This window comes from Rhinolophus hipposideros (genome assembly GCF_964194185.1).
Source record: "Rhinolophus hipposideros genome assembly, chromosome: 9".
NCBI classification, from domain to species: Eukaryota; Metazoa; Chordata; class Mammalia; order Chiroptera; family Rhinolophidae; genus Rhinolophus; species Rhinolophus hipposideros.
The window spans coordinates 48,524,821-48,668,999 of record NC_138055.1 but is presented as its reverse complement, the minus strand read 5'-3'; the positions used below and the strand labels follow the sequence as shown (position 1 = coordinate 48,668,999).

The window sequence follows — 144,179 nt, the reverse complement described above, 5'->3', positions numbered from 1 at the left end:
TGTCCTTATTCCTGGATCTTTCTTCTTAGAGATTTTTGGTGGAGCCCACTTTGTGATCTATATGTCTGAGGATTTAGCGTTTCCCCTCTACCATCAGCACTTGACCAATGGCTGACAGGCGTGATGTATAAATGTCCCACAACCTTGCCCTTATACCTGCTGTGGAGGGGTGCCCATTATCTGCCGAGCTCGCCTATGGGATGGAGCTAGTTTCACTTCAGACTTTCTTGATACTGCACAATTTCTTGCTTGGCTCTTTCCCTTCTCAGTCCCACTCCCTGATCCCTTGTGGGTTCTTCTTAGGAACACTTCCTAATAAATCACCTTTACATAAATTCTGTCTCAGGATTTGCTTCTTGGGAACCCAACCTAAGACAGTAAGTTTGCCTCAGCCTACAACGTGTAAAATATATGTGAAATGATCTGATCTTTTTGAGCTTTCTTGATAAATCAAAATTCAGGCGGTGGGAGTTCTTTTATTTTTATTTTGATGTGGAAGAGGACCAGGCCTTAGGTAAGTCCTATGGACCTTTGTCTCCTCACTCAAAATCAAACAAATAATACTCCTCTGGAATAAAATGTTCTTATCAATTTCCCAAGGTTCTTGCTCTGTGTGGGATAGCCACAAAACAAACCCAATGGAACAGCACATTCTGTCAGCAGGGTCCATTCAAATGAGGATCGGATTTCCAACCATTCTTAGTAATCCCATTCAGTTCCCCTCTCACACTTGTCTGAAAACTCTCCCAGGCCATGTCCTTTGTTAAAATACTCCTCTCGAGGAACACTCAGTGCAGTGTTTGTGTCTTATGCGGAGTGAATGGCAAATACTGTACTGCCTTCAAATTTGAAGTGGCCTAAGGTCATATCATGTCACTGTCTGTTCATAATCTTCCAACAGGTTTCCATATCATTCACAGAAAAAGCTGAAGTCCTTCTCTACCTGGTCTTCCCTAATCTCTTTCTCCCTACCAACCTGACCCCAAACTGGACTTCTTGTTCCCTTGAACATAACAAATATCTCTGACCTCAGGGCCTTTGCACTTGCTATTTCTTCTGTCATTACACTCTTTTCACAGTTATCCCTATGGCAGTTATCCTCAGTGCCTTCAGGTCTCTTCTCAAATATCACCTGTTCTTCAGACCTTCTCTGACCATTCTATAAAAAATAGCAATTCACCTAGTCATAATACTCATACCTCACTCCCTATATCCTTAGCCAGTTTGATTTTTGTTGATAGAAGCTTTTTCTCCAGCTGAAATGCTTTATCTTTCTTGTTTAGTTTATGGTCTGTCTATCTCTATCTAGAATGTAATTCCATGAGGACAGGGTCTATGTCTATTTTGTTCACTGCTGTATCACTAGCATCTGGAACAGGGTAGGCATTCAATATACATTGACTAAATGACTGAAAGCATAAATTAAAGAGTTTACATTAAGTCACTTTCCCTCCTGGAGTGTAATAATTGGACATAGCACTCAATATCATGTTCCCAGGTTGGTTTTACTCCCCCTTTACAATTATTAAATTTTAATTAAAGAATGTTTTTCTTTATAGGTGTTTTATAACCTATAATCCCCTCCTTGCAATAAGTCAAACATAACAGAGATGCATTAAGAAGTGGTTAATAATCTTCTGTTATAATCCAACAACCTGAAGTACCCACAATGAACACCTTTGATCCTTATGTGCATACAGATCTATATAGATATAGGGCTGACTTCCTTTTTAATTTACGGAGCTGATACAAACATCAAAAATGTAAGTTTCAGCATGGTGGTTACACGCATGGATTCTAAAGTCAGACTGTCTGGATTCCCATTTATTGGCTCTATAAGTTCAGACATGTTACTTAACAACCTGATGCCTGATTTTGCCTTTGTGAAATGGAAGTAATAACAGGACCTTTTCACAGACTTGCTGTGAAAAGGGTTAAATGACTCAATTAAAACAAAATAACCCTCCCCCCCCCAAAAAAAATACTAGAATTGTATAAATTGTATTGTAAGCATGAAACAAATTATCTAATTTTTTCCCCTCACTTAGCAATAGATCTTGGCTATCCCTCCAACATAGAATTACACATTTAACTCATTCACACCTTTGAAAATTGTTCCTTTATTAAATTCTTTTCAGTTAATTCCCCTTGGGAGAGTGCTTTCTCTTTTCTGTCTGGGTTAAATCCAATTCAAAGCCTACTCTGTGCCTGGAGAAAAACCACAAACTCCTAACTGCACTGTACATTTATAACCAGGAATTCCTTGTAGGCCCCTGATGGCTACGAGGAATCATACCATATATGTCAAGCTCACTCATTCTCCCATTCTCTCAAACAACTTTTTCATATCTTCTCCTCTCTTCTTAAACCCCCAAATCTCACTCCCATCTTCCTTCTTAAAATACGATTTTATTGCCTACTTCACTGAGAAAAATGAAGCATCAAAAGAGAACTTCCCCAGACTCACACCATTTCACATGCCCACCAACCAGCATCATCTGCCACACGCTCAGCTTTCCTGCCTGTTCCACTGTCTGAACGCTCTATAAAGCCAGTCACTGTACTTGTAGATGGGACCCACTCCCTCTCATCTAGTTGAGGACACTGCTTTAGCGATTTTCCTTTGTCTCTCCCACATTGTCAACTTCTTTCTCTCTGTTGGATCACTCTTGTTAGTTATAAAGACATGTTTATATTTCTCCAATTTAAAAACAATAACAATACCTCTCTTTAACCCCTTGTTAGCAACTGCCCCATTTCTTTTCCTTTCCATTTGTAGCAAGATTTCTAGAAATAATAGTCTATATTTACTGTCTCCAATTACTTTCCTCCTATTTCACTTGACCCCACTTCAGGCAGGTTTTACCTCCATTACACCATTGAAATTGGTTTTGTCAGCGATGACCTCCATGTCATTAATCATAATGGTCAAACCTCAGACCTTGACATGTCAGCGGCTTAAATTGCTCTCCCTCTTCCTTAATACTCTCCAGCATACCACATTCTCTTAGTTTTTATACTACCTCGCTGGTTGTTTCTTCTCAGTTTCTTCTGCTGTTTGCGTCTCTAAACTCATCCTCTTAATGTTGGATTATCCCAGGGCGAAGACTTTCAACCTCTTTTCTATTTGCTGACGATGAGCATATGTATGTCTCTCTTGAACTCCAAGCTCATATACTTAAGTGCCTACCCAACACCTCCACTTGGATATCTGACATTTCCAAAACAAAGCTCTTGATTTCCCCCTATTCCCTCAACTTGCTCCATCCACAGTTCTCCATCCCTCAGCCGAGGTTAACTCCAATTTCCTAATTGAAGTTGTTTTTGACTTTCCCCACCATTACCTCTGATCTCCTTCTTTTATCCTCTTGTTGAACCTGGTCCAGCTACACTGGCTTGCTGACTGTTCTTTGAACATGCAAGTCACTTTCCTGCCATATGGTCTTTGCTCTAGGTTATCCCTCTGGCTAGAATGCTCTTTCCACAATTATCCTCTGGCTAACTCCCTCCCATCCTTTAAATCCTTGCACAATTCTCACTTTCTTAATAAGGCTTAACCTAACCACTCTAAGTAATACAATAACTTACACACACACACACATCCACTGCTCTACTTTTCGTTTTCTCATAGCAATTACTGCCTTAATAATATTTGTTGTTTGCTGTCTGTCTCCTTTGCTGGAACATAAGCTCGAGAAGATCGAGGATCTTTCTGTTGTGTTCACTGGTATCCAAAGTGCTTAGAACAATGCCTGGCACACAGTAGGCACTCAAATGTTGTTGAGTGAATGAAAGTGATTTAAATCCTGCAGGTTTGGGATAGGACTCTATATCTGTTCATATCCTGCTGATCTCAGAAAAAACGGGGTCAGGAACTGGGCCAGGTCAGAGCTTATAGAGTCTAACTCAAAGAACCTGGATAGAGAGTCTAGTCAAGGGAGAGGCAGGTATAGGGAAAGAGGGAAGAAGCTAGCAGCTCCCACCCCTCCCCCAACCTTGGAGCGGTGTAAGGCTCAGCTGAGAGTTCCCTTTTCAGTGATGATTGGAGTTTGGTGAGTCCTACGTGGTTCAGGTGAGAAAAAGAAGAAAAGTGAAGGGTTCATTCATGGGCATGACTAAAGAAAGCCTTTGCTGCTGATGAAATAAGCATCTCTGTGTATACTGGGGGTGCCAAAAAAAAGTACACACATGACTTGTATTCATCTTTTGTTATTGGTATATATTATTACAATTTTAATACAGTTTTTCTTTCTTAAAATATGTGTACATTTTTTTGGCACCCTCTGTATTTGTTGAATATAAGAAATTACAGGTGTGTGTGTGTCTGTTTGTGATGCCTGATCTTCTCTTTCAGGATTCTTCCATGGCCCAAGGACAAATGGCTTGTCCCGGAGAAAGCATAAAGAGGTAGGAACATGGCTTTGGACTCAGACTGATCTTGATTGGAATCCTGACTCTGCCACATGCAACCTAAGTGGTTTGGGGCAGGTTTCCATAATCTTTCTCAGTTTCAACCATAAAATGGGAATAATAATAGTCAACCCATAGAGTGGTTGTTGTGAGGAATAAATGGCACATTGTAAATTCCTTAGCACAGTATCTGTCACAAAGGAAGCCCACAATAAAGGTTACCTATTATCATTATGATGATCTTATTTGTGGGTCCATATTCCATGTTTCCTTTGAGCTGATGACAGAAATGGGTGAGAAAACACTGCTCAGCAAGTACAAAATTACTGTTTTTACCATGTTTGAGGCCAGTATAAATGCCAAAAGAATGCTGTATTAAAGAGAGTCCAAATACAACCCCAGCTCTTCTGAATTCCCCAAGGGGCTACTCAGGGTAGAGCTGTCACAGAGAGTTTGTGACTAGACCATTGTATAAAAACCAAACACACTGAATGCTCTAAAAAGACGTTTTTTCCACATGAGTAATTGGCACAGACTACTGCAGTTGAGAGTCAAAGCAGGGTAGATTCTCATCAGGAAAGTGTACCCACAACAGAGACTCCAGGCAGAGAGCAGAGAGGAGAGAGCATTACACTGTGATATCAGATTTGTGGGCTGTTGAGTCACATAAGACCAGTAGGGCAAAAGCCAGTAAAAACCAATACCAATAGAAGTTGAAGGGCATTATTTCCCACAAAGCATGAAAAATCACATGTGCTGTGAAACAGTTGGTTCCTTCAGTGTCTGAGATCATTGCTAGATTCAATTGTCTTCCAAAATAATATATTACCTCTATTAATTTGCAGATTCTGGAGTAAGTTAATATGAAAAGTACTCAATGCTGTGCAAATGGCCCCTTACTCATAACAGGAAATTACGTGTATGGTAATTAGTTTGCTATAACTACAACTAGGAGCCCCAACATGTCAATCTTGTACTTCATGGCATTAGACACTTGAGCAGTTTTATTTCATTTTTTTAACTGTATGACATCTAGCTACCCAATAATATTTGGTGAGAAGCAGTCCCTTGCCCATCCCTAAATCCCACCCTGCTCCCAGTTAGCCTGTTTAACAAGCTTGTTGAGCAATAAGGGCAGGAACAGTAAAACTTTCCTCACCTTCAGACAACCTTCCCTTAATTGGGCAACAATTTGCATGTTTCCAGTCCTGACAAAAGAGAAATGCAGTTGGGCTTTCCTGGAGCATGATACTAAGATTGCAATTCATTTATCTGAGTTCTGCCTTCTTGGTTACACATCATAACACAAAAGAAGATGGCTCACCTAGATGTACATGCTCTTCCTCATATTTTCTTGCTTTTTCAGCAAACAGGTTCAAAATCATCAGCTCAACTACAAAAACACTATTGATGTTTAAATGTTACCCTTTCACTCGCAGGGCCATTCAGATTTGTGATTAAAACAAGAGCCAAAACTGGCTATTTGAATGATTGTAATTGCACAAATATGTCTTTTATTTAAAAGAATAGTGAACTCCAGAGGAGATCTAAGAGTAGGTAAACACTGTGCCTACTTCTTTCCATGAACACATTAAAATTACAACTAATTTATGGAAAAATCAACCTTGAGAACCATCTGAAGTCTGGCTGAACAGAAGTTTTATAAGGAAGGATATAAAGAAAAAGCCATGTCGAGACTGGTAGGAGGGGCAAAGATGGGAAACGGGCTGATCCCAAACCTCTGTGTGTTGATTGATAATCAGGAAGAATAACGCAGCTGCAGAGGTTCCTCCTGGAGGAGCAAGAGACCCCAGCCCCACACCAGGCTCCCCAGCCCAGAGTACTGGAGCAAGGAAAAGGAGCCCCCACAACATCTGGCTGTGAAAAACAGTGGGGATTCTGACCATCCTGGTGGGATGGAAAGCTGCAGGAAACCAGACGCCCTCTTAAATGGATGCACAAAGACTCGTTCACTCGCAGGCACTTACCTTGGGCTCCAGCAGAAAGATGGTGACTCACAGGGCATCAGAGGTATACAGGGGAGCAGACTGAAGTATGTGGCTTCAGTGACAGGACTGGAGGACAGTCGTCATTTCCCCTATGTGGGGTTCTTCTCCCGTGCAGCCGTCAGCTGGGCGCCATCTTTCTTGTGTTGAGCCCTCCCTCAACACAACCAAATCTGAATTAGATTGGCCTGCTGAGCTCTGCTGGGACCCCACCCCACCAATGCCGGAGGCACTTTCTCAAGAGCAGCCAGCCCTGCCCACACTGAACTCCTTCTTGGAAAATTATCAGAGTCAGCTTGCTGCAGGCAGGCAGCAACCAGCCTTGGTGTGCTCTGAGACTTTGCTGAGAAGCTCCAGGCTCAACACTGGCACCAAACCAGAATCTACATTAACCTGGTGACCACAACTCTTCCCACTAGTAGTGACTCCCTAAGAATCTGCCTCATCCAACTTGCATGAGGCTTTATCAGTGGCTGAACCTTAAGGGAGCTGGCAGGGCAGCAGTCCTGGCTTTTTGTATCACTACCCTAGGCCCAGTACTGGTGGCAGCCATCCTCAGTTCGTAGCATGGTCTCTCCAACATGCCTCCAACTTTAGCACAGGCAGTAACAACTGCGAATCACTTTGTAACTCCTACTACGTAGTCCCTGGCTGGTCACAGACAGTGGCTGACCTGGGTTTGCACCAGAACCCCTCCCAAGAGGCCTCAGAAACAATATACTTGGAGGTTGGCTTCAGACTACAGCAGAGCACCACCCAATTAGCCCCATAAGCGGCACACACAAAGGGTGGTCTCAACAGGCACCAGAGCCCATTAGGGCAAATCCCACTCAGTGGGACAAACCTCCTACTCAGTAACCCATAAGCTGTGGATATGGCTAAACCCTGTAGCCAATCAGTCTGAGGGCCAATTCCACCCACTGATGTGCTAATAGCAATCAAGGCTCAACTATAACAGGTGGGCACACACAACCCATAAAGAGACACTCCTGGAGCACCCAGAAGAGATGACCCAGGACATTGTGCCAGGGCCCCACAGGGCATCTACTACATAAGGCCACCCGGCCAAGACTGGGAGACACAGGTACATTCTATGAAATCAGTGACTTACACTTTTCAAAAATGTCAAAATTATGAAAATAAAAGAAAAGCTAAAGAAATGTTCCAGATTAAAGGATACTAAAGAAACATGAACTAAATGCAATTCACAATCCTGAATTGGATACAGGAGTGGGGGGAAAAAGTGTTGTAAACCATATTATTGAAAAAATTTAAATATAGGTTGTAGATTAGATAATAGTATCACAACAATGTTAAATATCCTGATTTTAATGACGGCACTGTAGTTGTGTAAGATAATTTTCTTAGAATATTCACACTGAAGTGTATAGGAATAAAGGGATATGATCTTTGCAATATACTCTCAATTGTTCAGAAATGAAAAATAATTGTATGCATGTATAACGATATAATAATATAGGATATGATGTACATGTATATATATATATATATATATATATATATATATATATATATAGAGAGAGAGAGAGAGAGAGAGAGAGAGAGAGAGAGAGATGATACGGAATGTGGCAAAGTATTAACATTTAGTGAATCTGGGTGAAAAGTATATTGGAGTTCTTTGTACTATTCTTACAACTATTCTGTAAGTATGAAACTATTTTTTACAGTAAAAATAAAATAATATGGCAGAAATAAGCATAATAATCAATGAACGGATTAAATTCTTTTATTAAAAAGCAGAGATTCTTAGGCTGGCTTAAAACAAAACAAAACAAAAACAAAACAAAGAAAGAAACCTCAACTGCATGTTATTTGTAAGAGACACACCTGAAACAGAAAGAAAAAAAAAAGCATTTTCCAGGCAAATGCTAAGAAAAAGAAAGTGTAGCAAGATTCATATCATGAAAATAGAATTCAAGATGAAATGTACCAAGAAGAATAAAGAGGAATGTTTCATATTGACAGAAAGAACAATTCACTAAGAGGGTAGAGCAATCATAAGGCCTTATGTCCCTAACGTTACAGCATTAACAAATACAGGAAAGACCTGTGGGCATGTGAAGAGATATCAAAGACTCACAATCACAATGGAAATTTCTAACATACTTCCCTTAGAGATGGATACATCCGGTAGGCTAAAACAAATTGCACAGGATTTGAACCATGTTTAAAAACCAGGTCTAATATGTAATTTGTGCTCAGGAAGCAAAGATTATATGTTTTTTATAAACTTACCTTGGAGATTAAGAAAAATGAAAACGGGCCTTAGACGTAAGTTTTATTTCAGAATATGGCATCCCAGATGGAGGGACTCCTTGATCTTATAACTTTTGACCCAGGAAAGATAAGATTGAATCCAGGCCTGTCCTGAGTATCTGCCTCATAACCAAGTACTTGAAAAGCCAGATGATTGTGTTGTATATGTATACCTCCCCTTCCCATAGGATCCCACAACACGTTACACATACATGTGCAAGCTCCAAGATCATACTGCATGCTGAAATGCCAAGGAATCATCACAGGCGCTCCATGCCACTTTAGAGTTTATAAACATATATGCGTATACATGTGTGTACACATATGCAACATACCTGTATATGTGTATACACATATACGTACGTGAAGACATATACACATATATGTTTTAAAACAACTTTCTTAAGATATAATTTACAGGCCGGCGCAATGGCCCAGGCAGTTGGAGCTCCATGCTCCTAACTCTGAGGGCTGCCGGTTCGATTCCCACATGGGCCAGTGGGCTCTCAACCACAAGGTTGCCGGTTCAGTTCCTCAAGTCCCGCAAGGGATGGTGGGCAGCACCCCCTGCAACTAAGATTGAACACAGCACCTTCAGCTGCTGCTGAACTGCTGCTGAGCTCCGGGATGGCTCCTTGGTTGGAATGAGTCCTCTCAACCACAAGGTTGCTGGTTCGACTCCCGCAAGGGATGGTGGTCTATGTCCCCTGCAACTAGAAAATGGCAACTGGACCTGGAGCTGAGCTGAGCCCTCCACAACTAAGATTGAAAGGACAACAACTTGACTTGGAAAAAAGGCCTGGAAGTACACACTGTTCCCCAATAAAGTCCTGTTCCCCTTCCCCAATAAAATCTTTCAAAAGAAAGATATAATTCACATACTACAAAGTTCATCCATTTAACGTGTACAATTCAATGGCGTTAGTATATTTTCAGAGTTGTGCAATAATCACTATAATTTTAAAACATTTCTTTACCCCACCAAAAGAAAACTTTTATCCACTAGCAGTCAATTCCCGTTCTTATTCCCTGCTCCCCCATCCTCCAGCCCTTGGCAACCACTAATCTATTTTCTATTTCTATAGATTTGCCTATTCTATACATTTCATATAAATGATACCATACAATATGCAGTCTTCTGTGGCTGGCTTCTTCTACTTAGCATGAATGGAAGTCTGTGTTTCCAAAGTTCATCCATCTTATAGGTTGTATCAGTACTTCATTCCTTTTATGGTCAAATAATATTCCTTTGTATGGACACTTGGATTGTTTCTGCTTTTTGACTAGTGTATTTTGCTATGAACATTCATGTACAAGTTTTTGTGTGGGCATGTGTTTTCATTTATCTTGGGTAGATACCTAGGAATGGAATTTCTGGGTTTATGTTTAATCATTTGAGGAACTGGCAAACTGGCTGCACCGTTTTACATTCCCATCAGCAATGTATGAAGGTTCTAATTTCTCCACATCCTCGCCAATACCTGTTATTGTTTGTCTTTTTCATTACAGACATTCTAGTGGATTTGAAGTGATATTTCATTGTGGTTTTAATTTGTATTTCCTAATGACTAATGAGATCTTTTCATGTGTTTATTAGTCATGCATAAATCTTCTTGGAGAAATGTCTCTTCAAGTCTTTTGCTATTTCTGAATTGGATTATTTACTCTTATTACCGAGTTGGAAGGGTTATTTATTTATTCTAGATACAAGTGTCTTTTCAGACATATAACTTGCAAATATTTTATCCTATTTTGTGTGTTGTCCTTTTATTTTGATGGTGTCTTTTGAAGCACAAACATTTTAAATCTTGATGAAGTCAAAGATTTTTTCTTTTACCACTTTTTTCATTTTTGCTACTTATGCTTTTGGTGTTGTATCTAAGAAATCATCACCAAAACCAAAGTTATAAAATTTACTCCTATTTTCCTTTAAGGGTTTTATAGTTTTAGCATTTACATTTAGATAAGTGATCCTCTAGAGCAGGGTGTCAAAACTGCGGCCCATGGGCCAACTGCAGTCCGCAATCCATTATTAATTGGCCCGCAGCAAATTCCAAAAATATATTTAGTTTACTTAAATAAACCATGTGAGGCAATACATACTTCACCTCGAGGAAGTGGCCCGGCTGTTTGTGTATTTTACCGCATATGGCCCTTGGTAAAAAACTTTGAAAAAAGTTTGGACACTCCTGCTCTAGAGTTTATATTCTAAGTATTGCCACACAAACAGCTTGGGAATTGGGGAAGAAGCCAGTTAAGTTTTGGTGGGATAATATGTTGCTGGTCAGCTGTGGCCCATTTGCTTCTTCCAGCTCTGGATTAGTGAGCTGTGAAAGAAAGTTATGTAATGATGCAGGGACTAAGTTTTGTTGTCACGATTTTTAATACAGTGTCTAACTGCAAAAGTCAGAGTACCTTAGGATTTAAGGAAGAGGCTCAGTTATAACTCCATAACCCAATTTTACTGATTCTTTGCTAAAGACAAGCCGACTTTCTAACTGATAAACATGTCTTCTGTAATGTATTCCTCATCAAAGAAAATTAGTTTCCCTCTTGTCTACACAACTCATTCTATGACTAAATCATTCTTTATTCCAAAGCAGAATTGTACTTTGACTCTGAGAGGTAAGTGTAATATTTATTCTCTTCTTTCCTTATAGAAAACTCTGTTGTTAACCAGGGGCCTACTCCTTTGTGGGCTCTTGTTCTGCTAGAGTCTATAAACTAAAATGCTGTCTGTACTAACTTGCCCCAGTCAGTTGGCCAGGTGTTCCTATATATGACCAGTCTGACACCCTTCTATAAAACCTAAGATTGAGCACTCCTGGGGAGCATTTCACATTGTCAGAGTTCTACCTTATTTTTGACATGTCTCAGATGATGACTTTTTTTCTCTGAACTTTTGAAAATCTGCTTTTCTCAAGCCTCTTGTGCATTTCATCCCTGCCTAGCAAGCCCTTATTTGATAATTAAAACTTTGAGATGATGTAACTACTTTCTCACGAGGTTCCTGCTACAGCATCTTAACAAATAGGTTCCTTTTTGCTGGTCAGAATTGTCAGGATGGCCTTCAGGGCCTCCCAAGAGACAAAACTGGTTAGCAAGGGAAGTAAAAAGTGCATCCTATTTTCTTCGTTTCTGTCATATCATGCTTTAGTTTTGATTTTGTAATGTATACAGTAGGAAAATATCATCTATTCCATCCGTCTGGCTGGTAATTCTTTGGTCTTCTGCCATGATGGTTTTCTACTTCTGTTTCTTTTGTTTAATGCTCACCAAATGTTCTTCATCATGCTGTACCCTAAAATTCAATGTTATTCAACAAATATTTACTGAGAGTCTTCTGGATTCAAAGTACTACTCTCTGAAAAAAAATACATCTACACGAAGATATATTATTTCTCAACATACTTTTGTCTTCTCACCACTTCAACTAGGTCCTTCCCTTTTGAACAAGTCTATGTCACAATGTGCTCAAAGGAGAGAGTCAAATATACTTTTTACTTCTCTTGCTAACCAGTTTTGTCTCTTAGGTAGCTCAGAAATTCTGGCCAACAAGAGATGGAATATATACCACTAACATGGGCATTATTCACGAGCAATTGCTTTTAAAAAAACTGTGGGTACAAAATTATATTAAAACTTTAAGGATTGTCTGCAATCAGGGCTTTTTCTAAATTTGTATATATAAATATAAAAATATAAATATAAAGCATCATTTCTGTGATAATCTTGCTAAAAATGCATTACCTGAATCTAATCATGAGGAAATTCCAGAGAAACCCAAACTAAGAAATATTCTACAAAATAACTGGCCTATAATCTTTAAAAATGTCAAGATCATGAGAGTCGAGGAAAGACTGAGGAATCCTGTTTCATATTGAAGGACACAAATGCAACATACAATCTTGAATTGGATCCTATAGCAATAATGAACATTACTGGGACAATAGGTTAACCTGAATAGTTTCTGAGAATTAGATGGTAGTAATTTATCAGAGTTAATTTTCTGATTTTGATGGATATATTGTAGCTATGTAGGAGAATATCCATGTTTGTAGGAATTATACCCTAAAGTATTTGTGAGTAATGGGGCACCATGTTAGCAACTTGAACCCAAATGGGGGAGACTTATTTGTATTATTCTTGCCCCCCCCAATTAACATCTGACATTGAATAAATGACTCATTAAATAGTGATACCATTATTGATTAATGATCTCTCTTATGGCTACAGGATGTTAGTACCCATGCAATACATTTCTGATCCTAGCCTGTGGGCATGGTGACCTCAAACAATCAGTATTTAGTAGTGTGGCTGGCCTACTCAACTGTCATTCCTTCATCCTATTCCTCCTTGCTAATAGAACCCCCATTTAATTGAGATATGGATATCTGGGTCCAGTCTACTTCTAGGAGGTGAATTTTTATTGATTAAGCCAGTCATGGTTTAGGCATGAACATGTGATTTTGTAATTTTGGCTAATAATACATGATACATGAAAGCAGGTCTGCTGAGGTTGGGGTAGGTGTGATTCAAGGAAAGATTTTTCTTGCTAATAACAAGAAACCCACAAGAATAAAATGGCTCCTCTTCCTCTATTTGATGAGGTCATGTCTACACGTAACACCTAGAATTATAGTAGTCATCTTGCAATAAGAACCAAAGCCAAGACAACGAAGATGACAGAACAGAAAGACAAAGGAAACTGTATATCCTACATGAGGTCATTGATTGCTATATTAAGTAACCCTGTAATCACCCTATTCCCTTGCGTGTTATGTGAAATAATAGATTTTTGCTATTGTTTAAGTGTTTAATATATAATATATTTATATTAATTTGTATAATTAATATAATATATATTTACATGTCTATTAATATCTTTGATTTAGTGTCAGAGTTATGGATTTAGAAGTGCCCTTAGAGCTCATCTATATTCTACTAGTGCAACCCTTTCATTTATTTATAAGGAACAGTATAGGCAAGTGAGGAACTTTGACCCAGCTCAAAAGTTAGTTGATAAGATTTTAGAATCCAAGTCTTTGGATTCCTTTCTGAGTCCACTGCACTGTCTATTCCTCTAAAAATAGAAAATAGTTAAAAAACTTTCAGGATATTTTGATTGAGAGAAGGGGCATCAGGTATATAATTTCCTGACAGAGAATGACTGATTTTCACAGAGTAAGAGGTCCATTCAATCATTTTACTGCAGGCTTCTGCCAGGGGAACAATTTCCACACCAGAGACAATCCCAGGCCCAGATTCACAGAACGGCTGCAGACCTTTCACAAGAAACATTTGGCTTTTATATAATTTAAGTAAATATGTGGTGATAGTTTTCCCCTAAGCATCCACAGGGTATTTAGAGTGCCATATAGGAAATTTTATAGAAAGAAAGAAATTTTCATCTCTTTAAAATAAAAATATGTAAGCACTTACCTCTCTCTTTATGATTTTCACACCAAGAAGGCCAAACTGAAAAAAATAAACAACAAAACATTATCTAGGGCTGGCCTGGTGGCTCAGGCGGTTAGAGCTCCGTGCTCCTAACTCCGAAGGTTGCCGGTTTGATTCCCACATGGGCCAGTGGGCTCTCAACCACAAGGTTGCCAGTTCAACTCCTCGAGTCCCGCAAGGGATGGTGGGCAGCGCCCCCTGCAACTAGCAACGGCAACTGGACCTGGAGCTGAGCTGCGCCCTCCACAACTAAGACTGAAAGGACAACAACTTGACTTGGAAAAAAGTCCTGGAAGTACACACTGTTCCCCAATAATGTCCTGTTCCTCTTCCCCAATAAAATCTTAAAAAAATATATCTAAAGTAAAAGCAGCTCTGTCAGCAGTTATATAGCATGGTTTTAATAGTCTGCTTCCTTGTTTGAATTTGAATAGCGTTGCCATCTTAACCACCTTCATAATGGTTTTGTCTTGAATTTTGCACCTTTTCTACAGATTTTTATATTTTCATAAATGCAGCACTGTGTTTTGCAAATATAATGGCATTCCCTGGACATTTGACTTTGCAAATACTACAAAGAGTGGTGATGCACATTTTTACTTTACTACCCACCATATGAGTACATAAATATTCCACTATCTTTTTGCTAAGTACATTGCTGATTAATCACTGTAGATTAAAATAATCCCAAATTGAAAATGGTAGTTTTTTTTAAAGGTTAATAGGAATTGTATCCATATTGTGTTGTTTTAACAACTTAATTTGCAAAAGAAAGAGCAATGTTTACCTCTTAAAAAAAAATAAAACATTTATAGAATGTTTTCCTTCATGAAAACAGCACCACCATCTGGAATTCTACAGTTTGTGCAATGAAAGAAATAAATTACAAGGTTTCATTTTGTTTTGTGTTTGCTGGTAGAGAAGTAATTTGTCTCTTCTAGAGAGATTTTATGGGTAAGAGTAATGCAGACTTCTGCACAGCAAAAGAAACCATCGACAAAATAAAGAGGCAACCAACTGAATGGGAGAAGATTTTTGCAATCAGTGCCTCTGATAAGGGGCTAATATCCAAAATATACAAGGAACTCATGAAACTCAACAACAAAAAAACAAACAACCCAATTGAAAAATGGGCAGAGGACCTCAAGAGACATTTCTCCAAAGAGGACATACAAATGGCAAATAAACATATAAAAAAATGCTCAACATCACTAATCATCAGAGAAATGCCAATAAAAACCACAATGAGATATCACCTCACCCCAGTTAGAATGGCTATCATCAACAAGACAAATAGTAACAAGTACTGGAGAGGCTGTGAGAAAAAGGAACCCTCATACACAGTTGGTGGGAATGCAGACTGGTGCAGCAGCTATGGAAGGCAGTGTGGAGGTTCCTCAAAAAATTACGAATAGAATTACCATATGACCCAGCAATCCCTCTCCTGGGTATCTACCCAAAAAATCTGAAAACATTTATCCATAAAGACACATGTGCTCCAATGTTCCTTGCAGCTTTGTTTACGGTGGCCAAGACATGGAAACAACCAAAATGTCCTTTGATAGATGAATGGATAAAGTTGTGGTATATATACACAATGGAATACTATTCGGCGGTAAGAAAAGATGATATAGGAGCATTTGTGACAACATGGATGGATCTTGAGATTATAATGCTAAGCAAAATAAGTCAGACAGAAAAAGCAGAGAAGCATATGATTTCACTGATATGAGGTATAGGAACCAAAAACAACAAAAGAACAAGACAAGTGAGAAACAAAAACTCATAGACACAGAGAGTTGTTTAGTGGTTACCAGAGGGTAAGGGGGGAGGGGGTGGTAGATGAGGGTAAAAGGGATCAAATATATGGTGATGGAAGGAGAACTGACTCTGGGAGGTGAACACACAATGGGATTTATAGATGATGTAATACAGAATTGTACACCTGAAATCTATGTAACTTTACTAACAGTTGTCACCCCAATAAACTTTAATTAAAAAAAAAAAGAATAATAAAAAAATAAAATAAATAAAAAAAGAATAATGCAGATATAGCATTTTTTTATCAAGTTAAAAGTCATGTATTCTCACTCTCACCGCAAAGCACACCTCTATTTAATAAGAGTTGAATATACACAATTTTGTAATATGTGTAAATACAAGTTCCTTGGGCGTATCTCCCAATGAAATGGTGCAATGTTTGAGAGCAAAGACCATGGGAGGCACATCTTTATAGTTTTCTAAAGCATTTTATAGACACACTAAGCCCGCGCCACAGTATTATCGAAGTGAATTTAGGGGAAAACTGATTTTACCCTCGATTTTCAAATTAGATTTGCAATTGTCACCTAAACCATACTTCCGACTGAAAAACATTACATTTTCTTTTTCAGAAAACAATTAATCATTAAGAATATCAAAACCCCAATGGCAGGAAAAAATTATTTAAACCTCACCACACGTGGCTTGAAACAGGATTTTGTAACTGGAGAGACTAATAGAGCACATTGAGTGTTCTAAATGCATTCTCTATTAAACAGGGAATGCTGTAAGGCCAACTACTTCACACCCATGTCTTCAACTCATTAATTAACTAGCCGTTGTGTGAAATTCACTCTAAAGAAGTAAGTGAATTCAAGATAATCCAGAAATGAGTTATCTTTTAGGTTTAGATTGTGGTAGCCTCATAACATGGCCACACTGTGAGATGGTAGGAGAACTGACAGGCCTGTTTTTGGTGAAATAAAGGTGATGACATGTGACTGAGGACGTGTGCCTTTTATGATGCTGACTTCACCTACACAGATTTTACCATCTTGATTTAATTAAATTCAATTCTTGGTTTAATAAAAAACAAATTGTGTATTCTTCCCCGCCCCCCACCACAAGGGACTCATGTAGTTTGTATCCTACAGAAATCCACTGATTTTAATGGTATCGGACTCTTACATGATTCCGTTGGTAGCTAATGTTATTATAAAATTCACATTTCAACAGGGATCGATTTTATATGCCTTTCTGACTGTGCATTTTCTCTGCAATTGAAAAACACTTTTTTCCTTTAACTTGATATTAAATAAGTTTGATGTTCCAATTTCTTACTTTTCTTTCAAGAGTAGAATTTAATCAGGGCACATAATTTAAAAAAAAATGGAACCAGTCCTCAAAAACTGAAAAATTTGTAAAAGAATTTTAAGCATTGTACAAGTGTACAGAATTATTATCATTATTATATAAATTTGGGGACCATTAATAGTATGGCATGTATCAGTACACACAAGTGGATCAAATATAGCTCTGTGTAATAGTTTTACTCAATTGTATATAAAATTATGCAAACTGAAAGTTCTTCAAAAGTGGAAAACACTATATAATATTTGCTAAAATCCCTGCTATTCTCATGAATGGGACAAAGCAGTTTAGTCAAGAGTCAAAAATCATGTCCCACACTCTAAACAATCATCTTTTTGTATGGTTGTATGAGGATGTTTAAATCAACGGCTTTAGTGCTATTGTTTTGCATCAATCAGCCTTAAAACTGAACACTGCAGTGCTCCATTCAGTTGCCAAAGTCAGTCTCATCCTGCACTGAGCCATGTGCGTCCTCTGAAGCATAGCCAAGAACAATTGTGTTTCCTGGAAAACAAAGGCAAAGATTCTCCAGCTATGTCAGATAAACACCATGGATAATCATGTTTTTATAGCTATTTCTCATCTCAATTTTGCATTTCAATTCTCTGGTCTGTGAATATGTTACCAGTTGGCTCATATGATCATCTTTCCTCCTTTACCACGGTCATTCTAATGATACTTCACCTAGTGGCTAACAGTTGCTAAGCACTTATATAGTGTACCGACCTTGCTCTGAGTGATTTCATAAGTACTCATGTACTCTCACTACAATCCTATGAAGTAGGCACTGTTACTTCCCCAGTTTTTAAAGCTGAGGAAGCTGAGGTCCATAGAAGGTACATAAATATGGCCAAAGTCACACAACTGAGAAGAGGAATATCATGGTTCCAACACAGGAAGTCTGGTTCCCAATGTCCTAGTTTTAATCATTCTAATTGGACTTCTCAACCAGTGATGATGGCAGGGTTATCAGTGGTCTTTGACTTTTGCTACCACTTTCCATTTTATTAATTTAATCCAACTTTATCTTATTTCAGAATAAATATCAAATCAGTTCATAAGCCTTTTTTCCATACTTATTAGTATTCGTTTTTGTCTACACATGTTTAAATTGCTGTCTTTAAAAGTCATTCAGTATTTAATAACTATTGAATGCCAACTATGTAATTTCTAAAATATTATCTAACTTTAAAAAAATCTACGATTCTAATATGTTAACAGAGAAGTATTTGAGGATTTGTGGCAGAAGGTAAAGGGGAATTTTCGCTTTGCATGCTATTTACTTCTGGGTTATTTTTTTATTTTACATTGTGAGACCCTGTACTACTTTTGTACTTAGAAAAAAGGTGTTTTGAATTAGTGTTGTAGGTATTATGTGCCCCTGCCCATTCAAAACTGCACTGGCAGTAAAAACATGAATACCCATTCAAAATAATAGCCTTACATAATAATATGGATGGTGATACCTTAGTAATTAGCAATTTACAAGGCATGTTCACATCCATTATCTCATTTAATCCATGGCATAGCTTTGTGAAGTAGGTAGCATTTTATCCATTTCACAGTTGAGAAACTAAATGCATAGTAAATGTATGTCACAGCTGAGATATACATATATAAATATATATGTATGTATATGTATATATGTAGTTTGATTTGGCATTATCTATCAAAATTTATGATGCAGATACACTTTGAACTAGCAATTCCATGCTCTAATTTTATCTTCTATATATTCTCCCATGTGTTCTTAAAGACAAGTGTACAAGGATTGGCATTTCATCATAGGAAAAGCAAACGTTTGAAAACAATCTAAACTCCTGCACACAGGGAACTGGTTAAATAAATGATGGCTCATCCTTGTAATGTTTATAATGTCATTTAAAAAAATGAGCTCGTTCTATACGCATTCACACGGAACAAGGTTCAAGACATATGATTTGAGAAAAGATGCAGAAGAGATACTTACGAGATCCCTATTTATGTGAAACAAAAAGTATGCACATATACTTATATACAAATAGAAAGATATTCTGGTAAATGCCTCTGGAAGGAGGTTGTAAGAACACAGACGTATTTCAGTGTTTACCCTTATGTTGCATAAATGCTTACTATGTTCATATGTCATATTTCAATTAATACAGAAACTAATGATAGAGAAAGGAAGAAGTTATGCTTCTATTAGCAAAGCACTGCATTTGGAGCAAAAATACTTAATCCCCAGTCCCTGCCACCAAGGAAACTGGGATTTGTTATGGAAGAAGAACCACAGTCACATGCAGTCCTATCAAGCAGGAATTGAAGGGCTGTGAGTGTGCCAGTTTCAGGTAAAAGGAGGGAAAGTACGTCTCAGTGGGGTGAGAAGAGTTGTGGGGGTGGGGGAAGCAGCATTAGAACTGGATCTGGAGGGGTTTCAGTGAGGCAGCGTAGGGCTTAGGAGAATGGATTCTGGACCTGAGCTCCCTAGATTCCAATTGGCGCCGGCAATGATTTGCCATATGAACTTGAGCAAGTTGTAGTTTCTGTGTCCTCAGTTTCCTTATCAATAAATTAGGGATAATAATGGTACCTATTTCATCGTGTGGTGAGCTTTAAATGAGTTCATATACATAAAGCACATGGAACAGTGCTTGGTACACAAATGACTATTTAAATATTTCCTATTACAATTTAATTGAACAGAGGAAGAAGAATTATTTTTAAAAGGAAGTATAATATGATAACCAATTAAAATTGGGAGGGTGGTGAATTAAGCTAGAATTCTATTTCATACCTTACCTCAAATACTGGATGGTGAATCAAAGATTTAGCACGAAAAAACAAAATGGTAAGGTATAATAGAAAAAACAGTGCATTAGCAATATAAAAGTTCAAAGAAAAACAATGAGGAATATTTAACCTCCTTAGTGATCAAGGAAATGCAAATTAACAAGAATGACAATACTCAACGCTGCAGATAAATGTGGCAAAACAGGCATTTGTCCACAATATTGACTGGAATAGAAATTGAAAAATGTTTTCTGGAGAAAAATTTGGTGTTATGTTTCCAAAACTTTGAAAGGTATGTGCCCTTTGGCCTAACCATTCCAAAAGAATTTATCCTAAGAAAATAATCAGACAAGTGCAGAATCCAAGATAGCAATCCCAAGACATGTTTTTATACCAGTGAAAAATTAGAAGCAACTTAAAATATCCATCAAGAAGAAATTGGTTCAATAACTTACGATATATTCGAATAAGAAATGCCACTAAAAGTGATAATGCACATCTCTATTTATTAATATGAAAAAATGATCAGCTTTATTTTAAGTGAAAAAATGAGGTTGCAACATGTATGATTAATATGATCCTTTTTTGTAAAACTGTTTGTGGGTACAGAAAAAAGCCTGAAAGAATACATATTGTTAAAATGCTAACTGTATTAATTATTGGATAATAACATTCTGGGTCATTTTCACTTTCCTCTTTATAAATTTCTTCATTTTTTTTTAAATGTGTAGGTATTACTAGTATAGCATTTTTTTTAAATGATACTTTCCATTGGAGAATCAAAACAGAAGTAAACCTTGAAAGGTGAGTATGACCTACCCCTTTCCTATCGCTGCCATCAGGTCTGGCAGCCGTGTTTGGTGGGCAGAAGAGTGAGTCCAAACTAGGGAGGAAATCCATTTTTATTACAAATATAAATACTTGATCTGAGGGCTGAACCTTTCAAGGCTAATTTAAATATAACCATCCTAGGGATTTTTTCCCCCACTAAGGGTCAGCAGAAAAGAGTTTATAATTTCCTTAATCATCAGGTTTTTTTAAAGGTTGCTGACTGGAACAATGATATTTTTTGAACAACCATAAATAGGCTCATGAACTACCCCAGACAAGGTAAGTCTCTCCTTCAAACGCATAGCCTCTCCACTCAACAAACGTTTATTAAGGCCCGACTGTGCCAGGCACAGGGGTTCCCTAAGTACATAAAACAGTCCTTACCCTTAGGTTTACTCTCTACCAAAGGGCATAAACATATAACACAGTTAACTTTAATAGGTGCTAAAGCAACCATAACAAACACAGGGGTACAAAGAAATTCTACGTGGGGAGCAAGTGGGAAAAAAAAGCTTCATAATGGGGAATCTCTTGAGCTGAGCCTGGAGAGATGAAAACGTTTTTCCTCTTCAGTGGGGAAAGGGAAATAATAACAGACTATTAGTAGCATTCCAAGGCATAATGAAAGAAAGATGAAAAACACACCACAGTTGGAATGTTTCAAGGATAGGGTTTTTTTTGTTGTTGTTGTTTGTTCATTTTTCTTACAAAAGTAGTATGTCCTTGTAATGAATTAAACAATGGAAAACATCTAATTAAAACGTTCAAAGCATTCATTACCTTTTTTTATTTCCATTCCTTCATTCCCACTTCCTAAGGTGATAGAGTTAACAGCCTGGAGTGATTCCTTTCACACTTTCTCCATTGAACACATAAATGTACCTACAAAGGTTTCATTTGCTTGCCTTTGATTTGCTTTTCTTTGGCAAATATGGAATCATGCTTACCCACATTACTCTGCAACTTTCTTTTGTAAATTTATTTGACAATTTACCCGAGGATATTTCTAGGTCAATGAGAATAGATCTATTACACTTTTAAAATTAACTGCCTCATATTTCATACTGTGCAATATTCAACCATCTCCCTATTGTTAGACATTCAGCTTGTTTTCATTTCGTTGTTTTTCTTCCCTCTCAATACAAACAATGCTTTAATGACTCACTCTTTGATGTGTATCCTAACTTTTGTGTGTGTTTATTTGCATGGAATGGGCTCCTAAGTGTGTATTTGCAGAGTCAAAGACTATGTGGACTTTAAATCTTAATAAATACACCAAGTTTTTTTCACAAAGCTTCTAGTAATTCACATATTAGCAATGCATGAGGGCCCAAGTTTTAGTCAGATTTGTTAAATATAACTGTCTCTCTGCTTTAGACTGTGAACTCCTTGAGAGCTTCTTTGGCATTAAATGTCATCATTTTAAAGAAGTTTTGCCAATCTGATGGATGGAAAATGATACAACTTATTTAAATGTCCCTGGCTACTTGGAAAATTAAATAACTTTTCATATGTTTATTGGACATTTAGAGTTTCTATTCTGTGCATTTTCTGTTCATATCCTTTGCTTGTTTTCCTATTTGGTTTTTTTTTTTTTTCAATTTGTCTTATCTTTTTGTAGAAGTCCTTTGGATCTTGTATGTAATCCAAATATTTTGATTTTGATTTTGATTTTAATTCATTTCATGTAGTTAAATATTTCTCTTTTCCTTTATGATATCTGAGTTTCTCTTGAATTTTTAAAATTTTAATGTCTTGATTTGAGGCTTTCAATCCATCTAGATTTTTTTTATATGATGAGGAAAGGATCTAAATTTGATTTATTCTAAAGGCATAGAACATTATGTTGGCAGTATTTATTAAATATCCCACCCTTTTCCACTAAATTGGAGGTCACCTTTACCATGAATCTATTTTTGGACTTCCTCTTCTATTTCAGTGATCTATTTATCTATTCCTGTGTCAATATTATACTTTTTATTGCTGCAGCTTTTATGACCGTCTTGAACATGATGGTATCCTGCATGTGAGCTTTTGAAACCAAAGATCGGGATTTAGATCAGACTCCACCAACTTTGTAATCATGGACAAGTTACTTCAATATCTTCATCTATTAAAGGGAGGTAATAATACCTAAATCATGGGGTTGTTGTGAGGATTAAGTGACTAATGCATGTAGTGTGCAGAACACTGCCTGCCATGGGGCAAGTAGTCAGTAAGTATTTGCTGTGATTATAAAAACAACTGGGAAGGCATGTCATTGATGGGGTTCAGGACACGCTACTCCAAAATATGGCACCTTGGCATACTGAACATTTTAAGCTGAGGGAGTTTGAGAAAACAGCAGAAACAAGAAGGTCACTCTGACCTTCACCCAGCCCTTCTCCCCTGAAACAGGTCATAAAACCCTCACGTGAGATGTGCCCTCCCTACACCCGGGAGCATCATTATCTCAAAGACCAACAGACACAGAGAAGAATCCTCACAAACTGGCCTTGCTCAGTTTCCCCAGTTTTCGCTTACCTCATACTCTTTAACTTATCATATTCCTCCATGACTGTCAAACCCCAGCACATTCCATCAAACCCAGCACAAAAGTATTCAGGTCTAACTGTTTCTTACAGTCTTCATTTTTCTTATGAAGAATCCCTTCTCACATGGAACTTATATTAAATAAATTTGAATGCTTTCTGCCAGTAAGTCTTTATCAGTTTAATTTTGAGATCCAGCCAGGGACCGTTAGAGGGTCGAGGAAAGCTTTTCCCTCCCCTACATCTTCTTTCACTATTCTTATGCATAGTTTTCTTGCTTCTTCTCTGGTTTTTATTTTTCCAAATGAACTTAAAATAATTCTGTCCAGTTCTCCCACAAAATCCTTACAATTCCTATTCATATATGTGTAGGGTTTGTATCTGGAAGAGATTGCAACAGACTTACAACCATAGATTTCTCTATGGAAGGGAATAAGGGACTTCACACAACTGAATTTTTAACAGGTACATATACTGTTTTAAAAACATAAAAATCTCTTATGAGTTTTTCTTTTTTATAAAATCTTAATATTCTAATTTGAATTGCACACATAGATATTCTAGACTGGTTTTATATCCAAAGATAAGAATCTGCGTGCTATTGAGCACTTGAAAGGTTAGTGTGGCTGAGGAACAGAAAGCTTCCTGTGGAAGGTACATATGGTCTAGACCTTGAAGAACAAATGGGTGCCTTACTGCCAAAGAGAAGTGATGAGGACATTCTAGAGTTGGGGAATGGCCTCGCATAGAGATCCAGAGATAGGAACAAGTATTGCATATGAGCAGTAGAGCCCCAGGTTCTGGAAATGAACATAAAAGAGAGAAGTATGGACTATGAGCAGCAGCCAGGGTCAAGTTTTAAATATAAGACAGAATGTGATGGGAAGCAAAATGTGCCATTTTTCCCCTCCCCCAGGGAATTCCAGAATGGGGCAGAGGGAAAGGCAGAACCAGGATAGCCAAGATAAGGCGAAACTGTAATCTCTCTGAAGACAAGGACCACACTGTCCCATTCAGCATTCTATCTTCAGTTCCAAGGACAGTGCACACCGGGGCTCCAACAAATATTTGCTGAATGAATGAATGAATGAAAAGCACATCCAAAACAATAGTAAATATTCTGAGTAAGAAATGAAAGCAAATGATAATGTTGAGTGTATTAAAAAGAAATTAATGATGGCATGACGATAGAAAAAAAAACATCATGGAGAAATCTATTGCAATACTAATGGTAAACGTGATAAATACCCACTGAATCAATGAATGTATATAATATGGTTCTGGGAGCATTAGAAAAAGTACTGGTTTAAAGGAGACCCTCCCCTTTAAAGTTCCTACTTGAAAATGAGTTGTTAAAATGATGGAACCACAACAATTGAGATGGGTTGGAAAAGCAAAATTGAGGGACAATGGCCAAAGAAGCAGACGTGTCTAGAGAGAGATCTGTGGAGCACCTGCTTTAGGATATATTGTCACCATTGCCAGGATGAAGACAACAGGTAGATCAATGACGTGCAGAGGCAGCTCTCACGTAGAATCAGGAGACCTGGGCTTCAGTTCCAGCTCTCACACTCACTCAGCAGCCCCTGTTCTCAGTTCCTCCCCATCTGTAAATGATCTCTCAGTTCCCAGGCAGTTCTCCTATTCTGTGATTCTACATCATGAGGAGAAAGATCATGAGAAGTTCCACCGGGGAGCTGTTTAAAGGTAAAACAACATCCATTGTCTATTGCAGTCATTTTAGGAAAGAAATATTCATCTAGTCAACAAATATTTATCATAAAGCAGCGTACACTGTCCAGTGATAGGTGGCAGAACCCCCACCTCTTAAGGAACTTACAATCTAGTAGAGGAGAATAAAATAAATATGTAGGAATAAATAAAATTCAAGGCGGAGTATGGCAAGCACCACAGAAGAGATAGAAACAAAATGTTACTGAGCATCTAAGGACTGTCAGGTGAGGCCCTCCAGCAACGCAGAGGAGAGGGTGGAGATGGGTGTGCTGCAGAAAGAAGGCTGCCGGAGCTCTCCCTGTCATGCTTTCTGCAGCTAGGCCCACTCGGTTTGCAGACAGCACTGACCTGTGCAGCTGTGTTTATGCCCAGACTACAGTTATTGTCAGTAGAGACAGTTCCCAATCAACAAACAGCTGGACTAGAGCATTTCATTCATTAGGAAGGTGTTGGGTACTCAGAACTCACATGACTCCTAATTGGTGCTGAGATCGCCAGAACAGCCAGTAAAAGCCAATTTCAGCTATAAGGTAACAGATCTGGTACTAATAAGACTGTGCTGACATCATTTAACCCCATACATTCCATGTGGTACAAAAAGCAATTCAGGATTTCAAAAACAGGAACACATAATTTCAGAACATAACAGGCTTCCTCAGGAGTGCCTCCTAGGGGAAAGTTCAACGTATCTATTGCTGGGTAACAAACTACTCCAAAACACGGTGGCTCAAAATAACAGCCATTTTGTTATATGATGATTTCATGGGTTTAAACAGATTTGAAGGAGAAACTTTCTCCACTTAATACAGTTCCTGCTCGAAAACTTCTCATTGAAGATGAGATTTTTCAATTGTATGAGCACAAGAATTGAGATGGGATGGAAAAGCAGTATTTTGAGGGATTTGGGTGATTCGTCTGTTTCTCGTGGTGTTGCTGGAGGTCATTCGATGGTCAGCGGGCAGGGGGTGGGTTTGAAGAATCCAAGAGGGTTCATCTGCATATGCGGTGCCTTGGGCTCAGCTGGGGCTGTCACCACAGTGCCACATGTTGCCTCTCCAGCAGAGTGCTCACAGGAAGTGGGACTTCTTACATGGCAGCACAGGCCTCCAAGAGGAAGTCACACAGCACCATTTATACACACTTACATCTTACTTATTGGTTCTGTAGTCACACATCTTCCCAGATTCGGGGAAGGGAACATAAATGCCACCTCTTAATCGAAAGGGGGTCAAAGAAGTTGAGGCCTTTGTTTTAAAAATGCCAAAGGGATGGAATCCATCAAAGAATAGAGACAAACGTACCAAAGCACAGAGCTTGCTCATTATTTAGCTCATGTATTTTAGCTCCTAACTAAAGGAATTTTTATAAATGTTTGATTGTAGAAAAAAAGAGAAGTTTCCCTAACTACCTAACTAGGCAGAGGATTTCTGAATTCTCCTAGTACCTATTTATTTATATGTACCAATTGTTGGTAAAATGTGTTAAAGGAAAACTTGGTCTCAGATCTCTTTTTTATTATAAAAGGTGTTTATATATTTAAATATATAATAGCATATTCAATTAAGTATCCCTGACAATTTAAAAATAATTTTCCCTAACTTTCAATAAGGAGTGATTAGGTAATAATAACATGACTGAAGTAATATTTCACAGCTCATGTTTTCTTCATATTCAACAAACCACAAGCTCTGTGTGTGTGTGTGTGTGTGTGTGTGTATGTGTGTATCTATTCTTTCTTTCCCTTTGGTACCCTTTCATTATCACAGTACTTGGAGTGAATTCCCAATACTGTTCCTGTACTGGGGAATTGCTTTCATGACTGACAGTGTTAGATGTTGTATAAGTTAAGCAACATATAAGAGAGAGGTGCCTTGTTCTACACACCACAGAGGAATTCTGTCTTTATCTCAGAAATGGGGCTGAGGTTGGCCCTCTTTAAGAATGTCACTGCTGTTATCGCCTCTTGCTTTCTACAAGCAATGATATGTGCACATCAGAACAATGTGTCCTAACTTTATTTAGGATTCCAGTTTCAAAGAGAACTGAAACAACTGAGCCACTAGTGGATCCAGTATGAAGGGGATCTAGGCAGAATTGGGTTGGGACAGGGGGAGAAAGTAACAAAAACAAGGATTTAACTCAGGCTTAAGAGTTCTTCCCAGTTTGGGAATAGAGGATTCATTACTATTCACACCAAATCTTGGTTGTGCTAAGCACCCACCAGTTCATAAAGGAACTTTCTTATGAGGTCCTTTGGGAGCCCATGGGAGTTCCCAAGGAGAGTGCTGTACACACATAAGAATCAGTCGGGGCCACATTTGCACTGGTCTCTATGACCATATCATGCAATATATTGAAGAACCTCAAAGTTCAAAGGTCCGAAACTGGGTAAAGAGATAGCATGGAGAAGGCACACTGCGGTCTCTTGCCGCCTCTGCTGGCTTCTGGCAATCCAAGCCCCTCAGCAGCACTGGTCTCGGTCCCTTCAAGCTGTGCGTGGCCCCTAATGAGATGCAGATTACTGCTCATTGCCTTTACTACCGATGCAGGCGACTTCACCATGCTCTGACAGCTGTGCAATCTCTGACCAAGTAAAGAAGATCCACTTTATTCTCTGTTATAGAATAGTTAGAGGGTCCCACTGCAGAGGGTTGCTTGAATTGCAAAACAAGAAGAAGTTTTATTCACACACAGAGATCCAGGGAAGCTGAGCCTGCTGCCACGCCATATACGAAACAATTACTTCCCTCCATCCCTCAGTCAGTCCTTTTACTAAATTTGGCTTATCATACCAGAGTCCACCTTCCTGCAACATGGCTTCTATTATGTCCCCTGACACAATTCAAATGTAGTACACACACACCCATACCCATTATTTTAACATGTCTACACTCGATTTTAAACACACTTCTGAATTCTAAACTCTTTTATGGGGATAGAGTAGATTCTTAAGGAAAGAAATGTTGTTTTGTTTCATACTTTAAAAATAGCCAACCCTCAATTTCAACCTAGCGAGGATGGCTACTCTGCTCTTATTCATATCCTTACAATTCAGCATCATAATTTCTCCTTGACTTGTCTATCTCCACATCTAGACTGTGAGCTGCAATAACAGAGGAGACTCAGCCAAATCTCTTGGTCCACCAGTATCATCTTACACTCCTAGTACCCAGCACGGTCCTGACACATGGTAGGTGCCCATAAAGCATATATTGAATAACTGACAAAAGGGAATTCAAAATGATGCCACAGCTCCATAAAATAGCAAGAGTTTCAATCCTTTCAATAGCTATCAACAATCTTCTTCAATAACAACCATTTAAGAATACCTTCATAAAACGACAAACTTATCTTATTTAAAAAGCTTGCCATAAAAGATGACCACAATGTCAGCTGGAACTCCAAGCACGACCTCACCAAAATGTGGGGTCTCAATAGTCTATTTATTTTTGCATCATCTGTGAAAGGTCAATGTTTTATACGTATAATCGGAGCTCTTCCTACAAATGACTTTTTTCTTTCCCTTGGAAGTGAAGAAAACAGAGAATCTAAGAAGGATCAAGTTTAAAAGAAGTGGTGCTCAAGTTCTCTGGAGGGGAAGGAGCATTAAAGTGCGAAGAGGCATGTATGACTTTTTACTATGAATGAATGACATGCAAATTTAATGCAATTTATATGCAAACCAAGATCTATTATTTCCAGTAAACATCCTATAAAAGTGCTTTCTACAACTGGACTGGTATAGCAAAGATCACAACCATAGAAATGATACTCTTTGCCAAAACTGTAATCAATATTATACTTTTTCAATGGAACTTGGGGAACAAGACATTCCCTAAAATGAAGTCAAACAAGTGAAAGGAAAAAAAATGCATGGATTCTTCTACGTAATGTGTGGGCTTGAGTTTGTGAACAGGGCAGGCAGTTCACACCAGAGCTGAGGTGCCCTGGTACCGTTCATTTGGGGGCCACATGTGCAGCACAACAAGCCTCCTTACAATGGTGTACCAGTGTTTCCTCACTCGGGCACAGAGATGGAGCCTAGCGATGATTACCCTGTCCCTGGCTTCCTGCTGGGCCTGCCAACAATGGTGCCACTTGGTACCAGCTCTGAGGCCCTGCCGCGCTGAGAAGGGACCACCTCATTTCCCGTGGATGAGAAAATAGTCTGCAGATGTCCACAGTCAAATTGCCACCAACCGAGGTTGGATTTTGACATAATCTAGGGGTCCCCAAAGTCAGTCTTTCAAAGAGTACATGCTGCTTCGAAACAGCCATGCTTTGAAAGATATGTTTGTTAGACAAGTCTAACATAAATCTTCTGTGTGGTATTTGACCTAATTGGACCTTAAAGAAAAGTCAGGAGACACACAAAAGCCTGACATTATTTTAGGCCCCCAGAAGAAAATACAATGTTCAGTACAAAGGATAATGTATCAAACTTATAATTAAAAATAATATTTGGATTGTGCATTCTTCTAAACATTTCCACATGAGACTGGAAATGCTGACAAAATCTTTATTATGCTGTGATTTGACAGAGAAAGAGAGGCTATCTGTCTCCGCTGGGCTGCTGGATTAACAACCCTGACAGAACTTCTGTCAGTTCTTTTAAGCAGCTAGCCAATTCAGCTAAACAATAAGTCATTTGAATAAATGCTTGTTCTCATTATCTTTTATTTAATGAATTAGCTGGTTGCTTGATGAAAATGCTCAAAAGGGGTTTGATATCTTAGCATTGGTAGATATAAGTGAAAAGTCTTTGCCAACTTTTTAAAAAGGAGAAAGAGAAATCAAAACTCCCTAGCATATATTTTTGGTGCCTCTGTAGGTAAAATACCCCATCACAACCACCACGACATCCCATAAAGAGATTTGAAAACTTTCCCACTCTTTCACTTCAACTGTTGAATTCAACAGCTTTACAGAGCAAAATGTCTGGCGCTGTATGGTCAGTGTCTGATTTTAGTAAGTGGTAAGAAAGGGGATTAAAGTAAAATCTATTGTAGGACAAACCATTCTCTTCCACAGCTCAAGTTCCTACCTTGGCCCATAAAATAGGGACATCCTTCCTCTCTCCCATTCCTGTCATTATCTCTGCCCCAGGGAAGAGAAGTGACCTACCCAATCAGTGTGTTTGGGACGCTTAGGAAGCAGGAACTGAATATGCAGGGTACATACAGCCTCTGTCTCTCTGTCTCTTTCTCTCTGCTGTCACTCAGAATGGCCTGACCTTAGGACAAACACATTCTCTGTTCCAACATGCAGGAAGGGGCCTGCCCCTATGAGGGAGACTCACAGCCTGTGAAGGTCCAGCCCTGCCAGCAAAAGGATGAATGAACTCAGTTCAGGGCCAAGGAATTAGGAAGCTCACTTGGCCGCAGAGCTATGCTGTGACCCCTAATAAGGTTTATTAGTAACTGAGACATTGACCTTCTATCTTTCCATTGGTTCCAAACTCAGCAGGGAAAGAAAGGGATGTTATGTATTGTCCCTTCCAGAAAACCCAATACCTTTAAACTCTAATTGTTTATTACAGTTAATATTTTGATTCTTCGTTTGACCTTATAATTCTGGCGTCAGATTAATGCTGAATACAGGAATGGGGAAGATTTGAATATCTCATTTACAAATATCGATGTGCTGGCAAACATTCAACAACCAGCTTTCTGGGAAGAAAAAGTGCTGGTTTGTAATATTTGATCATTTTTGTGGTGTGACTACTGTTACCAATTTCAAGCCAGCAATGCGAGTGGCATCATTGCCATGATGTAAGGAAGAGGGGTTGACAAGGGGTTCTCACAAACTCACAAACTGGCTATAGCACAGCACTATTTATAAAATATGCTGAATTCCAAGGATTATCATGCCACTTTTATAAACAAACTACCACCTCATCATCTATTGAAACTAAGAGACATACTTATCAGCCAGCTATCTGTTAAAGAAGAAGAATCACCCACTTCAACATCCAGTTCCAATAAAATGTCATTAGCTGAATCATCTTTCCCTCCTTCCCTATATCTTTTCTTTTTGACTTCTCTTCTCTCTTCTACAAATCAGACTGGCTGTCAGTAGTAGCAGCAGAGACAACCCCATAAAGGACTATTCACAGCAGTTTGAGAGATGTTGATGACAATGTTCCCTAAAATTAAAAGCCGAGACACATGAAGGGGCATTAATCCTTGTGAAATCCCCTAGCTAGGTCCTCCTAAAGTTTGGAGAGAGTATGGTGTATTGGAAAGAATGGACTTGCAAGTGAGACAGAACCAGATTTGAATGCTAGTGCTGTTTACTGGCTCTGCCACTCCAGAAAGGTGGTTAACAGGAGGCCTGTGACACATTCTCTTGTTTTCATGAGGCAATGCCCCTGGGAAAGAAAGAAGTAAGAAAATGTGGTCAAATTTCCTGGTAAGCATCTAATGACAGCTGTCCAGGTAAACACACTAATACTGTTTGTAGTGAGAGAATCCTTATCCATGGAATGCAGGGGACAGGGTCTGTCTAGGATTGATTACTCTGGTAATCAAATCTGTAATTTATGGAATTTTGCTCCTTAAAAAATGTCATGTAATCTATGTAACGGCTGGAATACAAAATGGAGATGTTTCAGGAAAGAAATAGCTCTCTTCTGGGTAAGTGACGTGACTGCACACATCACCTGGAGATGCTGTTTGTTAATCAGGGCCAGAAGTAGTCCCCACGCTGTAAGAAATGACCTGGAAGTTGGTTGGGGATCCCAGATTTTCCCCGTTTCTTCTGTGCCTGGAAGTTATTTGTATCCTTGAAACTATTAGTCAAGCTTGCTATTGTGCAAGATATCTGATCTTGTGAGTCTGATTTGATGATCTGATCCTTTGTGCTATCTTATATCCTTAGCAACTTAGTTAATCATTTGATCATCAGTTTTCTCATCAGTAAAATGGGGATAGTAAAGATGATCTTTCATAAATATTGAAAAGAATAAACCAAATATGGCATGTAAAGCACCTAATGTATAGCAAAGGATGATAAATGTCACTTAAATCCTCTACCTCTGACTCTCCACTAAGAAATGATGTTCTTTGGTGTAGGTGCTGAATTTCCAGGATTCATTCTGTGATATTGTGATTTATATCACATATATCACATATATTAAAAAAGAAATAAACATCTTTTGGTCTTCATCCATGGTTCCTGGCTCACAGCTCCCAAATCCCTTAGACTTTCCTAAGCAATAAGAGCAATGGAAACATCTTTTGTTACAATATTTGGTCTTTTGTCCCTAATTCTTGAAATAGCTTGTGAAAAATGACACAAATGGAGTCATTTTAAATTGGAGCCACAGCAGTCATTCCAGAGAAACTGCCCTGCTCATCTTGTTCCTTGAACCTTTGGACTGGGTCAAACCTTTGGACAGGGCTAAGCCACAATTGTATGCAAATTCAGCAGGAAAGCGGAAGTCCTGATCACAAGGGCCTTCTATCTGAAGATAGAATCCCTAACCAAATGTGCATTGTCAAGAGCAGCTCAGCTTGTCAGCCTCAATAGACATTTTTTCTTCTTTTCATGTAATTATTTATTTCCTTTTTCTCATAAAAAGCCTTTGCCCTCACCCTGTAATTGGGAAACTATTTGGGTTTCTGCCTGAATCTGTGCTCCATAAATTGCAATACTTTGATCCCAAATAAATGCTGGTTGCCTCTCATTTCAGCTTTTTAACTTTAAGTTAAACAAGCTTCAGGGTGATAAAGGTGAAATGAGTCTTTTGTTATTCTTTTACAAGCCCCTTTCAACCACTCCAGAGTTTAAGCTAATGATCCAACTCTTAGAGAGGCCCTAAAGATGGGGGCAATTTGCTAGTGGTCCCAACCATGTAATTAGAGGGCTGGAACTTGCAGCCTCACCTCCCTGACCTTCAACCTCCAGGGAGGTGAGCGGGCCTGGAAATTGAGTTCAATCACCAATGGCAAATGATTTTATCAATTGTATTTCTGTATAGAAGCCTCCGGGGGGGAAAAAACAAAAGGATGGGGTTTAGAGATCTTCTGAGTTAGTAAACAAGAATATATCCATGTGTTTTTTTGGAAGGGTGAACAAGAATTGGGAGGGTGGCATATGCCAAACTTCATTGCAGGGGAGACAGAGGCTCCTGGGCTCAGGGTCCTTTCAGACCTTCCCCCACGCGTACATAAATCTTCATCTGGCTATTCCTTCGTATCCTTTATCATTCTTGTAATAAACTGGTAATCTAATAGCTAAACTGGTTTCCTGAATTCTGTGGACCATTCTAGCAAATTAATTGAACCTAAGGAAGAGGTCACGGGACCCTCCACTTTACACCTGGTTAGTCAGAGGCATAGGTAACAACCGGACTTGTAATTGGCATCTAAAGTGTGGGACGTGGGGAAGCAGTCTTGTGAGACTGAGCCCTTAACCTGTGGGACCTGACAACATCTCCAGACAGGTAGTGTCAAATTGAGTTAAGTTGCAGGACACCCAGCTCCTGTCGCAGAATTACTTGGTGTGGGGAAAAGCCCCCACACGTTAGGTGTCAGAAGAGTTCAGAGAATATTTTGTGTAATGTAAATGAAAACAACAGAGTTTTTCTTTACAATTAACTCTATTAATAAAGCATCTGATGAAAGGTGTGTCAAATATGCAAGTAGGCAGAATATGTCAACTCTTTGTGCATATTCCCTATCCCCTAAAGTATGCACAAACTCAATGAAATGCCAACTACAAACTTACCTTTTTTTCTTCTCTAAAGAAAAAACCCTGCTCCTTCCGTCTCCAGCCACCACAGAGGTACCACCATGTCCACATATCTGCCGTGGGTGGTCGTGGGGAACTGCTCCAGTTTTCTGATCAAGAGGAATGAACAGATGTACAATGAGCTGATTCACTGATTTACCACAAGACTGTGGTCATGGAGCCAGCACCAAGGGCAAAGTTGTCCATGATGGTCACGAAGCAGAGATCTGGCTGTAAGAGCCGCCACCTCCTGCATGGGGCTCCCCATCAAGAAGCACACTCAGGCCATTCTCAGCTGCAAGGACAAGTACCGCCCCCCCCACCTGCGCATGGCCGCCATCTGCAGAATGGGCACCATGCCTGCAGTCAGAAGCCAGTGATGGTGAAGAGGAAGTCGAACCGCCCCACCAAGAGCTCCTGAGACCAATCCCCACCCCCAAAGCAATAAAAATGTCAGCCCAAACTTTTCTCATAAAAATAAAGGAAAAAACCCCAAAACATAGCAATCAGTTTAAAAACTCTTAAATTATTAAAGTAAAAGATTCCTGGATTAAAATTCTTTCTTGCATTACTCAAATTTTATAATAGCATACATGGTCTGTTAAAAGTCAAATAAACTCGTTTTCCTGAGCATTTACTGAACAAGTATTTATTAAGTACCTCCTACATACCAGGTACATGCAAGACCCAGAGAATAGAAAGGTGAACAAAACAACATGGTCCCTATTCTTTTATAGAGAGTTTACAGTCTGGTAGAGAAACAGTTTTTAAACAAACGTAACACATGGAAAATTTATTATTACAAATCCTATCTAGTGTTAAGAAGAGAAAGTACAGACAATGTGAGAGTGTAGACAGGAGGACTGTTTGTGTATTGGGGCTCGGAGACCGCAACCTTTAAGCTGAGACTCTAAGGGCTAAGAGTATTAGGCAGGAGGCAGGTGAGGGGTTGGGGGGAAGCAGGAGGAAGAGCCTTCAAACAAAAGGAACTGCCAGGGGTCCCTCGGCAGATTACTTAACTAGTGCTGATCAGGTGATTCCTGACTGATGGGTTTAAGATTTCATTCTGGGAGAGCTGAAACTATAATTAAGTTCAGTTTTGGTTTGGTAATATGGGACTTAGCATAAGTGACCCATTTGGGGTCTGCTGTCTTATTTTTAACAATCCTGACAACTTCTGGCTCTCTCTGAGCTCCAGATCCAAATACTTAGCCATGGGCCATATCCAATCAATCACTGAATCCTATTGAATCCGTTCTCAAATGCTTCTTCTCTCCATCTGCAATGCTACGATCATAGTTCAAGTTGCCATAATCGAATTATGTTACTATCCTTCGTCAAGCCCCTGAGTACTGCCCATTGTGCTAATAATGAAGTCCCAACCTAGACCAATTAAACCACAATCTCAGGGGATTGAGCCCAGGCCTGGATTTTTAAAAATGATTCCTGGATGATTCTAATGTGCAGCCAGTGTTGAAAAGTATTGGCCTACTTTGTTGAAACTTCAAGTAAAGCTTCTCTCATAGGTGGAAGGTCCTTGGTGGTCCAAGCACCAGCGCTGAAGCCCGATGGGAAGGAGCTGAAGAGTCCATGAAAGTGAGGAATTGGTGACAAAATATGGAGGTAATTTTTTTCCAGAAACATGGCTGAGGAGATCAGAGATACTGAATGGTAACTAGAGGTGAATTTGTTTCTTTTTTTTTTAACCTTTGGCTATTTACAAAAATGTGTAGGATTTGTATTGATTCATCTATGAGTTAAATTTTTCATTAACTATAAGATTCTGGAAAAGTCAGATTGTCCAACAGAAGGTGGTATGGTACGGTGGGAAAGCCCTGGACTGGTGTTCAGAAGCTCTTCAACGACATCCTGGCTTTGCCACTTTCTAAGTATGTGTTCTTGGACAAATTACTTAAGTTATCTAAGCCTCAGCTTTTTTCTCTTTAAAACTGTGTTAACATCACTTAGCTCACAGAAGGTTGTTGCAATATTTAATAATATATGCAAAGAATGTGTGAGACTGTATACAGCAGTTCCCAAATTCTCCTAGTCCTCTAGTGCCCTCAAGTGGCTTCCTAGATAGCTTAGAACCCCACTAGTGCACCCCATCATACAGCCCTCATGGGCAGCAGAATATATTTCAGTCATTACCTGAGCCTCTCCTCTGCCACCATACTTGATAATCTCTTATCTATCTCTTTACTTGCCAACCTTAATCTAGCTGGACATACTTGAGCTAGATAAACATAAACTGATGTCAAAAATTAGATACATCAGCCTCCCAGATAACAAGTGTGCTGCACATGAGTCATTTCAAACCTTAATGTCAGGGTTGACTAACACGCAAATTTCAAACATCAAGACCAGAGAGGAATGGTTACTAAACTGAGGGAACTGTTCAGCATCTCCAAAGTTTAAACCAGGAAGTGGTATCCAAGCTCCTAGTTTATCTCACATTTCCTGACAATTATCCTCTACTCAATTTAACACAGTTCCATCAGGGTTATGCTTTCCATATCACAGCTCCAAACACACCACATTACTCCTCAAAATCACTTACAGGCTCTTTTCCTGCTCCCATCTTACCCTCCTTCAGCTGGCACATAACACTCTTTGCCAGTGCCCTCATCCACACCACTGGGGTGGGGAGTTGTTAGGACCAAAGAATATAATAGAGCCTCACACTTCTTCCCTCCCTATACAGAGATTACAGAAGGATTTTATTCCTGAGACTGTGTCAAGTTGCCAATAAAGAAAGGTGTTTACTTTATTTGGGGTAGAGGCAAGGTTGGGGTCATCATTTTCCCCCTTATTTTGTAATTGAAACTTTTATTGAGAAAACTGTAGATTTACATGCAGCTGTAATAAATAATACAGAGAGGTCCCTTATACAGTTTCTACCAATGACAACATTTTACAAAACTACAGAATAGTATTTCAATCAGTATATTGACATTGATACCATCCACCTATCTTATTCAGATTAGATTTCCCCAGTTTTACTTGTATTATTCGTGTGTGTGTATCTGTGCTATACAATGTTATTAACTATATGTGTTTGTGTATCCGCCATCACAGTCAAGATAATGAATAGTTCCAACACCACAAGATCCCTCATGCCGTCCTTTTATAACCACACCGACCTTCCCTCCCCCGCCCCGAATCCCCGAAACCTAGCAATCCCTAATCTTTTCTCCATTTGTAAAATTCTGCCTTTCATAAATGTTATATAAATGGATCATACATCATGTAACCTTTTGGGATTGGCTTTTTGGCTCAGTATAACTCCCTTGAGACTGATCCACGTTGCTACATGTACCAATAACAGCTCAATCCTTTTTGTTGCTTAGTAATACTCGATGATATGTATGTGCTGCAGTTTGCTTAACCAGCCACCTGTTGAAGGATATGTGGGTTGACTCTAGTTTTCAGCTACTATAAACAAAACTGCTATGAACATTTGTGTAAGGTGTTTATGTGAATATGTTTTCGTTTTTTCTGCGATAAATGCTCAATACTGCCATCACTGGGTTGAATAGAAATTTTATGTTTAGTGTTTCAGAAAACTGCCAAACTGCTTTCCAGAGTGACTGTATCATTTCCCTTTCTATCATCAACACATGTGTGATCCACCTCTTTAACTTTTAGATCTCATTTTAGTCCTTATTTAGCCAAGATGTGCTATCCAAAGGTAGATGGCTCTTTAGTGGCCCTCACTCATGAAGGTCCCTGGTTAAATTCCAAACTCAGGAGGATGAATAAAGGAAAGTGCTACTCTTCTGGAAAATAACAGCTGGCATTAATTGAGTTCTTACTGTATGCCAGGTACTGTGCTACCATCTTCCTAAGTACAAATACACTTATTACTCACAACAGCTCTATGGCCAGTTCGGAAGCTGAGGCACAGCAATGATGTTCGTTGTTCATGATTACACAGCTGGTAAAGTGGCAGAGCTAGGATCTGAACCTAGGGGGCTGTGTCCTCAACGACCACATTATATTGCCTCCTGTATGACAATGAAAGAAACATGTTAATAGTAGTGCAGTGTACATTGTAGTTAGGGCGATATTTTTCTTTTTAAATATAAATGTAGGTTTTACCATCTTTAGGGATAAAAGTAAATCCTTGCTCTGTGTGTGTTTGTGTGTGTGTGTGTGTGTGAAAGAAAGAGAGAGAAAGAGAGATTGATTCAATATGTATGCACTGATTTTCCTCAAAGGCTGAACACAACCCCAGCTGGTACCTATTGACATCTCCTCCCCAATACCTCAGGCAACAGGAAAATTATAAATACAGCATCCTGGTCCCTATCCGCAACTTAGAGGGGACAACAACATATCCTAGGCAGTACAGGAAGGGAATCAAGAAGAATTTACCCAAACTATATCAAAGTAAGTAGAAGGTCTTGGCAAATGCTTTCTATGTTAAACATAAGCAAGACTAAAATAAATGATATGGTAATCATGCAAATATACTACAGCAAAAATAGTATAGGGCAGATAAAAAAATGAGCATATAAAAGATAGGTGAAGGACCCAGTCTGAAAGAATATATGACTCAAAAATTAGAAAAATTCCCTGCCAGTGTTTTTACATTATAGAAAAACTTAATAGGATCTCAAAGACAAAATGTGAAAACAACAGAGGTGAAAAGGGAAACAGCTGAGCAAAGACTACATCTTGGGACTAAATTGACACCATGAGAGCATTGATACATGAGAAAGATCAAAGAAGCAGAAAATAGAATTGCAATGCTGACAGAGGGAAGGCTTAGTATTGTCACTGCATATACCGAGAAAAGAATAAAGGATTTGACAATTAGGATAGAACAGATGTAAAGGAGAGAGAGGGATGATCCTATACAAGGATAACTGGTGTCTCTGAAGTAGAGAACCAGAAGGATAAAACAAAAAAAGGGTATTTTCAAAAGAACATTTCCCTAAAATTAACAAAGAAGGAATTTTGCATGTAAAATAGGTAGTTTATGTTCCAGGAAAAACTGATATAGAATAATTAAAACAGATACATAGCCTGGCTAGGTTAATTACTTCTGGGGATTAAAAGGAAGAGTTAGAGGAATTAAGGTAGGAAAAACAAGCTACCTACATGGAGAACAAAGTTAAACTGGCTTAGAATTCTCCACAACAATCAATGCCAGAAGATAATGGAGCTTTGTCTACAAAATTCCGAGGGAAAGAAGGCAACTGAAGGATATCCAGACCAGTCATTTGAGAATAAAGGCAATAAGTATACATTGTCAAACATGAAAGGCCTTAGCAGCAGATACAGCAGTTCTTGGGAAAAACTACCAGAGATGAAATCAAGCTACAGAAGAAATGAAAGCAAACCCTAGGGGGGAAAGCACTGGTATCATATTCAGTATTAAAAGGAAGTAGTATATGTAGAGGGCAGTTTAGGAGTTAGACTACTTGAGTTTCAATCTTGGCTCTGCCAATTCTCATTTTAGGCCTCAGACAAATTATTTAACCTGCCTCTGTTTCCTTATCGGTAAGATAAGACAGTGTGGTGGGGATCAAATGAAATAATCCACATATAGTTCTTAGCATAGTGCCCGGCATTAGATACTACAATTATTTAAAAAAAAAAACAAAACACAAACATTGAAACATATAATTATAAAAATATACTAGCTCCAAAATTCTTAAGGCTTTATACAATCCTTTATAACCGCTTTTCCTTATTCTTAGAAATAAATACCTTTGTGGTAAATAAAATATTAGAACACTGAACTCTCTGGAAAGGTGGCCAAAAAACAGACAACATGACTACCTGTGGAGGAAGAAACTGGGTAGATGGGAGACAGAGAGCAAGGGAGAATTTTCACTGGCTTTTCACCAACATGCAGTTTTTGAAATTTGTACAATGTGATTACCTTTTTTTCTTTTTAAAAGCAACTAAAATCAAAGAAACATTTACCTAAGCATCCATAATTCCTTCAGTTTCTTTTCCTTCTTTTTAAATCCAAGTATAATTAAATTTAATATTTTAATGTAAAATTAGCACGCACAATATGGTCCCAGTTTTGCAAAAGTAGTCCTAGCCAGCGAGCCAGCCCGCCATCTGAATATATGCAAAGAAAGAGGTGTGAAGTGATATCTAATGTTAACAGTGATGAAATTTGGGGTATTTTTTTCTTATTCCTACTTTTCAGAATTGCTTGAATTTTTGATTAAGTGTATAATATTTTTAAAAAGTCAATGTTCTAAGTAAATAAAAATTGTTTCCAATTATTACCTTGGTTGACCAGGAAGAACAAGGGATTTGTCCGCACCTCACGATGGACTGGGCCCTAAATGGCGAAGACCACCCTGGAGGGGCCTGCTGAAACCTGGTAGTGCGAATCTATGCCTGAGCTCACGAGTTAGTAAATGTGCTGCCAGTGAGTTATCCTGTCCCACAATGTACCTTGCTGAGTCTCTAAGTGGAAGGCTGAGGCCTTAGCTACCCGCCTGCCAAACTGGACTACTCATTGTTTCCAGTCTGCCTTTGTTCCTGGTGGTCCGGGAATCCTGAGCGCCTCCACCTCCTGATCCCTCTAGCGCATCTTTCCTCCAAAGCCATGGCAGAAACCACTTCTTCCATGTACTTTTTCCTAACCTGTCTACCCACTCTCCTCCTTTGAAGGCCAGTAGTACATTTTAACAATTATTTATGAAAATTTGTTCATTCAACAAATGCTGATTGTATACCTATTGTGTCCTGTGCCTTAGAACAATGACCTGAAGGCAGGAAGCATGTCATCCTCATTTGGTATTTCTACAGCACGCGGCATAATGCCTTTTAAAGAACTAAGGTCAAAAATGTGCGTTTGAGCAGCTGGCCCGGTGGCTCAGGCAGTTAGAGCTCCATGCTCCTAACTCCGAAGGCTGCCGGTTGGATTCCCACATGGGCCAGTGGGCTCTCAACCACAAGGTTGCCAGTTCAATCCCTCGAGTCCTGCAAGGAATAGTGGGCTCCGCCCCCTGCAACTAAGATTGAACAGGGCACCTTGAGCTGAGCTGCCGCTGAGCTCCCAGATGGCTCAGTTGGTTGGAATGCGTCCTCTTAACCACAAGGTTGCTGGTCCGACTCCTGCAAGGAATGGTGGGCTGAGCCCCCTGCAACTAGCAACAGCAACTAGACCTGGAGCTGAGCTGCGCCTTCCACAACTAAGACTAAAAGGACAACAACTTGAAGCTGAACAGCAACCCTCCACAGCTAAGATTGAAGAACAACAACTTGACTTGGAAAAAAGTCCTGGAAGTACACACTGTTCTCCAATAAAGTCCTGTTCCCCTTCCCCAATAAAATCTTAAAAAAAAAAAAAAAAAAAGTGTGTTGGATAATTAAATCAAGGAGTACTCACTGTGTATTTATTGAGTTAAACTGATTACTTTGTGCTTACACATTTTTGGAAGTTTGTAAGTCTTGTAGCTTTAAAAAAGCCAAGTGGTACACATGCCTTTGGAATTGTTTTGAGTTTTTCAAAAGAGTATGCCCCTTTTTCTAAAAACACTGGCATGGAGTAAAATCCTTGTAAAGCTATAAGGTCCAAATAGATAAATAATAGATTTTTACTTCCATCTGTTTCACCCTGAGGAGGTACAATAGTCTTGAAAACTGACATGGGGAAAAAATTTTCTCCCTAGTTCCCCAATCACTAATCCCCAACATTGGCTCAGAGAACGTTTTTCAAAATGAGTTCGTATTACTCAGGGTTTTCATCTTTTAATTGGGCTCTTGATCACAAAAAGCTACCTTTCTCAAAACCCAAATATAGCTAATTTGGCACAAGTAATACTGTGTTAGTGATGAGATGTGAATAGAATTTAAGATAAAGGCACTACAACTAGAATAATGTACAGAATTAAAGGAATACACTTATGAAATCATGAGAATTACAGACGGAGACTATTTGCCTTTGTCCTAGGCAGCGCTGTCTTTACAAACTAGGGCTTGTTGAAAAACCGGTTTCGCTTCTCTCCTTCAATGGTGAGCCAAAAATAATGTGCTGCCACCTACTGACAACTAAACAAAAGTGTAGGTTAGAACGCATTACATGTTAATTTTTTTAAACTGTTAAACAAAAACAAGAATAGGTGCTTATATTTTCTTATTTTAAACCTAGTAATTGACAGCTACAAGATTCTTACATTGGGAGGGGGTAATCATCATGCAAACTGGTATAACTGGAAAATAAAATCAATGCATGTGTGTGAATGAACATACAAATTTAGAGTTTAGAAAGCTAAGCTGCATACCTCAATGGAGGACTGAAGTACGTGGCAGTTGAATCATTTCACACACAAAAGAGACAAAGGAACATAAATAAGCATTTCTACACTAAGATAAACTGGTGGTCCAATCGCCCAACACTGATGAATTTCGTGCAGGAAGGATATGGTCCTCCGCTATCCTTCACAGGGAGAGGGATGTGTTCCCACACAGCCCTGTTTCCTCTCAATGAGCCTGTACATACCTATTGAGTGAACCTAAACCCTTCTCGAAAGCATGTTCCCCCCTGGCCCATGCTTCGGATGAGCAGTTTTCCAACCAACACACGATGAATAATGGCAAGAGAGGACAGTGAGGACATGAACTTTCATATTCACCAACATATCCCTGGCTGTATGTGCAGTCGCTGCCACATGGCCGCTACTTTATCAGTATTAGCTGAATGAATAAATAAGGAGAGACTCCTTCTCTTTCTCTTCAATTTTCTGTGTTTGAGTTCCAAGGAGTACATCAGAATCTGCATGATGTTTATATTTTGCCTTTATTATTTGGATATTTCTGGTGAAAAATTAGCTTGGGCCTAAATCACTAAGATAACTCTTCAATTTTCCACTTCAGTCAACATTATTTATCAATCAAATTTTTAGTAAATTGTAAATTGAAGCATACAACTTGGCTCCGTGCTGAAGGTTAATTTCAATGTGTCACCCAGGGGGCAAAATCCAGGAAAAAAGTTGAAGAAAAGCCTGTAATAATTAGGATTAGAAAGGGCTTTGAAAACAATTAGCTTAGCCTTCCTGATTAAAAGATGATTGTGTTGTTTGGGGAGGCACTTTCCCTTTTCAGTCCACTAAAACTAGTCATACATAGCCAGAGCCAGAGAGGGGCTAAGCAGTTTTACATTAAATTCATCCCCCAATAATCACCTGTTTACACTGGCCAGAAGCCCAACAGATGATAGTCTGGATGTCGACTCTGTGCAGAGTCCTCAGCTCCAAACTGTGCATGATTAAGAAGATGCCTAGTATGAGCACAGAGTCTGACACCAGAAGCCATCGCAATTTTTCTGCGAACTTGCATCAACCATCCAACTTAATGCACTTCACAACACATGAGTAAGAAAAGAAGAGCCTCTGCCTTAGAAGAGAAGGGGTTTTAACCAGTAGCAAAAGATAAACTGATCAAGTGATTATAGTATTAGAAGCTTCGTAAGATTCAAAGATGGGCAAGATCACATCTGATTGGAGGGATTGTGAGTGACGTCATATAGAAGGTAAAAATTGAACAGATTTTTAAGAATAAGTAGAATTTTGAAGCCGGCCCGGTGGCTCAGGCGGTCAGAGCTCCATGCTCCTAACTCTGAAGGCTGCCAGTTCGATTCCCACATGGGCCAGTGGGCTCTCAACCACAAGGTTGCCGGTTCGACTCCCTCAAGGGATAGTGGGCTGCGCCCCCTGCAACTAGCAACTAGCAATTGGCAACTGGAGCTGAGCTGCGCCCTCCACAACTAAGACTGAAAGAATCCATAACTAAGACTGAAAGGACAACTTGAAGCTGAACAGCACCCTCCACAACTAAGATTGATAGTCAACAACTTGACTTGGAAAAAAGTCCTGGAAGTACACACTGTTCCCCAAAAACGTCCTGTTCCCCTTTCCCAATAAAATCTTTTAAAAAAATAATAGGATAAGTACAATTTTGTCTTTTGGGATTTGGATGGGGAGAAAAAAATCCACAAACAACATTCAGGAGACACCGAACATGTTAATGAACAGGATATATTCGATAGGCTACTATGAGCCTAATCTTCACCACCAAAAAGTGGCAGCTAAGTTGGGATGGCAACATACTACACAGGCTCTGTAATCAGATGCCTGGGTCAACTCCTGGCCCCAGCATTTGTTTGCTGTGTGACCTGAGCAAGTTATTACGCATTCCCGGTCAATTGCCTTTTCTGTAAAATAAGGACAATAGAAGGGCCTAACTCATAGATGTGCTTTCAGGGTTACATGAAAGAATTCATGCTCTGCAATCAGTGCCTGGAATATAGTAAATGCTCAATAAATATTACCTATTATTTGGCAAGTTTGTGCCTGATATACTAAACAACAGGGAGTTATCAAAGATTTCTGAGCAGAAGAGCTGGATATCTGAAGCTGAAACTTCAGAGTGATTAATTTATCAATGAGACTTAGGATAAATTAAAAAGAAGTTGAAGAACCTATAATTAAGGATACCAGACAAGGAGATTTGACAACTGTCCAAGGGAGAAGTAATGAGAATAAGAATTATAGGTAAGGTGGCAGAAGAAAGGAGGAGGAGCAAAAAAGAAGGGACAATTTTGAAAAACTTTGAGAGAAATAATTGATAGGACTGAGTGAGAAGTGCAAGGGAGGGAGTCAAAGACAACTCTAAGCCTTGGAACCTGGGTACTAGAAAAGCATTCGTGAGGAGAAAGTTGTTCAGGGGAAAGTGACCCGGTTGGAGATCCCAATAGACAGTCACAACTTTAAATGTGGACCTCAGAAGAGAAGTGAAACTTGGATTAAGTATCTTCACTATTGGGATGAAAATGAAGCCTTGGGTGGAGATAAGATCAGTGAGGATACGAAGGTTGTCAAAGTCATACCACTTGATTCAAAATTCCTTGTTCTTTTTACCTAAGGATATTACACGAGTTCATATCCATTAGTAAAAAGAGAAGGGAGCTTGTGTATTTTAAAAAGTGAGGTTCAACTCCTGAATTTTCCATCTACTAGTCACGTGTCACGTTAGGAATCAGTGTCTTCATCTGGAAAATAAAACCAATGTTGCTACTTTCTTCACAGAGGTCTTCCGAATATCAAACGAGGTCCCCGTCTCTTTCTGGCTCGTTCATCAGCAGGTGCGAGATAAAATTTCTCTTCCTGAAGGTTCCTAATACCCTGGACTTGTTCCTACATACTCCTATGCCCACAATCTCTTTCTTTTCTTTCCGAACTCACCTCTCCCAAACCTTCCAAGATTTGGTCAAATTCCACGGGCTGCCTTACCAGTCTCTCCTGACTAACTCCAAATCCTCTGTCTGTGGACCTCCTCTACCTCACCTCCTCTATCCTCACACAAATTCAGGTGCTTTCACAAAACTGCAAAAGATTATTCTTTTTAACTTCCTCATTCTTTCCTTTTTCATTTTGTTTTTCCTCTCCTTTTTCATTTCCTTTTTCATTCTTTCATTTCATTATAAAAATTTTCATCCCAAAGTCATAGCTAAGCTTATCAGCCCCAGAATTACTTAGTTGTCTGTTAGTTAACCTTCACCCCAATACAAACTTACCATTCCCCATACCTGTATATGCACCCCCACACATACACACACATACATGTAACAAAGTTATTTTGTCCATAGAAAAAAGAGCTATTTATCTCAGAGCAGATTTTCTCTACTCTTTGGCCATTGGAGGAGATCCCACAGACTCCAATGTGAGTCAGTTGGCCCACTGGTCCATACTCCGCTCCCCCTCATCTTAGACAACAAATTCTAAGCAAGTAGATTCTGAATCTGCTTCATTTCACCTTGAGTGGGTCCCAGAACCTCCATAAATGATATTATTTCCACTCACGAGACAGCCCAACAAGGCGCCTTCAAATTCACTTTAAATTGCTAGACTAGAAGTGTCTTTCAGTTTCCAGGAAAGCCAGATTGCTTCATTCTGTAATTTCTCAGTAGGATGACCTATAATTTCAAACTCTTCGGCAGCCTTTATTTTGGTTTCCCTGCCTATTCATTAGTCTGACAAATGTCTGTTAGCACCTGAAACATTTACATTCCCGGCCTAAAGTCAGTCTTCTGTTCAGCATCTCTTTGTTCTCTGGAAAGCATCTGGGTCCTACCAATGGATTTTCAAGATAAAGCATATGTTACAGTATATCTCGTATGGTGGATCCCTGGATTCTCACTCCAGACTGCAACACAGTTGAGCATCAAGTATGGCCTTGACAGGTATCTCACATCATATCATAACCGATACCGTGTGATATTAGGTACCTATCATGGGCTCTGCACTACTTTATGTGACGTGGGAACTTCAGACGTAGAAATAAGGACCACATCTGTTTTAAACATGACTTTATACCCAGCCCCTGGTATAGGGTCTGACACATAAGAGACAATAAAAATATTAACTGAATGAGTGAATAGGAACGCTGAGAAAACTAACACAGGAGAAACTCTAAAGAATGACACAAGTTAATTCACAGCTAAGGGCTCCTACAGGTGGTTAATGCAGCTATATAAGGGACACAGACACAGGAATTCAGAGAAAAGAGAGATTAATCTGGGCGAAAGTCATTATGGTGAAGCGTGCCTCCCTTTCGGGAGAAGTGCTATTGGCAGAAGCACTGGAGAGACGGCGCCTGCCTGGCAGGTGAAAGAGGAAACTCATAAGTGAAGGCGAAAAGATTGAGCATTGAGTCAGCGAAGAAACTGGCTGACTAGACCAGAGGACACATGGAGTAGCATCAAAAATGAGGTGAGACAATACGGGGGACCAGGTACTAAAGGACACTAAAGGCAGAGGAATTATCAGTGGATCAAGTGCCAAAGTTTGTTTCTTAGATTGTTGTTCAGAATTCAGAATTTTTCTTTTCATGGTACAAATTGTGATCTAACTCATGAGTCGCCCTATCATATACATTCCTCTCGTCATGAGGTGACTAGATAGGTCCAAAATTAATCAGCCAGCATGTCTGTTCTTTCTTGGAGAATGTTAGTTTTCATCAACCGCTGAGAAGAATATGAGAAGAAATTCAGGCAAGCCCCAGGAAAACTCAGCAGTTCTTTTAACCAATGTTTGGTCAGCTCCCCTTCCTTTAGTCCTCAATGACCATTTCAAACCTTCATCAGTGTCCTTAAGATTCTTGCCACTGTCCCTGGGAGTAAATGACTCGAACTGTCACTTTCTGATCAAATAAAAACCATCAGGGAATTCCTTCAATGTCTCAGCATGTCCCCAAAAGTGTGTACACAGCCCTTCTTTTAAAGTTCTCCCACCAGCCATCTTCTATCCTTGACTTTTTCCCTCTCTGACCTTCCCTTTATTTCCCTTCCTTTCCTTTCTCTTCTCATTTTATTCACCCTTCCATCATGAACTCTTTTATATCCACAGCGTCAGCTACAAATAGATCAATACCTCCTTACATCTGCCTTACCAGATAAATTTATTTTTTACGGAGCTCTAGATTCCTCTTTACAGCTACATATAAGAAATTCCACTTTGATATACCACAGAGACTTTAAATTCAACATGTCCAAAATGGAACTTACCATCCATGGTAGGCAGGATAATAGCTCCTCAAAGATGTCCACATCCTAGTCCCAGAACTTGTGAATATATTAGGTTACACTGCAAAGGGGAATTAAGGTTGCTGATGGAATTAAGATTACTAATCAACTTGGATAAAGAAGTTGTGGTACATATACACAATGGAATACTATTCTGCCGTAAGAAAAGATGAAATAGTGCCATTTGTGACAACATGGATAGATCTTGAAATTATTATGCTGAGAGAAATAAGTCAGACAGAAAAAGTTGAGAACCATATGATTTCACTGATATGTGGGATATAAAACTGAAAACAACAAAAGAACAAGACAAACAAACAAAGAAACAAAACTCATAGACATAGACAATAATTTAGGGGTTACCAGAGGGTAAGAGGGGAGGAGGGTGGTAGATGAGGGTAAACGGGATCAAATATATGGTGATGGAAAGAGAACTGACTTTGGGTGGTGAATACACAATGGGATTTATAGACGATATAATACAGAATTGTACACCTGAAATCTATGTAACTTTACTAACAATTGTCACCCCAATAAACTTAAAAAAAAAGACTACAAATCAACTGAATTTAAACTAGAGAGACTATGCTGGATATTCCGATGGGCCCACTGTAACTACAAGGTTCTTTAAAGGTGGAAAAGGGAGGCCGAGAGGAGAGTTAGAGGGAGATCTGACTAGGGATAATGGTCAGAGAGACACAGTGTTATTGGCTTCGAGAATGGAGGCAGTGGGAAACACAAGCCAAGGAAAGTGAGTGGCTCCTAGAAAATGGAAAAGACAAGGTAATGGATTCTCTCCTAGAGCCTCCAAAAAGGAACACAACTCTGCCAACACCTCGATGTTTAGCCTAGTAAGACCCAGGTCGAATTTGTAAACTACATAACAGTAAAATAATAAATTCACGTGGTTTTAAGTAAGTCTATGGTAACATGTTACAGTAGCAACAGAGAATGAGTACACCATCTCTACCCTAAATCTCTTCCCTGGTGTGTTGTGTTTGTTTTGGGGAGTAATGCTTTTATTGATCATATTAACTTTTTATCTTAGAAGCTTTTAGAATGTCTATAAGTTCACAGAATGTCAAAGTAGACTATCTTTATATTGTTAAAATCCCAAGGCAAAAAGATTTAAATACCATTATTAAATTTAAAGAGGAGGGGTGCAGAAACCTGGCAATATTTCTTCAGGACATTCAAGGTAACACTCTCACATATCTACTTTCTCTAATAAAATTTTATGCATCTGGAGGGGAGAAAGAAAATTTCCTCTACCCTTCTAGGTTCTTCTGGCTGGTCTAAAAATTAAATACAGTGTTTATAAGATACAAACTCAAAATATAAATTCATGAAAAAGCAGACAGTCAACCTGGCAAACAGCAATCAAAAAAAGGTAGTACTGCTATATTAAAACCATGTAAAATGGACCTTAAGGCAAAACCATTAAGAAAATGACGAATAAGCATAAGAGAAGTTCTTCAGTTCACTAGTAATCAGGGAAATGCTAATGAAAACAATGATTAGATACCATTTTATACCTTATCAGACTGGCAAAAATTGATGTCTGGAAACAAGGATTAGAGATGACATAGGAAATGAGAACTCATAACACACTCTGGGGAGAAGCACATTGGAGCAACCACTTGGGAGAGAAACTTGGCAAAATCTAGTAAAGCTGAAGGTTAAAACCCTCTGAGCAATTCTGTCCAGTAGAAACACAATGTGAACCACATATATAATTTTAAATTTTCTAGCAGCCACGGGAAAAAGGTAAAAAGCAACAAGTGAAATTAATTTTAAGAATATTTTTATTTCACTCAATATATTCAAAACATTATCATTTCAATATGAAATCAATATTAAAAAGTATTGAAGTATTTTACGTAATTTTGTGCTAAATCTCCAAAATCTGATATGTATTTTATAATCGAAGTACACTCAATTTGAATTTCAAGCGTTCAGTAGCCACATGTAGCTAATGGCTACACATGTAGCTAATGGCTCCCATGTTCGAGAGAGGAATCCTAAAGAAATTCTTAGACTTGTACTCAAGGAGAGACATATACAAGGAGTTTGCAGTAACATTTTTTTTTAATAGTGCTCATGCACATTATGGGAAATGGATAATGCTTTGTTTATTCATACAAAATAATACTATTCAACAGTTGGAAGACATGTACAAAAATAGATACATCTCAAAAACATAATGATTAATGAAAAAAGAAAGTTGCAAACAGATTTGAGCTGTAAAGCATAATATACGTAATATAAATTTAATACGCACAAAACTCTATGCTATTTTATTTATAGCTAAAGTTATAGTATTAATACATATACATATAGGATTGATACACAATAACGTCAGGAACACTATTACTTTTGAGAAGGAAGTAATGGGATAGGGAAATAGGACTTTTGCTCGGTCATTTTTTATGTCTTTAGGATAAAGATCTAAAGAAAATAAGGGCAAAATGTTAACATCTATTCAATCTTGGCAGTGGTACACATAGTGGATTAACATAGCCATGAATTTTTTGACATTCCCCTCCTCAATAGATGAGGGTCTCTGTTCTTAAACCTGGGTGGTGGGCTCTGTGACTGCTTTGACCAACAGAATGCAGTAGACACAACTCTGTATCCATTTCTAGGACAAGGCCTTAAAAGTCTGGCAGTGTCCACTTTAGTCTTGGAATGTTCCCTGTGACCAGAACAGAAAACCAGAAGTTTGACTACCCTGAGATCACCATACCATGAGGAAGCCCTAAGCTGATCATGTGGAGAGAATGTGTAGCGATAACGAGAGAAAGAGATGTCCAGCCAGCCCTACCAGTTCCCAACCACCCTAGCCAAAGCCCCAAGTGAGCTATCTTAGAAATAACAGGCCCCGCAGGTGCAACACGACAAGAAATGAAGAACCCAGATGAAAGATAAAATTAAGACCCCAGACCTATGGCCCAGGCTAAACAATTCCAGCCTTCAAAAGTGGTTGGAGCCACCATCAAATGAGCCGAAGCCATCAAACAAGCTGTCCCCACTGTGCTGCCAGAATTCCTGACTCACCCTATCAGGAGCATAGTTCCTGCTTTAAATAACTAGATTTGGAGATGGTTTGCTAGGTAGCAAGAGATAATCAGAACAGCTCATGGAGATCTTTACTATTTTTCTGTACTTCATGTTTAAAATAACTTACACTTAAATTTCTTTAAAATTAAAAAAAATAGAGAAATAAATACATTAGGTTTTTCTAAAGAAGAATCAGAGACAAATCAGAGGGCCAGAACTGATGAAGCCAAAAACACTGCTACAACCAGCTGTCTTCCCAAAATTAAATGAATTAATGAAGTCCCTAAACATTGGGTTTCTTTTTCCTTGCAGACATGCTTCTTTTTTTTTTTTCTTGCTTTACTGTAGCCTCAGTTGTGTTGTTATGACATAAAAGTATTGATTCTTGCTGAAGTTTTGGTCACTCATGTAGGGAAGTAGCCAGAACTCCAACCAACGTTAATTTCTTTCAAAACTCTCCTTGCTACTCCTCCACCATCTATTCAGCTCAGATACTCATGAACTGTCTTATATTCTTCCCTTTCCTTTGCCATTTAAAATACAGTTGATTCTAATGATTTGCAGATTCTGTGTTTGCAAATTTGCCTACTTGCTCACGTTTATTTGGAACCCAAAAACGACTGAAGTCAAGGCACTTTTGTAGTTCTTTGCCAACATGGGCGGAGCCGCAAGAAATTGGAGTCTCACACACGTTCCCGGCTGAGGTCAGGCAAGGTGAGGCTCTGCCTTCTTGTTTCAGCTCTCATACTACAAGTGCCCTTTGTGTGTTCTACTTAATGCCATATTTGTCTCATTTTTGTGCTTTTGCTAGTGATTTCACTGTTTAAAATGAACTCCAAGCAGAGTGCTAATGTGCTGTCTTGTGCTCCTAGGACAAGAAGGCTGACATGTGCCTTAGGGAGAAAACGTGTGTTAGAAAGGCTTTGTGATTTAGCGCTGCTGGCTGTGAATGCAATGTTAGTGAATCAACAATACATATTAAATAAGGTATCTTTAAAATACAGAAACATACATAAAACAAAGTTAAATATTGATCAGTGAATGAAAATGTGGTGACCGAAGGCTTGCAGGAACCTAACTCTGTATTTCCCCTAGGAGCAACGGTTCAGGATTCACTGAAAAGCATCCGTGATGACTTCACAGAACGTAACAGCTGCAAATAACAAGAACTGACTATAATTTATTATTGAGGCTCAGAGGGCTATTTGGCAGGGTGATTTTAAAATATTGGGTTTCTGGAGATTTGGACCCATTAATGTTTGAATATTAAAATTGACCAGACTACATCTACACCACACTCACGAGACGGTGCAGCTGGCATCACTGTTCTCACCCATTAGACTATAAATATCACAAAGATAGGAAACAAGTCTGTTGTAGTCACAGTTACGTTTCCAGAATCTATCGTAGTATCTGACACATAGTAAATGTTCAATAAATATCTGATTCAATCATTCGTTCATTAAAAAGATTTATTAAGCCTCTACTATGTGCCAGACTTTATGTTAGACAATGGCTATACTGAGTAGCATAATATGTCGGTAATTATATGAAGAAACATAGAAAAGGATCAGCACGATAGAAAGTATGGGGTTTGTGGAGGGTTGCTATTTGTATAACTTGGTCAAAAAGCCTCTCTGATAAGGAAACTTTTAAAAGGAAACCTGAAGAAAGTTAGGGGCAGTCTATGTATCTGATATCTGAGATAAGAGCAAAGGGCTTGAGGCAGGAGAGAACCCGCATGTTTGTGGAAGAGCAAGGAGATTAGAGTATCACAGGATCTCTCTTTACCAAGGAAAACACGGTGCCTCACAAGGGAAAAGTGTGTGCTTGATTCTGTAGAGACACAAAACATTCCCATTTATGCTCTTTTGATAAGGAAGTCAAACAGTAATATTAAATAAAAGCAGTATTTATCATCAAGTAGAATGACCCAACATTTGAGAAGGGGAATCCCTTCTGGGAGTACAGAAAGGAAGAGAGATGATCTGATTGATATGGAAGGAAGGTAGAAGTGGTCTCCTTTTCCTCATCTTAAAGCCTCCATAACACACAAAATATAATCCCCGGAGGATATTTACTATTCATTAAAGCTAAATATACGCTTTTAACCTATGATATTTGAGTTCTGAGCAAGAGACTATAACTGTTGTATTTTCATAACCTTGTATCCCAGAAAAAGAAAAGTCAAAAAGAAAGGATACAAGGAAAAAATAGGAAGCAGTTACAAGCTAACCTTCTGTAATGTTTCAGTTTTATTAGACATACATTTCTTTAAAGATAGAGGTATAGTTCTATAGCCAGTATTATGCATTGTCTTACCATTTCTTATGTTACAGTAATCAAATACATAACTAAGTAATTATAAACCTGGCTGTTAGAGACTAAGTCTTATATATATTTCAAAGCTATTCCTCTTTGTAATAAATAAGATTTCATTTATTTGTACAACATCATCATAGAAGTTTTAAGTTAGTCACAAAATGTTAAAAACAAAATGTCTGTTGAAATACAGAACAGCTGGGACATAGTATAATTGTGTACCTATAATCTAATCACTGATAATACAGTTGATACTTCCTTGTTTCCCTGGGCTTTTTTACATTTTTTTTACATTTTTTTTTACTCTCTTTTTCACTAAGAGAGTAATCCATGGAGGCCTTCCCTTCTGGTATATTAGGGAAGGAAAACACAAGCGGAGGGACATTGCATTTTTTGGAGAGAATGAACCTAACCATCGCAGCACCTGGCAAGAGCAGTCCATTAAAGCCCATTATTTCTGCTTGTGAATAGAGCGGTAGAGTCACAAACATTGAATTATAGCTTCACAGAAACTGTGTGTTCATGTTAGTAAATAAAATTAAATTTCAAGCCCAGAGCCAGTAGTTAAAAGAATTCAGCTCCAGATACCATAAAAATCTACGTAGCAATTCCACCCAAAGCTTTAGGGTGGAACGACATACACCAGACTGATTGCATATCGGCCAATGGTCAAAGGAAATCCATTGCCATTCCAAAAAAAAATGCCCCTCCATTGCCACTCTAAAAACATGGTTTGTTTACTTGAAAGAGGTAAAAGACATATGTAGCTGAGACATGTGCCATTTTATGGAAGTAATAATGAGCTAAGACAGACACTGATTCTGGCCCCAAATGTAAATTTGATGGAAAGGAGAATAGGTCCATTTGTATTTTACTCCGGCTTCTCGCCTCTTGTTCTGCCAGAATTCTCACACTAAGTTTGCCTTGAGGGTTTGGGGCAGGGGCAGCAGTGTCTCTGTGGCCTGGCTCATGCATATGAGTAAAAGTCAGTTTGCATTTGCTAAATTATTTATGAGCTCAGCTGCTGTTTGCATTTTTTATTGAATAATTTTTTAAATAAATATTTTATAAGCAGCCAGAGGCTATTGGTATTTGATGCATTTCAGAAAATTAAAGAATAAAATTTAAACTGTCGTGTACAAAGACAAAAAGATCATCCTGTGTTTGTTGAGAGAACACACATGACACACACAGTGGATGGATTTAAATAGTTTGAATAGACTACTTACCAAACCATGTTTTTGAATTTAGATAAATTCTCCTTTAACAGATGAATCAAAAAATTATCTCACTTCAATTTCTTCTTTGCTATACATCACTAAGTTGGTATTCTTGGTGCTTTCCGAATTAGATGTGCATTCTGGGCTTTTATTCTGCCTGTGGGGCCACAGCTTTGAATTGTGGAATAAATGAATGAACAAAGCAGTCAGATCAAACAAATATATTCGCATTATCAACAACTAAGGTTGCAATTAATACTGCCATCTTTTACCCGCACTGTTAATACCAGGATCACTTTGTATATAACAAATATTTTATCTCACCTTGAAAATTAGCTAATAAAGTTGAATTCATTATTAACTCTGCAAAGCGGAGGATATAAAAAATCTTTCAGTACAAATTATGATGATAAATCCAAGATACAGTGAAGCAATGTCTTGGATTGAATAGCTCTGCATCTCTCATGATATGAAGCATGTTCAGCTTGTGTGAAACTTTAAGCAAAACAGCCAGTGTTCAACCTTTAAGCTGATTGTTAACCGAAACGCTATTTTCTTCATGTAGATTTCTTCACATAAATTTCAGTCAGTGTTTTCATCCAAAGGGTTATGTTTGAGTTTATACAAAATATGAATACATAATTTGTATTCAAGTAATCTTTTCAATCCAGGAACTAAAACATCCTACGAATGTTTATTATTTCCCTGGCCATATTACATATGAAGAATTGAGTGCCATAACTGTAGGCCTTTCCAGAAATTTGTCTTGTGTGGTTTTTTTCACTGTAAATTTCCTTGCTTCTCCAGGCTCTGCCTGCTTCCTACGCTCTCATCTCCACAACCCAAGCCTTAGTCCATTCTTAGGCTCCAGTTCAATAGGCCAGAGATGAATGTCAGGATTCTTAGTTGTACCAAATGACAAAACTCAAACAATTTGTTAATGAGTTTGATGTCCTTTATTCCAGGGAAAACAACCCATGGATTGGGGGAGTACAGTACCTCCCTATCAGTGGAGCAGCCTTCCTGAGCGATTTTGGGCAAGAATGAGTTTTATAGAGCTTACAAGAGCACAAAAACAGAAACAAGGCATGATTGGCTAGGAGGTCAGGGATTTTCTTATGAGGCTCACCCTCCCTCCCTCCTTTCCCACCTCCCTCCTTTCCCACCTCCCTCCTTTCCCACCTTCCTCCTTTCTTACCTCCCTCCCTTCCTTCTCCTCTTCCTCCTCTCTCTCTCTCCACTTTTGCAAATTAATTGAACTCAAAGAAGGAGTCGTGAGAACCTCCGATTGACAGCCAGTTGGTCAGAAGCACAGGTAACAATCTGGACTCGCAGTTGGCATCTGAAGTGGGGGACAGTCTTGTGGGACTGAGCCCTTAACCTGCAAAATCTGATGCTATCACTGTGTACATAGTGTCAGAATTGACTTAAACTGTGGGACACCAGCTGGTGTCCGAGAACTGTTTAGTGATGTGAGTGGAAAAGAACCCACTACGATGGAATTGGGTGCAGAATAATCAAGTTCCACTTATCTCATGCTGTTATTATGAGGCTCAAATTAGACTTGTGAAAATGCTCTACAAATATGAAAAGCATGAAACAAACATAAGATGATATTAATATTGATGTCAAGAGTTTGTAGTCCTCCATATTTCTAAAACTGCCCCCCTAACAGGAAATTAGATAGAAACTGACTTCTAGAATAAAGTCTCTCCTTTTCAGATCATGCACAAAATCTCTGTAAAAGGAACCTGTGACATCCACACTGCGAACCTCCTCATGGAAGCCGCATTAGGGAATTGTCACAAAAGAGCAAGAGGGTCCATGACTGCTACTACTCACCTGGAGATATACATCAGAAAATGGAAGCAGAATATTTAAGCTGGTAACAGAAGTTTCACTGAATCCTCTTAATTAGCTCACGCCAGGGAAGTCAATACAATCCACTCTCCCTATTTCCAGAGGCTTCCAATGTGTTGGAGTCTTTCTATTTTTATTACATGAATGACTTCCAAATAAGCACAGTGTGAAGCATCGATGCTTTATAAAAACCGCATTAATGCACCAACTTGTTTGGAAGCCAAGAAGAGAATAAGAGCATAGCCTAGAGAGAATTTAATGGGCTCAGTATGAACCTTTCCTAGCCAACAGCATTGAACACCTGTTAACAGGCATGAAGAAGTTAGAAAGAACATTGAGCATCTAAGCACATTGCACTAAATTCCAAACTCCAGCAGTGGTGATTTATTTTCTCCTGAGGTTTCCATGGCTAAACTTGCTCACTAAAGGATTATCCTTGAAAGAACCGTATATCTCCCTACAAGACTTTCAGAGACATTTAAGATGGGCTAAAACTGAAAAATAACCAGGCTCAATAAGTTGGGCTATGAGTTGAGGAAGTTTTAGTTATATAATAATACTAATCTTTTGCTTGGAAAGAGACACTATATGCAAAGTAAAAACAATATGACAAATTGGGGGGAAATTGTTGCAACAAACATCACAAAAAATTTTAATGTTCCTACTATGTAAACTAATATCTAAAAATATAGAACAAAAGTTTCATTAACCCTAGAGAAAAAGGGGCAAGAGCCTAGAAAAAAAAAATGCAGATGTTTCTCAACCATAACACAAATGCAAATGAAAAATTCACTGAAATATCATTTCTTAAAAATCCAAAAGTACAAAAAGGTAGTCTGTTGGAAAGGCTTCAGGAAATAACACTTATACATGGAAATATCCAGCAAAATTATATACGAGTTTATCCTTTATCCAAGAATTCCACATCTGGCAATCTATCCTACAGATAACACTAGCAACGTTATGAACAGATACATGTACAAGGAATTCATTGTGAAGTTATTTAAAACAGAAACATACTGAAAGTAACCCTATCAAAGGGGATGGATTAAATAAGCTATGGTTCAGTGATTCTCAAACTTCAGGTGTATTAGAATCACCTGGAGGTCTTATTAACACAGAGAGTTTCTGATACAGTATGTCCGGGGTGAAGCCCAAGAATTCCCATTTCTACCAAGTTTGCAGGTGATGGCTGGTGATGCTGCTGGTTTAGGGGCCACACTTTGAGAAACACTGTTTAGTATGTCTATGCAATGGGACACTTTGCAGCTGTAACAAGGAAGAATACCTCTATGTATTACTATGGAGTCATCTTTGGTTATAGTTTTTAGTAAAAATAAGCAAAATAGAAAAAAAGTGTGCATTGTATACTACTCCTTACCTAAAAAGGGGGGCATACAAATGCATACGTATTTGCTTATATTAAACAGATAGACCATAACAATTTTTAGAGCGGTTATATATCTATGGGAGAATAGGATAAAGTTAGACTTCTTGGTATAAATCTTGTTCTATAGATTTGACTTTGGAAGAATGTAAATATTTTAGTTAATGATAAAGCAAAATACACGTTTAATAAAATCCCTAAAAATAAAAAATAATATGAAACAAACGAAACTAAATGTGTATCAAGTTGGTGGCAGAACTACACAGAGAGGAATAATTCCAAATGACTTTAAAACACAATTTTTTGACTATATAGCCCTAGTGGAATGCCTGACAATAAGATGTGTAAAAAATAAAATAAAATTTCAAACTGTTTTCAATAATCATATTGTTGGCCATTGTATACGTAGTGTCATTAGACTATTATATATAATGAAGAAAATTAAAAATTATAGGATATTTTTAATATTTTTAATTCTATCATTCTCTAAGTAATTGATCAAAGGTATCCTTGACATGGGGAAAAAAGACACACAAATATAAGAAGAGTTTATGTACAAACACTGTAATCCTGAATTTCAAAAATCAGTATCAACTCATAAGTTATACATAGTTTTTAAAAAACAACACAAAATAAAACAATTCTTAGCTCTGTTCTCTAGAAAGCCCGCTGAGATTGCAGTCTCTAAATTACATTGCCCACTAAAAGAAAACAGGGCTCCTTGGAAAAAATAGCTGATTCAAAGTCAAAGTCAGGAAAGGTACAAGATCTCAAGGAAACCCTCAAAAACAACTGAGGTCATGAAAAGAGGACTCAGAAGCCAACCTAAAGAGACTTCCACTACCATGTTTCCCCGAAAATAAGACCTAGCTGGACCATCAGCTCTAATGCGTCTTTTGGAGCAAAAATTAATATATGACCTGGTCTTATTTTAATATAATATAAGACCCGGTATAATATAATATAATATAATATAATATAATATAATATAATATAATACCGGGTCTTATATTAATTTTTGCTCCAAAAGACACATTAGAATTGATGGTCCGGCTAGGTCTTATTTTCTGGAAAACACAGTAGCTAATGATAAGATACCTTGAGGCTCAAAGAGAATAATAACTGTATTGGATTAAATGACACCAAATAGGTCTAAATCCATGAGTTCATATTAATATTCAAGAGAAAGAACGAAAAGAAGGAATGGATGGAGAGAAGGAGGGAGGGAGGGAGGGAGAGAGAAAGGGAGGCAGAATTGGTCACCGTTAAGACATGACAGTGAAACAATTCATTATTTTAAAAATTGTTAAATAAAGAAGGATTCAAACTCTTATTCTATCTTTTAAAATACAAACTGTATACTGGGTTACCATGTAAAAGATGAAGGACGATCCCTATTTATGGAACTATTCTGTAATAAATTAGAATCAGAGCACTGCCATTTTGCAATGCCTAATGAAATAATGGATTTGGTAGTCATCATCAACAGCTGACAGCACCATTAAACTGGAGATAAGTGAATATTATGTGCCTCCTAATGAAATAACATATCACCTTATGAAGTAGTCAGGCCAAAAAAAAATTATACCTGAGTCTAATTAGAACTTTGGATCCAACAACCGATTTACAGGAAATTCAAAGGACAAAGGAATATGTCACATAACAGCACCACAGGAATACAATCAGCAAAATCCACACTGCAGGGAACTACCACAGAAACAAACTGTTTTATTCAACAAACAGCAACATGAAAAAGAGAGAAGATGGAGGTAGAACTATGTATTAAAAGAGACTTCAGAGACATATCTACCAATTATAATGAGAAGACCTTATTTGAATCCTAATTGAAACAAACTTTTTTAAAAAAGAGATCATCGGAAATTTGATCACTAATTGGTAATTTGACATTAAAGAATTATTAATGTTTATATAATCTAGTTATGTCTAAATAAAAAATATTCCTTTTATCAGGGTAAAATATTTATAAACAAAATAATATTATGTCTGGAATCTGCTTTAAATAATAATGGGAGGGGAAGTGAGAAGTGTAGTGGTGGACTGGTAAATGCCTAACCACCAGGTCGAGGGTGGGGTTGGGGGCAGGGCCTTATCTGAAGCATTTGTATCATCCGCTGATTAGCCATGGTGTAAATACTCACAGCATGACTGATTTCAAGCTATCGGGTTGTGTGGCAGAGCCTGGACTTGTGAAGAGATGCTCTCAATCCACTCTGTAGGAGGTGAGAACTGGTTCCAACACACCACTGGAGCTGCCGTAGAGGTTAAACAAGGTTGGTTGGCCAAGGGTTGGTACAAGGTTGGTACAAGCAACTTCATTACCACATACTGTACGTTGAAATGTATTTTGTTCTCCAGAAGAAAACATTTTTTAATGAAATTGTTAGCTTTCTTTCCCTCAGAAAATATGCAAATTAGACCCCGTTAGATGCCTAAGACCAAAAAAGTAGCAGTTTTTCCAGTTGCTAAGTGCTAGTTTGTACTCAAGTCTGCTCTCAATCACCTGAGTATCTTTGCTTGCTCTTGCTTTTTCCTATCACATAGGGATGAGAGTGAAATAGTATTTTAAATATGTATGTGTATGTAGTATATGTGTGTCCGTCCGTGTGTGTGTATGTACATAAATAGACATACATATCTCCTAAGCCAATCTCCCATGTGGCTTGGAAGACCTGACCTTAGAATGTATCTGATTTAGGTAATCATGATTATAAATTACCTTCACAAGTATTTCACTACAAACTACCACGAAAATGTATACAAAGTTCCCCAGATAAAAATAACTTTGGGGATATCTCTTTATGATAATCCTCCAATGAAAATTATGCAGAAAAACTTTTGTCATGCAGGGTCTCTGGTCCCGCTCCCCACATAGGAACACAGGACATGGTGAGGCCAAAAAGGAACACCCACGGAGTCATAGATAGGGGAGTCATACCACTATATTCTCACCGGCGGCTGCGTTGGAGATACAGGAAGCAGGAGCCACATGATCCGCAACCTGTCGTCCACTTCTCTGTCAACCAACCTCACTTGCTAACTGCAATCCCGGCTTGTTAGCTCAGCCACCATCCACTGCTAGCATAGCCACAGCAGTTATATTAGTGGCCAATGGCTCACTAGTTACAGCTGATGGCCAACTAGCCACAGCTGATGGCCATCCAATCACAGTTGATGGGTTAATTTAGCAACATGACATCTAGATTTTTAATTACAAATACAACAATAATGACATTTATTTAACATTTACCAAGTGTCAGAAAACTGTTATGGGCATTTTACACAAGCTAACTGATTTTATCTTTTCAATAAGACTATGAAACAACACTGAGTGCTGGACCCAGTATTCAGCAAGGAGAGAGATTAGCCACAGCATTTCTATCACTGTTTGCCCTGCAGCCACTTGTGGCAGAGTGGAAAAAGCCTTGGAGCAGAGGATGGGCTCTCCCTCATATGGCTGTGTCATTCTGAGCAAGTTACTAAATCACCTTGAGTTTCAGTTTCTCATCTATAAAATGCATGTCTCTAAGGTCTTTTTCAGGTCAAAAATTCTAACCTAATCAATAACAATTTTGATGAATGACATTGATTATTAGCATACATTTAATCAATTTCCAAGATTCAAGCATATTTTCCCAAATTTGTCTATAATGAAGTATGTCTAAAGTTTGTAGAAACAAATACCTCAGAGGCTCTTCTACAATCTAGACCCTTGCATTTGTTGGACTTTATTTTCCTACTATTTCCCCCAAAATGTTCCTATAATTCAATTTCAATCCAGTATCTGATAATTTGCTGTCCAAACAAATAAGTAAGAAGAAAGCACTGCCTTTTGGAAAGTTAAATTCAGTTTTCTGAATAACTAATATATAGCCATTATTTACAAGTTAAAATGACATTGTTATTCTATTAATATTTTAACTTCTAGTTCCTCATTTTCTCTATTTTACAAACTATATAGTCATCAGCTTGAACTCTTTTGGATGAGAGGGTTAGGATGCAGAGAGAAACTGTTACATCATGAATGTATTTCAAACTTCCTGCCTGCCATTATCCAATTGCCTCTTAGGCATCACCAGATATTCTTAATAAACTGTGTGTATCAGAATACTTTACACCACATAATTCACATTAAATTGTACAACCTAAAGGGCAGCCTTTTATTTTCTGCTACAATTTTTAATTCTCTAGGTGTCTATTTCTATTGTTCTTTTTTCTTTATATTCACACACTCTCCTGAAAAGGACCTAATGAAACATTTTAGATTGCTACTCCATCGTCCACACTATTAATCAAGATATTAAACATGGAGAGAGCAATCCCACTCCAGCCCCATTTGGAGCTTCACATATTGTTAGTACCATGACCTCTTTATCTACAGACCCTCAGCCTACTTTCACTGAATTCTTCCATTTTGTGATTGCTCATGTTTAAGTCTAATCTGAATTATTTAAAATTGCATGAGGAATTGGCAAATGAGATTTGATAATGTTCAAATATAAATGCCATCTCATAAGGAAATGATTTCATAATTCTATCAAAACTGCAATTGGTTTTGTCAGAAGCAATTTGTTTTACAGAACCCATTGCTTACCCCACATTACAATTCCCTTAGCCTTTTAGATATTTGCATTTTTTTTTAATGTTGCAGACATTATATGACGGTGCTGAGGTTTAAATTAAACAGATTTATAGCTGTCCTTCATACTTAAATATGATGGTACACTATCCCATGCATCGGAAAAGCTGAAAAGACTGAAGGTGATCTGCCGGGGGGTATCTGAATGTTATACAAAGAGGATATTTATCAAATATAAATATTTATCAAATATCCTGGAGGCCACATGGAATTTATGACGGACTTGAGCCACCTAAGTCTCCAATTACAGTATCTCCCGCTAATCTGCCTGCTATTGCCAATTCCTAGTGATAATCTATTAGGCTCCATTACCCACATTTGTCTTTTTCCTGAGCCACTTGCTGTCAGTTATTACATTTCTGGGGTATCTTGTTGTCACTCATTACTGCTGTTATCATTTCTTTGTCATTTTAATCATCAGGTAACATATCCTGAACTTTTATAGATGCTAGATTGGCACATATCACAGAGACATCTTGGTTTCTTCACTTGAAAGAAGACGAAATGGCTATATAGATTTCTCTTATCAGCAACCTTGTTTGACTGATAACTACCATTTATTATTATCTTCCAGGTGCCAAGTTAAGCAATTTATAAGAATTATTTTATTTAATCCTCAAGGTAGGAAATTTTATTTACATTTAAGAAACGATAAATTGAAATTCAGTGAGGGTGGATCACTTGCTCAAGGTTATACAGAATTGCATTGATGGAGCCATCCTTTGATTCTTGTGGGCAAAAGATAGATAGGGACAGAGGGACTTCTAACCACAAGAGGACAGAATAAGGAAGCTGGAGCCCATGTCACGTTTAAAGAAAGTAGAGTACGAGGCCGATTGGAGGCTCAGGGAGGAGAGAGGAGGGCAGTCCCCTAAGTGGACTTATGGAAAGAGCAAGGAGGGACGCAGGAAAGATAACACTGTTATAGAGTCTTCATTTCATTAATATAAAATATCCTCCTCGGTTTTATTTAATACTTTTCACCTTGAATTCTAATTCATCTTATTTTTATATAACAGTTATATTGAATGAGCTAAGATGAATAGTGTTATGAATTAACTTATTAATGTATTATAAAACACACTTATTCTTTCCCACCATTCCTTATTAATTTTGCTCCATCAAACAATTCATTCCCTGTCCTTGGATGAAGTCTCGGACAGGTCCTACAGTTCTTTGGATCACTCTTAGGTAATATATAAATTGTCTTTTTGTTTTGACATGCAGCGGGCCAATCCAGTGTGATAATGAGAACTCCAAACTCCACTTTACCCAGTTTATACCTTACGTAGGATTGGGTCTGCTCCAATCATGGGCAGAGGGTTGTGGGCAACTAACTTCTCTGTTCTTTGTTCACTTCCCTCCTCCAGGCCTGGGCCTGGGGTAAAAGGACAAAGTATTATCTGCTGGTATTATTGTGAACTGCATGTTCCAACCTGACTCTTAAGCAATTTTGTGGATATCTCGGAGATTCCCCAGTGGAAACATTGCACTGTTGATCTCTTGATACCAGCGAGCTGCTATCCACTCCTCCCTCAACCCCAGGCTCCAATGGATTACCACTGAACTGGCTATCATCATCTCCTTTGCAAACAGACTCCTCTTTTAAACTTCAGGCTGGCTTGCTCATCTGGCCCCACACCGCAATGTGTGGTTCATTTCTGGTCCACAGGAAACATCCACATTGCCCCCCGCTGTCATGCCACTACCAACAACTATGGCTTGCTCCCTAAGCAGGCTTGCCTCTCTTCTCTGCTTCTTCAAGCCAATCTAGCCACAGATTCTGTTTTGTTTGTTTTTTTAAGGATGGTACAGCTCACAATCGCCCATGCTGGGATTGAGCCAGCAACCTTGGTGCTGCCAGCACCACGCTCTAACCAACTGAGCTAACTGGCCACCAATAGCCACAGATTCTCATATAGTCCATATGCGCTCCTAACTCCAGGAATCAAGCTCTCTCAGTGAAGCCCCCCTCACTTGGCATAAGATCAAGAGGAATTACATGTTCCTTTTTCCCCACAACAGTGGAAGAAGCACACAGCATCTAACAACTTTCTCCAAAGAACGCCTTTCATTCCCCTACTCTTTTAGAGACTAGGATAACAGTCTTACTACTTCTTAGTATGTCTTGTATGGAGAATCTGGTAACCCACTTTAGATTGTGGGGTACGGGTACCCATTGTATTGTTTTTAGCAGTGGGCCCTCAACCAAAACTGAGACACAGAAGCCACTTCAATATCCTCTTATATTTGCACTGCTACCCCTGCCCTCTTTTCGTTAGTATTTGCTAGTACAGCTTTTCCCATCCTTTGATTTTTCAGCCCCCCTGTGTCATTTTTAGATGTGTCTCTTATAGACAGTCAATTGATTTTTTTAACTTAATACATAAGTCTCTATTTTAATGAAGTACATTTAACTCATTCATTGTGATATTGACTTTATTTCTGCCATCTTTTCTTCTATTTTTCATGTTTTCTGGTTGTTTCATGTTTTCTGGTTGTTTCTTCTACCTTTTTTTTTTCTTTGTTCATTTTTTTTCTCAACTGGTTTGAAAATTGTATAGTTTATTTCTCATTTAATGATTTCCCTTATGAACATACACATTAAAATTTTTTTTCTAACAATGTCTAGCATAAATGAGAATCTACATCCCTTCTGCTAAACAATGTAAGAACCATAACAAGGTTTTACTGCCCTCTGCACTTGATCAACTCTCCCTCCCATCACCCAAGTTGATTTAAATCTTCTTGTAGATTTTGACTACAGATTATTATTAATTTTTTACAACCTATGCCAGTTTCCAGGTTATCAGGCCAAGTTTATAATGTCATTTCCTAAACAAACTTCTGAGCAAATAACCACGTTCCATATACTTTCTCCACATACTTTGAATAATTTCTAAAAGCAAACCGGATTAGTTATCATCAGGAGAGGCAGAGAGCACATGGGTAAGACCTCTGCGGCTTAGCCTTCACTCCTGTCCTTACCCTCCCCTGTACACTTGGAAGGAGCATTTTTTACCTTCCTTTGTTTCCTGACCTGCTCTCATCTGAGTATGGTCCTGACCATTCTCTTATCCAAGTCCCTATACCTCTACCCAGTTCTTATTCTTTAATTCCTAGCATTAAAAAAAAAAAAAAGTACTTAATGATCTCAATAAAGGATCCATGAAGGCAGGGAGTTTTCCTATTTCACTGCAGCCATGAAGCAATTCTCATCCCTGCCCAATTTCATGAGATTCCAGCCTCAGTCACGGTCCCCAGACAAAGTAGGAAATCCCTTGGTCTGTTGTACTCTAAACCGCTGAAGTTTTTGAGATCCTGCTTGTCTGGCTTCATAGGGTCAGGCAGGGCTGTAGCCTTATGGTCCGTCTATTGCAGGGGTGACCAAACTGCGGCCTGCGGGCCAACTGCGGCCTGCAATCCATTGTTAATTGGCCCGCAGCAAATTCCAAAAATATATTTAGTTTACTTAAATAAACCAGGTGAGGCAATACGTACTTCACCTTGAGTGAGTGGCCCGGCTGTTTGTGTATTTTACTGCATATGGCCCTTGGTGAAAAACGTTGAAAAAAGTTTGGACACCCCTGATCTATTGCCTTTGCTTCTTGGTGGGCTGATAATTCTCCAGGCCATATGGGGAGAAGAGCCTCAGGCTCCCCAACCTCAGGCTCTGGCACCCTCTAGTGGCCATTGATAGGCTTACAATGTCAGCGCTGAGTTCTAGATTCTTACCTCGCAGCTGTTCACTCAAAGGCATCACCTTCCAGTGGTAGCAATCCAACTACAGGAGCAAGGAGAGGGATTAAAAACGAGAACTCAGCACACTCTCTTACCATCTCCTCCAAATTTTCCCTCCTCCTGCTACCACTCCTTTTGAAGAAGTTCACAGACAGCTTGGAGACACTCCAAACTTCCTGTTTTAGAACTGCTTATCTATGTTTTTCAGGCAAGGCATAGAGGTTTGTCTTCATTCTTCAAAGTTGAGGGGGTATCTGAAGGTTAGCAGTACCTTCCTTTGGTAAAAGACATCCAGAAAACCCCTCTGGCTTCTTAGCGGCTTTAAACTGCCGGTTCAGCATCCCTGCCTAGTGATAAAACCACTGACACTATCTGGAGACTTTGCCAGGAATCTCAGTGAACTCTACCCACAGGAAAGTCACCTCACCTAAAAACTGAAAGGGAACATTTCAGTCATGAGTTTTTAGTTCCTAGAACTCCAGTGGGACGGCCTTAGTGAGAGTAGGTAATATATATATATATATATATATATATATATATATATATATAAATATATATATTATATATAATATATATTATATATATTATATATATATGCATGTGTATATATATATTATATAATATATATAATATATAATAATATATATATACACACACACATATATACACATGCATACATATATATACATACATACATATATACATATATATGTATATATATAGCCAGTAGTTTAAACTTGCCTTCCCTTTAAAGGACCCACTCTGACCCTTGCCCAGTACTGCAGTAACATGCAGTGGTATTCCACCTTCCCGTGGCGGTGTGGTTAGGGGGTCCTTTTCTCCTCAGTAGGTAATTAGAGACTTAGAAATGCTGAGCGGGTCTGTACGTCATGTGGCACCAGGCTACACCTCTACCGATGAACACTAACAATGGACGACAAAAGATGTTGTTGTAGGTAAAGGGGGTGCTGTTCTTGTCACCCGGGGCTCCTTGGTCTTGCTTGAATAAAAGCCCATAATCAGTGATTTCCTAGGATACTTGGCAAAGTACGGCCCATGGATCAAATCTAGCCTGCCACGTGTTTCTGTACAGCCTGTGAGCAAAGTATGCCTTTTACATTTTTTTAATGGTTAAGAAAAACAAAACAAAAAAATAACATTTCATGGCACACAAAAATTGTATGAAATTAAAACTTCCATGTCTATAAATAAGGTTTTATTGGAACATGGTCATACTTGTTTGTTCATATCCTATACCTGCTTTCATGTCACAACGGCAGAGTTGAATAGTTGCAACAGAGACCATAGGGTCCACAAAGCTGAAAATATTTACTATCTGGCTATTTACAGGAAAAAGCTTGCTAAGTTCTCTCCTAGAAGATCGATACCTTCTAGTTCAACATAGCTACACAGTGGGATGGGGTAAAGAATGTGTACTGGAGTCTTGTGGGGAATGAAAGTGGATTCACATTGTGAAGGCCCTAACTGAAGATTTTGGATTTAATCCATTAAGGCCATGGGGATTCTTTAAATTTGGTGCCAGGATTAAAGCAGTACATTCTGGAGACTTAACATGGCATCAGTGGATAGGAAGGACTAAATGAGAGAAGAATTCTGAGATTAGGAGACCAGTGGTGAGGAATAACAATTGAGGGCTCGATCCAGGGAGAGTCCAAGAAGAGGAGGAAGTGGTTACTGGTGGCATCCTGGGGACGGTGGCAGAGGCTGTGATCAAAGAGGCTAAGGTCATCAGTAGAATGTAGTCCTGAGACACCAAGAGCCTGGCCCACAGGACAGAGGAACATTTCTGAGGGTGATCTGGTTTTGTCAATTGGCATCCTTCTTAATCAAATGATCCTGTGAGTAGATTTACTTTTGCTTTCCACTAGTATCTTTAAAATACAACTTAATACCTGACAGATTATGGACCTGGAGCAAAGGGATGGAAACAGGAGGTAAGCAGTTTGAGATTAATGAGCATCAATCTATAAATTCCTGGGTACAAATGGCTAGGGAACTCTCCAAACCAGTAAGTCTTTTCCTAATCCCTTTAAAATAATAATGCGTCTGCCCAGACACCTCTGGACTCCTTGCCATACATTTCCATTAGATTCAAATTAACTGGTATGATCAGAGTTACTAAGGAAAGGAAATCATCATAATTTCCAAAGAAAAGAAGGCTACGTAATTTTTCCTATAAAATTATGTCAGAAGCTATTGTTTCAGTCCTGAAGAGTTCTGTGCAAATCTGTTTACTGCAGGAAAGGGGAAAATCATGAAGTTAGTATTTTTTAAAAGGAAGCACATTACAAAATGAAAATAACTTTATTGTGTTACATGAACGAGAATTCATCTTCAGTTTGTAAATGTACTAACAAGTGTAAGGTCCAAACTAAACTTTGAGTTTTAAGACTTTGGTGAAGAGAACTGTAGTGGAAAGAACAATTGATTTTTATCTTTTACATTTCCATTTTAAGGTGGATAAACTTTTCTACAAGAATGGTTAAATAGCATCATATAACTTTGTAATGGAAATAGATGGGGTTTTTAAAATGATAATGCATTGTTGTAAAATAGTTGCACAGCACAAATTTGAGGATAAGTTCCTGAAATTTTTGTATATATTTAATTTTTTTCTTTTCACCTTCAAATTTCCTACACTAGTCTTAGTTCATCAACTTAAAATGATGGTATAGCTAAGATTCTGTAAGACAGGAAAACTTGGAGATTTTTAGCCACAAAAAGCCAACAAGTACCATAGCATATCCAATGCTATATTAGAAGCAGTAACTAAGATCAGATTAAGACTTTCAGAACACCTCAACTACACAGATGTGAAAGACTCCAAATGACCTAAAAATAATTATTTCTGAAGCGATTCTTAACACAGAAACATAAATACTTTCAGTGTGTATACAGAAATACCACACTGAAAGAGGTAAGGAGGGAGAGAAATTTAACAATAGGAAAGATATATGAATAAAAGACAAAAACAGCAAACACCGGCCCATTCTGGGTGTTCTTTGTATCTTGGCCTCTCCCAGCATTGAATGATAACATATCTTCTGTCAGGAAGCTCCTGGTTTCTGGCTCCACTTGACTGTCGCTTAAAATCCAATTTTTTTTCTTTCTTTTTTTTTTTGAGAAAAGCAGTCAGATAAGGTAAGTAAATGACAAGTGTCAAGATAATCTGCAGGAATCTGGGAGTATTCAGAAATTTTACTCAGGCTATTATTTCAGAACAATGTAACATACCTAAATAGAGTTAAGTGCTTATACTTTGGGGTCAGAGGGTTTTCTGAATTCTGTCATTTCCTAGTTCACTTGAATAAGTGAGCTAATCTGTTCTAAGCCTCAGACGCATAATCTATAATATAGGAATAGTATTATAATATATTAGAATGTCACATATAAATATATGATATATATTAATACCTGCCTTATCAAATTGTTTAGAGGAATAACTGAAGTAAAGCGATAACGTTTACCATCATGTTTTGCATATAAGTACACACTAAATGTAAATTGTTATTAGCATCACTTTTCTTACAACCTTATCTTTAAAGGAAAGCAACTTTTTTCTTAAAGGAAAGCAACTTTTACTTTCGTATGATAACAGGGTGTTGTCTCTAATTTTAATAATGGGCACTACAATTTATTAAGTGTCTACTATATACTGCATCTCATTTAATCCTCAAAGGACCCCAATGAATACGTATTATCATTCTCACTTTATAAGTTAGGACTCTGAACTAGAGAAGTTAAGTAATTCTCCCAATTGCACAAATTGTATCTATTAAACCTGGAATTAAATCCAGATGTCTGATTTCATAGCCCATGTTCTAGGGCAGAGGTAGCAAATAGGTTTTAATTCATATTTCAAATTAAGAACACAAGCAAGTTATCAAAGACTACCAGGTCATGTCAAAAGCACACTTGAGAGGGCTTTTGCTGGCCAAAGATGAGACAATTTGAGCCATCAGAAACAATAATGACTACCGTAAGTTGAGACACAATTCAACTATGTCAATAATTACTTTAAACATGGCATGTTTGTCTCAATAGATGCAGAAAGAGATTTGACAAATCCAATACCCCTCCATGATAAAAACTTACAACAAGGTAAGAATAAAAAGGAACTTCCTCAACGTGATAAAGGACAGTGAATATTATAGTTAATTATGGAAGACTGAATGCTTTCTCTCTAAGCCCAAGAACAAGACAAGGATGTCTGCTCTTACCCCTTTTATTCAACATTGTACTGGAGATTCTGGCAAGGGCAAATAAGCAATCAAAAAAGTAGAAGGCATTCAGATTGGAAAGGAAGTAAAACTATTTCTATTTGCAGATGACATGATCTTGTATATAGAAAATCCTAAGGAATCTACTAAAAATTATTAGAACTAATAAATATGTTCAACAAGGTTGCAGGATACAAGATCAATACACAAAAATCAATTGTATACCTATACACTTGCAATGAACAGTCTGAAAATGGAAGTAAGAAAACAATTCCATTTACATAACATCAAAAAGAATAAAATAGTTAGGAATAAATTTAACCAAGAAAGTACAAAACCTATACTCTGGAAACTACAAAACATTATTGAAAGAAATTGAAGAAAATTTAAATAAATGGAAAAGCATCCAATGTGCTCAATTGGAAGACTTAGTACTGATAAGATAGCAATATTCTTCAAATTGATCTGTGGATTCAACTTGATCACTACCAAAATCATAGCTTTTTTTTCTTTCTTTTTTTTTTTTTTTTTTTTTTTGCAGAAATTGAGAAGCTGATTCAGAATTGAGAGTCCAGAATAAACATTTACATTCATGGTCAACTGATTTTTGACAAGAATGCCATCACAAGTTAATGGGGAACAGGAGTCTTTTCAGCAAGTGATATTGGGGTAACTAGATATCCACATGTAAATAAGTGAAATTGTGTATACACAAAATTTATGCATACACACATACAAAAATTAATGGATCAAAGACATGAATGTATGAGCTAAAACTATTAAACTCCTGGAGGAAAACATAAGCATAAATCTTTGGGACCTTAGGCAATGGTTTCTTAGCTATGACACCAAAGCAAGAAAAGAAAAACAAGTTACACATCATCAAAATTAAAAACACTTGTGCTTCAGAGACACCATCAAGAAAGCTAAAGTAATCCATAGAATGGGAGAAGATATTTGCAAAGCATATATCTGATAAGAGACCTCTATGTAGAACACACAAAGAATTATTACAACTCAGTAATAAAAAGAAAAACAGCCCAATTACAAATGGGCAAATCATCTGAATAGGCACTTCTCCAAAGTAGATATACAAATGACTAACAAGCATATGTAAATATGTTCAACATTATAAGCTATCAAGGAGAGACAAATTAAAATCACAACGAGATACAAATTCACACTCAATGGATAGGCAATCAAGAAACAGGAAATGACAAATGCTGTAGAGTGTGTAGAGAAATTGGAAGCTTCATACACTGATGATGGGACTGTAAAATGATGTAGCTGCTTTGGAAACGAATTTGGTAGTTCTTCAAGAGGTTAAACAAGAGTTACCATATGACCCAGCAATTCCACTCCTAGGTATACACATGAAGAAATAAAAACATATATCCACACAAAAACTTGTACATGAATATTCATAACAGCATTATTCATAATACTCAATGAGTGGGTACAATCAAAATGCCCATCAGTTAATGAATTGGTAAATAAAATGTGGTATATCCATACGACACAATATTTAACAATAAAGAAATGAAATAATAATTTAAAAAATGAAGTACTATATGCTACCACATGAATGAACTTTGAAAGCATTATGCTAAGTGGAAGAAGCCAGTCACAAACACCCACATATTTTACGATTCCATTTATATGAAATGTTCAGAATAGAGACAGAAAACTGGTAGATTCGTGGTTGCCTAGGGCTAGAGGCTTACATATGCGGGGTTGGGGGTGGAGGGGGTAAGTAGGTGGGTATAGGGTTTGAGGGAAGGAGGGAGGTGATGAAAACAACGTTCCAAGATTCATCATAATGACGGTTGCATAACTGTGAATATACTAAAGACCATGGTATTATAAACCTTAAATGAGTGACTTATATGGTGTATTATACATGTCTCAACATAGCTGTTATTTTTTTAAAAATTGAAACAAAAGAGAAATCAGTTGAAGTGAGAAATTAAACCCAGAAGTGACTGGGAATAAAGTAAGTTCCTGAAACTTTCAGAATCACAGAGAGGAATCTTGATTTACCCCGGAACATGAGTTTTAAGAAAATCTTATCTAGCTCTTATAGGAAGAGCAACCTGTCTACACATTGGGATTACATTCTTGTTGGTGAGTATATGAGGGAACTGGCACTCTTGTGCAGTTGGTGTATGGGTATATTGGGGCAATGTGTCAAAATGTTAAACATTTATTTTTGTAGCACAACCACTCCAAAGGATGAATACATAAATAAGTTCATCAGAACATGTTTTGTAATATTGAAAATTGGAGATACTCTGTGTCCAACTACAAGCAAAGTTTCTCAATCCTAATCAACTCAGTCCTGTTTTTCTAATAAATACTTTGTAACACTGCCTTTACCGTCCTGAAATGAAAGTCATAGATACCTACAACAAAATATACTGAACTGTAATATGAAAGAGAAATAAAAGTAATGTGTAACAAAATAGTATGTATTTCAATGTCAATACTCTAGACACAAAACATACTCTAGGGGGCAGTACCACCCAGTTAAGAACTCATTACCTACAGCAAACTGGTTGAATAATTAACGATACATCCAAACAAAGGAATGATATAAATCTAGATTCGACATATCGTTGAATCAAAAAGCAGGTTGTAAAACAGCATTGCATAGTTTTATTTATGTAAATACGTAGGAAAAAGTCTTAAAAGTTGCTTACTAGGATGTTGATGATTTGACAGGAATTGTCCCTATTTATGAGATTCGTAAGAATTTTTGCTTTTTTGATGTATTTGTATATTTGAATTTTCTTGTCTATATATATAATTTAAAAGTTTATAGCCCGCCCCAATGGAAGAATCACAGATCCCCAAGGTTCTGGAGTATCATCCGCAGTGGAGATTTATTTACCTTTTGCAAAATAGTCCCTGGCCTTTCCCAGGCAGCTGCCAAAGATGGTGGATGTACTCAGCCAAGGGCCATCACTTGAGTCCTCAGGTGATCATCGTAACCAAGTAATATTGCTAGGCAGGAGGGTGGGGGTCATGCGCTACAAGGGCATCCACATTTCTGGCAGTTTCTACAGAAACAAGTTGCGGTCCCTGGTCTTCTTCCACAAACGCATGAACACCGCCAACTCGTTGCGTGAGCCCAACCACTTCCGGTCTCCTGCCACTCTAGGCCCCTCCCACTTCATGCTGTCTATCTATCACGTTGGCAGAACCATGAGAGGCATTTTGCTGCTCAAGACCGACAGCCCTGGGCTGCCTCAAGATGTTTGATGGGATCCTGCCCCTGCCTACCCCCACAAGAAAAAGCACCTGGTGGTTTTTACTGCCCTCAACGTTGTGTGTCTGAAACCTACTTGTAAGTTTGCCTACCTTGGGAGCCTGGCCCACAAGGTTGTCTGGAAGTACAGGTGTTGACAGATACCCTGGAGGAGAAGGCCAAGATCCACCACAGGAAGAAGCAGCCGCTCGTGATGCTGCAGACACAGGCCGAGAAGAATGTGGAGAAGACAACTAACTGACGAATACTCAGGGGTCCTCGAGAGCCATGGACGCCCGGTTTGAGTCCAATAAAGACTATTTCTCATGCTTGGCCTGGCCTTCCCTTCTTCCAGACCCAAAGGAGGCAGTCCCAATGTCCAAGTGCCACAGACAGCCACTTAAGAGTGGCCCTGAAAAACAGCAGTGAGGGGAATGCTTCTAAGTAGGCAGAGTTTTGGCTACTGCATCTGGCCGTTTACTTTGTGTAGAAAGTTATGGGCCCTGGCAAAGGCTTGTCTGCTCGGTCAGTCTGGAGGGAGAATGACGGGGGATAAAGAGGTCTGGGAAAGAGGGATGTGGATGAATCTGTAAAAGTGGACAGGAAATGTTAAGATCTTTGTTTCACAAGTTAATGCACAACAGATGGCATCCATCAAAGAGGCACTAAACAACTAGTACAAGAACTAATGACTTGTCCATTTAATGTCAACCAGTCTCTGCCACTGGTTACACCAGTGTTAGGTCAATAGGCCTGTGATAAAAATGGGGACAGGAACGGAGGTTATACACAGAGCAAACAGGGTCCCACTTACCAAGGCTTATTTATCTACTGCCATTGGCAAATAGCCAAACTGCCAGCAGAAGAGACCAATGCTTGGCCCCCAATATGGCACCAAAACTACTAGTTGGTAGACCTACTAGCTATTTGATTACAAATTGTCCACACTGGACTCATTCCATCTACAAGTAGTATCAGTCTATCTTGACGGCAATGTAAACACATTCCAACTTAGACCTCCTGCCTGAAAGTTCTTAGCCAGCACCACTAAGGGTTTAAAGTGTTTGATCCACCAACCAGGGATTTAGGGCAGCAGTGGACACATGACTATGGGATCCAATGATCCTTTCATATACTACCCCACCTAGACAAAATGGTAGGCTGATGGAGCATGGAAATGACCTGTTAAAGATTCAGCTGAAGAGCTATGATGCAAAGGAGACCTTGTGATAGGGGCAACATCCTTTAGGACTCAGGTACACTCTAAGTTGATATTCAGTATATGGTACAGGGTTCTTCACAGAGAGAATATCTGGGTCCAGTAGCTGAAGTGTGGAAGTAGGAGTATCTCTGTGTACTGATTCCCAACGATTCACTTGGGGAATTTTAACCTTCTTTCCCCAAGGGTTAGAGGTTTAGGCTACTAGAGGGGAATTGCTTCCACTAGAAGGCACAGTAAGAGTCCCATTAAACTCCAGCTGCTGCCTGGTCATTTCAGGCTCCTCATCCCAAGAAACCAGCATGGAAGGACAGTGACCCTGATATTCAACAAAGCAGCTGTTAAGCAGTAGGGACAAGAAAGAATATGTGGGATACCCAGGGAATCCCTTTGGGTGTCTTGGTTTTTCACTTGCCCAATTTGGATAATACGTAGACAAGTGCAGCCGCCACAACTTGAGAAGGGCCCGGTGATGCAGGGCTCAGGCCCTTCAGTGAAGAGGGTCTGGGTCACTGCGCGAAGCTACCGAGACCAGAAAAGGATGAGGGGAATCTAGAATGGGTAGCAGAGGGAGGATATGATCAGCTTCAACGATAGCCCCAAGAGCAGCTTCAAGGACTGTAGTTAAATTTCTAGTTTGTCCAGGAAAAGGGACTCGAGAATTCTGGAATGGCTGCGCCTAGACCGGAGTGGCCAGTCGTGGCTATCAGGATGCACTGCAGAGATCTCCCCATGCAGGACTGAAGCAGTCATCCCACCAGCTGCTGGAAGGGTTGGGTCTGACAGTTTTCAAGTGAATCTTTCTCCAGAACTTACCCTTTGCTCGAGAGGGCCACCTTACCTTTCTGCATTCAGCCAGATTGATTGGTCATTGAGGTAGCATAAAGGCTTCAGAGCTCCTTGCAGGAATGGCTGAGGCCTTTGGTGGACTGCATCACAGTTCAACTTCTTCCTCTGCCCAATCCTGGTTCCTTTAGTCTTTCCGCAGCACTCCCCAGTGAAATTTCTGCACTCCAATCTTCATCTCAAAGTGCATTTCCCAGGGAACTCAATCTGTGATAGGTTCCTTTCCCTGTGTATCTTATAACTGTTAGGACCTTTTATGTTTTAAGTTAAAAAAATCAAAATTGCTTAAATAAGGAAGGGGATATATTGGCTCACACAACTGGGCAGGTATCAGGATGGATTTGATTCAGTGGCTTAATGATGTCAAGGACCCAATTTTGCTCCATCTCTCTGCTCTGTCTTCCACAGAAGGAGCAGTATACTAAAGCTAGCTTTGTTCACCGTGACAGTAGGTGCAACAATTCAAAAGTTTATATTCTCAACCTTCACCTCCCAAATGGAAAGACAGCAGGCTTTTAGTAGCTGCGTTTGAAGAGCAAGGAAAAATCTTTCACAGAGTTACCAGCTCTTCAAGTGTCACGGACACAAACTACCTATCCGGTCTAAGTTTCCTACACCACTCACTGTGGCAAGAGCTCTGGGATTACCTTGAATGGTTTAAAATACAGTTCATTCCTGGAATTGGTGGTATGTTTTAAGCCTTGCCTTCCACATCCACATGGATGCTCCACAGGGGGAGGGAGAGAAAGGATGTTGTGGAGACAGACTATTAGTTTGCTAGGGCCGCCATACCAAAGTACCCCAGACTGGGTGATAAAACAAGAGAAATCCATTTTCTCACAGTTCTGGGGGCTAGAAGTCTGAGATTAAGGTGCTGGCAGGGTTGTTTCTTCTGAGGCCTCTCTCCTTGGCTTGTCGAAGGCCACCTTTTCCTTCTGCTTTCACATGGTCTTCCCTCTGTTGCGCACGCATGTGTCCTAATCTCTTCTTGTTATAAGGACACCAGTCATATTGGATTAGGGCCTATCCTAAAGATCTTATTTGAACTTAAACACCTTTTTAAAGGCCTCATCTCCAAATACAATTACTGTATTTTGCCATATATAATGGGTACTTTTTTGGCTCAAATTTGTGAGGGGAAAATAAGGACGCCCATTATACATGGGTAGTACTAATTCTGTAACTACATAAATGTTTTTAATTCTTTCATTTATGGTTATAAGTTAAAAGTGTAACTCTGGAACCCAGTAACGATATCCGTATGCAAAATAATGCCCTGGAATACTATAATTGGTTTTGTTGAACTTATGACGAACTTATGACAACAATGAAGAGTTCTCGGCCTTCTATAATGGGTAAGTATCGTAAATGTATTACCGATATATACAATTTCTTGAACCTCATATCTGTTCTTGCGTTTTGTAATTATTTGTTACATAAAATTTCTTGTACCATAATATGTTAAAAAATAAATGCTAAAATTCCTTATAATACAAAAACAAGTACCTAAATGCAAACAAATAAAAGTTTGAACTAAAAAATTAAAATGAAAGATTTTTTCCCCTGAAAGTTTGGCCAAAAAACGTGGGTACACATTATACATGGGAGCACATTATACAAGACAAAGTATGGCACATTCTGAGGTATGGGTGGTTAGGACTTCAACGCATGAACTTTTGGGCGGGGGAACACAATTCAGTCCATGACATAAACTCAACATCGCATCAGTTACATATTAAAATTATGTTTATCTGCTTGACTGTTGTACTAACTGTAAATTCTTTAAGGGCAAAGACAGTATGTTATTTATCTCTATATCACCAGTGCCTACCTAGCACAGTAGGCAGTTAATATAACAACTGCTTCTGGAGGATGGTAAAGAGTTCACTGTATTTGGTAAGTATGAGGTCACTGGTGACTTTTTCCAGGAGTAGTTTCAATGGAGTGCCAGTGATGTAAGCCTAATCGCAGTGGGTTTAAGAATGAATAGACAGATTTGACAATATAAAAATTAAAACCTTCTTATGACGGAAAAACACCATAAGCAAAGTCAAAAGATAATTATGGGAAAGAAAGTACCTACATGTACAGAACACCAAGAGTTAAGAGTTCTAAATAAAAGGGATCCTATAAAAAGATCAGAAAAAGATGAAGACAAACAACTTAATATGAAAACATGTGAAGGCTATGAACAGCCGAAAAATACATATATAAAAAGAAGTTGAATCTCACTAGTGGTCAGGGAAACACTAATTAAAATAACAGTGAATTAGCATTTAATGCAAATTACACTAAAATTTAAAATTCGTGCTTCAGTTTTGGCAAGAGATAGAGAAATAGACATTCTTTTACCTTTTAATTAGAGTGTAAACCACAATAATTTTAGAGGTAATCTGCCAGTGTGTCATTCAAGACATCTTTGGCCACAAGTAACAGAAAACCCAACTCAACTGTTCTCTCCAAAAGTCATTTATAGAGTCAGACAACTGAAAATCTAGACATAGCTGAATCAAATCTATCTAGATGTTATCATTAGACTCTAGTTTCTTTCTTTGTCTTAGTTCTTCCTCAATAGAAGTTATTTTCAGTAAAGATCTCTCTTCACGAAGAGAGCTTATATCCTTACAGCAATAAGCCCAGCAGAGAAGAAAAGTCCTTGATCTAATTCTTATTGGCCTGAATTGAATCTTGCGCCCATCTCTGAACTATAAAACATTAAACTAGTGGGATAATATACTCTTATTGACCAAATATAGAAACCAGTGGAGGAGTCATACCGTTTGTAACCCCACAGATTAAGAGAGAAGGGGGACCAATTCATCTAAACAAAACTGAGGCGCTGTTACCCAGTAAAACAGGAGATGAATGCTGGATGGCAAAACAAAACAAAACAAAACAAAACAAACCAATGCATACACTCTACAGGCAGTATTTATTAAAGTAAAAAAATGTACATATCTTTTGTCTCAACAATCTCACTTTAAGGATTCAATTCTATAGAAAAAAATCGTACAATTTTAAAAAGATACATATAAGAATATTTATTTCAGCATTGTTTATAATGGCACAAAATGTGGACAAATCTGCATTAATCAATAAAGGAATGGCTTAAAAATTATAGTACATTAATACTATATAATATTGCTCAGCTAGTTAAAAGAATGAGCTAGCTAATAGTATCGATGATAAACTGTTGAGCAAGAAAATGAAAGTTGCAGAAAAATATGTGGTGTTATTCATTATTTGTAAAAATAAAAATCAAAACCACCCTTTATGTGTTTCTATAACCATTGGAAAAAGTAGGGACAAAAACATCAATCTTTTAACATTGGTTTTTATCTAAGATTGGGATGGGGAGCAGAACGCTATAGTTTATATAATTCTAAATATATTTTATATACTTGTGTTGTGTGAATGGTTAAAATTATGCGTATTACCTTTCAGAAAAAGACAACAGAAAGTGATATGAGGAAGCAGTCTTAAAATGTAAACTATTTTTAGGTTTAGAGAGAAGAGAGAGAAATTAATTTCCAGTAAAGAAGAGATAGAAAATATTGAAGACAGCATAACCCATGGAGTGGTCTCTGAGGGGGTGGAGGGGACCTGTTTCAGAGCAGAGTCCCAGATGTACCAGGGCTGTGATGGCTTCACTGTTCCACAGGGAAATGCAAATAAACAAATGGAGTAGTTCATAAAATTTAGTTTTTTGGGGTTGCACATGCATTTCTTTTAGGAAATCGTGGTGATAAGAGATGGGAGGACTGTAAAAGTATATACTGTTATTTGTCAAGATTAAAAAGCCAGCAGCCCTATGTAAGTTCCCAAACTGTTAGAAATGTTAATGGTCCATAAATCCCAAAGTATGGAAAAAACAGATCTGCAGCCCATGTAGAAATCTAAGTCTTAAGTGAGAGAAGAGTTAATTCTTCCTCGGTGATGGAAGAAAACAAGTGTGTATGGTTATAAACATTACAGACAGACTTTGTAAGTATAGGGAAATAAGTTGAGGAAGTAATTTCCTATAAAGACTGTGGTAAGATCTTTTGCTGGGTTCAGGGTTGAAGGGCTCAGCAGGAGTATTGTGAGGTTGAGACTTGAGGGGAGTGGTAAAAATGTGGAAGAGATGCTGGGGGGAATAGGAGACCAATCTGAGAGAAAGTGAAGTCTTCAAGTTCAGAATAATATCTGACTATATAGTTGACTCTTGAACAACATGAAGGTTGCAGGCACCAACACCCCACACCGTTGAAAATCTGTGTATAATTTTTGACTCCCCCCAAACTTAACTACTATTAGCCTACTGCTGACAGAAAGTCTGACCGATAACATAAACAGCCAATCGGCATATATTTTGTATGTTATATGTATTATATACTGTATTCTTAAGATAAAGTAAGTTAGAGAAAAGAAAATGCTATAAAGAAAATAATAAAGAGAAAATGTTTACAGTACTGTGTGTATTACTGAAAATAATCTGCATATAAGTGGACCTGTGCAGTTCAAACCTGTGTTGTTCAAGGGTCAACTGTATTTTGTTCAGATTTGCTCTGTTATGAAATTGTCCCTCGGTCCTTTTTATAGTCTTTCCCTCGTTTGACACCTCTTGCCCTAACCCAGAACTTTGTTTTTATTCCCTTTATGGCATTTATATTCTTCCTTAGTTTGTTTTTGTACTTGTCTTATCTGTACCCACTAAGCTGTCTCTGAGATACTGTTCATTCATCTATAACCACAGCACCTCCCAGATAGTAAAACCCAATAGATTTTTGATGAAATAAATTTAATTCCACATAGAAAATAATTGGATAATAATCAGTATCATCCTGGTTAAAATTCTGCACTGTTGTGAAAACAAATAAAACACTGGCTTTAATTCCTGTAAATTAACTTTTCTTAATAGCATGCATTTTTCATTCCTTACAAAGACATTGCATATTTGGTTATGCTTCGTTCGTAAGAGTCTTAAACTATACATCCGTCAAATTTATACACTTCTGCTACAAAAGTGCTACAGAGGTCATTAAAATAAAAATTACTACAAGATATGGAAACTGAGGACCAGAAAAATTAGGTGATTTGTTCAAAACTGCTAAAGTTTTAAGTGACAGAGTCCATATTAGAACCACTTAATCCAGTGTCTTTATACCACGATTCCCATCTTAATTTGAATTTTGTTTTATATACAATTCATAATACTTAAACTAATAATAGCCATTATCTCTGATAAAGCTCTGTCAAAATTAATACTGATTATCCTTCATTTGTAAAGATGCCACTATAGGTTTGTTTCTCTGTGACAGGTTTGATATTTTAAGTGTTGGGTAAAATGCAACATGCCAATTGGGCATTCATTTGAATGGTATTTTATGATGCGTATCATTTGTGTTTTTTAAAATGGTTGTAATAAAATCTAAAACGTTGATGGTGATGGTTGATGTATCGATCTTTACTCCTGCATTTCATAGTTCATTTTTCGTTTGTTTAAAACTCTGTATCTCTCTATTATAAAACAAAAAATATTGAAACAGAGAGAATAATAAATTTTCATCATGCACACATAATTAGGAGGATGCTATACGTTCAGAAATATAGATGGTCTTTTCCCTGGGGAGGCAAGAAATGGGCTATTACAAACCACCACCCTCTTTTCTATTTGCACATGAAAGTGGAAACCACTAGTACATTAGCATTAAGAGCATTTTTCTCTTAAAACATGCTCACACAATACCTAGGAGGCCAACTATAAAACAGTGAAAAATTTATGATCTGCTAGTGAATAAATATACCAAGAGATTCTCATTGTTTAGTTTTGCTGGAACAGTATACTGTTATTTTTAATTTAAAGATTACAGTTTTCTATTTGACAAATGTTATCATTTGACCTTTAATTAAATTTTAAGAGAGACTATTTTCCCCCAAACAAACGGATTTTTATATAAAATACACACAGAAGAATGCAGCAACAGAAGCCTCTGCCTGGAGTTACACTGGTAGAGGTCCGATTCCCTAGGGTGAAGGCAAGCCATGTGTCCCTTGTGCTGGAGAGCTCCTACCAGCGCTTTTGATCTGATTACATCATATAATTCTCCGAACAAAGTTTTCGGTGGCGGTCTTAGTCATCCTTGACAACATTTCTTACAATGTACTGTTTGCTCTGACAGTGACAGGGAGAGGCCCCTCATAGGAATTTAATTTTTTTTCCATCCGAAGAAAGCATTTTAACTCATCCAGATCTTTGTTCCTTCAAATATCCCAAACACATTTAATTAGTGGCCATTTAATTCCCAAACTTCCTATCAAAAACTACGCACTGTAAAGCTCCGAAGGCTTTGAACTAGAAAGGCCGGCTGCCATGCATCCATTCCTTTAGCAATTATTTACCAAGTCTTTATTGGCAGGCACCGAGCCAGCAGCTGTTAGGCAAGGGATGAGACAGTGTCCCTGTGCTCACCGTGCGACACAGACTCTGTGCAGACCACACGCCACGCACAGGATGAGGGTGCCAGAGAAACGACCTCACCGTGCGGGGAGCAGGGGACACGGCAACCAGCCTCGTCTGGGCGAGTGTGGCAAAGAGGGCACCAGTTGGCGGGTCGAGAAGGTGGGGAGGAAGTCCTGGTGGGCAGGGCTCAGGGTAGCAGGGAGAGCCCCGCGCACAGGCGGGGCGGGCGAGGACGGAAGGCAGGCAAAGGCGGGCGTGGCGAGGCTGGCGGCGGGGGGCGGGGAAGCCCAGGCGGGTGGGGACAGCCCGGGGGCGGACCCATCTCCTGGGCGCTGGGCGCTGGCACGTGGCCTTGCCTGGGGGGACGAAAGGGCCGCCCGGTAACGGGGCGGCGGGGCGGCGGGGGGCACCGACGGCCCGAGCAGCCAGGAGCTTGAAGGAAGTGTCCAGAAGGGAAAGTACGAGTTTAAAGAGTCGGTGACTTTTAAAAAGCATGCAGAGGTATTTCTGAGGTAAAACAAAAGATCGGACAACCCCCCAGGGAAGGACTAGACAAGGGCACACGTTCCCCATCGCAGGCTCCGACAAATTACTGAATGAATAATCACTTGTTACTATCGGGCGTTGTTTAAATGCCCAGCGGGAGGGAAGAAAGAGGAGGGCTTACAGAAGTTACGGGCACGTCCATCTCCCCGCAGGATGCATTTCAGGTGGGCGACGCTGCTGGGTGAAAACTCAATCCCCCGCCAAGCAACAGGTTCACATTAACACTCTTTTCAAAATCAGATTACCATAAAGACAGGATAGCAAATGCTGCGCAAAGCCCCTCACGTGCAGGAGGCGCACAAGAGCCTCCTGCATTGTCCTCACCAACTTATCCAAACAGCCGCCCCACAGGCGCCTACTCCAGCGCTACAGGCACGGCGCATGCGCACAGGCCATATAGTGTGTGCGGTGGGGGAGGGCGGGGCAGGGAGAATGTTTCCCAGAAGCCCTTGCCACTCGCCGCCTTTCTCCCTCCCGCTCTTGAGCCGCGTGACGTGACTCCGCCCGCCACGTTCCTCCGTCGCAAACAGTGGTTTGCCAGCGCCCCCCTGCGGTCTCGTCGAGCGCTGCAGCCGTGCACGCAGGGCCAGAGCCAGCGAGCAGGGGGAGTGCGGCGGGTTCCGCTGCCGCCGTCGTCACCGTAGCGTGTCGACAGTGGCGGCGCGGCTGAGCGGAGCGAAGGGAGGGAGGGAGGGGGAGAGGAGAGAGGGAGGAGGCCAGACAAGGCGGGGGGAGGGGGAGCAGTGGTGGCGCAAGCCGCGCGGAGCAGCGCAGCCCGGGTCCGCTCCCCTCACTGCGGCCGCCTCCCGACCCGGCCGGCACAGCCGGCGCCCCAGCGGCCCCCCGGAACATCTCCAAGCAGCCGAAGGAGTCCTTGTTGGGGAACTTGGAGGCGGCGTGACGGGGACCTAGGGACCTGCAGTGGGGCCGCCGCCGCCGGAACGAGCTCCTGGACCTCGGCCTGAGGTAAACACGGGCCGACCGCGGGTGGCTGGGCTTGCGCAGCTGTCGGCGCGAGGTGGCGGCTACGGGCCAGCGCGGAGCGGAGGACGGGCCCGGGCCGGCGGGAGGGCGGACAAAGTTTTGGAACCTCGCGCGGCCCAGGCGGCGTCCTGCGCTCGGAGGAAAGTTGCAGCTGCCTTTCCCGGCGGGGGAAGCTGCGGCGGGGAGGAGCCCCCGCCCGTCTCGCTGCCCCGCGAGGGAGGCCTCGCTCCGGCCGCGGCCGCCGTCCCACGGTCGGCCCCCCGTCCCACTTCCTCCTTGTGGCCTACCCGTCTCCCGTCGCCTCAGCGGGCGAGTCCTGTCCCCGCCCGAGTGCCGGGTCGGCAGTGGGGGTTTTGAGCAAGGAGGCTCCACGGCGGAGGCGTCCCCGCACAGGCACCCCCGCCCCGCGGTGGAAACGTGTCCGGCTGGGCTTCCGGGAGCTCCCGACCCCGGCGTCCGCCTCACTTGGGAGACTCGGCTTTTGTCAATTGCGTCCATGCCCGCCTGTGAAACCGAACTTTACTGCGCCGTGACCTCTCACAAAGTGCGCGAGTGGGAAGAGCCGGCGCTCGCCTGCAGGCACCGCGCTTACCCGACGCCCCGCATTTCACTCTCTTCTCCCACCCCCAGTTTTTCTACCCGTTTCCCGGCCTGACAACAAAAGGCCCGGGAGTACTAACCTTAGCTGAATCCGTGGCCTCTCCTCGGCCCGACGGGGCGTGTTGAGCCATTAGAGACATTCCGATCGCTGGCTGGCGGCCGGGTCACTTCCACACGTTTTGAAAAATTGTTTTAAAACCAAACGCCAGACTTAGGGAAGTTGATTAAAACGTCCACAGATTCAAGTATTGAATTGTAACATACCCCCAGTACGTTTCTGTCCCGTATCACGTAGTGTCTACGGGTGGAGCGTTTTTCATTCATTTTGGATTACATTTTAACATCTTTGTCATGCTAGTTAGTGCCCGTGAGCTGAGATATTTAAACAAAACTGAGCAAACTGCTTTGGCTAGGAGATGCTGATGGTAAATTTTCCCAGTTTGGGCATTTTTCACGGAATTTTCGAAGAAGCGTATTAAAAATGTATTTTTCTTGTTTTAAAAGTTAATTCATGTATATGAGTACCTTAGCTTAGTAACAAAACATTGAAGGCAAAACGGCCTTAAGTAACTGATTTCTGTACTTTACTGGTAATTGTATTGAAAGTTTGATTTGTAATCACGTCTCTTTCCAGACCATTACTTTCTCTTTCCTGTTTCTTTAGCAGTTGGCTTCATCATCTCACTTTGTTTTGCTATTTAAGAACTGCAGTAAAAAGTTTGTGGGACTTTTGTTTTTTGTTGCTGATGTTTTTACCTTACTGGGCAGCAGAAATGAAATTTTGAAATTGTCTTTGACTTTTTTTGTTTTATCCTATTATATCACAGGTAATTTGAATTTGTGTTTATGCAACATGGTGTTTTTTTTAAGTAGCAATTCTTGTTACTACATTTGTGCACTGTAATATTTTTTGGTGCTTGAAGTATATTAATAATCATTCAGTTTTACATTCAGATAGTGACTTTTTTGCCTGAGAATTTGAGTATATTTTGAGATTTGGGTGGGGTAAGATTTGGATATTTATTTAATCTAAGTGTACTCATGCTGTAAAGACATTCTTCAGTATGTTAAGGGGGAAGAAAACTGTAAAAGAAAATGAAAAATTATTCCTAAATATTTTGCCTGAAATATGTGTCAGGGAAAAAAAAATTAAGGGGAACTTTTTTGTTTGTCTTTCCGTGGTGGTAATGGGGTCGATGGGTTAAGACTGAAACTCTTCAGGGGTCACTCCCTTTTCTTGAAAAGCTGTGCTGTTAATTAGCAGAGAGAGGATGAATCAGCGCTGTTACAGGATGATGTTGATTCCTCATCAGTAGCATCTTTTAGTAATAAATAAAAGTGTGTACTAGTATACTACTCTTTAACTTAATACTGAACTTTTAGGTACATCAGTGAGAAATGTAAAAGCCAACCAAAGAGTGGCAGGCATAAATAATACAAAGTCAGCCCTAGAATGATTCATTGTAACTTCCTTTTAGCAAGCTCTCCCATCCTTTGTCCTTGTCTTTTAGTGATGTAAATTGGATCTTAACTTACTTTGCCCAGTGAAATAAACAAGCTTAAAACCTAAATTCTTAATCATATCCTCTGTCCCAAAGAATAAATTTATAGCCCGGCACCTTATCTTGCGTCTGAGTGGTGATAACTTAGTAGCACTGAGTAGAGCCCAGAGTTAAAATACCCGGTATTATTCTGTTGCTATTCCCAAGACTCATCTTTGCATTGTCTTTTTTTTTTTTTTTAAGCTGTGGCCTTGTTAATTCCTAGTATTTAGGGGCATAAAAACTCAATATAAAATGGGAAAACACCACCATCCTCTCTCACTTGCAAAATAGCTTCCTAAAAAGTCTCACCATGACCTTTGTTCACCTGTAGTCTTTTAACATTCAACAGCCAGAGTGATCCTGTTAAAATCTGTCAGAGCGTGTCACTTCTCAAGTGGTTCTCTTCTCAGTCATGGTAAAATTCATAGCCCTTACTATGGTCTACCAGGCTCTGAGTATTTAAAAAAAAGAAAAGAAAACACCTTTTATTTATTTTAAGTGTGTTTTTGCAGGACTCATCAGCTCCAAGTCAATTAGTCTTTTTCAATCTAGTTGTGGAGGGCGCAGTTCACACTGGCCCATGCAGGGAATCGAACCGGCAACCCTGGTGTTACTCGCACTCACTCCTAACCACCTGAGCTAACTGGCTGCCCCTGAGTGTGTTTGTTTTGTTTTTTTAATTGGGGAATATTGGGGAACTGTGTTTCTCCAGGGCCCATCAGCTCCAAGTCATTATTCTTCAACCCAGTTGTGGAGGGCGAAGCTCAGCTCCAAGTCCAGTGGCTGTTTTCAATCCACTGTGCCGGGGGCGCAGCCCACCATCCCATGCGGGAATCGAACAGGCAGCCCTGTTGTTCAGAGCTGGTGCTGAACCAACTGAGCCATCTGAGTGCCCTTGAGTGTTTGGAGCCTCTACTTTCTTTCTGACTTCATTACCTCCCTCTTTCTCCAGCCACACTTCTCTGCTACCGAGGTTTTCTCTGACTACTCTGTGGAAAAGAGCAGGCCCTCCTTCCACATTTCCTAATCCTTTTAAGCCAGATATTTCTCCATAACACTTATCACTTTCCAACGCACTGTATAATTTACCCGCAAGTTTATTGTATTTTCTCATCACTCTAATGTAAGTTCTATGAGAATAGGATTTGTCAGTTTTGGTTACTGTTTTGTCCCCAAACACCTGAATAATGTGTGATACATAGTAGGTATTAATATACATTTAAATGATTAACTGCTTTCAGCTGGAAACATTTTTAAAACATTAATAGTAATTGGGGTTTGAAATTTTAGACTATGCAAGTTTCAGTCTTTTGCATAAACTACCAAGTTACTTAAATCCATGCATTATGTTTAGTTCAGGGGTCCACATTTTTAAAGGAGAATATGACAATGTGACTTTTAAACAGATTTGTCAGACTATAGAAGGAACTCATGCTTAGCTAAAAGGAGAGTGGTATAACTATCTTACTGTTTAAAATGTCATTTAGAAGCCAAATTAGACTTAATTTTGATAGTTCCAGAAGGCAGAACTAGTATTGTGGTGATGTGTATTGAGGGGGAGGAAAGGCATTAAGAGTGGATGTGGGAAAATTAGTTAAGGCTTTGCAGTAGTAGTACAGAGGAGATGAGAACAGCTTCAATTAGGATGAGAAATGTGGAGATGGGCAACAGTGAATGGGGATTTGGGATTAGTAGGTATCAGGTGATGGAATGAAAGTAAGAAAAATTTCAAAGATGACTTCTGAGTTAACTGCTGAGTTGATGATGGTACCAAATAAGGACCATGATTCTACTGATTCTTACATAAGGTTTGAAAGTACCTTTGCAACTTTCAGGTGGAAATTTCTGTAAGCAATTAGAGATATAGTTACAAAATTCAGAATAGTGGTATGGAAATAGAAATTTGGAGTCACATAGGTAGTTGAAACTATAGGTGGAATTACTTATGGAAGGGTATATAACTTAGAAAAAAGAGACACTAGACTGGAATCATAATGGCCTCTAACATTAAAAAAAAAATTGCTGGAGGAATATGAGCCCCCAAAGAATACTGTGCAAGAGAAGTAGGAGATGAGTGTGGTATTGCAGAAACCAAAGGAATATAGGCATACCTCAGTTTATTGAGCTTCACTATATTGTGTTTCACAATTATGTTTTTTTACAAATTGAAGAAAAGATTGTCCACCAGCAAAAATGTGCCTCACTTTATTGCTGTGGTCTGGAACTGAAACCGCAATTATCTCTCAAGTGTGCCTGTATTTCAAGGGGGAGAGGAGCCAGTAGGATCAGGTGTTGATGAGAGTTAAGTAAGGTTAAGAGCTAAAAGATTTTTTTCTTTGAATTTAACAACATGGAGCTCTTTGGCCTTTTGAACAAACAGGATAGTAGGCTGTTTTTGTTTTTTCAAACTGTTGGTCCTGTAATTGCTTAACTAAATTTAAAAGTACTGAGATCAAAGATTAAGAAATTATCCATCCACGTTACGGAAGAGACCTAATATTTATGAAACATTCATTGTGTGCCAACTGCTCTATTCTAGACATTTTGCATACATTTTTACTTGATCTTTTCAGTAGCCTTGAGTATGTCATTCCATTTTACAGAATGAGGCTCTGGAGAACTTAAATGACTTCCTAAGAATCTATACCCAAGTCCATCTGACTCTTTGGCCTCTAGTCATCATCATATTAGTTGGCCTCCCAAACTCCAGACCAGTGTTGTCTAGTGGACCTTTCTGTGGCGATGGAAGTGTTCTGTATCTGTACTGCCCAATCCAGTAGCTGACAACAACTGGTGGCTGTCTTTTGAGCACTTGAAATATGACCGAGGAACAGAATAGTGGTTACTGTATTGGACAGTGCAGATATAGATCAAAAGTCATTAAAAATGCCATAAATAATAAAGCAGTCTTTTCTTATACAGCAGTCCCCCCTTATCCACGGTTTTGCTTTCTGCGGTTTCAGCTGGTCACCTGTGGTCCAAAAATAGTATGGAAAATTCCAGAAGTAAACAATTCATAAGTTTTGAATCTCATGCCATCCCTCTCTAGGACATGCATTAATCATCCCAGCATATTCACGCTGTATATACTGCCTGCATGTTAATCACTTAATAGCGTTTTGGTTATCAGATCAATCACATTATTGCAGTGCTTATATTCAAATAACCCTTATTTTACTTAATGGCCCCAAAGTGCAAGAGTAGTGATGCTGGCAATTTGGATGTGCCAAAGAATATGCCAAAGAGAAGCCCTAAAGTGCTTCCTTTAAGTGAAAATGTGAACGTTCTCAACTTAGTAAGGAAAAAAAATTGTATGCTAAGGTGTACAGTAAGAACTGATCTACCTATGAAATTGTGAAGAAGAAATTCGTGCTACTTTGTTGAGAGACCACATTTATATAACTTGAATTACAGTATATTGTTATAATTCTACTTTATTAATTATTGTTAATCTACTGTGCCTACTTTTTAAATTAAACTTTATCATAGGTATATATGAATTGGGGGAAAAACATAATATATATACATGTCTATATATGGATATGTATCTCTCTATATAGACATGTATATATAGGGTTCTGTACTATTCATGGTATCAGGCATCCACTGGGAAATCTTGGAACGTATCCCCCGCGAATAAGGGATGACTACTATAATAGCAAGAGGTGGAAACATATTTTTTTGAAAGGAGTACTATTTTGCTTGTATGCTACTTTTAGGTGCTGTAAGTGAATATTGTAGGTAATCTTTGTTTTAACAATCTCAAACTTGCAGAAAAGTTCCAAGTGTAATGCAAAGAACTTTTTCCCCCCTGAGTCATTTGGGAGTAAGTTGCAGATGCATTTGGACAAGAACTTTGTTACATAAACTATATCAAAATCAGGAAATTAAAATTGCTGTATTACTACCACCTAACCCTCAGGCTTCATTCAAGTTTTGCCAGTTTCCATAGTAATTTCCTTTGCAATAAAAGAATCCCCAGCTCAGAATTCTGTGTTGCTTCTAATTGTAAAGTCTTTTTACACTCCTTCAACCTAGAACAATCCCTCAGTCTTTTCTTGATGTTCATGACCTTAACAACTTTAAAATATTACAGGTAATTTTGTTGTAAAATGTGTCTCAATTTGGGTTTGCCTAATGTTTCCTTGTGGTTGGATTCAGCTTGTACATTTTTTGGCAGGATTTTTACAGTAATAATGCTGTTTTCTCATTGTATCCTATCAGATGACATACAGTTTCTATTTGTACCATTACGGATGATAGGTACTTTGATCACTTAATTAAAGTGAAGTCTCCCTAGCTTCTTTTTATTTTTTTTATTTTTTATTAAAGTTATTGGAGATGACACTGGTTAATAAAATTACATAGGTTTCAAGTGTACAGTTCTGTAATGCATCCTCTGTATGTTGTACTGTGTGTTCACCACCCAAAGTCAAATCTCCTCCCATCACCATATATTTTACTTCCTTTACGCTTTTCTACCTCTCATCCTACCCTTCCCCTCTGGTAACCACTACACTGTTGTCTGTGTCTTGCGTTTTTGTTTTGTTTGTTTGTTGCTTTTAGTTTTATATCCCACATATGACTGAAATCATGGTTCTCGACTTTTTCCATCTCACATTGCTTGGCATTATGTTTTCAAGATCCATGTATGTTTTCTCAAATGGCAGTATTTCATCTTTTCTTATGAGTAATATTCCATTGTGTATATGTACCACATCTGTATCCAATCATCTATCGAAGGACACTTTGGTTATTTCCATGCCTTGGCAACCATGAATAATGCTTCAGTGAACATAGGGGTACATACGTCTTCATGTAAATGTTCTCAAATTTTGTGTGTATATACCCAGAAGAGGGATTGCTGGGTCATAATTCTATTCTTTTTTTTTTTTTTTTTTAGTTTTTTTCCCCCTCTTAGTAATTAATAAGTGTGGGGAATTATTTTGAGACTACATAAATTCATTCCTTATCAGACTTGCTTTTTTTCTCAAATTGTCCCAGCTTTCGCCAGCAAAAGCCCTTTCAAGGTAGTTTCTGTGTTCTTTTAACTTGCTTTTAGCACTTCCTTACTTTTTGACACAAGAAAATGTTCCAGGCTTACCTGTACTTTTCCTGCCACAGCCTAGAATCAACCATTTCTCAAAGGAGTATTTGTGTGTTTTTTGTTTGCTTGTTTTTTTAAAATTTTTGTTTGTGGAGAAAGGTATTTAGAAACTAAGATTTGAATGATAATATATATCTGTATATAGAAAACCATGAGTTGGTACCAATTTTCAATCCACAGTGTTTAAAGTTTTCTCCTTTTCCAAATTTGTAACTCCCTTCTCTTACAAGGAGAAACTTGGTTCCCATTATCCTTAGTGTATTTATTTATATGATCAATCCTCTGTAGCTATTTTCCATCGCCACTGCTGCTCCCTCCAGAGAGTCGCATAACATTTTCACTCAACTTAGGCTCTGACACCTTGTGCCAGGATGCATGGCTGACTTCAGATTTCTCATACCTCATGCTGAGGATCTCACCATTCTGCCTGAGTTCCAGTACCTCACGCTGGGCTCCCTCACCATCCTTATAATGGACAGCTTGCTCACTGACTTGGGCTCTACCATTTGTAGACAGAATAGCATATACAGACATGTTCTTTTAAAGATTACACTAATTTGTTTTTATAAAAGGTCATTATACCAGAATTTTTAGTGACAGTTGGTGATCAAATATGTTCTGAACTTTTTTTCATTTAAACCCTCTTGAGATTCACATCTCTATTAGTGATAAAACTAATCTTCCTCCTTGTTCTCCCTTTTATCCTTAGAGTTCTCAGATATACTTTTAGGGGAGTCTTTGTAATATAATTTTGACAATAATATAAAAAATTAGTTTACTTTTTGTACATAGGCTTTGGAGTTACACCTGGCTTTGAATTCTGGTTGTCCCATATACTGATTATCACCTTTTATAGGTGACTTAATCAGTGTCCCAATTTCCTCATCTATTTTAACTAAGTAACATTTACCTGAGTCCAATGGTAAAAGCAGCTAACTCTATGTTTCATGTCCTTTGGTTAGCTCTGTTTAGTGAGTGAGTTTCAAGCCTTTTTAACGCAGTGTTCTAGTGTTCAATGTTGGTGATGTTTTAGTTTTTAAAATGTACTGTGGTGTGCTTTTCTGAGGATTCAGTGAGCAAATGAATATTTAGTCATTGCCTGATATAAAGTAGGCATTCTCCCTACCCATAATCCTGTGGTGTATGTTTGTTGATACCTGTGTGCCTATTTGGTCTGGGGATGAAACGTGGTCTTTGCTCGTGGGGAGCTTAGTCCTAATCAGGCCTTCTTTATTGCTCCCCAGAGTTCTTTCTGTTTTTTTCCTAACTAGTTTCCATACTTTCCTCTCTTCCCTCATTTTGTGCTGTTGCATTATCTTCAAAACCTCCAATTTAAGCATCTTTGAAACCACTCTCAAAATCGATAAATGGAAGAGAGGTGGACTTTTCCTTAGTGATTCTCTGCTTCATACAAAACAAAATTTAAGTCCTACCTTGGACTTAAACTTTAAGTCCCTTTACGTTCTGGCTCATAATTATGTTTTTGCCCTTATCTCTATTGCTGTCCTAAATAAATTCATTCCAACTAAATCTTGAAAAATGCCTGTATCTCATATTTGGTACTTAGCATATGCTATCTTGTTCATCTTGTATCCGATTTCTCCACCTCACTTTTTGTACCAGGAAAGGGCATACTATCTTAACATGCCTTGTATTCCAATGCCAGGCTCAATATCCTGACAGTAGTAGTTCAGCAGCTTAAAGTGAACAAAAACAAATATAAATATTAAAGACAGCAGCCACAGCCACACTGCTTTGAAAATTCTCTGGGATTAGGGAAACAGCTTACAAATCATACATAATCTGTTAACATGAATATGATTGCAGCACATTTTGTATGTCTAGATGGCCTGTCAAGAAAATTGTTTCTTTAAACTACTTTTCTAATGGGGAATAAAATATTAATAACTTAAAAAATTTGTAAGCTATCATTCACCTGAAAACCTTATCGTAGAAGAGGTTTTAGATAGGACAGCTGTAGTGCATTAGGCCATATTCTTTAGGAACTGGTGTACATGTCCAGTTACTTAGACATCAGCATATGAATAATACGAGGGAGATGCAACAAAATATGAGGTGTGATCAACAAATACGGTGACTGCTGCTGCCGAGTGCCATCCAGCAGAAAGGCAGGGATCTTCAATATGGGAAGCGGCGCGTCAAACCTTAGTAACTGTGTGACAGGTTTCAACTTACTCGGTGCAGCTAGTCAGGTGTAAGCTACGATTGAGAGAAGGTGAGTTTTAAAGTATGCCGTAAATCACGAATCACAAACAACGCCTTAACATGAAACAGGCAAATGGAGGTTTCATCCTCCATCATGACTATGCTCTGTGTCTCACATGGCTTCTGGTATGGCAATTTCTGTCAAATAAAAATATTACAGTGTGTCCTCATCCTCCTTATTCACTGGATCTGGCACTGTGTGACTTCTGGCTCTTCCAGAGAGTCAAAATGACCATGAAAGGAATACATTTTTAACCGATTCAGGACATCGAGGCAGCCACGACAGTGTAACTAAAGACACTCACAAAAGAGGACTTCCAGAACTGCCTCTGAAAGTGGCAAGAACGATGGGATACGTGTGTTCAAAGTGTGTGTGTGGGGGGTATTTTGAGGGAGATTAATGGCAATGTGTCTTTTACTGTAATAAATTTTTTTAAATTTAAACATTCACTGTATTTTTTGATCATACCTCGTATGTTCAAGGCTATAATCTCCACAGGCTATGGATATGTGTTGTTTGTCAGACCTTTCAGTGCTATAGAAATGCGGCAGCCAGAGATAGAAAATTCAAATACCTCCTTTCCTTTCAGTCTCATCTTTGGTGGTATAATTTGGGTGGCCACTGTGTGTGATAGTATAGAACCTTTGGAAAGACTGGAGACTATGAAGTTGTCAGTCAAAAAGTACCTTTTTTGAAAACGTTAACAATTTATATTCTAGCCCATAATTGTTCTCTGATACTAGTCTTTTAAAAACATTTTTAAATTTCATTAACATACAGTAAAATTGACCTTTTTGGGGTGTGTAGTTCTGTGAACTTTAATACATATACAGATTTGTGTTACCACCACCAGCATCAGTGTTTAGAATGGTTCCGTCACCCCTAAAAAACTCACTTATGCTATCTTTGTAATCAAACCTTCCCCTAACCCAGGCAACCACTGATAATAGTTCATCACCAGTTTTGACCTTTTGAGAATGTCATATGAATGCAGTTGAGTAGTATGGAACTTTGAGACTGGCTTCTTTCACTCAGTATATTGCTTTTTAAATTCATCCAAGTTGTTGAGTGAAACACTAGTCCATTCCTTTTCATGGCTAAATGATATTCCATCGTATGGATGAATACCATAGGTTTAAAAATTTTTTATTATAGTTTACATACAATATTATATTAGTTTCAAGTGTATAACATAGTAACTAGACGTTTATATACCTTACATTGTGATCACTCTAAGTCTAATAACATGTCACCCCAAAGTTATTACGAACTATTGACTAATTATTGACTAAGTTATTACGAATTATTGACTAATTCCCTATGCTGTACATTACATCCCCATGATTTAATTCTGTAACTGTCATTTTGTATTACCAGTCAGTTTGTACTAGTTTATTTTTATAAAATCTAGTGTAGCAATTTGTTCCTTGTACTATCTTCATCTGGTTTTGGTACCATGGTAATGCTGGACTCATAAAATGAGTTGGAAAGTATTTATCTTCCATTTTCTGGAAGAGATTGTGTTGAACTTGTGTTATTTCTTCTTTCAGTGTTTAGTAAAATTCATCAGGGAAATTATCTGGGCCTGGAGATTTCTTTTTTGGAACTCTTTTAACTTCAAATTCAATTTATTTAAATAGTACTAGGGCTATTCAGTGCTATTCTATCTACTTAATCAGTCTTGCTAGAGGTTTACGTTTTATTGATCTGTTCAAAGAAAGAGCTTTTGGTTTCATTGATTTTTCTCTCTTTTTCTGTTTTTAATTTCATTGATTTTTGCTTTCTCTATTTCCTTCCTTCTGCCTGCTTTATATATGTTTTGCTTTTTTCTAGTTTCTTAAGGTAGAAGTTTAGGTCACTGATTTGAGACCTCTTCTGATATAAGCTCTTTAATGCTATAATGCTTTCACTGCGTCTCACATATTTTAACTACTGATATATTTGGGTTTTGGTTTGCCATTTTATTTTCTGTTTGTTCCCTCTGTTTTTATTCTTCTGTAACCTCTTTCTTTGGGTTATTTGAACATATTTTTAGTATTCTATTTAAATTTATTATTTTTGCCTGTATATACATTTTTAGTGGTTGCTCTAGGATCCTTATATCCTTATATATAATCCTTATATATTATACTTATATTTTAATTTGTCTTAAAATCAGTATTTTACCACTGCAAGAGAAATGTGGAAAAACCATACCACCATGTAGGTCTCTTTTCCCTTACCCATTTATGTTGTAATTGTCTTCTGCTACATCTACATATATTGGAAGGCTTACTAGAAAGTTATAATACTGGCTTTTAAGTGCCAAACATATTTTAAAGAATTCAAGAGGAGAATAGTTAATTATATTTACTCAGATATTTACTACTTCTGTTGCTCTTCCATTATTCCTCGTGTTCCATTTCCTCTGACTAAAGAACTTCATTTAGCAGTTCTTTTAGAGCTCGCAACTAATCTTACTGTTTTTCAACTGAGAATGTTCTTCTATTTCACATTTACTCCTTAAGGATAATTTTGCTAGATGGTGGATTCTAGGTTTACAGTCTTTTCCATTTTAGCACTTAAGAATGTTGTTCCACTTCCTTCTTCGTGCATACTTTCTGATGAGAAATCAATAGTTGTTCAGATCATTAATTCACCTTCCCCTCATAAGTAATGCATTGTTTTTTTCAGTTTGCTTGCAAGATTTTCCTTTGTAATTTTCAACAGTTTGATTGTGATATGTCTACCCATGAATTTCGTTGGAAGTACCTTGTTTGGGGTTTGTGAGCTTCTTCAATCTAGAAGTTTATGTTTTTCACCAAGTTTGGGATGTTTCAAGCCATTATTATTCTTGTTTCTTTCTACTCCTCCTCCTCTTTCTCCTCCCATTGCACTCATTTTCCTCTCCTTCTTGTGTTCTTGACATGAATGTTAGGGTTTTGGTATGTCCCACACATAAAATTCCTATTTGGTGGTTCTTTATATCATTTGTTTCTTTGCTCTGATTTTCTAGCTTTCCATTTGTTTCAGGACTATTTGTTCTTACTTGTTGGAGCATTTTTATACCTGCTTTAAAAATCTTTGTCAGGTAGTTCACCCAGTGCTCTAATATCTGTGTCTTGTTGGTTCTATTGGTTATATTTTCCCACACGAGTTTGAGATTTTTCTTGTTCTCTCTATGCCAAGTAATTTTGGATTGTTTTGGACATTTTGAACACTAAGTCATAAAACTCAGTGTCTTTTTTAAATGCTGTGGAGAATGTGGATATTTTTGTTTTAGCAGGCAGTTGAGTTTAGGCCACAGCTCCAACCAGCTTTCTGTAAGTTGTAGTTTTTAGTTCTGTTTTCAAATTTTTTGCAGTACTATTTGGATTTTTTGTTTCATATGAGCACTACCCAGTAGCCAATCTGTGACCTGCATGGGGGTTTATCCTATATTTTAGTTTTCAGAGTCTATGGTATGCTGCTATGGTTAAATTTATATATGTGAAGCTCAGGGGTGAACTAGGAGTTCATAAACAATTTATAGGTTATTTTCTCAAGCTCTTTTCTGTTATATCCATGGCATTTTCTAGATTCTTGGGGCTCCTTTTCTGTCATTTAGCTAGAAAGCTTGGTCTTCATATACTCCACTGTGGTGTACACTTGGCACAATTGCAGGGAGAGCCCCGTGACAGAAAAACAGGAGAAAAATCAATGAGAGTAGGCCAGAGTTCCTTCAGTTAGTGAGGATGGCTCCTCTCCCTCAGAGCTAAGGCTGCTGCTGGCCCTGATGCTGCCACTGTTGTAGGTGTCACCACTACATGATTGCTTGGGGAAAGGGACGTGGGGGATGAAAAACAGAGGGGGGGAAAAAGAGAGATTTCCCTCACTTTTTTCTGAGCGTTAAGAGACCCCTTTCCCACTCCTAGGACAGAACTAGAGAGGTTTTCGTAGAGTTTTTGCTCTCTGTTGTTACCAATGGTTTCAGGCTCCATTAAGTCCAAACTAGGGGTACAACTGGATGGGAAAAAAAGAAACTCACTGCCAGTTTGATAATATATCAGATTTTGGGCTCTTCCCCAATCCACCTGCTATTATTTACTTTCGAATTTTCAATTAGCTGCTTCATTTATTCTGTCTAGGCTTTATAGTTTGAGAGTAACAGGATGAAATGTGCTTACTCTATATAACCCAGAACTGGAACTCCCCAGTCTCATTTATTTTCTATTTTAGAATGTAATGGCAACTTAAGTCTCCTTATTTCACAGTTAAATATAGTTTGTCAATTATATTCTATCAGTTTTTTCAACATATATGTGATCCTGCCATGTGTAACAGTGTAAGCCCTGTTGAAATACTGCTACGTTAAATGTATTAGGTTAGTGCAAAAATAATTGCTGTTTTTGCAGTTTTTAACCTTTTAAACCGCAACTACTTTTGCACCAACCTGATAGAAGGAAATGGGAAAATTTCTTTTAGAGCACAGTTTTCATGAACTCTAATTTTCCATGATTATATTACATTTGAAAAACTATTTTTAATAGTTTAATCTCTGTTTTCTGCCTGAGGATTTTGGCTTGCCTTTCACTGTGGAAATGTTTTATTCTTATTTAAAATAACCTTTTGAAAATGTTTCAATAGTTAGGTTACTGGTCATCATGGAGCATAGTATGAGGTGACATGCTTAATTATTAGTGGACTCTTGGAATTCACTCACTATTGCAACCACTGTACGCAAGAATTTTAGAGATCATATGAAGTCTGTTCTTAGTTTTTGGAGGAACCTCCACACTGCCTTCCATAGCGGCTGCACCAATCTGCATTCCCGAAGTATACAAAGCAACTACTGACAGAACTAAAGGGAGAAAATGACCAAAACATTTTCCTATCCATAACTATTATGTTAAAATTATAGTAGGGGACCTAAAAACATCATTGATAGCTATGGATAGGTCATCCAAACAGAAAATAAGTAAAGAAATATCCACCCTAAATGACACACTAGATGAAATGGACATAATTGACTAATAGAGCACTTCATCCTAGAACATCACACTATATATTATTTTCTAGTGTACACGGAACATTCTCAAGGATAGATCATATATTGGGACATAAAACTAGTCTCAGCAAATTTAACAAGATTGAAATCATGCCAATCATATTCTATGATCACAAGGCTTTGAAATTGGATATCAACTGCAGAAAGAAAGCAGGAAAAACCACAAATTTAAACAACATACTTTTGAAGAACGGACTAGGTCAAAGAAGAAATAAGAGGAGCGAGAGATCCAGAAGGTACCATAGAAACAAATGAGAATGAAAATACATCCTATCAAAATTATTAGGATGCAACAAAAGCAATAATAAGCCGGAAATTTATGTCATTACAGGCCTATCTCAAGAAAAGAAAAATCCCAGATAATCACCTCATGTTACACCTTAAAGAACTAGAAAAAGAAGAACAAGTGAAACCCAAAGTCAGTAGAAGGAAGGAAATAATAAAAATCGAAGCAGAACTAAATGATAAATAGAGAACAAAAAGACAGTAGAAAAAATTAATGCAACAAAGGAAATACCATCACTTTTAAAGGTTAGGATTTCAACATATGAATGGGGGGGATAATAAATACTCAGACCCTAGTGGCATGTAAATGATTCCATGAAAAAAATTGAAAGTCTTCTGAGTTTCATATCCATTTCAGTTTTACTATTGATTGGTAGTTATAAAGTTGGGTGTAATTAAAACTATTGGTAGTAAAAATTCTGTTCCTGTTTTTATAAATAGATACTGAATTTACTGTTTCTCCTCATTAAGAATTTTATTTTAACTGAAAAATATGATGTGGAAAAAATATGTAACTACTGTGATCATGAGTAGAGCGAAATTGGTGCATTGAAAGGGACATTTTGTTTATTAAAGACCTATGTTATTTTTTTTAATTCATGGTGTTCAGGTAATTATACTGAGATAATTGTGTGAAAACATACTATTTCATAAAATTTGAAGAAAAAGAAGAGATACTTTCAGTCTGAAAAGCTTTTTCTGGGCATAAGCCTTTCATGACGTGGAGTCAGCACAGTGTATCTCTTATATTTACCTAATGGTCATTTTCATAGAGGAAGTCTCAAATGGCCAGAGCATCAGCTGACCTTTGTGCTCTAATTTGCATGTATCCTTTGGTTTTGAAAATTAAAATCATAACTATTATGTTAAAATTGACAATCCACTTCTGAGTCCTTTAAGGATGGAAATGCTATAATGGTCAGGGGGTTAGAAAAATACATTTTTAATCCATCTGTTCTCAGTTGGGAAGCCTACTTTTACAAGCACAAATGTTGAAAGAATTTGGTTCTCATTGTGTGCTTTTGTAATGTTTTGTTCTTACCTCCATTACTGCATGTGCAGGGATATAATTGCTGATTTTGGTTTTTGTCAGATATGTCAGTGCTTAAGGCCTAGTGGTACTTAGAAAATTGTGAGAACTGACTAAATATTTATTGAATGAATAAATAAATTAGAGACAGGCTGTAGAAATGTGGGGAGTCTGGTGTAGGGCCTATTTGAAAAAAGAAAAAAGTGATGACTGGTTAAGGATACTTAAGATCTTTAGTTTAGGAAATAATTTAAATTCTAGTAGTTGTTGAATTTCTGGGATGTTTAAATATCGTATCTTTTTCTAAATTGCCTTCTTAGGTGATATGACCAGTCTACATGTTCGGATACATTTTCTAATTCTAATTCTCCTTACTTTGTTTTAAATTTTTTTTGCCTATATGCTGAAAGTGACTTCTTGTGCTTCTCCCTCACTGAACAAAATGTTTTCGTAATTGTTGGCCTTCAGTACTTACGTGTGTCTTCATGTGTGAAGGCGTAGTTACTCTGTCAAAATGTCTTACATTCTATATAAATTGTTCTCACATCCAGCTGCCCTCTGTAATAAGTCATTCTTTATACTTTCCCTATTCTGTTTTCTTCTGGACCTAAGTTAAGTAACAGGAGCAGCTGAGTGAAAGTGAAATGAAATAGGACTAATTTTCATAATTCCCTCCCCAGAATAGTTTGATGGAAAACTGATTCCTTGACTGCTCAACCTGAAGAATGTTAAGGGCAGAAAGGCTTACAAATATTTGTATATTTACTAAATACTTTAAATGACATTCTTAGCTGCCACCTAGGATATTGTAGTTTCACTTAACCATGACTTATTTCCCCCTAGAATTGCCACATGTTACAACCATTTAAGTGTTTCATCCCCTATAACTGTGTAAAGTATAAAATAGGATACAAAAATCCTAGGACTATTTACTTCCAGTCCCAGATCTTGTGTCTTGGTTCAACATTTTTATTTGCAGATAAACCAGAATCTTGATAAATATTATAACTGTAGAATGAAGAACTTATTTATGTTTATACTGTAAGATCTGTTTGAAAAACTATTTGACAATTTGCATTTTGTGAAACTTTATTCAGCTTTTTCTATATTGATATTTTTTGCAATACAAGAGGGTTTTTTTGAATAATGAAAATCTATTCTTAGAGTCATACAGATTTATCATGATATATCTAAAATCCATTTGAGGTGGGGAGGTTTTCGTGTGTACATGTATGCTAGTTGTTGAGTACTTCTTTTGTGCTAAGCACTTTAAGTGGATTTTGTGATTATGTAGTTTAACCTTTACAATTGACTGAAGTGGTTACTACTGTTATCTCCATTTTATAGATGAGGAAACAGCCTTCAAAGAGGTTACTGTCACACAACTAGTGACAGACTAGTTGATTTGAACTCAGCGTTTATGTCAAACCTGTGCTAAAGGAACATCCCTGTCTCTATCCTGAAGAGTACTACCGTGTTGCCCCGAAAATCAGACCGAGCCGGACAATCAGCTCTAATGCATCTTTTGGAGCAAAAATTAATATGACCCGGTCATATTAATTTATATAAGACCTTAAGACCAGGTCTTACATTATAGTAAAATAAGACTAGGTCTTACATGAAGTTTTGCTCCAGAAGACGCATTAGAGCTGACTGTCTGGCTAGGTCTTATTTTTGGGGAAACAGGGTAGTATTAAAGTTCCAATATGAAACACGTAGGTGAAGGATATTCTAAACAAAAATGTGTCAGAATAGGCCACTTGAAGCAAAGAAGTCTTACAAAATCGTTATATGGTGGAAATCAGGTAAGAAAAAAAAACTTTGGAAGTATTCTGCAAGGGATTAAAAAATGAACAGTGACATAGCAGAAGCAGGAGTCAGTTGATTTATGTAGCAAAGAAGCTGGAAAGGAAATAACTTCCAAGCTGAAGGAGTTAATTGCCTTAACCTTACTCTGAAGTAAACAAGTTATAGGCAGTAGAGCAAATATTCATGACAGTTTATTTAAGCTAGATTGATAAAATAAATGTAGATAAATCAACAAAATCACATACCCTTTTGGGGATTTTAAAGACAATCAGGGACTACATTGCAGAACTATTGACTCAAACTGTGCCCGAGTACAGGTTGAATACAAATGTGGATAGATGCCTATACTTAAGAAAGCTGGAGAGGCCCTTTGTAAATGAGAGACTGAACCACATCTCCAAATTAGGCAATCTTCTATAGTCTTTAATAGGGTTGGCAAACTTTTTGGGGCCAGATTGTGATTATTTTTAGGCTTTGCAGAGTATATGGTTTCTGTCACAATTATTCAACTTTGTCATTGTAGCACAAAAGTAGCCATAGGCAATGTGTAAAGGAATGAGCGTGGCTGTGCTTCAACAGAACTTTATTTATAAAAAACGGCCAGCTTTTTTAACCACTGGCCTGTACTAGTAGATAGTATCCCTCCCTAGACATCAATAAAAAATAGCCTGTTTATGGTTTCTCCAAGAGGAAATAACATTTTTACAAGTAGAATCAAATTTTTGAGTAGATAATTGGGAGCACTTACTGGTTTTGTTTAAGACTGGGGTTGGGATGGAAGACCCGGCATTAACAGTAATGGTTAACATTCGAATACTTCCTATTGCTTGACTATGTCATAAGCACAGGTTTGCCTAACACCAGTGCCCCAGTCATTAATCACTGCAATACACCACTCAGAGTACCTTACTGAGTGTCGCATCTTTTTTAATTGATTTTTTTGGACAGAGGGTTGAATTTGGGGACTGGTTTATCTTTAATAGAAGATTGGAAATAAAGGATAAAGAAGAATAGACTATGAGAGGTTCTGAGAGTCACTGTGGGTTCTCTAAAGACTTTAGCCACACAAATCAGTATAGTATTTAGCATCTTCATGAAATGTGCCTTGTCCTCTGCTTAGGTGTTACCAACATAGTGACAGGCCTTACTTTTTCGCAATATTCCTTTCATTCAACTCTGGCTCCTGATAGCATATCAGTGTTCTTGTGCATAGAGTCTGTAATGGCAGGATTGGGTTTGGGAAGGGGATAGGAAATATAATTAAACTTCCTCATGGCCATATGTCCCTCTTCTTTCTTTGTACCCAAAGGATTTGATTGTACCCTTTTGACAAAATATTACTAGATTTGATCAGTTAATCAGAAATGTTGATTTCTGTTTTTTAAGTCCTGTGTTTGCCTTTGTCTTTCACTTTTATTTAGGGCAAACAACAATTTTATTACTTGTCCCTATTTTTCTATTGTTAACAGTGGTATTAATAACAGCCATTTATTGCATAGCAATGGAGCTGGGATTTGAAACTAGGTCTGTCGGACTCTAACTTTTGTAGTCCTAACTAGGATGTTGATATCTTTAGATACTGTAGGTTTGCTTGAAGGACAGGAGGAAACAAGAAGAGGAAGTTTGAAGCGAACTGGAAAGGAAAGGAGTCCTGTTTCGTAGTAGATGAAAGGAAACAGACTTTGAAAGAGGAAAAAATTGGAGGTAAGGGAAGAAGGATAGGAATTTCAAATGGAGCCAGCCAAAGCTAAAAAGTTTAGTTTCTATTACCAGGAATCTTTGGTCCTTTCTCAGATTCCTTGAAGCACCCTGGCAACTACTAAAGTGTTAGGTATCACTCGTATAACTTGAAGCAACTTTCTTTTATAGAGGGTGGTGGTTATATCCTAGAGCTGCACTGTCTAGTACAGTAGCCAGTAGCCACATTGGACTACTTAATTAAAACTTACATAAAAATAGAGTTCTTCACTTGCATTAGCTACATTTCAAGTGGTTGGAAGAACAATTCCCTATTGGACAGCACTGTTTTGGAGAACTGAACTGTCTTATGCACTACTGTTACTTGAACACACTGTAATGGCTGGCCTGGGACTCTGATGTCCGTGTATTCCAGGGTTTGTGTGGGAAAATGAGTTTTAGGTTCCTGAAAACTTTTGTATCAATGCTTTCTTTCATTCCACATTCTAAAAGTTGATGGCTTTTATGATAAATAAAATTTTAAGATTGGGTCATTCATTCTTCCCAAACTGCTTCATGAACATATTTGTAATAGTATTTCCAATACATAACAGAGGCAATAGGAAAGCTCAACATGGAAGACAGAAGTACTTCAAGATCATTATATTAGGTATAACAGAGTTAAAAGATATTTTAGCTTGGAAAGGTAGAACCTGGGAAGAAATATTAAAGAGTGAAATTTGTTAATTAAAGTCATCTGAAAAATAAACAGTTTACTTAAAATCTAGAATGAATATCCATTCTTTGAAATTTATTTGAGGTAAACCAAAATTAAAAGAATTAGATTTGACTTATAGATAATTAGTTTATAGAACTTACTAGTAGAAAGTAGTCCAGGTAGAATATGACGTATCATAGAGTCATAAATAGTTAATCATGAAATTGGGTTATATCTAACTTCGGGAAACCCACAGGAAGGATAGTTCTGGCCACCCACAGCTTATTTCTTAAGTCTTTTATTGACCATCAATTACTGGCTAAAACCACGAGCCTGTATTGTATTCCTATGTCCCTATTACTACAAGTGCAAAGCAAAACCGGTATTAAAAACTCTGCATTCTCCATTAAAAAGTGGAGTGCAAAAAAAAAAAAGTGGAGTGCAGGCAGAGAGAATAGATAAACATGAACAAGTCACAAATTGTTGAATTGAAACTTGTGACTTTCATCTAGTGAAATGCTAAGACCCCATCATTTTAAATGAGTAAACTTGTAATACGGAAGTAGATACGGAAACAGTTAATGTGTTCTATGTTCCAGAAGAAGCACACAACTTGTATATATTTGGAACACAGAGTTTTTTTAAGCCGATTTCTAACATATAAGACCAGTCAGTCTATAACTTGATTGAAGTCTCTTAGCTTCTTGTAATAAACTATTACTTATGTACTTCATTGCATGAGTTAAAATAGAGAAGACACTATTTATTGTAAAACATAAATTATAACATTAATATTTAAATATTGTAAGTTTAATCTTAAGGGAGGAAATGTGAAAATAGCATAAACTATCCAATGGGATATAAATTACTTAGCAGCATAAAAGGATGGTATATTACATCTTCTGAAAACCTAGTTTTTTAAAATATTATTAATTTGCAAATTGACCATTGTATCACATTGAATTAACTCCAACTTAAATATTTGTTTTATTCTCAGATATTTAGGATAATGGGGGAGAGGGTATAGAATGACTTTCCCCAAATAAAGAATTGCACTGAATCATACAGGAGCACAGTCTGACTCCACAATCAACTAAACTGGGAAGTTGTCTAAAGCAGTGTTTCTTAGACTTTAACATATGTATGAATGATCTTGATAAAATGCAGATTCTTATTCGCTAGGTCTGGGGTGGTGCCTGAGGTATCCTGCATTTGTAACAAGTTCCCAGGTGATACTGATACTCATAACCTATGACTATTTGAATATTTTTAAAGTAATCTTATGTCTCAGCAATTCCATCGTTTCTAGTTGCTCAGCTCAGAATATTTTGGAATTATCCTGGACTCTTGATCTCTAATACCCTACATTCGATCTTATCAGCAAATCCTTATGGCTATATTTTGAAAACACAGCTGGAATCTGAGCACTTGTTACTACTACTCTGGTACAAGCCACTGTCGTGCGTGTCCCCTCTAGGTTACTGCAGTACTCTCCTTGCTGACTGGCTTCTGCTCTTTCCTTTGTCTCCTGTGCTTAAAATCCCCTACAGGTCCAACTCACTCAAACTAGCAAATGTATTTACCTTAGCTTACAAGATGTTGCATGATTTTATGTTCTGTTATCTTTCTGTCCTCATCTATTTTTCTCTCTTTCACTCTGTTCTGACCACATTTATCTCTATTTGTGTTTTGAACCCAACACACCAGACATACTCTGCCTTTGGACGTCATATATGCTGTTCTTTCTGCTTGCACTGCAATTCCTGTAGATACTCCTACAACTCTCCATTGCTTCTTTCAGATTTCCATTCCCCATCCACGTTATCAGACGACTTTTCCTAAATACTGTGTGAAATAACAGCTTTTCCACTTTCTCACTAGTTAGCTATACTAGTATGGTTTTTAAAATAATTGCATTGTCTTTTTTCAATAGTACTTCTCAACATCTAACATACCAGGTATTTTACTTTGTTTATCTTCTCCACTAGAAGGTAAAGGTGGGAATTTCTGTCTTATTCAGTTCTGTATTTTACGACATTGCCTAATACCGTATTTCCCCGAAAATAAGACGTAACCGGAAAATAAGCCCTAGCATGATTTTTCAGGATGACATCCCTTGTACATAAGCCCTAATGCTTCTTTTGGAGCAAAAATTAATATAAGACTCGGTCTTATTTTTGGGGAAACACAGTAGTATACCTGTAGCACTCAGTAAATCTCTGAATTTAAAAAAAAAAAAACCCACAAGAGGTCATTGGGCCTCTCTTTGAATACCTTCATTAATAATTTGTTCTATCTCCCTTCACAACAGCCCATTCCATTTGAAGATAACTGCAAACCAGAAGCTTTCTGTTCTTCCATGCTAAACATTCTTACTACTTTACCTTTTTGCATGTTAATATGGTTTCCAGGGCTGTCACCATTTTAATCATCTTCCCTGGACATTTATCATTTCTTTGTTTATCCCTAAAGAACAGCCCTAGGACTAAAACAATGTTGTACAGATAGGCTAAGTGAGAAATTTTCCTCGTTTTGACATTCTGCTTTTATTAAAATAGGCAGACTTTGATTGAGTTAACTTTTGTTTTTGTCACTGTGATCCTGACTCATTTCAAATTTTTAATCCACTAAAACCTTTAAATCATTCTTATATGTGCTACTAAGTTTCTTATCTTCTGCTTTACGGTTGAATGTTGAACCAAAGTCAGGCCTTTGCATTTCTCCTTATTTAACCTAATGGGGAATTTTCCTGGGCAATAGATAATCTTCTATATAGAAACTAGCATGTGTAAATTATTTAAGAAAACAACAGAAAAATTACTTCATATATATATATATATATATATGTGAATGATAACTGATAAAATTAGTGATTTCTTGTGCCTAGATATTCCAAAATGTATTTGAATAGTTCATTGCAATCACGTCTTGCATCAATTCAAGAAAGAATTCTAAAAGTTGATTTAAAAAACAATTTTACCTCATAAATTTGTTCTTCTTGACTAACAAATTAATTTCCTTTCTCATGTTTCTCATTTGCCTCTTGTAATCACCACTTTTCTAGTCCTCTAAGCCAGAATAATCTTTGATTCCTTCCCTGTATTTATTTAGTTACCAAATCTCAGAGATACTTCAGCTCTTTGCTTTTCTATTCTCTTCACAGCCAGTTACTCTAGCTATGCACATCTCTTTGCTTCTCATCTCTCCACTAGAATTCATTCTGTGCTTTGCTGGCAGCTCATTCTTTTAAGAGACTCATTTACATCACTTTTATCATGTCAGTCTTTTTCAGAGGAATCTGTAAGATTGAATTTAAACCTCTCAGTCAACCATGAGAGATCCCTCTATAATTTACCCCTACTTGATTTACATTGCTGTTTATTGCGTTCATTACCCTTCACGGTAATCTTTCAGATGTCTTGGCATCATGGCCATCCCTCCTCAGTACACACACATACACACCGTGTACTTGCACTCACTGTTATCCTTACTGGCCTAGCTAAATGCTGTTTTTTCCCTTCATACTACATTGCTCCTTAAATGCCGTGAACTTCTCCACATGTATAACCTATCACCTTCAGTGAAAAATCCAGTCCAAATCGATCTCTTATCTAAACTCGAATTGTATTTATGTCTGACCACACGATTTATTATTTAGTCATTCTTGCTTAATACTTACATAAGGCTTTTCCTTTCATTAAGACTGCATATTTGATGACAAGGAATATAAAAGAGTATTGGATTATCCACAAAAGTTACTGGCTTGGCTTGTACTGTGTTCTTCTACGTGTAAAATGATTTCTTACAATTCTTATTTTTTATATGTTATTGGGAGATGGCAAACATAAAAATTCTCTGTTATAATTCATCCTATAGGAAACCCCTTTTCAAGGAGAAATGAAGAAGAAAACTGTATATACCTTAAGTGTGGGAGATCAGGAATATGAAGATATGGAAGGTAACTTTTCATTTATATAAAGCTTGTATGTTGAAAGCAAAACTTAGTGTTTCCAAACCATATATTTGTATACATTGCAAAATATACAAGGAGTTTTCTGTTTTTCCTTATTTTTATTCTTAAATTCTGAAATAAGCTGCCTGAATAAGAAGTGCACACAGTTTTTCCCTCCTCCTGTGTTTTATTTTCGATTTATCAAAGTTTTTGGTTTGTTGAGCTCTTTTCTTTTTCTTAAATTTTTGCTTCCTGCTTATTTGGGAATTACATATTTTTTCTGTTTTTGTTGTCTTTTGTGTTTCAAAATAACACTGATACTTTCCTCGGCTTCTAAAGTTAATATTTTAATCTTTACTGCCAACAAAAGAACCTTAAAACACTTTAACTTTGATCATCCTACTCTAGATTTATAAATTATAGTTATCCATCATTTTGGGGTTTTTTTTCCAAACACCACAAATTAATTGATATCTGATTACACATAGTATTTGGGCAGGGGTTTCGTTCTTCCCCATTTCTTTTATTCTTCCTGAAAAACCTTAAGTCCTTTTAGTGAAAAGTCTGTTGGTTAACTCTTAAGATTTTATACTTATTTTATCTTCTTGAAACTATTCAAAGATAGATATAGATATATAATTCAGGATTGATAGTTGTTGTTTTTCCCTCCTAGCACATTGAAGATATTATGTAAGCCATTTTTTTGTTTTCTTTCTTGTTAAGAAATCTCTTTTCAGCATTATTATTCCCTTGTAGATGCCATGTCTTTTCCCTCTTTTGCTTTTAATATCCTGTTTTCATCTTTGATGTTGTATAGCTTTGCTACATAGTTTCTAGGCTTGAGTTATTTTGATTTTTCCTGTTTAGCATACCTTGTGTGTCCATTATCTGTTGGATCATTTTTGTTTGTCTGTTTAATCATTTCCCAGTCATTACTGCTTTATTGCCTCTCTTTTATTCTTTTCTTCTGAACTTCAATTAGTATGTTAGACTTTGTTCTGACCTCATTTCCCAATAACCTCTTTCACATCTCCTGGTCTGTTTCTTACAGTCTAGGTAGTTTTCTCAAATCTCTCTTCCAGTTCACCAATATTTTCTTCTTCTGGATCTAATCCTGTTTAACCATTCTATATAGTATTTGAAAATTCTGATATTTGAAGCCAGTGTGTATCTCAGTAAATTTATAATAAATAAATATATGTATATAAAATATACATATAAAAAGTAAATCCAAATAAATTCTTGTTTCTGCTCATTCTTACTCAAGGCAGCTTATTTTCATAGGTTTGGTAATGTTTGATTATGAGTTCTTATTTGATAAATTTAATCTGTGGAATCCTGGGGACCTAAATTAGGGATGCTTTCCTCCCTAATTTGTATTTATTTTTTCATGGACCCAGGCGAGGACCACGTTAGCCTCATTTGAGGGTCGTGGCTTAACATGGTAATTCAGAAACAGTTTCCCTACCTGGCTTGGTCCTAAGGGTTAGTCTCCAAATCTGAACACTAGTATGGACGCTTGCTCCCAGGATGATTCTAGCTTTTCCATTTGCTTACTGTGTACTATTCACATTTCAGCTGACCAATTCTTTATTTTTGTTTTATTGTATGTCGAATTGTGAGTTTCTTTTATTTACTTTTGAGCCAGCAATGCATACTTTTGTATATTGATTACATTGCTGGTGGGTATTTAAATTAGTACAAACCATAAGGGTTATAATTTGGTGTATGTATTCAAATTACAAATGTACATACATTTTGATCTAGGAATTCCATTTTTTGGAATTTGTCCTATAAATGTACTATTATAAATGTGAAATGACAAAGTTTTTTTATTGCAGCATTGTTATAATAGCCAAAGGTTGAAAATGAGTGAATGTTCAATAGATTAAAACAAAACAAAGCAAACATATTGTGTGTAGTGTTTCTAGCATTTGCTTGAAGGAGGTTTGAAAGAATATTAGGATTTTCTTGTGTATGCATTAAAAAAATCTTTGGAAGAAAAAAGTAGAAATTTAACAGTTGTTAAGCACTGGGTGGAAATGAATGGATGGAGTAGATAGAAATGGGAGATTTGTCACTAACCTTTTTTAACATAAATTTTTGAACCATGTGACTTATTTTAAAATTAAATTCATGAAAAATTATTTTTACTTCCCCATTAAAAAATATAAATTAGTAAATGTTGAGGATGTTGTGCTCAAGGAGTATGTTTGTTAAAATGTATCTAAAATCTAATTACTTTGTAGAGAAAGGTTCTTTATAGTATTTAGTCCATGTTAGTGCCACAACTGTAAGTCATTTGGTCTGGCGAACTTGAAAGCATGTATGGCTTCTTTATAGGTGAAGAAAACAAAGATGATACTACTACCACTGGTCTGTTGTACAGTGAAGCTGACAGATGTCCAATATGTCTTAATTGCCTATTAGAGAAGGAAGTTGGTTTCCCAGAAAGCTGTAATCATGTCTTCTGCATGACCTGTATTCTTAAATGGGCAGAGGTGAGTTTGAGAACAAGTATTAAATATTATTGTATTTTAGATCCCTACCATGATTTCATTCCACCTACTGTAAAGAGTTGATACAGCTGTTCATAAATTATTTCACAATAATATGTGTTCCCGTACTTTGGTAAATTTCCTGTATTATTCAAATCATGTCAGTGTATTTCCTTCTAATTTTCTTTTATTCAGCTTTTTGTTCTTTTATAAAAAATTTAAATACATGCCTTAAAAAAACTTAACTTATAGGAATAACAGATTAAGCATTTTTTCTGGTAGAAATGCAGTTAATTCATCTTCAGTGTACTTGACCCTCTTGTGATAAGATCTGATTACTACTAATAATAACACCTTCTGTCTGCTTTGTGTTTTATATTTTTCAGAGAACTTTTACATAGATTATTTGATTTCTTCTTTATATCAGCCTGTGGGATAACCAGAGCAAATGTAATAGTGTCCTTCCATTTTATAGATGAGGAATTTAGCATTTTGCATTCTATAACTTGGCCAAGGTCTCATAGCTTAAGAGGCAGAAATGAATTTAGAACTGCATTTTCTAATTTCTGTTCTTAATTTAGTATGAACTCATTTGAGAATTTGAGTTAGAGATATTACTAAATTTCTTCATAGATAATAAGTTATTAAGAAACAGGGCATTTTGGACTTTAATGTATTATTGGGTCTGCTTAAGTAGATCACGGTACTGGTATATTCAATATTCATTATAAGCCACATTGTTATGAGTTGTGAAATAAAAATTCATTGTCATTCATTTGTCAGTGTGTAAATATTAGTAAAGGAGGTAAATCTCAAAAATGTTTTTAACATTAGTTGCTTTCAAATTGTTTGATGTCCCTAAGCACATTGGAATTAATCGCTTATTACATAATTGGGGTTTTCAAAGTTCTGTGTTTTATATTTTCATGAATAGTTGGAAAAGAGCATACCTGGGGTTTGGGAAGAGTCAAAAAAGATTAGTACCAATTGAACTCATCATAGTATACTTGGAAACAGTTATAGTTAGATGAAAACTGGTATTTGTCAAGAAGGGACTCAGGATAGGTGAAAATGTATTTTGAGGAAAAGTATTTTGAGTTTCATTTAATTATTTAATTAATTAAGCTCTGTGTGTTTGCAGGAACATTGACTAATGAAACAAGAATGCATATTTTTCTCTGCCACCCAACTAAAGATTTCATCTGTGATGAATTTAGTGCATCTTGGCTTGCTTTGTGATTAAATATTTTTAAAATAGAGGAGATTTTGCTTCCAGTAGAAAAGCAATATTACTGGATGGGTAGAAGGCTCCAGTTCAGTGCTTCTCATAAGGCTATATTCAGTGACTACGTAATCGTGAGGTTTAGCAACATAATCTGAGTATGTGTTTTTCTCTACGAAAATCAGAATTTATAAAATAGACATGATTCTCCATCCTTCCTTAACGCTCGACATACATCATTCACACAACCATAAACTTTGTTGTATACTATGCACATATTCAACTACTAGATAGTGCTAAGCTTATCGATGTTTTTAATTCTTGTTGAATATTTTTAAGTTGAAAATACTTGAGAATATACATACTGCTTCAGTCAACACCTTTCTTGCACGTAATATTTTCCTTCTTTTGTGTTACTTCTTTAGATATAAACATTTTGCTGAAGCCAAATTGCCTTTAAAAGAAGTACTTATCTATTGTATTACTGTAAATTGTGATGGAGGTGGGGTGGGAGTATTGTGGTAATGTTTAAACAAAAGTAATCTTGAATCTCGAGAATAAAGAATATTCTAAATTATGTCATTGTCCCTAGTGGGGAAAGCAGCCATCAGTTAAATAAACCATTAAGTGAGCAGTAACAAGAGCACAATCTACTAATAAATTGTTCATTATAAATAATAAATGAACATTGGTTAACAAAGTCACTTAGGCTTTGAACTAAAATTTCAGTTTGAATCTTTTATTGGTATAAAAATTAGATGTGTTTTGAAGTACATATGTGCTTTGACAAATAGAATCAGATTTCACATTCACTAGTGTTTTGTTTTTTTTCATGGCTATTAGTTATTAAGCTCTTTTATCTCATGTTCCTCAAATCCCGCCTATTTTTAAATAGAGGCACGCAATTATTTCGGATATTCAGAGTCTCTTAACCAGCCAAGCCCTATGTTAAGGCTTTCTTATATATTCTTTCATTTAAATACTGTATCAGTGTTTATTTGATATTTAAGGCAAGGATTCTGAACTATAATTTGTTTCTAAATACCTCAAGGGATAGCCTGAAATTAAAATACTTTTTAAAAGCTGATACAGAGTTTATTATTTTACTAATGTTCACTTCGAGTAGTAAGGTAGAAATCAAAGTGAGACTTAGAGTGGTTGGAAATCTACATAGTAAAAAACAATACAAAATATATTTAGGATCATCTTCCAAGTCGTATGTGTCTTTCAAAAATTGAGCTTAGCTATCTGAAATTTGTATTTAAGGTTCACTGAAATATCATTCAGAATGGATATCAAGAACCAAAAAGAAGGACTCATTTACTTTCACCTTAATATTTTAGGCATTGAAGAAATTCTACTCTGTAAGAAACAAAGGTATATAGAAATCTATATTTATTTTGGACACATTTCTGAAATTTTTTATGCTCTTTACGTATCTATATCCAAAGTCAAAATTAGTTGCAATCTCTTCAAGCTCTAAAATTTTGGTTCCTTGGTTATTTAAAACGAAAGTCATATAAGGACTTTAAATTGATTAAGTAACTGAACTTAGTGTCTAGGTATTTCAAAGAATCTTCACTTTTCCTAGGGCAAAAAGATTCAAGATAATGGAAGCTGTGGTGGTCTTCATAGCCTGTAGCCTAATTGCCTGCCCTTGAGGACATTAGAACAAATTGAAGTCAAGCATGTTCACTGTCACCATATTTGGTGTCAGGGAACTCATAATAGCTAAGCTTGTTGGTTTATAAAATACTAATGATGATGTAGAAATAGAATATTGAATTAAAGACACATTGACATTTAAGGAAAGTTAAAATTTTTGTTAAAGCATCAATATTGGAGCTGAGAGTCCGAAACTAAACAAAAGAAGGCTTTTGAACTGATGAAATATGTATAGAGCCAACACACTAAAGTTTGTCAGCTATTCAGAAAGTTATTTATTTTACCTATACTGGGAGCAAAAACAGCCTAAACACATTGAGAGTCTTTAACTTGCGAACAATTTAACTTTGATCGTCTGATTTTGCATGTTTTAAAGTACAGTCCTGCGCTGCGTAATGTTTCGGTCAACTACAGACCGAGTATGCAATGGAGATCCCATCAGATTATAATGGAGCCGAAAATTCCTATTGCTTTGAAGTCACAGCCATCATAATGTCATAGAACAACGCATTACTCACATGTTTGTGGTGATGCTGGTGTAAACAAACCTGCATTGCCAGGCAAAGAGAAGTTTATCACTTACAATTATGCACGTAGTACTTGATGATAAGATAAGCAACTATTGTTTATGATTTACTACACTATACTTTTTTTGTGTGTGTGTGTGTGTGTGTGTGTGTTGAGAGCCCACTGGCCCATGTGGGAATCGAACCGGCAGCCTTCGGAGTTAGGAGCACGGAGCTCTAACCGCCTGTGCCACCGGGCCGGCCCTACACTATACTTTTTATAATTATTTTAGAGTGTACTCTTTCTACCTAGTACGTTTGCTGTAAAACAGTATGCTGTGTTACACCGGCAGCAGCCACATACATCTTGTGTGTAGCTGGTCTCTTGAGTGCATCATTTTCTCTTGTGCTTGCTTTAATCTTGTTTTGTACAGAAAAAGCTTATAGCCTAGGAACAATAGGCTGTGCCATAGAGCGTAGGTGTGTAGTAGTCTGTACCATCTAGGTTTTAGTACACTTATGACGTTTGCACGAGGACGCAATCTCCTAATGACGCAATTGCCTAATGACGCATTTCTCAGAACATGTCCCATAAGTTAAGCAGCATGTGACTGTAGATAATTAGGCAAAGGCTAGAGAACTTTGCCACATGGCTGTAGTAGTGACAGCTGATAGTAATTATGATTCTCGATAGACAAGAAGCTACCCCCTTCCCACACACACACACTAAGAAAATAGGATTTATGAATTGGCACATTGCCAAGAAGTGGTGACAGTTTTGGCCTTTAAAAGGTTAAAGTTTGAGAATTTGGAAACATTCCATGTTTGAAGTGTTCAAGAGTTTTTATTTACAGGGACATGCAATATATATATAATTAGGAGGTTCTTGATATCCATCAAAGTTCTTTTATCTTTTAAATAATATATTTTTCTTTTAAGTAATTTTTGAAATGTGATTAACCTTCCTCCTATAAGCAAATTATCCTCCCTCAACTTATTTATCTCAGTCTTGCATTTCATATCAACTGCTGACAGCTTCAGTTTGAGAAAGTAAGGTTGATGAAATCAAAATTGGACAGTTGGCAGAGGTATGTTTTCTCTCATGAGACTAGAAATGAAGAGCCATACTATGGTGACATACAGTTCTTGAAGAAGTCAAACAACAATGTTCAATGCAGACAGGTGAGGGGTATGAATCAATAATACGTACCAAAAACACAAAATATGACTAATTGACTTATATCTTAACTACTGATGTATTTTATATACAGATGTTCCTTTATGCAATGAGTATAAATATACACATCATACTGGTGATTAGACTATTTTTCAGTAATGTAATTCAGCAAAGTTTTACTGTCTGGATTTTCAATCAGTTTTTTCTAAAATTTAAATTTTCCTTTATTCCTGAACTAAACCAAACCTCTCTGTTACGTAGTTCTCTGGGAATAATAATTTAAACATACTTGTGGAACACTACTCTTAGTCTTTATCTTTATAAAGCACTGTCAAATATATTATTTCATTTATTTATTACAACCTGTGCAATAGGTGATTCAGAGCTGGCTATCCTCATTCTTAAAGTGGGTTAAAGAGGTTGCTAGTTCTGACTCCTCCAGAACTTGAATTTGTGACTTAATTTTTCCAAGTCCTCCATTGTTTTCACCTTGTGGATTAATCCTTTGGTAAAACTTTCGATAGAACGAAGAATATTTTATGTAATAGATTTTCATTTAATAGTCTATTTTTACCAGTTGGGTAAATAATGTGTATTTCCGTATGACCTAGTTTTAAATGTCAGAATCTGTAAACTGATTTATACAGGCAGTTTACAGAATTTTATGTTTTTATATTAGAAAAAGAAAGTCTTAACTATTAAATGTCAAAAGAAATTAAGATTAAAACTAATTCTACCAAACTGTTGTAATATATCTTTGAGAAAAATGAAAGGATTCCCTTGAGTAGATAGATAAAATGCTCTGTTGGTGTTAATTTTATCTCTGACAGCCATTTGTCCTTTAGGAATACATTACTGAAAGCTGTTATAAAGAATCACAGTTTCACTAATATGGATTGACAAGGACTGTCTTGAAAGAACTGGTTAAATGTCGTAGGGAACATGTAGGCTGACTACAGGTGAGCACTTTAGAGGTCCAGGCTAGGTATCTTGGAACCATCAATGTGAAAGGATAGGTCCTGGTAAATAGTTTTAAAATAAGTATCAACCTCTAATGGTGTGCATTCCTAAATCAAAATCTTTATTTTGAACTGCAGTGTTATATAATGTGCTCTATTTGTTTGTAGGAGAGATAGACAGATGTTCTAGAGATTCCCATGAACAGACAAACCTACCTGTAAGCATAGGTACTGAGATTTAACACTTGCTTCTCTTTCTCTAGGAGGGGCTATCTGTAGGCAGCCTTTGTGATTGAGGATAGAGCAGCAACAGGAAGCAAGAAATATTAGAAATCAAGAATCCTGAATTCCCAAATAAGGAAGGTTTCCTGTTCTTACATTTAAATATGGGTTTGTCTGAGCTGGGAATATACAACGCTTCAGAATACTAGGGTATGTTTTACTGAAATCATTAGGAAGATTTTTTTTTCTCTATCAAAATTGCCTCCTTAACTGATACAACCTTAGTACAGAGAAAGCATTCATAGTAAAATGTGTGCTCTGTTATTAAATACATACACACTACGTTGTAAAGCCGTGATCACATTCTGTTATATTTTGTGGCTGTATCATAAAGTTGAATGGTGATATTGGACTACTTTGATTATGAAACTAGTTAAATTAGATACTTTAAAAAGTACTGAAATGAAAGCCATATTGATTTAAATAGCTGAATAATGAAGGGTATTTTTGTTGTATCTAAGGAATCAAAATGGTGAATAATCAAAAGATATTCATTTTCATTGTATATAAGGAAAACAGAAAATTTGGGATAATTTTCTCCAAAGCTAAAATCACATTTTTAAGCAGAATAGGTGTATTAGTTAAAAATTGTCTGTCAGTTTCAAATGTGAATTTTTAAAACTTTACAACTTAAAAACTAAAGTAATTTATTGACACAGACTCTGAAAACTAAGATTAAAATGTCTTTTGAGATTTTTCCGAATGAGTATCTGCTGAATATAAGGGTGAAATACCCTGGGGGTTGCCTTAAATTAGGCCAGTACAAGCTATTTTTTAGTTTCTATTTGTAAAACTTTTCCATTAAAGCTTTTGATCATCACATTATGTGCAAATTTATGTTTTAGTGTCTATTAATGATGACATCTTTGAACTTTGGCATGTGTTAAAGTAGCTTTATACTTTTCTTACAGTATACATTAACACAAAATTAAAGATCTTAATTTTTCAAAATCTGTTTTAATTTATTGAAGTATGCTATGAAAACTTTCTCGAGTTTAAATAGAAATAGATGATAACTGAATTTTTCTGTTTCCCCTTTGAAATGCTTTGTTAATCTGTTATAAGGTCAGAAGTAGATATCATTATTTCTCAGTAGCTGTAGCAAAGATGTTTTTTCTACTCTAGGTAGCTTGTTTTCTGCGCTATGCTTTTGTTTACTTGGAGAGGACAACTTGGTTTTAAGAAATTTTTCTGATGGCTGAGCCTGAGACAAAGAAAATTTACTAACCTATTTTCTAATGTTAACTAGATTATTTTGGGGAAATGTAAGTACATAATATATAGCAGTGGTTTTCCAGCAACTACTCTTTCTTTCTGTTTTCTTTGTTTTTGTAATAGCAGTGGAACCCTTTCTTCCAGTGAAACCTTACAAAAATCCATGGCAGTTATGCTTAAGGAAAAAAAGAACAAAAACAAAATCTTACTCAGAACCCCATTATTTGATACCGATCAAAATGGAATGACTCAGGTTAAAACTGTCAGTTTGAACATTGTAAAGCAGGGGTGTCCAAACTTTTTTCAACGTCTTTCACCAAGGCCCATATGTGGTAAAATACCCAAACAGCTGGGGCACTCACTCGAGGTGAAGTATGTATTGCCTCACCTGGTTTATTTAAGTAAACTAAATATATTTTGGGAATTTACTGCGGGCCAATACCAATGGATCATGGGCTGCATGCAGTTGGCCCGCAGGCCGCAGTTTGGATGCCCCTGTTGTAAAGGAAAGAGTGCCATTTAGCTGATGTCAACCGAGGAAATTTAATAAAGAAGAAAATGGGATTGTGTAATATCAGAGTTTTTGAAAGATTCAATACATCCAATATAGAATAAATTTCTTGAATGTAGACTGGCTTTCTTTGGATCTTAGTGTTACATATTAAATAGATATAATAAAGTGATATACTTTAATTTCCATGTCATGAAGTTTGCAAATTCCAACAAAGTCATTGAAAACTTACATGTCTGTCTGTCTGTCTGTCTCTCTCTCTCTTTGTTAATATACTAGGCTTTTTTATTGTTAGTATAGTGAAGCTAGATGATGTTTAGAAGACTTTATACAAATAGTTAGTATATGCCACACACTGTTCTAAGATTATTAATTCCATTAATACACATAAATACCTTGGAAATAAGTTCTGTTATTCCCATTTTCACTAATAAGACGCTGAGACAGAGAGAGGCTATGTAACTCACTCAAGGTTACGCACGAGGACAAGATACGAAAGTAGAATTTAAATCCAGAGCCTCTACACATCTTTCTTAATAGTTTTTGAAAAGTCATTGAAGGAAACATTTCAAACACAGTTACTATTGTTTTATTTTTTTAGGAATGTTTGTCAAAATTTACCTTAAAATAAAAATGTTTTGAAACTTCGGTAAAAATACTTGAAAGCACTTGAAAGTTTTTACTTTTATAAATTCTTTTGCATTGATAAATGTATTAACATAACCTCTAGACTTAAGAAATTACATACAATAAATTCTAATGTGGTAAACAACAATCACATAGTTAGGATGTTGAGTTCTTGAACTAGAATTGCTGTTTGCAATGCATTATTAAAAAGATGTGCACAGCTTTGTCACTACTTGTAGTAAAGCTTCTTAGGGTCAAGTTTTTTGTAGGGAAAGTAATAGCATCCTAAATCCATAGTACTTGGAAGTAAGCTGAGCTGGCTTATACCAGTCTGAACCGATTTAATACATAGTAAGGTCACATTTCCTAATTCAGATGTGGTTAAAGCATTTTATCAAGGCCTACTTACTAAACTTTAGCAGAGTAATAAAAGTAACTCAATTTATATTTTGGCTGCTCCCAAAGTGACTCTTGAGGTTCGTGAAAATGCATTGCATGATCAAGGGGCACACACAGTCTGATCTACCTATACTTGTATAAGCATATCTTGATAGCTGCTGAAGTCCATCAAGGCAAAAATCAACATTTTTTTAAACTAGGGAATATAAAATGATTTATCAAAATTCCTTTACTATTTTGTGGTCTTTTAGACTATTACTATTAAATTGTTAAAAGCCTGTTTTAATTTTCGAATTATTTTTAAATTATTATTGACCCGTAGGTATCACCTTTTAGTATTTTCTTCATAAGCTACAGAATATTCCCTCCTACCCTAGTAGACAACATATTCCATCTTAAATTGTTTAAATAATATAAACCCATTCCTATATAAATATTTCATTGTATATCAGAGAAATAATTATAGTTGCACATTAATTTTGAAAGTATAGGAAATATATTTACATCAAAATGAAGTTGATTTAGAATCACAGAGTGGTCAAAAGACAATTTTCCTTAATCTATAAAGAATGCCTACAATTCAATTTAAAAAAGACCAGCAACCTAATAAAAAAAAATTGGCAGAGGGTATGAATAGTTTTAAAAATTCAACTTTGAATAACTTAAAAATATGAAAATGTGCTCACCCTAACTCATGAAAGGAAACATAAAATTAAAACTATTACTGCATACTACTATGCTGTTAAGAATGAGGCAGCTCTGAAATACTTATACAAACTAAGGTATATAATTAAAACAATGCAGTTCAGCATGTGAATTATAATACATTTTATATTAGAAAAATAATATACTATATGTACATATATGCATTGGCTATCTCCAAAAAGATATATGAGAAACTAGTTTTGGAAAGGGCATCTAAGTGGCTTGGGGGAAGGAGTGGAGGAGTTCTTCATTTTCTTCTTATCTTTAAAATTTTTTTATTTCTGGTTTAACTGTTCAAAATAATTAATTTTGGAATAAAATATTTTCATAGAATATTAAAATCTGTAAGGGACCTTTTACAGCTGATTTTCCCAAGTGCTTTAGATCCACAGAGCTAGCTGTTGATTAAAGCCCAGTTCTGCTTTCATTATACCAGTAGTTCTCAACTGGACAGGCAAGTCTTAAATAGGTATTATCTCGATAACAGAGATCTTCTCTCTCTTTCCCATTGTATTCCATTTACCTAGCATATAGTTGGTGCTCAATATATATTTGAAAAAAATTAAACAAATTTAAGGTATTATTACTCTGGCATGATATAGACAGAAGAAAGTATTTCATCTTCGAAAGAAGAAAAAATTATTTTTCTATTTCCTGTTCTGGTGGAAAACTTAATGAGTTTGTTATAGTTTAATTTTGATCTCTTCTAAAGAAACATTTGTAAAGTTATAATTTGTTACTCGTTTTTTCAGAGACTGGCTTCATGTCCTATTGACCGAAAACCCTTTCAGGCAGTGTTTAAATTCAGTGCTTTGGAAGGTTGTGTTAAGGTAAGGCTTATATTTTATTTTGCAACATGAACAGTATAAACTTCATTCTGTTTTGCTTTAAAAGATTTCCAGTTTGAGTAAATTTGTGAATTGTTTAACTTTAGTTTTAATATGTGATTATCATTCCTTCCCAGTATGACAAGTCCAGACTTTTCTACAAGGATTTAGAACTTCTGAATCTTTTTTTTTTTCTTTGCCCCCTAAAGAGAACATATTCATGGTGGTCACCTTATGATTTTCCACAAAATGTGTTAGATCTCTGATGCTCTAAAAGAAGTTTCACATAAAGTCTTAATTATATAATATTTGAATTTTTAGAATATTTTTAATGTTAGGACTTCTGTATTTAAAAAACATTTATTAATTGGCTAGTGCTTTGAACACATTTTTCTATTGAAAAAAATGTTTGAAATGGAATTTTAGATTCAAAGACGCCACCCCTATACACCTAAGTCCAAAATATCTGAAGTGTGTTTTTGTAAAAAATATTATAATATTATTATTAAGCCAATAAAATTAAATGGAAAACGGTTCTTTGTCCTTAAATTCTGGTGCTTGAAAGAAAATTAGTTAAAGTACAGTTTTATTGTAATGCTTTATCCTAATCAGGTCCGTGAGATGCATACACTAATAACACACCACGTTGATGTTAATTATTATGAACCATGATTATGATTTATAAGCATTTATTTTTGGCTTACAAATAACAGAAGAAAAAAGAAATAGGAACATATTCCTGAGTTAATGAGTAAAAGGTGAAAAGAGAATAATTAAGTAAAATGTATGAGAAAGATTTCTTGAGGTATCTCTAATAAGTCACGAATGATATATAGCAAAAGATGAGAATATTCAGTATATACATATGTGATGCCATTGAGGAGAAAAACAAACTAAGTCCATGACAACTTAGTTGCTGTCTATACGAGTAGGAAGGGATATGGAAGCAATATACAACTGTTTAAACATTGGATGTTCTCATAATTTGTTTTGATATATTTTTAACAGATGAGTCTCGATGTACAGATAAGACTGCAATTCAAATAAAATGACACATGAAAAGTGATTTTGCTTATTGTAATTGTGTAACTTTGGGTATCTATGCAAATCAGTATATATCTTGGAGAAAATATATAAATGTGTGTATTATAATCAAAATTAAAACATAACTTTTCTAAAAGGCATGTTCTGTATTTTTCTAAACTATATTATGTTGCTAAAGATTTCATTAGCATGAGCTAGTTTCCAAAGATATTTTCCTGTGAAATTTTGTTCTATTGCTTAGAACAAAAGGGTTTTATTTAATAGGGTTTGTACTTAAATTGAAAGTTTGGTGCACTGTTAATCTAATTTTTTCAAACTTAAAAGGTACTTCTTATATGTGATACTATCCATGTACTCTTAATATCTTTCTTTGATCTTTGTTTCTTTTGAATCTTCACTTTATTTTCCCTTTACAACTAAACTTGAATGAGACATCTGCACTTGCTTACTCCATTTTCTCAGTCAGTTCCCAGTCCCATTGAACATTCACTTCTGTCATTTAGTTTTACTAAAACTGTCCTCAGTAAGTGCCAGAATAATCCTCTGACTGGCCAATCCCATGGTATCTACATGTAATGCTGTCGAGTACCTTTTTTCCTTTGGCTTCTAGGACATACTTCTCTTACCGGTATGTATGTAAGTATGTGTGTATGTGTGTTTTACTTATCTGATCTTTTATAATCTTTGCCATCTCCCTGCCCTCCTTACCTTTTCTTAAATCATTAGGATGACTTCAGAGGATCTTCCTTTTAATTCTCTGGGTATACTTTCCTCCCAAGTCTTCTCAGCTACTTCAGTAGCTTTTAGCACTACCTGTGTTTGTATGGTTTCTAAAATTCTGTCACTAGGCTAGCCTAGATCTTCTTCCTTAGAATCAGACTTGTATTTCTACTTGTTGGGCATCTCCATCTGTAATACCAAAGGAATCTAAACATTAACAAATCCAAAAATCATCTGGGGATTTTCCATTTTTTTCTGTTTGCACCATTTTGCTATTCTTCTCAATGTCTTAAATTTGTTCCTTCTTCATTCCTCTTCTATTAACTCTTTGTAGGCCCTTATGCTGTCATCTAAGCTGATTCTGCCAATAGAAATAATATTCAAGCCACTCTAATTTAAATGTTTTAGTAGCCACATTAAGAGTAAAAAGATACAAATAAAACAATTTTTTATAATTTAATCAACACCTAATATGTTATTTCAACATGTCATACTTTTACAGAATTATTATTGAAAGATTTTACTTTTGTTGTTGTTCTAAGTCTTTGAAATCTTGTGTATATTTTACATTTACAGTACATCTCAATTCAGACAAGCCACATTTCTGTTGCTCAATAGCCACATGTGGCGAGTGACTATTTTCTCAGACAGTATAGATCTAGACCACGTATTATAACAGCTTTCTTCTGGTTTCCTGGCTTTTATAGTCTCTTTTTAACTGTTTTATTCTTCATATCACTGCCCAAGTTATCCTAAAAGACCTATTTGATCATCTCATTCACTTGCTTTAAAAACCTCACTTATTCTCTGATTCCTATACGAGCATTACCTTCTTGTACAATCATTTTCTTATTCAAGGCCCTTTATAATCTGGTCCTAATACTTGACGTCAACTTCATATCCTGCTAATCTTCCCAACTGCATTGGCTTCCGTGTTCTTTCCTCAGAGATTTTTTTCCTGAGACAAATTCCTCCTCATTCTTTAAGACCAACTCATAAATCATCTACTCGTTCTGTGCTTATATTTTTGTTATGAGCACTTAATCTGTTTATGTGCCTGTCTCTCACTATTTTGTTTCCCCAGAGTTTGTATTAAATTTATTGTTTGGCATGCTTGAATGAATAAGCGTATGTGTTTGGGCAACACTTTCATTGACAATTTTGTTTCTTTAATTTTTTATCTTATCAAGGAAGAAGTGACAGGTTATCATTTGTGGTGCTGGATTATCACTCTAAATAGGTGATTTTGCTTTTCTCATAGGTTCAAATAAAAAGACAGTTGAGAGAAACAAAGGACAAGAAAAATGAAAACTCTTTTAAGAAACAGCTCTCCTATCATGAAAATTCTAAAAGCTGCATGAGGTTAGTGATGAACTTTAGAAGTGGAAATGAAATGTGTAGAACCAGAAGGGAGCTAGTAAAAAAAATGAGTCCTTTTTTTTTAAATGATGCAGAGTTAAAATGTATTTAATTACTTCTTTTAAAGCACATATTTGATAATTCAAGGAAGGACAAGCTGAAATCTGAGAATATAATTTGAGTCCTGTCTTTGATGAATTGTTTTAGTATTTTTCTAATCTGTTTTAGATTGATAATTTTTGTAAAATAAAAACATTATAGCAGTGTAAAATTCCTATAAAATTTTCTGAATGCTTATCTCATTTTTGTACATATTACAGACCTATAAAGGCTGAGCAATGGTACAGACCACACAGCTCTGCTCTAGTCTGTATGGACAAATAGTAGAAAGTAATCAATGATAATAGCTCACCATTCTTCATGAGACAGTTATATTGAAACCACTTTTTATCCTCATTTTGCTTCTTTGTATTTCGCTGGCACTTGCTACCTACTATAACAAATGTTTATGTGTAATATTTTTTAAAGCCTGTTTGAATTTGTTTAACTGCTGTTAAACATAATTGCCTACAAATGCAGCGATTAGTGCTTGAGTTTAATAGGTATTTAACATATTTTTTAACTAATTTGAATTAGTAATGTACTGGAAATTAATTTTTTATTAATACTTAAAATAAGTTGTGCTAGTACATTTAAAATTTAAGCCCATTTTGATCTGAAATACATTTAGAGCTATCCAAAAGTTGTATTAAGTCAACATACTGAATTCATAATGAAATCTGTAATTCATTAGTACCTTTCATCAGAACACTAATTTCTTAAGAGAGTAAATTTATTTAGTTACCAAAATAGTTGACAATAGTCCCTGAGAGTTATTGAATCATGCTGCTAATTTATAACACTGTAGCTCTTTAGAGCTTAACTTTTGGGAAGTTATAGACCTCTTTGAGAATCTGAAGAGAGCTGTAGACTCCTCTTTCCAGAAAAACATGTCATAAAACACATACTTACAGACAAAACTTTGTATGTGATTTTAAGGGATTCATGAAACATCTATAAGAGCCCACCCATAAACCCAAGTTAAATGCATTAGAGCAAATTTTATTTACATTTTCCTTTAACTGTATCTTAGCTTTCATTCTTGCATTTATGTTTACATAGTGGATAGTAGTACACTTTTCCCAGGCATAATGAAGAAATACCTTTTGCTGTCTTCATTCTTAATATAATTTCTATCACTGGCTGTGACAGTGTCATGCACATGTATTTTTGTGCTTTCTCAGAATTACCCCAGTTCTCTTGGGTCTTGCTAAGAGTGCAGTGGCCGTCACTGTCTGATTTATAACAGGGTCATCCAGTGGGTCTAACACAGCTAAGGTAGTCCACATGCTTAACTGCTTTTTCTCACAGATTTATGGTAGGGGGATGGTATACGAAAATAACATATAAAATGATAATTTGCTTTTGCCCACTAAGTTAGACTCTTAGTGATTTCTCCCAAGTCCGTCAGCTATTGAATATATATACTACATTCTTTTTGCAGTCTTTTGGATGTTTCTAGCATTCCTCTCAGTCTTATGTTTGCTGCATATGCTTGGTCTCTGTAGCACTTTGACAGTATCCATTCAGTGTTGCCTCCCTTCTAAAGCAATCAAACCCTGACCATCCTTTCTTTGTGAAACTTTCTACCAGTTCTAGAGAATGGGATTGCAATGTGTTTTGTTTCTTAGTAGTGAACACTCCATTGTAAGTCACTGGAGTGGGAAGGGGCAACTAGTTATGCTTTCTTTGCTAGAATTTAAAACTCAGTGCCTAATGGGTTTCATTTTGGTGGGTAGTGAATTGAAAGTAAATGAGAAAAATGACAATTTTCTCTTAATTATTTCACCTTTTTTGATATTTACAGAAGAAAAGTCATAGGAGAAGAGCTACTAAGTGCAAAGCTTTATGACTTGAAGATGCATAGTAAGTGGCTTTTTACTTTTGTTTTCTACGTTTTTCTGTTTGTTTCTTACTTTAATGCTTGTATCAGAGTTCTTGCTAGTAACATTTTGGTTTGGTAAAATGCTAGTGCAGAGAACTCTGCTGAGCTCTGTACATTGTGCTCAGTCCTGCATAAACTGCTTTCATAGAGTCATTTATGTTATTCCCTGCCCTTTTTGCTTATGCCAAGCGTGGAGGAAGGGAAGAGGAGGGAGGAAAGAAGTGGGGAAGAAGGGAGAGAGGGAGGAAAAGGAAAAGAAGAAAAGGGTATTTTTCAATTACTTAGTGGTTAGCAATCTACATTGTGGTCTTACTCCATTCATTAGTGCAGAAGTCCTTAGGGGAGATGGGATAAAATACTTTGTGGGCCAGTAACTGGAAGCAGTAGCAAGGGAAGTCTATGACAGTGAGAAGTTAATTCACAATTCCCAGAGGAAGTTGTGGTTTGGCCTCTAGCCACACTTCTAATTTGAAACTTTGGAAATAAAGCACCTCTTACATATTTATCTACATGAGCAGTTAAATATTCCTGTCTTCTGTTCTTATCTAGTACATAGTTCTCCAATACAGGAAAGGTTTATGGCAGGGCCTGAGAAAAATGGTAGAGGAGTGCTTTGTGACTCCTCCTCGGAGCTCAGGCTGTTTCTTCTAAGGAACAACTGAGTCTGAACTATTTGTAAACGAGGTGAGCATTTAATTTCCAGGCTAGGTTACAATGAATTTCTCTTTATAGATAGAATTAACGAATTCATTGTTCTTAAAAGTAAATGATAATCAGCTTCATTTTTTTATACATTATGAATACAAAGTTTGGTTGTTGTTATGTTTTTTTCTGATTGGAATTAACATGATCTCTCAGGCTTATAGGGAGATCTATAAGATCTCTCAGATTTACAGATTAATAAATGTTCTGTCTTTGATAATTTGCTATTAAAGTGACATTGCACTAAAAGGACTTAGTGGTTAGATCAGTACTTTTTTTAAAGAATCTTAAATATCAAACTTCTTTGTTTTTCTATGTCATTGCTATACATTAGCATCCCTGTTTTATGGATAGACTTTGCACGGTAACTATAGGATCTGATAGAAAATTTACTGCTGACAGAGATTAAATGTTATAGATTTTCTCTACATAATTTGGCCTGCTCTATGTTAATCTTAGTTTTAAGGCTATTGTAATTTTAAGTATATGTCTCTTGCCCAGACTTATTTTTAGAGAGAAAAACATAGGCAACGCTGAAACCTAAATTGCTTCAGCGTGGTGAAGACCGTTTATAAGAATCTGTGAATTATTTGGATTTAAGAATTTGTTTTACTATTCAGAATATTAAATAACAAGTTTCTGGTGGATATCCTAAGCTAATTTAATATTGAATAATTAATTTAAATTATAGTTCTTAAAAAATTTTTTCTACGAGAAGGTTAACATTGTTGAAGGCCTGTAACCTACTCTTACTGTGGTATCTACTTAAAGGAAGATGCCCGAAGTCATTTGTTTGGTTTAGGGCAGAAATACTCATTGTACTTTATTTATGAATGAGTGAAACAGAGTACTAATACTAGGTAATTGTGTGAAAATATCTTAACTGAATGAGTTTGGATTTGAGGGGTACTGAGTACTTATTGATTACCCATTTTACAATGTTGCTTTTTACTTGAGGAGTTTAATACCTTCTAATATGGTCAGTTTTTGTTGTTGTTGTTTTTCCTGCATTGAAATAGATTATATGCCTAGTGAAATAGTTAGCTTGTATTTACGTATCATGTTTAATGAAAATTACCCAGGTTTAAATAAACATAAAAACTAATTGGTCTGTTTTGGAGGATGCTAGGAAGTTAACTCATTTTGAAAACCGGTACATTTATGAAAGGAAAGATCCAAACATGTGTCTAGCCTTTCCTAAATAAACTAGACATCAGCATAATTGAACAGGTGAAAAAAGGAAAGTTAAAATTTTTAGAAGTATTTCAGCCAATAATTGAAGATGGAATTATAAAATTTGAACATCAGCATTTTGTAAACTAATGAATTAATAGATCTAGGAAGTGATCAGCATCACAAAAGGAGAGACAACCAACCATTAAACACACCCTTGTGAAAGTAAATAACAAATACGCAGTAGTGTCACCAAAAAAAAAAACAACACACAAAAACCTCTGCATCTGATTAAGAAATCTAACTACTAATTTACAAGATATACATGCTCTATATAAGTGATAAGGGGATGCAATCAGCAAAATTTAGACCACAGAGAAATGACCTGGTTTCTTTAGTCAAAAAATTCCAAGGAGTTTAAAAGGGGTGTAGAACCTGTAGATTAAAAGAGACAAACATCCAACCAATCACAATGTATGGCCTTATTTGGATTCATATTCTAGCATGTACAAAGGAAGTTAAAAAAATGTAACTTTATGGACAATTGGGGAAAATGGAACATTGGGTATTTAAGTAATTATTGGGGTTTTGTAAATTTGTATATGATATTTATTATTAAATATGGTTTTAAATTTGTTTTTCACTTGTGATAATGGTATTAAGGATTTTTTTCCCAGCGAGCATTTATCGTTTTAGTTATACACTGAAATGTTTATTTATGCATTAAATGACATGATATCCAGAATCTGTTTCAAAATGATCTTGAGAAGGTAGTAAATTAACATTGGACATGAATTAATAATTGTGGAGGTTGGGATATGGGTATATGGGGTTTTATTATGCTATTTTTTCTACTTTTATATATAAAATTTTCTGTAATTAAAAGAAATGTGAGAATTCAATTGGCCATTTTTCCCTCCATAGTGGTACATAATATAATTCAAGGTCTTACAGTTAACTAAGGTCTTACAGTATAGTATAGCATATTGTTTTGTGTGTTTTTTCTAGTTAAACTTTCTTATGGGTAGTAATTGTGTTTTCTTGTGGCATTTTTTTCATGTTTCATACAAAGTGGTAATTGTTATTAAATACTTATTTTTTTTATTGAGTTTGGCTAGAATTCCCTGATAATAAAAGGTAACTGACTAATAGATGTAACAAACAGGAAACAGATTTGGAAAACATAATAAAAACATGGGTGACAATGATACCACCAATTCCAAGAAAGTAATTTCCTCTTAGTGAAAGAAAGAGACAAAGGATATTAGAAAGTAAAAATGGCTAAATGTTCATATTAATTAAACTTATTCTGTAGGTGTTTTTTTTTTGTATTTTATGGAATGTTCAAAATTGTTCATAATTATAAACTTGAAAACAATTTTAAAAGGCTAAATATCTTGACCCACATTGCAAAGCTAACAATTAGAGCAGCCAGATTTGATCCAGTTTTCTGACTACATATCCAGTGCCTCTCCCACTACAGCATGATACTGTTGCTGTCATCCATGCTAAGCCTCTCACTTTGTGGTCGTCTGTGACCTTTGTGGCAGTAAACTCAAATTACTGCCTTATTCTGATGGCTCTTGTGTAGATGCACTTTTGAGCTGAAAAACAATTCTTAACATAAAATTTACTATTTTTGATAGCATAATGTCTACTCCCTACTTACTAGACCAATAAACCTTGATTATTTTGCCTTACCATTCATAAATGTGATAGATACGTCTTTTTTTTTTTTTCAGGCTGAAGTTCATAAACCGTAGGTATTATTAAGTATTAAAGGTTTAAGAATTTTAACCTTTAATTTTCACATTTCTTATGAGATTTCTTAGGTATTAACAAATGGCCTCATTAGAAGACTAAGAGAACTTGTAAATGTTACTTATAATTGTCTCAAAATTTTGGAACAGTAATGAACCTGTCATGCAAGAGAGATGCAACCTTGTACCTTTAAATGTAGGTAGGCATTTGATGACTGAGCGATGCATAAGACAAAGTTCAAGTGAAGGTAGAGTTAGTGGGAAGTGTTGCAAATTTAAGTACATGTTTATTTACTCAGTTACACTGAACAGGAACCACGATATCCTAAGGATAATTTAAATTTCTTTTTATAAAAGAACTTCTTGAGAAAATGTCTGTCTCTTTGCCTAGAATTGCTTGGTGAGATTTTTTTAGAAGAACTCAGTTTTCGCTTCTTTAATTTCTTAGTTTTTCTGAAGCAGGAAGGGGCTTTGAACATTTATTTGTGACTTTGTACCTGAAGTTAATTATCTTCATGTTACACACAAGCTAATGAATAGAGCACATTACATTATGAATTTCTTTTATCTGGAGCAGAAATTATTAGTATAACATTAGTTAAATTTTAGCAGGCATAGTAGACAATTTTATTGGAAGTAGGTTCCTTGGATTTTGTACTGGTTTTTCCATTAAACCATCTGTGACTCTAGGAAAAAGATACAAACTGTTTAATGTAGTTTTTCATTCAATGAAGATGGTGTTGCCTCACTAGAGGTGTTATAAAAGGTTAACATACTTTTTGGCAAATTGGTTAAGAAAATATCACTTTCATTCTTCAGTCATACTAGAGAAAATGAATTATCATCGTGCTTTTAAAATTGTAACCTCCTTTATGTACTTTGTTCTTGGAATGAATATTAATCTTTAGTTTGGGCTAATAGTTTATAATTGATATAGTTTATGCAAAGTATCCTCTTTTCAGGTATTTCTTAATGGAGTACTTCTTTAAGTATATGCTAGGTCCATTTAATTGTAGCTTTATTAACAAATCAATTAATCAAACTTTAATTGGGTGCCGGCCAAGCACTCGGTTCTAAGCTCTGAGCTTTTATTATACTGGTTTATATTGTAGAAAAACAAACTACAAATATCTTTTGGGATTAGTGTATCATGAAACATGTTTGAGATATGTTGAATTCAAACAAGACACGCTTTCAGGGAAGCATAGCAGATTGAGCACCTGTTTAATTCTCTAATCCCTCCCAGAACCCTATTAAAATGACAATAAAGGAATGAAAAGAAAATTTTAAGAGAACCAGAGAGAAGAGACAGCAGATAAGAGAGAGATGTCCATAAAACAAAAGCTCGAAAGTGATTGTATTACAAGTTGAACGGTAAACTATTCTTAGCAGAAAGCTGAAACCTAAACCTTTCATGGGGAAAAGTTAAGAATCAAATCAGTTCATGTACCATAGAACCTTAGACAGTCTTGGGTCTCAAGGACTCCATTATCTCTGAAGGCAGGGATATGGGGTGGTGCCAAAAAAGAATTGATTAAAAAAAATTTAAGGAGCAGTTTATCTTGTATATTCCTGGCTGAACAGGGTAGGGGAAGGAGTCTGTCTAGACAAAGACTGGAGGCATACTCTCTAGAGTGAATGGTTGAACCAGATTAAAGTCTAGCGTAAAAGAGTAGAGGAAACAGCAGAGACGGAAATTAAGTCAAATGTTGAGGCCTCTAATTCTCTTCCTGTGGTCATTTTTCAAAGCACTGGCAGTCTTGCTTGTTCCCAAAGTGGGAGATAGGCACCTTCTGAGATACTTACTGTCTTGTCTAAGAGCAAAGACTTAGAGACACATTTGGGAGTCTCTGGATGAAATAGCCGGATCACCCTACAGTGAATCTAGTTAGTTGAAAGGCTATGACCACCCATCCACACCATTTTCAATCAGTATTTTAGTGTCCCATAAACAATCAGGGATCACCAGATATTTGAGGGAAACCTTGGTCCAATATAATAGAGATCAAAACAAAGACAAAAGGAGCCGGATAGAACAAACCTAGTGCTGGGAAACGGAACAACTTAAAAATTAATATCCTCAGAGATAAGAGAAGGGATATTTCATCAACGAAACAAAACTAAAAAAACTTTCGGAAATGAAAAATCTTATAGCAGAAATTTTAAAAATTCAACAGGAGTAGCCGATAAACTGAGAAATCTCAGAGTAGGACGAAAAGTCAAAGAGATGATAGGGTATTAGTCCACGGGGTTCAGTAATGAAAAATAAAATTTCAAAAAGGAATAAAAGCAAATGGCAGAAAGTTATCAAGAAAAGTACTACAAAGGAAAATTTCCCAGAATAGTAGGGTGTGAGTATCCAGATAAAGAAGTAACCTAATACCTAGTAAGTGTTCCTTACTAGGTGTAAGTACTACACTAAGTGTTTCATAAAATTCTAGAACTCGGCAGATAACAATATCCTAAGAGCTTCTAGAGAGGGAAAACAGACCATGTGTGAAAGAATGTTATCAACAACAGATGGAACAGCGGAGCAATGCCTTGAAAATTTGGGGGAACATAATTACTAACCTAGAAAATTCTGTACTTTGCCAAACTGTCAATAGAGTGTTAGGGCAGAATAAAGACATTCTCAAACATAAGAGCTGCAAAATTCATTCTCCTGTACTTTTTCTCAGAATTCTGCTAGAGGATGTGTATGCTTCATTAAATGAGAAAGTAAATGAAGGAACAACGAGTGATTCAGAAAATAAGTTTCAACTCAGGGAAAAGATAACAGATTATAGAGGACAGTTCCAGAATGACAGTTGAACAGCAGCTTTTAGAGAGTTACTAGTTCAGATTGGCGCAGGACAAAGGAAGAGTATTTCCAAGAGAGAGGGGAATAGACTTGAAGTATGAGTTGATGTATTTGCGTGTATTAAGACGAGACTTACACTTTTGTAGAGTTAGCTAAATTAATGATAGGTAATACAGGAAAACAAAGAAAAGGGAAAACAAAGCAGTTGTTAACCCTAGGAAAAGCAAGAAATTGCATAAGAAAAGTAATCAGAATTCAGTATATGGCTCAGCTGTGAATAATGTTTATATGTAGTTATAATGTAATGCTGCATATATCAAATGTTGATAAATCAAAAAGAACATAGGGTGGAGGCAGCAAAGGAGATAGGTAGGGCAGTGGTATAAAAGTCTTTATCTTCTATAGTAAAGAAAACAATAGAAAAAAATCGGAAACCAAAAAAATCAAGGTAGGATAGTACAAGCATGTGATGTAGAAATAAAGAGGTTCATATTAGAAGCAGCTAAAGACTTTGAGGAGTGCTTTTGGGGAACCAAAAGCAAGAGTAGAGATTTCTGTAGTTCTTCTTTATAAGCCTAGACATGCTGTTTGACTTCTGAAAGTATGTGCATGCATTACTTTGATAAATGTTAAATGAAAAGGCATACCACTGCTGTCTAAAGCAGATAGATTAGGAGGGTGGATTTCTGAAATGGTCTCTAGGAAACCAAAATTTAGACAAATCCGTCAATATTGAGCACTTCTAAGATTGTTATTGGAACTACTCAGTAATTACCTGAGAATTACCCTGAAATATGTGAAATAGCTTTTGGACTGGATTTTCACACTTAACATTGGCCAGAAAACTAACAGTTCTTCCAATAGAGAGCATTTTGTCAAAGGGTGGCTTCCTGAGATAGGCTTCCAAGTGAAAGAGTGCTATGTAAACAGTACATACTCATTAAGTATTGAGTGAATGAAACCTGAAGGAAAACAATTCTGCGCCCTCAGGGTATAAAAGATACTATATAGTTACAACACAGCAATTCCTTGTCTAGCTAAGGAAGTAGTTGTTTCTAGGAAAGTGGCTGGGTACCTATCACATTTTTATTTCTGGCTTCTTTGAGCAATTTAAAAAACCTGTATCATCTTTTAAATATACATCAAAGGGTAGGAAAATAAGTTCCTGGAACTCAGCCATCATTCCTGTCCCCAACGTTGAAATTACATTTGTTAACAACAGTTCTGGGTGGTACATGTGTGAAGGACGGATAATAGCACCAATCCACAGCTGTTGTATAGTAACTTAAAAGGAAATTGGTATGCTATTAAGTAGAAAGTAGGCTATTACCAATGGACTGAGAGAAGAAACCCCAAATACATGTGGTCTTTCAATAGCAGGAAACAGGCCTCCTAGTTAAAGTGATTGATTTTGAACAGTCAGTAGGCCCTTTATGAGGCAAGCAAGGATGAAGACTGAAAGAGATCCGTTGCCATTTACACTGTATACTTTTTTGAGAGTTCTAAGCAGAGAGCATTGACAGTACCAGCTGCAGTTTATTGAGGACAAGTGTATTAACAGGTATAGATGACTAATAACATAGGCTTGATGGTAAAGAAAAACTAAGAGCAGTAACCTATAAAGATGCTAACACAATTTTTGTGGTAAGCAGAAACTACCCTTTTATCTTACTTAACCTGAAAGTACATATCCCTAGAAATAAATTTCCAGATGAGATAGGTAAAGCCAAAAAATGAGTCATAAGCAATGCAGCCAGAAATGTGGCTTTAACAGAAAGCTGTTTTAATCAACATTTCTACTTTTCCTAACTCTAATTATAAAGTTTGAGGAGGAAGGAGGGTACTTACTTGAAGTTGGTGCCAGTGGTTAAATGGTAATTTATAGGGCCAGCCTGGTGGCTCAGGCGGTTGGAGCTCCGTGCTCCTAACGCCAAAGGCTGCCGATTCGATTCCCACATGGGCCAGTGAGCTCTCAACCACAAGGTTGCTGGTTCGACTCCTGGAGTCCCGCAAGGGATGGTGCAACTAAGATTGAACACGGCACCTTGAGCTGAGCTGCCGCTGAGCTCCCAGATGGCTCAGTTGGTTGGAACGTATCCTCTCAACCATAAGGTTGCTGGTTCAACTCCCGCAAGGGATGGTGGTCTGTGCTCCCTGCAACTAACAACGGCAACTGGACCTGAGCTGCACCCTGTATATATTTCTACGTGTTCTAACTTTCTTTTGTCAGTATAGCAGTATTAATACTTGGTTTTACAGCCTTATAAAAATTAAGACAAGCTAATCAAATCTTTTTGTGTTTTTGTACAGGAAACTCTAAATACAGTGAAATAGGAGGAAAGAAAAATGCAACAATAAAGATAAAGGTTTGTTGAACACTTTTTCTTAGATAACACTATGGTTGTTTAGTACATAACTAGTGCCTCAGGTATATCAAAATATTTAAATATAACTGTTACCAACTATTATGGAGGGGTTTTTTTGTTTGCTGTTTCATTAATAACCTCTTTTTACTTTTCTAGCCTCAAAGATCAAATCAGTGTACAAGTCAATGCTTCAGAAATCTTTTCTCCAATATGTTTTCTTCTAGTCACACTGGAGAATCTTCTTTTACCTGTAGAGCTTACTGGTTAGTATTTTCTACTTTTAATTTACACTTTTATAAAAAGTATAATGTTTTAGTTGTAATTAACTTTTGGTAGAAATTTAAACTCAGGCTCAACAAACATTGTGAAAGCCCACTTTGTTTTTGTTTTCTTGAAAAATAGCAAAAAGAAAACCTGTTGTTTTGTGACCCTCTGTTGTGCAATGATTACCTGCACTAGTGGGCTTTGTTTTCATTAATAGTAAATTAAGTTGTTCTACACAGGCTTCTTATGTGATAGACAAGTAGGCTACTTTTTAAATTGTGGAGGTAGTACTTAATAAAGCAGAACCCTTTCAGAAAATATCCAGTCATCTTTGAACCATAGTGACTGGCAGGTAGATAGGTAGATAGGTAGAGATATAAGTTCTGACAATTAAGTTCGCGAACTTGTTGCAGTGATGTTGCTAACCTTTTTTGATATCAGAGGGATCATTCATTATGAATTTGTACCAACTAGACAAACAGTTAACCAAGTTTACTATTTGGAAGTGCTGTATAGGCTGTGTGAAAAAGTTCGATGACCTGAACTTTCCACCATCAATTCATGGTTCTTACATCACAACAATGCACCAGCTCACACGGCACTGTCTGTGAGGGAGTTTTTACCCAGTAAACAAATAACTATTGGAACACCCTCCCTACTCACCTGATCTGGCCCCCAGTGACTTCTTTCTTTACCTGTAGATAAAGGAAATATTGAGAGGAAGACATTTTGATGACATTCAGGACATCAAGGGTAATACGACAGCTCTGATGGCCATTCCAGAAAAAGAGTTCCAACATTGCTTTGAACGGTGGACTAGGCACTGGCATCAGTTCATAGCTTCCCAAGGGGGGTATTTCGAAGTAATCGTGGTGATACTCAGCAATGAGATATGTTGCACCTTTTCTAGGATGAGTTTGCGAACTTAATAGTCAGAACACGTATGAGGAATTTGAAGACTAAATTGGAGTTTTAAAATCACAGAGTTTGTTGAACTAAGACAGATTAAGATTGTGTGATTTAAGTTTGGCAAGTCATCAAAGGATACAATTATATCTGAATAGCCTTTTGAAAAGCTGAACTATACCCATTTTTTTGTTATATTAACCATACCTTCCTTTATTTTCTTCTTTTGTCCTCCGATTAGTTTCAGGAGGAAACAATTCACCTACAGTTTCTGCCAGCACTACTTGCTGCAGCTTTGGTTTATGGGATAGAAATAGTGTTGCTTTTTCTCTTCCAATAATAAGAATGTTAATCTCAAATTGACTTTATATACAAATTTTACTTATATTAGGAATGAGTTCATTTTCAAAGGGCTTAAATAGGAAAATATTCTTTTTAATGCAATTTATAATGCTAGATATGAAAACGTCTGCTACATATCATGTAATCCAATTGTTACTCCAAACTTAAATTTTGGGGATTCTGATGAAGGTCTAAAATCTATCTTTTAGTACAGAATTTATAGAAGTCAATGAAGTCAGTGCATTGATTAGGCAGAAGAGACAGGAACTGGAATTGTCATGGTTTCCTGATACATTACCTGGAATTGGAAGGTAAAAAAAAAAATGTTTACTAAAGTGTTTAAATGCTAACACGAGCACAAGATATTATTAATATATAAGTACAAAGGTATTTTGTTCAATATGTTTCTGAGGAAGTTTTGTACAAATTAAATTGGTGTTTCAAATGCCTAACGAAGATTGCTATTTAAAAATCACCTGAAAAGAATGTTTTATTTATGTTTAGTAAATGTAGGTATGTAATTCATTTAAAAGAGAGAGCACCTAAAAAAATAAAAATAAAAAAAACACCTAAGAGAGTCATTATTAATAATAGCATTCAGATCTGTCATCCTTCCTCTACTCTTTTTCCCCATTCCAATCTTACCTGTGTGCGGTTAGCTGAATTACTGCCTTTATGATGATATTTCCCCTCTCAAAAATGTTCTTTTAAATAACTATTTGATCAGATCCCTACTCTGCCCTGGCATTCATGATTTTCTGTAATGTAGTCCTTTTTTAGTTTAAGTCCTGAAGCTACTGGCACATCGCTAGAGACATGATATGTACTTAAATCAAGCGCCACTGCAAAACATTGATCAAGGTCTTTTCCTGAATATTCATTCCTGCAACTTCTTGTAACTTTATGTGTGATCACTGTAATAAAGTTCTGCATAGGGCCCTTCTCCTTGTAGGAATGACAGTAGAACACAAATAGAACTAAAATTAGGAAGCCCATATATGTATAATATGAAACCTTTTTGTAGAGTTACATATAATTTTGTACATTTGTAACGTACACATTGTTTTTCATGCTTCTCCACCTCCCTACTGCAGAATCTCACCTTATATTAAATAATATAGTCAAGCTGAGAGTAGATTGGGTTTGGATGCAGAAACTTTGGGCTATTAGCAGGTCTGTATGTCCACTGGAAACTTTGAAGAGTTACCATTTTTAGATGGAGGGGTTTTAGAGTATAGTAATAGAAATCAGTTTTTTTTTAATGTATATATTTTGATGTTTGGGGCCTTGACATATGTTATAAAACAAAGAAATTAACAAAAACTGATATCTATGCTATACTTCAAAATTCGATTAATATAGTTCTGTTATTCAAGTTTTTATTCATGGACTGATTTCCCTTTGACCTCACTAATTTCTTTAAAACCTTGATTAATTTGACTAAATTATCTCTTAGGTTGCCTGGAAAGGGATGGGGTCGTAAGGGGCATGAAGGTTTATGGAGTGGTAGAAGGGTTCTATTTCTCTATTGGGGTTGTGGTTACTTTTTTTTTTTTAAGAATAGCAAAAAGAATAAAAGCTAAAAAAATTCTTGACAAAATAAATTATTTAAAAGAGAAACAACTGTTATATATTTAAGTTGCCTTTGACCTCCCTTTGCCCTTAATTTATCAGAAAAACATGCTTTTAAAGGTGTTTTTTTTTTTTTTTCTTTGCAGCCATTGGTAGCCATTCTCGAACAATGAGTAACCTTGAATTTACATTTTTAGCTATTTGGGCAAAAAATAATTTAAGCATACTGTATTTTAATGTTGCTAACCTGATTTGGAAAATTAATGATTTTAAATTGCTGGTTTAATTTTTTTAAACCAGTTAAGCAAAAATGTCTTTATTTTGTTTTGAATTTTCAGAATTGGTTTTATACCCTGGAATATTGAAACAGAAGTCCTTCCTCTCATCTCTTCTGTGTTGCCAAGAACTATTTTTCCAACAAGTACCATATCTTTAGAAAATTTTGGTAAAGTTTATGAAATGTTTTTCTAGTTTTTAAAAATTATGAGCTTCCAATCTCATAAAAAGTGAGTGTTGGTGACTTATAAAAGCTGTAAAATATGATATAAACAGTACTTCCTAAATATTTCTGTAATATTTGGACAGTGACTTGACTTTAAAATTGTTCCAACTAGAAAATCCCTTTTACTTTAAGAAATTACAACTTCAAGTCTTCAAGGAACTAATTAGATCTTTAGAAGTAACATCTCCTGTTAATTGTGAACAAATAGTTTGAGTCCTTATCTATTTGTGGATAACTTATTTTCTCTTGCTTTGTGCCTAGATAATACAAATTCATAAAGCAAATGGCAGTTATCAGACCGAACATATTTTCTTTAGTTTGTTTTTTTTTCCTACAAAATTGCCTACATGGATTCAAATCTTGCAGTAACTCATTTTAGTAGCATTAAAAGAAGCTGATAAGTACCTGATATTACTCAGATGTTAGTAGCTATGCATTTCTTCATAATTTGATTCATAAATGTATTTTGTTTCACTGTTATACCTATTTTATGCTAAAATAATCTGAAGCCAAACTATTATCATTTATTGAAACGTACTTATTTTTTACTTTTTTAACAAATACATTATTAGGTGCTTCTTGCAAGGGATATGCATTAGCACATGCTCAAGAAGGAGATGAGAAGAAGCAAACTTCTGGTACATCAAACACCAGAGGATCAAGACGAAAACCTGCAGCAACAACTCCTACACGGAGATCTACGCGTAACACAAGAGCTGAAACAGTCAGTCAGTCTCAGAGATCTCCAGTATCAAATAATTCTGGGTGTGATGCCCCAGATAACAGTAATCCATCTGTAAGTCTTTCCTCTTCAGCTGAGTCAGAAAAGCAAACAAGACAGGCTCCAAAACGGAAGTCTGTAAGAAGAGGAAGAAAACCACCTTTACTGAAAAAGAAACTTCGGAGCTCTGTACCTCCTCCTGAAAAATCATCTTCCAGTGATTCAGTAGATGAAGAAACAGCAGAATCTGACACACCAACTGTGTTAGAGAAACAGCACCAATCAGATGCCGAAAGTAGTAACACTTGTACTATGCCGACAAATGTAGAAAATGAGTCTGCTAATGGCTTGAGAAGTTGCAGTGAGCAAATAGAAGAAAGGGAGGAACACACTGAGAACCGTGATACAGAGGAAAGAGTGGACTCTTCATATTCTGAACCTTGTACCCAGGGTCCTCCTGTGCTAGTTGGAGAGGAGGAAAAAGTTCAGAAAGTTGAGGATACAGGTATAGAGGCTAATGTTCTGTGTTTAGAAACTAGTGAGAGTTCTAAAAATATTTCTGAAAAAGGAGGTGATCCATTAGAAAACCAAGACCAAATATCTGGACCTTCAGAATCAGAGATAAAAGCAGATCTATGTACAGATCGTCCTCCCGGTGATTTTATTACATGTTCCGCATCTGAAATTGAAGTACACCAACCTGTACCCAGCCTAAGTGAGTTACCTGAGGATGCAGAGTTAGTGGTTAATGAAGAAAAGGTTATAGTGATTAATGAAGAAAAGGTTATGGAGAGTCCTGTAGTGGAAATTATTGATCATGAAAATTCTACAGTAGAAACAGAACAGCTTGTAGACAGCCCCAAATTAGAATCTTCTGAAGGTGGAATTATAGAAACAGTGGACAGAACATCTGTTGAGAGCTCAGAGGTTCAGTTACCTGGGCATGTTGAAACAGAAGGTGCAGAAATAATTGCAATGTGTGGTACTTCAGAAAATGAAAATTTCAATATTATTCAAGACTCTGAAAATAATTTATTAAAAAATAATCCTAACACCAAGTTAGGCGAATGTTTAGAAGAAAAGACTGAATCTCTGGTTGAACATCCCAGACCTACAGAATTGCCTAACACACACATTGAACAGATTCAGAAGCATTTTAATGAAGACAATAATGAAATGGAATGTGATTCATTTTGCAGTGGACAGAATGAATCTGGAATTGAACTGTCTGTAAATGCCGATGCTAAACAACTTAAAAATTCTGTGGAGCACAGCTCTCAAAATAATATGCCATCTTCTTGTCCTGCAAGTGAAAAGGTTGAAACTGTATCTCAACCATTTGAAAGCCCGATAGATGTGATAGATAAAGCCAAAAAGCCTCGTACTCGAAGATCGAGATTTCATTCCCCATCTACAACTTGGTCACCCAACAAAGACACCACACGAGAAAAGAAGCGGTCTCAGTCTCCATCTCCCAAAAGAGAAACTGAAAAAGAAAGAAAGTCTCGATCACCATCTCCCAAGAAAGAATCTGCAAGAGGACGGAGAAAATCTCGTTCTCAGTCCCCAAAAAAGGATATTGCAAGAGAAAGAAGGCGATCTCAGTCTCGATCTCCAAAGAAAGATAGCACTACTAGGGACGGAAAAAAATCAGAATCACTCTCCCCAAAAAGAGACACTTCTAGAGAAAATAGAAGGTCACAGTCAAGAGTGAAAGATTCCTCCCCTAGAGAAAAATCCAGTTCTGGGAGCAGAGAAAGAGAAAGTGATAGAGATGGACCACGGAGAGATAGAGATAGAGACAGAGACAGAGACAGAGATAGAGATAGAGAAAGGAGAACCAGAAGGTGGTCTAGGTCCAGATCTCGTTCTAGGTCATCATCAAGATCTAGAACAAAAAGTAAGAGTTCATCATTTGGTAGAAATGACAGAGACAGTTACTCTCCTCGGTGGAAGGAAAGATGGGCAAATGATGGTTGGAGATGTCCACGAGGAAATGATCGGTACAGAAAGCATGACCCAGAGAAACAGAATGAAAATACAAGAAAAGAAAAAAATGACATAAGTCCAGATGCTGATGGTCCAAATTCTGCTGACAAACATAGAAATGACTGTCCCACTTGGGTAACAGAAAAAATAAATTCTGGTCCTGACCCAAGGACCAGAAATCCAGAAAAGTTAAAAGATTCTCACTGGGAAGAAAATAGAAATGAACATTCAGGGAATTCTTGGAATAAAAACTTTGGTTCAGGTTGGATGTCTAACCGTGGTAGAGGTAATCGTGGCAGAGGCACTTACAGAGGTAGTTTTGCCTACACAGATCAAAATGAAAATCGGTGGCAAAACCAAAAACCCCTCTCAGGGAATTCAAATGGTTCAGGGAATGAGTCTTTCAAGTTTGTGGAACAGCAACCCTATAAACGGAAAAATGAACAAGAGTTCTCATTTGATACACCTGCCGATAGATCAGGGTGGACATCTGCATCTAGTTGGGCTGTGAGAAAGACTCTGCCAGCAGATGTGCAAAACTATTACTCACGACGAGGGAGAAATTCTTCAGGTTCACAGTCTGGATGGATGAGACAAGAGGAGGAAACAACTGAACAGGGTAACATATTCTGTTTATTAGTGCTATTTTATTTAAGGAAAGAGATTATAAATTTAATACCTTATTTGCATGAATTGAAATGATCCCTGTTTATAGTTTTATAATGTTAAATTCCAGTGGTTTATAGGCCACTTTGCATTATGTAAATACATATATACATATGCCTCCCCTGACCCAAACCTTACCAAAGACTTTAATATTTTAAGTACAGTTTATTACAATAGAAAAATTTGGGATGTTTCTATGTAGGGTATCTTGTATTTCTTTTATTTCAGATGTGTGCACTTGAATTATTTTGATCACTGTTCTCATATAAGTTACTCTTGACGAAAATTTAGCTTGGCTTTTCTCATTAAGAACATTGCAAGAAAAAAGCTGTTGAAGATTTAAAATTTGATTAACTTTACTTTTAATTAAGTAACCTAAATAAATTTTGTATCTAGTTAACTAGTCAGTAAGTTTCTTGAGCTACTGATTCTTGGCTAATATTGATAGATATGTCAACTTATTCTTAAAACTAATTTTAGTTGAATGTTTTCTTTTAGTTGAAAACTAGCCCATATCATCTAGAAATGACAGGATTCAGCTAAATAATTGGAGATTGGTTTAGGTGTTCTCAGTCTGTTAATTGGCTGTTTAATTTTACTATAACCAATGGTTCTTTGCTTCTCTGTCTAAAGAAATGTATAACATGGTTTTTTTCACAAGCCTTTTTTTCTTTTGATAGATTCTAACCTAAAAGACCAAACAAATCAACAAGGTGATGGTTCTCAGCTACCTATAAATATGATGCAACCACAAATGAATGTAATGCAGCAACAAATGAACGCACAACACCCGCCTATGAGTATCTTCCCATACCCCGTGGGTGTTCACGCCCCTCTGATGAACATCCAGCGCAGCCCATTTAACATTCACCCTCAGCTGCCCTTGCACCTGCATCCGGGAGTGCCTGTCATGCAGGTCGCGGCTCCTACCAGTGTGTCTCAGGGACTGCCGCCGCCCCCGCCCCCGCCCCCACCATCCCAGCAAGTCAGCTACACTGCTCCACAGCCAGATGGAAAGCAGTTGCAGGTATGTTTTTGGCAAGTCAAGTTTACTCATCATAGCCACTGTAACATTTAGCTGTGGGGCTGGGGGAGAGGCTTCCTAGCATCCAAAACAATTGTTTATTGGATTAGGTTTATGGTAAATCTTCAAAACTCTCTTTCACGTCCTTCCCAAAACTCCCAGCCCTCAGGTACGATAATGAATTGAATGCGTATGTCACATTTAGGCTACATTTTGCTGTTACTGATACCCAAGTAGGTTTTGTCAGATTAAGAAGACCAGATCATGAGCCAAACTAGAATGAAGTCATGGGTGCGTTACATTTTTTCCCTAATTTATTGGATTTTTTAGGGGGTGGGAACTTGTGATAAAATACTGTGACGAAGCTTATATTGTCTTGTTTGGACAAACACCAGGTAAAACTGTTAATTATCCGTTATCATCTGTGTTTCATTTTCACGAATTTACCATGCTAAAAAGAAAGGTGCCTCTAAGGCATATAGAAAATTTGAATAATTTATAAACATTGTGTTGCTTATAGTTTTACGTCTATATTTCAGAAATTCTGTAATCCTGACAGCAAGATATAGTTGGAAGACCAGGGGAATGGGATTCCAGATATGGGATCTAATGTCTTTATCTACTATCAACTCACTGCAAGCCAGTGACTTCACTGCCTCATTTTCTCCCATCTTTAAGGGGGGGGGGGCACTTTAATTTTCATGAAGAGCCTTGCAGGAAAGATGCTATTCTTTAAATGCTGTTCTTGTTTTTAGTGTTGGTGTCAGAACATTACACATGTATAATTTAAAAGTCATACTGATATTTTAAATAGGGCTCTGTTTAAGAATATTATTCATTTTTCTTCAGATTTCTTTAGATATAAATGACCTGAAATATGCCTTTTTCTTAAGTACTGTTGAATTGCTTTGAGTTTTAAATGTTATTTCTAATACATGATTAAAAGACTTCTATTGAGTACAAGTAATTAATTAACTGATGATAACTCTTTAAAACAGGGCATTCCTAGTGCTTCTCATGTAAGTAATAACATGAGTACACCAGTCTTGCCTGCTCCGACAGCAGCCCCAGGAAATATGGGAACAGTTCAGGGACCAAGTTCTGGTAATACTCCGTCATCGAGTCACAGCAAAGCCTCTAATGCTGCTGTAAAATTGGCAGAAAGCAAAGTAAGTGTTACAGTGGAAGCCAGCGCAGATAGCTCGAAGACAGACAAGGCAAGTTCAAGGTTGACAGCAACCTACATAATTTTGTATATGATAAAATTGAAAAAAATAACAGCTTTCTATTATATAAATGGTGAAGGGACTTTATTGATAATCTTAAATTCTAATATTATTTGAAGGGTTCTATCTGGATATATTGATGCCCAATGAGTTACTAGTAACATTTCATGTTTTTTAGAAATGTTTGATACGTATGTTAGTAAATAACTATTTTGTGTTTATGACACTTGAAGAGTTCCTTCTAATAATGTAAATGTGCAGTGTTTTCAGTTAGTTTTATATTTAAAAATTTTTTTTGAAAGTATGCAATTGGGCAAAATAATAATTATACATTTTCTCTTACCAGAAATTGCAAATTCAAGAAAAAGCAGCACAGGAGGTAAAACTGGCCATTAAGCCATTTTACCAAAATAAAGATATCACCAAGGAAGAATATAAAGAGATTGTACGGAAAGCAGTAGATAAAGTAAGTTATAGCTTTAGTGGAGTTAACGTACATATTGTTCTGAACCTTCTCTACTTTACTAAAGGGATACTTAAGTCTAATTAAAATAATAAGAGTTAGCTTCTTCTAATTCTTGTCAGCTTTTTTACCTTTGAACAAGTTCACATGAGATACGAAACGGAAAAATGTCTAGTTATCTCTTTGGGGTTGTTTTTTACAAAGCTTTCTATTTTGCTCCCTTTAATAAGAAAAAAATCCCCTCCTTTTTTCATAGGTTTGTCATAGTAAGAGTGGAGAAGTCAATTCTACTAAAGTGGCAAATCTGGTTAAAGCCTATGTAGACAAATACAAATATTCACGGAAGGGAAGCCAAAAGAAAACTCTGGAAGAACCTGTGTCTACTGAAAAAAACATAGGCTGAAATGGAGAGCATTCTGAAGGACACTATCGCGATGTCTGCAAAGTGCAATTTCAACATGTACCTTTAACTGAAAATCATACATAACTGTGATTGAAATTTGGTTTTGATAAAATTATTTTTTTTAACATAGGATATAATGTTTTGTTCTAAATAAATAATAGTTCTGCACTGCAACTTCTATATCTTTTCCTTTTCCCACCCCCCAAAAACTAAAAGCAAATTCAAGGGAAAGTAAAGGGGTTAAAGGAATGTGCATTTTTACTAGGACTGTGTTATAGTGTGGATACTGGAAGATGTACAGCTTTTTGATTTGAACAATGGAGTGCATAAATTAGAAATTTCTAAGTGCACTGGTTTTGGAAGAGATATATATATATATATAATACATTTATTCTGTCAGGCTAAAAATAAA

At 37.1% G+C, this 144,179-nt stretch overlaps 1 protein-coding gene across 3 annotated transcripts; it reads left to right on the top strand.

Moving 5' to 3' along the window:
* Nucleotides 1–82,794: 82,794 nt before the first annotated feature.
* SCAF11 (SR-related CTD associated factor 11) lies at nt 82,795–143,935 on the top strand. 3 transcript variants are annotated; one of them, XM_081061168.1, is made up of 15 exons: nt 82,795–83,195; nt 107,113–107,194; nt 109,532–109,689; nt 119,707–119,784; nt 122,807–122,907; nt 124,811–124,869; nt 133,634–133,689; nt 133,846–133,952; nt 135,411–135,512; nt 137,112–137,218; nt 137,848–140,604; nt 141,332–141,678; nt 142,674–142,844; nt 143,248–143,367; nt 143,621–143,935. In XM_081061168.1, exons 2-15 carry the CDS (start codon nt 107,134–107,136, stop codon nt 143,765–143,767), a joined length of 4,371 nt encoding a protein of 1,456 aa, XP_080917294.1. In that variant the 5' UTR covers nt 82,795–83,195; nt 107,113–107,133; the 3' UTR covers nt 143,768–143,935. The 3 variants fall into 3 exon arrangements, with proteins under 3 accessions (XP_080917294.1, XP_080917293.1, XP_080917295.1); XM_081061167.1 differs by having other exon boundaries at nt 142,674–142,892; XM_081061169.1 differs by lacking the exons at nt 82,795–83,195; nt 107,113–107,194; nt 109,532–109,689 and adding an exon at nt 115,479–115,647 and having other exon boundaries at nt 142,674–142,892.
* The last annotated feature ends 244 nt before the right edge of the window (nt 143,936–144,179 follow it).

Coding starts and splice junctions, on each gene's coding strand:
- SCAF11 (XM_081061167.1), top strand. CDS start 107,134: ATGAAGAAGAAAACTGTATATACCTTAAGTGTGGGAGATCAGGAATAT. Junction 133,690..133,845: donor ATGCAACAATAAAGATAAAG/GTTTGTTGAACA, acceptor TTACTTTTCTAG/CCTCAAAGATCAAATCAGTG. Junction 143,368..143,620: donor TACGGAAAGCAGTAGATAAA/GTAAGTTATAGC, acceptor CTTTTTTCATAG/GTTTGTCATAGTAAGAGTGG.